At 43.1% G+C, this 142,418-nt stretch overlaps 4 protein-coding genes and 1 long non-coding RNA gene across 17 annotated transcripts; 2 read left to right on the top strand and 3 right to left on the bottom strand.

Moving 5' to 3' along the window:
* Positions 1-17,944: 17,944 nt before the first annotated feature.
* Positions 17,945-24,102, bottom strand: TDP2 (tyrosyl-DNA phosphodiesterase 2). Its single transcript, XM_010393831.4, has 7 exons — positions 23,896-24,102; positions 23,734-23,822; positions 21,654-21,821; positions 20,537-20,628; positions 19,956-20,074; positions 19,397-19,567; positions 17,945-18,588 (listed from the first exon to the last, which is right to left on the bottom strand). Exons 1-7 carry the CDS (start codon positions 24,085-24,087, stop codon positions 18,307-18,309), a joined length of 1,113 nt encoding a protein of 370 aa, XP_010392133.3. The 5' UTR covers positions 24,088-24,102; the 3' UTR covers positions 17,945-18,306.
* A 12,910-nt stretch (positions 24,103-37,012) lies between these two features.
* C2H6orf62 (chromosome 2 C6orf62 homolog) lies at positions 37,013-44,621 on the bottom strand. Its single transcript, XM_010393832.3, has 5 exons — positions 42,423-44,621; positions 40,364-40,540; positions 39,668-39,790; positions 38,805-38,939; positions 37,013-38,305 (listed from the first exon to the last, which is right to left on the bottom strand). Exons 1-5 carry the CDS (start codon positions 42,549-42,551, stop codon positions 38,180-38,182), a joined length of 690 nt encoding a protein of 229 aa, XP_010392134.1. The 5' UTR covers positions 42,552-44,621; the 3' UTR covers positions 37,013-38,179.
* A 365-nt stretch (positions 44,622-44,986) lies between these two features.
* On the top strand, positions 44,987-52,822 carry LOC109143843. 2 transcript variants are annotated; one of them, XR_005604416.1, is made up of 4 exons: positions 44,987-45,419; positions 50,800-51,104; positions 51,570-51,704; positions 52,683-52,822. It is a non-coding gene; the product is annotated as an uncharacterized LOC109143843 (long non-coding RNA). The 2 variants fall into 2 exon arrangements; XR_002044213.3 differs by lacking the exon at positions 44,987-45,419 and having other exon boundaries at positions 48,357-51,104.
* Positions 52,823-52,905: 83 nt separating this feature from the next.
* Positions 52,906-67,204, top strand: GMNN (geminin DNA replication inhibitor). Of its 6 annotated transcripts, XR_005604414.1 has the most exons (8): positions 52,908-52,992; positions 53,519-53,583; positions 55,265-55,363; positions 55,700-55,832; positions 56,515-56,597; positions 56,676-56,786; positions 64,134-64,342; positions 66,608-67,204. XR_005604414.1 is itself a non-coding variant. In XM_039570373.1 (7 exons), the coding sequence occupies exons 2-7, from the start codon at positions 53,539-53,541 to the stop codon at positions 58,533-58,535; spliced, it is 675 nt and encodes a 224-aa protein (XP_039426307.1). In that variant the 5' UTR covers positions 52,906-52,947; positions 53,519-53,538; the 3' UTR covers positions 58,536-61,331. The 6 variants fall into 6 exon arrangements, 5 of the variants coding, with proteins under 5 accessions (XP_039426307.1, XP_039426299.1, XP_039426323.1 ...); XM_039570373.1 differs by lacking the exons at positions 64,134-64,342; positions 66,608-67,204 and adding an exon at positions 58,332-61,331 and having other exon boundaries at positions 52,906-52,947; XM_039570365.1 differs by lacking the exons at positions 64,134-64,342; positions 66,608-67,204 and adding an exon at positions 58,332-61,331 and having other exon boundaries at positions 52,907-52,977.
* Positions 64,451-133,355, bottom strand: RIPOR2 (RHO family interacting cell polarization regulator 2). 7 transcript variants are annotated; one of them, XM_019282562.3, is made up of 24 exons: positions 133,101-133,355; positions 98,632-98,758; positions 97,312-97,467; positions 96,604-96,682; positions 96,364-96,387; positions 95,315-95,368; positions 92,304-92,453; positions 91,300-91,363; positions 87,346-87,389; positions 85,947-86,072; positions 84,411-84,559; positions 83,224-83,353; positions 82,538-82,684; positions 80,511-81,200; positions 77,669-77,853; positions 75,744-75,912; positions 74,170-74,305; positions 73,107-73,268; positions 71,978-72,136; positions 70,744-70,946; positions 70,419-70,484; positions 69,206-69,289; positions 67,232-67,322; positions 64,451-66,085 (listed from the first exon to the last, which is right to left on the bottom strand). In XM_019282562.3, exons 1-24 carry the CDS (start codon positions 133,159-133,161, stop codon positions 65,985-65,987), a joined length of 3,357 nt encoding a protein of 1,118 aa, XP_019138107.1. In that variant the 5' UTR covers positions 133,162-133,355; the 3' UTR covers positions 64,451-65,984. The 7 variants fall into 7 exon arrangements, with proteins under 7 accessions (XP_019138107.1, XP_019138106.1, XP_019138108.1 ...); XM_019282561.3 differs by lacking the exon at positions 133,101-133,355 and adding an exon at positions 116,646-116,839; XM_019282563.3 differs by lacking the exon at positions 133,101-133,355 and adding an exon at positions 116,200-116,466.
* Positions 133,356-142,418: the final 9,063 nt, after the last annotated feature.

Here is a 142,418-nt window from a genome sequence, read left to right as displayed (position 1 = left end):
ACAGCACAAAAAGCTGCATGTTATTTGCAGGGTTTTTTCAAAGTTAAATTTTGGCAGGAGAAATCCAATCTTTCAGGGGCTAATAGCATGAACTACGGAGGTATTCTCCCATTGCAGTTACAATGCTGATTAACTAATTTCCATCCGTCTGACGTGTAATAAACCGTGTTTTCAGAATAATTTTTTTTTATTAAATATTTATGGAAGAGCTGCCAGTGTATTTCAGAGATGCTGCTGTCCTGACCAGTTGTGTAGTTCAATGGGAAGCTTTAAGAGTAAATATAAGAGGATCTTAATGGCCATTGTGCTAGAAATGTGTAAGTGGTCATTAATGTCAGCAGAACACAGGCTGGGAGACACCATGGCTGTAGGTGGGAAGTGTGGCCATAATCACTACTTCTATGCAACATTTAATTTCAAGAGGCTTGATTTGAAAATTAAGCAGTTGAAAGGCTGCTGTTATTTTGGGTGTCGTCTCACCAAACCCTGAGCTTTATAGCAAAGCATACCTACCCCCTCTTCACCATTTTTCAAAAAATCTAATAGCTGGTGAGCTGGCTGACTCAGCTGTGCAAGGACACAGCTCATGTAAGTACGTATCAGATCACTAGATGTCCTCCTCCCACAAAATTTCTTGTCATTCTCAGCTAGCAAACATAATCTCTTAAAAAACACCTACAACCATGTGCAGCACTAAAAATTGCCAGTGCAATTCTGTGTATTCACAAACGACCTGTGTCCAGAAAACAGCCTCAGGGTAGGTCAGAGCCTTCAAGCCCAAACGCAGGGGCACTGCACTGGCTGAGAACGGGTAATGGTGTTCACCACTCCTTCCAGGCACACTCATGCTTTACCACACCTGTGTTGTCATCGTTATTTTCAGTGCATTAAAACAGTTACAGATCTCATTCTAACGACTAAGGCCTAAGACTGGAATCACCTGTATTCTAGCTATGTAAGTGATGAGAATTTTTTCACTGGAAAATGAGGAGCAGATCAAAAACCTCAATGTGGAAAGTGAGGTTACTACAGTTAGGCACCAAAAGCTTAATGAAAGGATCAAGTTGCATCATTATATCAACAAGTAAAGTCTGCATGGTCAAAATGATGTGTAGCAGAGCCTTGGTGCCTTTTCCAACCTGAGAAATTATGCAAGGCATTAAACAGAGTGAAGGGTGTACTTTGACTTTAACTGACTATACATTTCACTTTACTGACTTGCTAGAAGAAAAGCTGTTTTACTTACAGGTCAAAGTTTGCCCTTAATTTTTCTTTCTGTGACTATCTACTTCAATGGATGATTGCATCTATGGCAAATGTTGACTCCCTGCCTTGCCTAAAAGATTTCTTTTAGTGAAATGACGTTAAGTTAAAGAAAAATCTGACCTTGTGATTAGGTTGTGGGGATTTTTCCTGGAAAGCATGCTTTCCTTACTTGCACAAATGAGATATTAATGGATGTTAAGATATGAGAACAAAAATATTTGAATTAAATTTCACTGCAATCTTGCAAAGGCATTTGATTCTTTGAAGAATCAAAAAGTTTTGGCAAGGATATGGATTTTTCAGTGCAGTTTTTTGTTCAAATTTCAGACTTACAAAAATGCAAAATGTCAGATTTCTTTTACCCACTGCTGTCACCATTCCATTCTAAACATAAGCCAAAAACTAACACTTGGGCTTGAGGCCACCGGGAAGATCCTGTTTTGCAGTTTCTGCTGCCACGAGCCACAATATCATTAAATGCCAAAGACTATCTGTAGGTCAAGGTCAGACAAGAGAAATGACTGGGAAGAAGGTAACTCTCATGGAGCAGTCAGAGAAATCAAGCTGAAGAAAGGAACCGAAAAAACCCCATGAACTGTAACAATCATGTTTAATGACACAGTCCCATTCTAATCAAGTAGGCTTTTTATTAATGCTTAATAATTGGTAAACATGCAATCCTGTCTTCTCTCCTTTTACTTGCAGGTATCTTACTCAGCAGGACCTCTTTGATCAAATAGCTCCTTTTGCACCTGAACTTGCACAAGCAGGAGTCATTTCACAAATAGACTGCATAAGGTCTGCCTCACTTTCACTTCAGAATACAGCAATTCAGGATGTAATTGTCACTTCGCATCGTATTCACTCACATAAAAGTACCATTTGAGACGACAGGGGAGGAACTCAATGACACCAAGTCCATGTTTGCCTCGTTAGTGTACTTTCGTGGATATTGGTGTCCTGCTTGTAACCCTGACCTTGTGAGAACAAACATTGTTAGACAATGTTTCCATTTAGTATCTTTCCAAAACTAAAGGAGGTGACCTGTGAGAGATAAACTGCCCTTGATTGGGCTGTCTGCACAAATAGAGTTTGAATGTTGTCATTTTACACCTTTTGCACTGAACAAAGTTAAATGGAAACATTGTCCTTATTGCTTGCTACTTCTGCACTCTTTTTTTTTATTTTCCAACTAGTAGCATCTGCTTCTAATTATGGTCAGTCATGTGCAAATCACAATTCAGCAATATAGTTTCTTAAGCAGCTATTCTGGGGACATTAATGCTTCAGATATAAGCAATCAGCTCATGAAGCGCCTCACAGGTTCATGTTTTTTCTTATCCTAGGCACTAGAGGGCAAAAGACATAGAAGTAACTCAAATGTGCGTTCATTTCTATCACCTTGTGTTTACTTGTATTATGAGCTCTAGGAACAATACAGAGCTGAATTAGTACTCACAGTATCTTTTCCTAGATGGACTTAGATGGTGCTTTATATGTTCTCTTCTCACAAACTAAAAAAGAGGAAAATTATATATTTTGGGCACAGTGAACTACATTTATAGATGATTATGAGGCCAACATTGTGGGTGAAAGTGAAGTTGTATTAAATCAAGAGTAATCTTCTTTAAGGACAGGAACAGGTATTTCAGACTCTTCTTTCACAAACAACTGCCTTGTGAGGGGGCTGTGACACTTACCTCCCCATGCAGCTTCCCTGCTGCCATGAGAAACCTGAAATGTAGCTGCAACAGCAGCAACTGCTTCTGAACAGTTGATAAGAAAACAGTTTTTGAGTTCAGCTGATCCAGTCATAACACATAAAGACTCTGCAGCTCACAAAATACAGCACAGGAGAACACGGCTTGGAAGACTCACAGCAGTTTAGAAGGGTGTTATTTTATTTTCTCATATGCATGCAAACTTCAGGTGACAGCTTGCCTTTCAAGATGACCCAAGTTTGCTCAGAAAAAGAAATGATGCAGAGCAAGTATGAGGCAACAAGGCTAAGGTGAGAATATGAAAGTGCTTTACCAAAAAAGCTCTAATTCTCTTGCCTTTTACACTGGTGTCACACCAGTTTCCCCTGAGCACTCCAGTGCATTTACATTTGGCCTGGACAAGAGCTCCAACTGAGACCATACTGGTGTTCCATAATTTGTATGTATTTACCTTCCAAATTTCCAAAGCTTGGGCTAAGAAACTGGTCAAATTACTGGACCTTCCACAAGAAGTGTTTAATCAAATTTAAGTACAAAACAGGCAGTGGTCATAATTAGATAGTAGAAAACAAAAAGATGAAGTTAAACTTACTTCTACTCACCCTCATTTCTTGTCTGTTTAATCACTGATCTCAAGGTAAGTTTGGGTCAAGATTGTAGTAAGAGGTTGTTTGTTCATTTCTAGATAATGCCATGATAAAAATTCTTAGGTTTTGCTTTCTGGTTGGGGCAGGTCAGATAAAAACTGATATGGGCTGACACTCCTGCTGCACTGTAGGTGAAGCAAAAGACTTTTTTTTTTAATTGGAGTTGCAGCCTCAGCAGTTTCCTGTGATGAGATGTTTCCTGTTCTGTTAAATAGAAGCTTGTGGTGTAAAAATAAACAGTGCTTATTATTGGAAGCTTAAGCCTACTGAAGTTTTACAGATTTAGAAAGTTTGCTAATCATAAATTAATCATAATGATGCACTTTACTGCAGGGCCTGCTGAAAATATTTATTTTTAAAAAGTGGTGCCAAATTTAATCCAGAAGTGGTGCTTATAGTAACAGTCAAGGCTTTTGAACTGCTACAATTACAAGTTTTTTTCTAAATATCTTATAAACTCAGCAAGATTGTGCTACCAGTGTCTTTGCATCTGGTAACTATCAAGCAGGTTCTGAAAGACAAGAACAGAAAAGCGGTAATTACTCTGAGTGTCTGGAGGACTGGAAGTATACAGTGTTCCCATTGGACTTTCTTACATTCAAGATTAGAGAACAGTAAAAAAAGTATTGATTCCACATTACTGTGAGAGAGAGTAACACAGTTCTTACCCAGTATCCTGTTCCTGCAAATGCTTGGATATTAGAAGGATATCCTGGGATAAATTCCTTCTAGGAAGGCAAGGCTTAAATTATGTGTTATCAGATTTATAAATATTCTGGTCCTAACATCCAGAATATTTTCAGGAGGAGAAGCCACATGCTTTAGCTCTGTACCAGCAACAATGGTTTCACACAGAGCCCTAGAGAGGTGTGTGCAAATCCCTCTTTAAACCTGCAATGTCTGGCTTCTTGGGTTCCCAGAAATCATTACTGCAAAAGCTCCTTAAAAGAGTGTTGGAGGCAGGAGGGTCTGTGTGCTCATTACAGCACACCGTGTTAAAGCAGAGACAGTGCCCAAAGACCTGCAAGCTGATCCAGGGAAGTCAGAACTCATTAACTTTTCTTACTAGATTTATGACAGGCATCATGGTACCTGGCTGTTCCAGATGTACACCCGTAGTAAGAATCTGTACATCTCAGTCCTTGGTTGGAGTGCAGCTGTGTCAGACTGGGACCTGCCTCCCTCACTGCCCCAGCCATGGACCATGTGATGGCAGCATGGGGCTGGCACGGGGGAGCAGAGCTGCACCCAAGGCCTTTGCAACCTGATAGCGGAATTTTCTACATTTTTCTCTAAAAAAAACAACAACCAGCTGACAAACGGTCTAGGATGAGTTCCTAGGAAACACAACATGAATAGATGGAACTGTTTTGTTCAGTGCAAAATAATGCAAACAAATGAAAATGTCTGAGATACTGTGAATAAAGCATCAACTTACTATTATGAAAAAATTGATATTTTTATTTCATGAAAAGTATCTTTCCTAGTGATTGTGATAATGAAGCACATGTGGTATTTGTTAATCACTAGATCAATGTTAAACTAACCAGTGTCAAAATATGATCTTTACTCATTAACATTTATTAAGTTATAAGTATGTTGTTCTCACTATTCAAATAAACAGTAAACAGTCATTAGCTGGATGGAATTTCAAGTGGAAGCATTTCAAATCTCTAAGGGCTTCAGCTTTTGTGATATATCCAAGGTGTTCTGAGGAGCAGACAATACTGATGACCTCCAACACATGGCAGTGACTAGAAAATATCTTAATTAAAAAATTCAGGTCTCAATGCTGTTTTCCTGTAAGCAGTACAATAAAAAAAATGTGTTGAATACTTTCAGTTTATATGTTTACACTGTGCTTAGTATAAATATGCTGGTAAGCGACGTAAAAACTCTTCTCTTTCTCTCAAACTGGCTTTTCTTTAGATTCTCTGTGATGAACATCAAGGTTCTATCAAATCAAGCCAAGTCAAATTAAAAACTCTCATTATGCCTTGATCTTAGCAAAATACACAAGAAAGGAAAACCACCTGCTTACTGACTGTGAGCCTGGAGCTAGGAAACTTCTGCCTTTATCAGAATGAGGATTTCTCTGTATCAGTCCCACAACATGTGCCATCACTTGCTTATGGTTTTCATAGAATCAAGAGGCAGATCCTACTGCCTCTACCCTTGCATTAGAAGCATTTCTCTGCTTTTCAGTTTAAAGTTTTGCTTGGAGACATATGTGAAGAAATATCACATTTGCTGTCAAACGTTTTTATATTCTGTGAAGCTCATGGGTAGCTGATTTAAGTACTAAAAATAGCTTTTCTTTTCAGTGAGGCTCAAAGAAAGCATGTTATTCCTCCATATTTTTGAACTGTCTTCCTTGAAATCCATAGACTGCACTGCATTTAATTTTTTGTCATCAACACAATAAACCAAGTGCTAACCTTAGCAATTGTGCCAAAGTAGTAGTGAAGATAAATATTTTGTAACTTTTACCTGAACAGTATAGCATTAAAGCACTTGCATGGGATTTGAAATTCCACACAGAAATGGTACTGTGTTCTGCCCTCCTGTACTGTATGCTGTATTTTATCAAGAGGAACAGAACAAATTAGTACAGGAGAAGATAAGACCACAGCAATTCATTCTAGAGTTACAACAACTTCTACCTCTCTGGGACAGAAATATGGGTTACTGATTCCATGGTGTTTCATATCTGCAATGAGATAATAACTACTGACAGTTGTACCCAACTGGAAGTTTGTTCAAAGCTACTGGATTCTTTCACTTGAAATACTCCAGCCAGGGAGTTGTGCCCTCTGATGGAGCGTATATTAGAGCATCTCTGCATGGCTGGAGGCTCTTTCCCAATGATCCCACCACAGAATTGCTTTCCATTTCCAAGTGGCCAGTCTGAGCTGAAGAGTACCAGACTTGTTAATGTATTGGGTGTGGCAGAGCTGGAGTTCATTTCCCCACAGCAGCCCTGACAGGGCTCTGCTCTGCGGGCTGGGAAGGTGTTGATGACACACCAGTGCTTTGGGTCCTGCTGAGCGGCGCTGGCACAGCAACAGTGCTCTCCAACATTCCCCACTCACCAGTGGGCTGGGGATGGGCAAGACCTCAGGAGGGGACAGAGCCAGGACAGCTGACCCAAACTGACCAAAGGGTATTCCATACCATATTAATATGGTTTGCAAAAAAGAACAAAGGGCGAGGGTGGGGGAGAAGGGAGGGACGTTTGTTATTACAGCATTTGCTTTCCAGAGCAATTGCTATGAGTGCTAAAGCCCTACTCCCTGGGAAGTAGGTGGGCATAACCTGCTGATGGGAAGCAGAGAATAAATCTTTTGTTTTCCTTTGCTTCTGTGTGACCTTTACATCATTAAATTGCCTTTACCTTATCCCACAAGCTTCCTTCCATCTTACTTTCTCCCCCCATCCCTTGTCCTGCTGATGAGGGGACTGACAGAGCAGTATGGTGGGTACCTGGCATCCAGCCAAAGTCACCCATCACAGCTAAAAATTGTATTCCTCAAATTGTGGCTGGTAATGACCTGAAAAGTCTACCCAGCTACTCCGTGGAAATCGTTCTTCAGTGCACTCTGGTGTCTTAATCTTCTCTTACTCTCACAATGCAATTCCAGAGACTTCAGCTTTGAATCAAACTGGCTTGGCACATCATGGATGCACAGTATCACTAATAGTTATCTTTTAACATTATAAACATAAAAGATGTAATTCTGAATATGTTTTTTAATCCAAATATTAAAACACATTATTAATTTTGTTCAAGCAAATAGAATTAATTAAACCCACTGACGCTGTGAATTGATCAAAAATACATTGATTTATAGGTTTTATGACTCTCTTGAAATTCACTAAAAGCATTGTATGATCCCTTGTATAACTGATTTATGTAGTTTTTCATTCAATACAATATATTAGGTACATATTATTGATAGCTTCCAGCATAAAATAGTGCATACTGGCACTTTCATTCAATATTGCAAACTATAAATCCACTAAGTGCAAAAAGGGATGGTTTCTTCCGAGCAAAAAAGTCAGAAACTGATTTATAGAGATAGTATAGGGTAGTAAATATCTATCTTCTAATATTAAAATGCTTATTTGTAAAATCAATTATTCAAGACACTCATTATATAAGAAAAAGACTCATAAAAAAGACACTGGATATGAAATATCATGGGCTTATACAGATAATACATTTTTACTTAGAATGCTTATTTGTAAAATCAATTATAAAAAAGACACTCATTATAAAAAAGACACTGGATCTGAAATACTGAGGGCTCATACAGATAATACATGTAATGGATATAATTATCAAAGTTGGTGCTATATTGTTTCTTTATCTTATTGCAGAAAATACTTTAGCACAAATATTTAGACCAAGACTACTAAATTCTCCAACCACTTGTAAAATATTTATGAAAGCTTTTTACCACATTAACTGTACCTTAAAATGATAGCCACCTGTATCATAGCTGTGCCCTGAATACGTTTGTGGCAGTTCTTGAGTAGTCTCAAATCTCACCCTCCAATTCTTTCTTCTTTTACCATCCACTCTTTCAAACCTGTATTAAAACATCACTCATAGCTATTAAAGAAGGCCATGTCTTTACTTCATAGTCTAATGATGAAGTAGTAACCTAGCTTTAACTATAAGCCATATAGCAAATGATGAAAAATAGCAATACCCTGAAGTATTTATCACCAAATAACATCCCAGAGAGGAATAAGACATCTGATTGCATCTGGCAGAACTCCCATGCCAAATAACTAGCAATTTCTCTGCACCGAATCCACTGTCCCACTTCCTCTTTGCTTTTATTCAGTGGCCCTTTTTTAAGTTCTGACATTTAATCTCCTTAGGACTACTAAAAAACAAAACAAACAACAAAAGAACCCCAACAACCAAAAAAACACCCTATCTGGTAGCTCTGTTTGGAGCTTATACCTAGTATAATAACAATAAACATGAAAACTTCTCTTTCTCTGCGCTAGCTTTCCTGAAGAATGCATTGTGGTTAACTAAACAGGTATTTTTCGTTCACTAAACTGAAATACTAACATATTAAAAGGGCCATTGATACCTGTTGATTCTCAACATTTTTCTTTTCATTTCTGACATAGATTTTGATTGCCATATGTTTTCAATTTGTACTTATTTAAAACCTTGTCTCTCGTTGCAGCAAAATGAAATTTGGCTTCACTGATTGTCTCAATGTTATCGGTGCTGCCCAGATTTTTCTTTCCAAAACCCACACACTGCTGGTACTTTTTTATTTGTCCTGTGCTCAGACAAATAAACAAAATTCAACTAAAAGGATCAGACTAACATTATTCCATGTTTTTTTGAAGTTGAATGGCATACTTATTGAAAGTGACTCATTTGCTGGCAAAGCACAATACTGCTAAAGAGACAGGAACAACTTTACTGAATCATCAGGTTGCTTAGAAGCCTTTACAATATTGTCAAAATTAAGCTTGGAGAAAAGATAAACATTCCTTTCCAAAAAATCTGCGTGTTTGTGGAAAAGTATTCTGATGGCTAGAAAAGGTAGACTGTGTGTCTCCTCTTGCTGGTACATTTCTTATCTGATGTAACAAAACCTGGTGATAGCCTCAGTGAAAAGGGCTGGCTACACAAGATGGCCTCATCTAATATTTTTACAGTCATCTCACACAGGTTCTTAAGGGCAGTATCAGTCCCATTGTTATCATACAGCTGACTGGGGAATTGTTCAGAAGATTTTTTTTTCCCCAGAAAACTGTGCTTGTGTGGGAGAGAACATAATATAAAATACAACCTTTCATTCTTTTCCCTCCCCTGAGAAGAATGAATAAAAAAATTTCCCCAAATGTGACTTTCAAACATTTTGTGATGTATGTGTGGCCTTCAGAAATAAGCACTAAACCAGATATATGTCCATTTTCTGGTTTATTGACAGAAACCAAATATGTTTTCTCACTTCTGTCATTTTTTTATAATATATTCACATTTTTGCTCTGGACTTCACTGCTGAGATTTGGACATCTTTTCTGCCTTCCATTTACTTCTCCAGCTGCCATAAAATGTACCTTTATTTAATCTGAAGACAGTATCATTGTAACTTCAGAAGACATATAATCAGCATAACCAGTTTTGTAGAAGCTCACTGATAGATTTCTGTGTAAGTGTGAAAATATTGTGATTGTTTTTAGGATTGGGCTAGGGGATTTGATAACGTAATTTATGTCATCATTGCATGAAGAAGTGATTTTTTTTCTCCTTCTTTAGGATATACAAGTAGTAACATTTTTAAAATCTGTGCTGTGCTCTGAAAACCTTTTCTTCCAAGAACCATGCACCAACCAAGCCAAAATTGCTGTCTTATATATGCAGATCCTCACTTCACACACTCTAAGGTGAAGCTATTATGAATTAAAGAATATTGAAAAGAATATCTCTACTCTGCAGGTCTAAGGTGGAGAAAAATATAAGATCTTTATGTCTTATATCTGGTTGGCCATACACACAGGCTGTCATCTGGAAAGCTAACAGCTCGTAGAGAGTGTTTGTTTTCACTTTGCAGCCAGCAGTTGTCTTTGGTAAAATAAACTCAGAAACAAATTTTGGAAGTGCACTGTGCCCAGAGCCCACATAGGAGCAGGAATTCAAAGCACCTGTAGCTGACCTACACATACATTTATCACTGGTCTGGTGTAATGAAGATGACCTGATAAAGATCACACTATGACAGTTTTTCTTTTGCACTGGCTGATAGAAACAGATAGAAACTGTTTCCTGTGGCCAGCTGACTATTGATCAAACTCCCTTCTGCCAGTGGTGCAGATAATGGTAATTCCACAAGCAATTCAAAGCTACATTTTGTCTTCATTTTCATCTGAAATATGAGTTGGTCTGTTGTACACTAGGCAGTCGTTTATTACTCATTTTCCTTTATTGATGTTTGGGATTTAAAGCATAAAGTGATCCTCAAATGTAGTTACAGTGAGGCAACAGCTGCCCTTGTGGCCATGACTACAGCAGCACCACAACCACATGAATCAAGGTTTCATTCATCTTTGAGCCAGCATACAGTAGAAAGTATCCCAAAAATAGAACTGTGTTGCAGTTGAAGAGACGCATCGATTTGTCTGCATGGGGACTAATGGAGACAAAAGGTGTCCTCAGCAAGCAGCAGCATAGCAGTAAAGTCTTTCTTACTAATTTGCATTCAAGGGCTTTTCCCCACACCATGCCTTGGAAATAATTTGCAAAATGATCTTTCCTATATGCTTTTTAATATTTTTCTCACTGAATTATTACTAACAAAATGAACATAACAAAGCGCTGCCATACACAGCAGGAGGAAAGCCAAGGCATTCAATTTATCTGTGAAATGGTAAAGAACAATTGATAGTGTGGATAAGTATTTTTTATATGCATTTATTAATTCATAAACTACAGCATATCTCATCTCATCTTTCAACAACAGCTGATGTCTCCATTTTCCTCTGGAAAGCCCTGCAGGTTCCATTATAAGAAACATAAATAATATGTTTTAATGAGATATGGATTGATTATGCTGGGAAAGCTGACATTTTCATCCATCATGCTAAATGATGTTTAATGATGGATTACCATGCCCACAATTCCTCTGATATGAGATTAAATAAAACAGCAGGCTGTTTCAGCAGACTAGTCCAAGGAGATGGCAATAAATCTGCTCAATTATCGTATCAACAATCTGGTTTTCACTAATAAGGTTATTATTATTTCATTTAGACTTGTTCAGGCATCATAGATTATTTTATTTCAGTCAGTCAATGGGAGCAAGTGCAGTATTTTATTCTCAGAGTTGCAAAGAACCAAGCTTTGAGGGAGTACAGTACATGCAGCTCAGCAGGCTTCAAGCAGACAGAAGAAAGCTACCAATCCCCTTTCAAACCAAAAATACATTGTGAAAGGAACATTTTGTTTTCAACCTAGTTAACTAATCTGAAAAGCCTCTGCCAAAGGATACTGTCTGAGAAGCCGATCCGTTGAAAAGAGTTACTGGATCCTCTATGATTTGTGCTTCACCTTGGTTCTGTTGTATATTTATAATTAAGACCATTCAGACTATCTTTTGACCTGAAAAATTAGCCTGCAACAAAAAGAACCCCTCTTTTTTCCTTGCTTCATGCTCAGAAAGCAGAAAGCATGCAAAGTTTATTAACAGAAGCCTAACACAGAGAGTTTTCTTTGCCAGCCAGGCCTAATAAACTCTCCTTCCTTGCAATCTAATCAAAACGGTTACACATCACTCGGGGCCCTTGTTCTCCTCAGAATGTTTTGTAATGGCAGATAATGCTACAGTATGGAGCAGTCCAGTGCCCAGCTAAGCCACAAGGGCATGGGGCAACTTTTTGATAGATGAGTACTTTTCAGTCTTCTATCCCAGACTGCAGACCACTGGAGCAGGTGGCCTGTGGAAAACACATCGCACCTAAAGTGTGAATGATCCCTGCTGCTTTACCAGTTACTGTTCTGTAAAACATGGAAATATGAAAATGGTGGCTTCTCCACTCTCTAAAGACCAGAAAGGTGACAGCCTTGCAGTGGCAAGTTGTAATCTGTTCCTTGCAGAAGGGAATTTTCCCAGCTCTGCTCCAAAACCTGCTTCCCAAGTTTTCATGGACCTGACTCTTTCCTTCTGCTTATGGGCATCCCCAGATGTCAATAAGGTAGGATTTTCCTCAAAAGCAAAAGCAAAAACACAAGATCACTTATACTCTAGGTGTGGAAACTCTGTGCTGAAGTGCAGTAGCTAGATGAAGAGACGCGTGGAGCATGGAATTTACTTCTTCCCTATTATTACCACTAGGAGCCAGTGAAGAAGTGAAAGCTGCTGAGATGAAATGGAAAACTTGCTCCAGTAAAAAAATTTTTCCCTGGCTCTTTCCCGGCTCATGGCCCATCAGATAAGCTTTTGTAGATAGACCAAAACAAGGACATGGTGCAGCCCATGATGGTGTCACCATAGAATGATAACCACAAGCATCTCTCCAGTGCTGGACTAATTTAGCTTTAAGGCAGTGATTCTCATCACTAGTCAAAAAGGCAAAGAGAAATGTCATCTCTTCAATATACAACTGTTTTGCTTTGTCTTTTTACTTCCCTTCTGATTCCCACCTTACCAAATTTTTTTTTAACAGTAGGCTGCATGACTTTTCCTGAAGACACTCAAATCTCCCTTGGTACAAGATCTGTAAAGAGAGAATATTAATCTTTGAACTGTAATACCATACTTCTTGTGGATATATATGAAGGAGAAATTGTCTGATGGCATTTAAAATATTTTTCATGTTATGTTGTTATATCAATTTTGATTCCTCAGTTTCTGTGATTTCCATGTTTAAGCCACAGTTAGGGAAGCTGAAGTCTGCTTATTTGATGTAAAAATAATTGTTCTAATAATAACACCAAAAAGATCAATGAGAATGTTGTATATTTTTTGATGTTGATCAAGACTGATCGGCTTTGAAAAGGAAGTGTGTGTGGAGAGAGGAAGCCTGGCTATCTGCCCTTTGCGAGGCAGCTCCTTTTCTCATGCCTTGCAGCCTTCCTGTCGGCACCCAGGGTTGATTTACAGAGCCAGTGGGGGAAGATGATTGTCCTCCAATGCTTTGCATGCTTGTGAGTTCCTAATTTTACTGATTGGAAAAGCACCAGATATAGCTGCAGATTCTTCTGCAGGAAAAAATATTCACTTGGATACTCAAAGCTAGAGCTTTTTGAACCATCTGTGCAAGTATGCAAAGGGCTCCTTGGTGCAGTGCAGGCTTAGGGAGATAAGCCCTCTTCTCGTCCTGTCAGGAGGTGCCTCCCACCATCTTAGTGATAGTAGGGGCAAGGATGAAAGCAGCAAATGCCCCTCTGTGCTTTCTCTGCACGGCAGTAGCTGGTCCAGTGCCCTTGGCTTTGTCACAAGCAGACTTTCCTTCTCTGTTGAACAAACAAGATGCAGCCAGTCCCATGCAAACACAAAGGCATCAGAGCAAACAGCTCCCACCCGAGAACCTCAGCGACAGCTCCTGTTGCCCACTCACTGTCCGTGCACTCCAGAAATGCTATGAAACTGAGGAGCAGACCAAGAAAGCAGATTACTGCTGAGGGCTGAGGCTAAGATGGTATTTTCCTGCTGAGCCAATTCTTGCCTTTCATAACACTGATGAGATAATAGGTTTAATGCTGATGAAATAATAGGCTGAGTGTGATGTAAGCTCTCTAAAGACCCCAAGAGCTTTGAAACGTAGACTACTAAATCAATGTTGATTCACCTCCAGCTCCTTTCCACAGTAGGTGGGTGCACTCCGTTGGGAAGACAAAAGTCCTGCGAATCTGCCATCGACCAGGACAGCTAACACACTGCAAGACATCCAGGGGTAGTTTGGAGACCTGGCAAGCACCCATCCCATCTGCATCAAAAGGCCCTTCTGCCATCCATTCGGTGCTGGTGGCAGGGAAGCCCTGACTTGAGGTATGGCATTTACTGGGAGGTTTCTACCATTGCAGGGGGCTGGTGCAGCCCTCTGGGCACCATGAACTCTTCTCTCCCCTGCTTATCTGCCTTGTTCACAAGTCAGCCATCTGCTTGGAGGTCTAAAAGATGCACTAGTTTGGTTACCAAACCTTGGTGAGATAGTGTAGTGCTTTTGCAGAAAGACCCTTTTTCCGCACGTTCCATCTTAAATGGAAAAAATTCTGACCTGTTTCAGTTCAAGGAAGTGTCTGCCAACACTGAAAAGGAGGATTGCATTCACCTCTGAGGCATCCGAGACAGATTTTTTTCTGATTTTTCAATAATTGGGAGAATTTTTGAGAGCCACAAGGAACTGAGTTCCCTTTCTTGGATGTATTTGTCCAGCCTTGCCAGTTGTACTTGCATGCAGTATCTTCTCTCGGGTCCAGGTAAAGCTTCTGCCTCAACAAATTATTTCTGAGTAGGTTTTCGTTAGCGCCCCTGTCCCACCAGTAATAGTATCAGGAAATAGAATAGAGCAAAATGTTATAATGGCATGGTGTAATCCTTCCTTTTTGTCTTTCATTTAAGTGCTATCACTGCACAAACAGTATAACTTCCATTTCAATTGCTGTAGTTAAGCAGCGTTTCTGCCTACTGCACCTCCTGTTAAAGCCTCCTACTTTCTCAAATGCCAGTGTTGCACTGAAGACTTCTCAGTCACTGGCAGTCTTTGCTCTGAGCTGATGTTACACAGGCTTTGCCTCCAGGAAATAAAAAGATGAAATCTGTGCATTTCATTAATGAATATTTATTATACTCTTAGTGAACAGAACCTTGGGAAATTTACGTGTTGCTATTCCCCCCCCCTTTTTTTTCTTTTTAAATACATCTATCTATTTATTATTTACCTCCCCATATCTTTAACATTATTCTAGGTATATCTCTTCTCTTTTAGTAACTTCAAGCTCTTTTGATGTAGAAGTGTTTAAGACTGGCTGGATTCTCAGAAGAAATTGCTTCTCTTGATAACTGAAACAAAGAACTAATAAAATAATGCCTCCAACAGTACATGATTTCCACAAGTACAGGTAACTGTTGATTATTAATATGGAGGATTATTGCATTTTTTCACGTTTGTATAAATCCTTTGGGATGTATAGATGCCATAATACTATGTTACTGAATCAGGAAAATAAATCAAACTACAAATTGCAGCCCAAGAAATGTTTTGTTTGGTTTAACTTTGCTGTTTCTACCCCTTTAAGTTTTAGTTGCTGTATTCAGCAGATATTTTAACTTTTACATCATGATTAAGTTAAGAGGCAAATTAATTTAAAGGCTCTGACTGCTCTTGATTGTCAGTAATTTGGGTGCTTATTAAGTGGTTTAAAGTACATTTAATTAAAGATGTGTTGCTTCATATCCAGTAGTCAATAAAACATTTAGTGTTTATGTCTTCTTATATTTATTAAAGTATTACCACCTCTTCTGTAGTTCAAGAATGCTTTTAAAGGATGTATGCATAATTTCCTCATTCTAAAAGAATGACTAACCACTAATTGCACTGAATTGAGCCTTCCTCTTACCTGCTGTTTGTAATTATAAAAATGAATTGGCCCATAAAAATGTTATGTCTTTGCTTGCTATTACGTCCCCACCCACTATCTATTCCAAAGGTTAAGAAAGACTGCTGATCAAAGGAGGGATCATTCAATGCTAGAAATGGATCTGGAGTTGAGGCATTCAGCTGGATCACACACTACTCAAAATGCTTTTTTTCCCGTTCTTTTTTTCCCAATTTAAAAACCTATTCCAGAACACCACGAGTCAGCCTCTTTCACGTCTTCCAAAATAGTCCAGAAGGTGCACCCACAGAAACGACAGCAGCCATAATACAGAAGGCCATATAAACTGGTGTTTCTTGGTGATGAAACATCAGTTTATTGTACTTTCCCCTTCTCTAACACTTTTAGAAAAGTCAAACTGTCTTTGCCTTCCCCCCCAAATCCTTCGGCTGGAACTACCAGGGAAAGGGAGGAGGTGCAAGCCCTGACAACAAACCCCATGACATTTCTTCAAAGGCTCTTGGTAAGGAACAAGACTGTCATGGAGCAAGTCATAATGTGTGATCTGTGCCAGCCCCGTTTTCAGCCCAGAAGGAAAATCCTGGCAGTTGAAAAATCCTGGCAGTTTTACCTATTTTTCACTTTCTTATAGAACTACTTATTTGGGAATAGAAACAAGAGATTATGGGCTCAACATGAGTTTAAAAATGTATCAGTGACTTCTCCTTCCTTGGTTTTGAAGCTGAGTTATTATAAAATAATGGGGTATGTTGAAAGCAATCAAGGATTGGACATCCTTCCCAAAACAGGCTGTTCTCTTTCACCTTTAATAAAAGGAATTTGCTGTTTAAAGAAGTGAAAGCAGAACAGGAGACTTCTGCAGCTGATTTCTGTGGAGATGAATTAACATCCTGAGGTTTATTTGCTTGTTTAGGAAGGTCACCTGGCCTCCTGCTGAATGAACAGAAAACCACACCTACCTCAGGCCTCCCTGTTCCTGCAATGAGGGGAAGCGGAGTTTAAGGTTAGCTTGTTCAGGAGAGGTTTAGACTGGACACCAGGATGGGTATTTTTACTGAAAGCATGGTCAAACACTTACTGGCCCTAAATTAATGTCACAGAATGTGATAATGGGTAAGGCTGGAAGTGAATACTGGCAGTCATCTAGCCCAACCTGCTGGCTCAAGCAGAGTCAGCCCACTGGAGCACATTAGTAAGGATTATGTCCAGAAAGCTGTTGAATATCCCCAGTGAGGGAAACTCCATCCCCTCCCTGGGCAGCCTGATCCAGTGCTCAACCACCCGCACAGTAAAGAAGTTCTTCTTCATGTTCCAGTCGAACTTTCTGTGTTTCAGAAACAAATTAAGTTCTGCCAACCAAGTCTGTTTTGCCCAGGAGGGTAATTGGGAAGTGTCTTTATCTCAACCCATAAGCTTTCTTTTTTTGTCTGATTTTCTCCTCCCACCTCACTGGGGAAGGGGACAGAGACAGTGGCTGGGTGGCAGACTGGCTACTAGGTGGAACCAAGCCACCACAGTAGTGCAGCAAATAACTTACAAAGTTATTTGTAAGCTTTGGACTCAAGACCAAAGACAAATGACAACAATAAAAAGAAGTAAAAGAATTCAGGCTGTCAACTTCTGTTCACTTCACATCACTCACGGGTTATCTCTCCTTTTTCTCCATGCCTGTGCACTGAACTTCACATCAGAAAGTTAGGAGGCTTTCCCTTTTAAATCAGCTTAGTGCATTGCACATCTATAGAACAACAGCTTCTATGAGATTGATTATTACACAGTTCATAGAGTAAGAAGGTCTGGTTGATCTGCGAAGTCAGCAAGGCCTTGAGCTGTTCAGGCTTTGCCCAGCAGTTTATAAGAGCTTCTAGGAACTCACTGAAACACCTCTTAATCTGCACCTCATATCCAGGCTAATAAACACAAAGTAAGGTATACACCATCCCAAGTGAACAACTTCTGCCTATACCCTTTTCTTGCCAAATAGAAGGCATACTGTTCTTAAATCTGTTTAATAGTAGTTCGATTTCTACTTAGGAAACTCTTATTTTGTAAGACTCTAGTCATTCCTTCCTCAGCTCCTTCTCTGTCTTGCCTGAACGGGTGTGTACATTCAACACAAACTTCAGAAGCTAATGCAAAACCACTTACAAAAGACAAGGTTGTAAAGGATAATGGCAACGGTTATAAAATAAACAATGAAGGCACAATAAAAGTAGTCTTAAAATACAAAAAAGCAGCCTTTATTATGAGATCATAATACATGCCAAAATAAGTGTCTTTGAAATCACTGAGTATGTTTATTTACAGGTTTTTCCTGCCATTTTAAAACTACAATGTTTGGTTTCGCAGATATTGTTAAAAATAAATATTTTAAAACGTGATTTAAGAAAGGATGCATACAATGAGAAAAGGGAAACCTGGCTTGAAATGAAGCCATTCCTGCAGACGCCAAGAGCAAAGAACATATTAGAGCTGAGAACTTAAATATGCCCTACCTTAAACTGAGAGCATAAAATTTTGTAAAAACAAGAATAAATCACTTAAAAACTAATACTGCAAGCCTTTTTTTTCTTTTTTATAATATAACATCAAAATTACACAGAATACCCCAGTGATCACTAGGAAACCTGCCACAGTCTAGTTTTTCCAAACCTATTAAGTCCATGCTTCGTGGAATAAAATGCCCCCCTTCCACTGCAGGCCGGAAGTAAACACGGTCAAACCTCATCTTGCATTTGTAGGCTGCATTCAGGTTGGTGTTGGACTGCGTGTCCCAAGTGTAGCGGCAGTGCTGAGGTTTATCCAAAAACTCCCACACATCCTTAATGTTGTCAGGTAAGTTACCAAGTTTAGTAACCTGAAGGCAGAAGGAGGAAAAAAATTCCACAAGATACTGAATTCGCAAATTGTACCTTAAAAAAGGACAACTGAATCGCCACAGCATTGCTTTTTTTTCTGCACAATGTAAGTTGTTAAAAATCAAAGATGTTAGAGATGTTTCTGAACTATGGTATTTCTCCAGATACTCTAAGCATAACCAATTCCTGTAGCACTTTCTAAATCCAAAAAATGTTCCAAAATAAATTTTCAGCTCTGAAATGTTGAGGTATAGGGGTCAACACACTATGTTTCCTAAACCAGTGTTGTTCCAGTTCACTGCAATGGAATTTTATGATAGGGAGAGCTGAAACTCTGACCTTCTAGTAATAATGCACAAATTTCAGTTTTAGTATCAGAAGCCAAAAACTACTTCTAATTTTGAATGTCTTGATTACGGGGGATTAAGATCTATTTCTCCAGAGCACCCTCTTCCTTCATTGATTCTAGAAGCTCAAGGAATTGGAGAGTTGAACAAGTAAAGATCAGGTTCTCAAAATCAGAAGATGTTTTTGAGGTCAAAACTTCCATCAAATCTGCCTGCACCTGCTCAGATATAACTATTGTTAATACAGCATTTTGTTACTGGGAAGGGCTCTCCATATAAATCACCTCAGCCGTAACAATGCTTACGTCTACTTACTTCTACAGTCCCAAATTTTAAGAATAAGTGTTGAATACCTCTGTTCTGCCTAAGCAGGTAATTTCTCATAAAGACAGCAGAAAAGCCTGAGAAGGTTTTGTCAGAATACCTTCTCTAGATAGCAAAGTTGCTTATTTTTATTTACCTCGCTGTCTCTGAGGTTTGTATCCCCTCCAAATATAACAGTGGTGGACTCAGACTCCTTCTGCATTTCATTTAACACTATTTGCAGCTGCTTTATACGCTCCTTAGAGTGATTTTTGGTGCTCTCCAGATGAGAGGTCATAAGGCAAAGTTCAACACCAGATACGCTCACCTATGTGTGAAACAAAGAGGCAGTGTTACTACCTGCATCACGATAAGAAGCTCAACGACAAAAATCTAATCACAAAGCAAATTACTGAATGACAGAGCTCTGGCTATTATTACACATACACGTTTTACATTGAAGAAAAGGGGCTTACAGAAGGATACAGGCTTTTAGTTTTGTTTTCAGAGGTTATGAGACTTGAAAATAAAGTATGGTAAGTAACTTGCATAAAAGATTTGTCAGTATCAAATGCAACTGGGTTTGTATGCTTGGAGAAGAAGTTTTTCTGCTGTTTGAGACTGTCATAGAGAAAAAGCCAGTTCAGCCTTTCTTGGGATTTTTTTTTTTTTGGAAGGCAGAAGTACAGCTGTTTAGTACATCTTGACTCACTCACATGCACAACCAAAAGGTTCCTCTTCATGGCAGTTGTGGGAAAAGGTATTACCTCATGCTTCAGCAGCTTCACTCTTGATTTCTTTAACATTATGACAGTGAAATACTCATCTATGTTACCTAAAGATGACCAAGGAAAGAAAGGTTTGAGGATATCTTCTGCTGTGCCATTAGACAGTTAAGGTTCTGAAAGAGACCTTTTTACCACGATCTGTGAGAATACGTTGATTTTTAAGTTATTAGTGAAAAGTTGTGTAATAATGGTCTGATTTTCTTCAGATGTTTTAAATGCAAATACTTAAAAAACTACTTATCTACAGTACTTTTTGGCTACCCTTGCTACCAGTCTTTCAAAATGCAGAAAAAATTACAAGGAAAATGCTAGAAAAGCAAGCTTTTCACATGCATAATTTGCATCAAGCTATATGCTGATGCCAAAACACAGAAACACTGAGTGCTTCCCTCTTCACTTTACTCCTTATGTTCTTTAAAATGGTTGGAGGTTTTGGCAAGGGAGACAGAATAAACCCAAACTTTATTTTCTGGTTTTTGTCTTTAGCAACTGTGGGTTTTTTCTCTTACCCGGAATAATAGTGTAATTGCCTGCTTTCATCTGGAGAAGAGAGAGGTGTGGTGGGATGACCTCCTGTAAAAACACAACATCCGGACTGTATCTGAAATCAGCAAGGCAAGAAAAATTTCAATTAATGACTGAGAAGTAGTACTGCAACACTCTGAGGCCACAATGGAACAAAGTCAGGGACTTCAGGTGCACCTTGCCCTCATTTTCCTAGGTTTTGTAAGAATCTGTTCTTTAAAAAAGAAAAAACTATCTGAATTGTATTTAGCAGCACGTAGACATCACCATTACTAAAAGGGAGGAAACAATTATTATTAGGAACATGAAACTGACATGGTAATAAAATGCATGACTTCCTTATACCATGACCTTGCAGGTTTCATATACTACATACATAAGGAATTCAACTTAAGCAGCTGCAAAATAGCTTTGGGACATCTTCTCCTGAAGATTCCAACCACTCCAGGTTAACAAAACCAAGTGAAATTTGATTTTATTTAAGGGGTTTCTGCTGTTTTGACAGGAAATTATTACTTGCTTAAGCAACTTAATCTACACAGGGAAGTTACTGTATTAAGATACATCAGTTTATGTCACTGTTAAATTCCTCATCAGTATATTCCAGGCAGGCTCCCATTACTATAAAAATAAAGGGTAATCACAGATTCTATTGCTTTTATATTGCACATTTTTTTTGATAAGGCAACTAACAGTAACCACAAGAGAAAACAACGCACTAAAAAATCTTTGTTGCTGTTTCAGTTTGCTCTAGCATGAAGTTATTCACACTACTGCAAGTTTCTTGCAGTTTTTCCCTTTTCATGTATGGGATACACGTAGGTTTGTAATGTACAATTGCAACTTAAACAATATTGCTCATTATTAGACTTTTAAAAGCCATCTCAAAATATTTAACCTCTGGGACACTACATAGGTTCACACCTCTTACAGTCAGTATAACAACTCTCAGCTATTCAGGATTTATAAGGTGATTGTACAGTTGCATCTAACATTAAGATAATTGGGGCATGAAGATTTGTAAATACTTAAATCAAGAAGCATTTTTTTCCCCCTGTTGAATCCAGGTATATGACAATACAAAGAGGAGGCTACACTTACAATGCCAGGTACGTACAGACCCCTCTAGCTCGATCTTTCAGGTTTCCTAGATCCAGCCCATCAATGTTCCAGGTGATCAGTGAGAAGCTGCTGTCGTCCTCTTTTTGCTGCGAGTCTGCACTACCAACACCAGCATTACTTGTAGCTGCATCTGCTGTGAGGTCAATGCTAAAGAGAGAGTGTACTTGTTTGTCACCACGCATAATACTAACCTACCTGTGCTTACCTCCCGTATCTTCTAAAGCATGTATTGATCTCAACATCATTGAAAAGCGCAGTAACTAAAACATACAGGCTGCAGTCATAGAGCTGTGCTACACAGGTGAAGGAAGTGGTTCTTTCTCCTCCTTATAGACACAAGATAACATTTACCATTCTGGTTTCAGTTAATCAGATGGTGACTAATGTAATCCAAAGCACTTGAGTAGTTCAACCCTTTCCCCATAGTCCCACTCTTTCCCTATGTCCTTCAGGAACAGGCTGCTTCAGAGTGGATTCCCCACAGGGTGACAAGTCCTGCCAGCAAACCTATTCCAACATGGGCTCCTCTGTCCACAGGCTCACAGGTTCTGCCAGGAGCTTGCTCCAGCGTGGGCTTTCCACAGGATCACAGCCTTCTTCACGTATCCACCTGCTGCAGTGTAGGGTCCTCCAGAGCCCAGGGAGTACTGCACTTGGAGCACCTCCCACCCTTCCTTCTTCACCGACCCTTGGTGTCTGCAGGGCTGTTTTCAGTTCTCTCTTCTGCTGCAGTTGCTGTTGTACAGCAACTTTTTAACCTTAAGTACATTATCTCAGAGGCACTACCACCATCGCTGATGGGCGCAGCCTCGTTCCACAGTGGGTCTATCCTGAAGTCAGCTGACAATGGCTTTGTCGGACACAGAGGAAGCTTCTGGCAGCTTCTCAAAGGAGCTACCCTGTAGCGCCTCACTATCAAAACCTTGCCAAGCAAACCTGGTCAGAATAATGTTGATAATACACCGATGTTTTTGCTGCTAACTTACCCCAAGACAAGGACTTTTCAGCTTCCCACGCTCTACCAGGTACATAAGAAGCTGGGAAGAAACACGGTCAGGAGAGCGGCCCTGAACTGGAAAAAGGGATATTCCATACCATAGATCATCACCTTCAGTGAATGAAATTGGAGGGGATTGGCCAGGAAGAGCCAAGTGCTGCTTAGAGATGGGCTGGGCATCACTCGGTCGGTGGTGAACAACTGTACTGTTCATCACTTACCTTTCTTGGCTTCCATTTCTCTCTCTCTTTTTGTTATCTCCCTTGTCATTAGAAATTATTTTCTATTATTATTATTATTATTACTATTTTATTTATAAAACTGTTTTTACCTCAACCCATGGATTTTATCTTTTTTCTTCAAATCTCTTTCCCACCCCACTGAGAGAGTGGTGGTGTGTGAGGGTGTCCAAGTGAGCGGGTGCATGCTACTTAGTTGGTATCTGGGGTTAAACCGTGGCAGGCAGAGGTCTGGAAAAGTTCAATTCCACATGCAGATCAATACATTCAGTACACCGTGTACATTCAGTCCAGGTGTGCTATGAGATTGGGTATGTAAGACACAGATCTTACATCTTAATTTTCACAGGTACATTTAACAAGGTGTGCATGTACCTGCCAAGTTTATTTATAGAAATATAAATATGCATACATCTAGTATAATACAAATATGCATAAATTACACATATACAAATGTGTGTACGGTAAAATCTCTGTATATGTATTACTGCACAAGACGAGGCAATGAGAAGAAAATGTGCCTGTGCCTTCAGCTAGGGGCTCGCAATCCACCAATCCAGAGGATCCACAGAGGGAAAATGCAGCCCAAAAGCCTGACAGCCTCTCAAAGGGAGAGAAGCGCCGGGAAAGGACAAGAACGGGTGCAGAAAAGGAACAGGAATCACCTGTCTCGGTACACGTCAGCTGAGGTGCGATGCCAGGCGGGAGGGCAGCGCTGCACCCCAGGTTACGCCTCGGGGAACCTGCCTGCACCCGGGGACGCTCCGCTGCCCGACCCCCGTCCCGCCTCCTCCTGCCACATCCCCCTGTCCCGATCACCTACCAGCTGCCGGTGTCCGCGCTGCCCGGGGCCGCCCCGCCCGCCGCCGCCTCCGTCCCCCGCGGCGGGTCGAAATAGGCGTTCAGCGCTCTCTGAAACACAGGGGCGGGTGGCAGGGAAGGGCCGCCGCCGGGCACCCCGCGGCCCCGCCGGCCCCGGCCGTACCTCCATGTGCCAGTCGCTGCCGGCCAAGAAGCGGCGCGCCACGGCCGCGTCGCTGCTGGTGATGGCGGCGAACTCGGAGCACAGCACCTTCCTCCGCTTGGCGACATGTAGCGCCGCCTCCTCCTCCTCCTCCTCCTCCCGCTTCTGCCCCGCCGGCGGCGGGCTCGGCGCCGCCTCAGCTCCCTCCTCCATGGCTGCGGCGGAAGGCGCGGGGAGGCACCGCCCGCCGGGGTTGCCGTTCCGGGGCGCGGGCGGTCAGCGGGGCGGCAGCATGGGGTTCACGGTGGAGAGCCTGAAGGAGGCTATGAAGTACATGCTGGAGTCGCAGGGCTTTGACCGGGTGCTCCGCAAGGTACGGGCACTTGGAGGGCAGCTCGTTTATACGACCTTCTGTCCCCTTGCAGAGTAACAGGCTGAACCGGGATCAGGGGGTTAGTCCGCCGGGGCTGCAGAGGGCCGAGCCTCGGCGGGGCTGCGGGCTGCAGGCATGGCAGGCCTCGGAACGGGGGTGTGCGGCCGTGGTGCTAACACGGGGTAGAAAACAGAGTTGCTATAATAAGAATGATAACTCAGTTGTTATTCAGTAACTCGTTAGATACCCAGCTGCCTTCCAGCAGCTCTCTGAAGGTGACTGTACTGCATAACCTTCAGGAGTCATTCAGCAAGTGGCATTCTTTCCTTCGCAGTACATGCGAAGCAGCTAACTTCCAGGACCGTGAAAATGTGAAATAAACTTCTCCCTGTTTAAAATTAAAAAGGTAGCTCGTTATGACATCTCACAGCTCAGCCTGAAGTCAGACTGAAAGCACAATGCACACCCCAGTGCTCTCTGAATTTCTCCACAAGGCCTTACACTATACCTTCACTATACCTTCTGGTGTAAAGCAATGTAGTTGACTGGTACTGCTGCAGTGTCATGCTGATGACATTATGCTCAAAGAAAAGTTGAAGTTACTGTTCATTTACATGATAAATTGTGTAGTATGCGGTAGCATAGCTGCTGTGTAGTAAAGTTCTGTGAAGCAGTTTCAGTGTTCTCATTAAATTTTCCCTTTAATTTTTATTTGTTTGTGTAACTGTGACATGGAGTCATGGAGTAAATATATCTAAGAAAACCAGCCATGTAAAGGTTCATATACTTTGCTTTGTGGAGGAGCAAATGTTATAATGGAAGCAGTGCTTTTGTTGACAGCTCTGTGATCTGATACATTTAATAGAAATCAACTGTTCACAAAGTAATTCTTACAGTCGTGTTTTTCCAAGATGTGTTGGCAAATATAAAGTTTTTAAAAAATATATAAAGCTTTAAGAAGATGGTTTATTCATAGAGTCCATTTAGTTCTTAGTCACCACTTCACCGTCATAACTTTACACTCCTTTTAAATCCTGATAAGCGGTGAGCAAGTATTAGCATTTCAGCTCGTAAAGGTAACTGGCTGGAAGTGAGCCTTGGGAGACAGGCTTCCTATCTTGCTCTGGAATACTTTTAGATTTTTCCTGCAACCTTCTAGAATTAGGATGCTAGGAACCTGATGATAATAACAATAAAAGTACAGTTGAGTTTGAATTAAAAGTAACTGCCGCTTTTCTGGGAGATACCTGAAATCTCTCTTACCATAACTAAATGACTCAAGGTTTTTCATATTCTGGAGATGACACATTTTAGTCTGAAACCTTTCATCTCCAGCCTCAGACTTAGTTTCTGGTTTAACTCCAATGTGGTATCTGCACAGGGTTTAGTGACTGTGTGTTTAAAGCCTGGAAGCTGAAGCAGTGCGCTGTTCCCCGAGGCAGACGCGTGGGAGGACAAGCACAGCAGGGCTGGGAGAAGCACAGACCTGCAGCTCTAGCTGAGTAGGTCCTGGAAGCGTTCAAGTACTGAACTATTTTCATCGAGGAGAGCAGGCATGTAGTGCCAGATCAGAGCAATGACAAATGGGACCAGATGCTTTCCTCGCCTTGCTGGTGGGTTGGAGCACCAGTCCCTGATGGGAGTGGAAGCCATCTGCTCCCAGCGTTGAGCATCAGTAAATTCCTCCTTAAAAATTCTGTCAGAACCCTAGGCCTCCAGTGCAGTGCAGCATGCCTGATTTAGGACTTTGGGTTTTCATTGATATAGGTGCCGTTTCTGTTTTAGGATGTTGCCTCAGTAATTTCCTCTCAGTTTAATCCCAGCTTTTTCCATTAGAAGACTGTACTACATCATCACTGATTTAGTAGCATTTGTCTGCAAAATTTGGATAAACTTTGGCTTATCAGAAAGGGTGAAACAGAGCTCTTACATTGCATTATAAATAAGGAACAGTGAAACTAGAAACATTTCAATCTTAATAACTTTTAAGATCAAAAAAGATTTAAATCAGCTCGTAACAGAATGGAAACATTCAAGTTAAAAAAAGCCCTTGTAAAAAACCTGAAAATTAGTAGGAATAAATATAAAATATGTCCACATTTCACTTTTAATAGCCTAAAGGCACTTCAAAGTCTTAGTTACACAGGTATATATAGATGTGGAACTTACCCCAGTTTTGCATCTCCTTTCAGATTTTGAATATAGTGCTACTAACTGAAGAAATTTAAATACAGATTTTAAAATACTGAATTGCAGTAACTTCTTGGTCTCAAAATTCCAGCTTCTTTTGCTGGTTACAGGGGGAAGCATGGTACTGTAGGTGAACTGTAATTCTGTATTTCCCAATTATGGGCTTGAATAAAACTGTATATGCAGATAATGATGCTGTAACACTGTGATACAGCCTTGGATACTTCTACTCACAGATAGGAGTTTCCCATCAGGGAGGCCAATCTGATTAGTATTTCTAATGCTCATTTCAAAATAACTGATTTTTACTGAGGTTGCTCTAATATAATGATTAATGAACTACTGGTGGTCTCCTTTTCATTTTGTGAGCTAACAAATATGCCTTCACAACTATGGTACACACAGATACTCAGAGCAGTTTTGTGTTCCCTCTAATCTGGCTTTTCACTCACAGATTAAAGCTAAAGGAAAACTGAAGACAGTTTCCTGCTAAGGAATTCCTGACAGCATAGCAAGTATTGAAGTTTTGTTAAGCTGTCAGTTTAAATATTTGTCTGCATTAGAAGTACACATTTTTCTAAGGCAGCAGTCTTCTGCTCAAAATGTATGGAAATATCTAATGGGACAGTTGAATTAACTATATTTTCTGTCTTTTAATTTGTCTCATGAGTCCAGAGTCAGACAAAATTTACTTTCAATTTGATTGAGGGCAATATTAGGTGTTGGTACTGCTTGTCAGTAAGCTTTTTATTCCTTTTTTTTGGTTATACAGATGAAACTTCAATCTGCAACTCCTGGAAAAGTTGTTTGTGAAATGAAAGTAGAAGAGGAACATACAAACAGAGGTGGCACATTACATGGAGGTTTGACAGCCACACTGGTGGATGTGGTGTCAACAGCAGCATTGCTGTACACAGAAAGAGCAGTGCCTGGGGTCAGTGTGGACATGAACATCACGTAGGTATCATCCACCATGTTTACTAAAATATGCTGACTTTTCTTCCCCTATTGACTCCGTTGTACGTCATTTCTGTGCTGTGGCACTCAGTGAAAATGTGTATTTTCTTTGGTTTCAGAAGTCCTGTTTATTTTTTAATTAAGGGGGTTGTGTGTGTATTTTTGGCGACTGCCATTTGAGTTGGACCTTCTTAAGCTTTTACTTGTTACATGTGTTTAAGAGACAGTGCCTATTCCTTCGTAGAATGTAAAGGGATGTTGATATGTGGTCAATTTTAGTCTTAAGAAATCGGTTTGGTTTCAGTTTTCACTTGTGCAGATATGTTAATGTCTCCTCAAAACCCAAGGTCTAGGGTAAGCAGCTTTATATAAACCCTTTTTTAGTATTAGTCCATAAACCAGAGAAAAATATTAAAGGAGGAAAGAGTTTACCTCTGTTGTGTGCTCATATAGAGGGTGAATTACAGATTGAATCAGAATTTCTCAGTGGAAGAAGATTCCTTTGCTCTAGGTTATTTTAAGGTAGTTTTAAACTGAGAATAGTTCTTCCTGTAATGAAAATTCAAAGTGTCTTAAAAAAACCGGTTGTTCTGAAACTTTCTTGGATCATGCTATTGCAGCTTGTCAGCTTTGCTTCATTGCTTTTAATGAAGAGATTAGGACCAATTGGAACTGAAGAAATCCTACTTGGAATAACTAACACAGAGCATTAAAAATCTTTTTTAAAAAAAGCTTTTTAAGTGTGTGAGGAATGATCTGTATCTTTACCAGGTTCCCTCCTTTCTCTCCCAGCACCTTCTGATTTCTCCACTGGGCAGATGGGATTAAGCACCTATTTAAGCTTCATACTACCACTGTGATGACTAGGATCTTACTGGAAATTAAAACCTAAAATTCTCCTATGATTATGGGTTTTCCCTGCAGTAGTATAACAAGAGGCCAACATCTGAATTATTGACACTATCAGTTATGTCCACCCAATTACAGAAGGGCTGAAATCTGAAGAAAGTGCTGTCTTTGGAGGTGATCCAAAATTACCTTTATGCAATGTTACATGAAGCAATATTAACAGCTTTTTTTAACTTGGATTACTGCTTTCATTGAACAAGTGAGATTGGATATCAAATATTGTTATAAGAACTTTTTTCCTTTTTGGGAAGGAGCTTTTTAAAAAGTTGTCATGAGGAAGCTATTTCAGTAATGGAAAGAACAGAGAGAAACAGAAGTATTTTTTTTGGTAACCACAAGAGGATCAGCAGCAGCTTCTGGAAATGAGACAAGGCTGAAATCCTCCCCTTGTCAACCAATGGAGCTGGTGCTACATCAGCGTTAGGCGTGACTGACATTCTTGTGACATGGCATCGTGTATAAAAATGGACTGGTTGATGAAATTTATCTCAACAAGATGAACATCCAGCAATTTTTCATTTCCCTCTGCAGTTCTAACATTTGAATATTGTTCCCTTACCTCAGATCATGGTTGGATCATGTTCCTCCTAATTCTTTCCAGGGGAATTCTTTGTGGGGAAATTTCTTCCTATTCCCTGAAGAGTGTGTTTTAAAAGCACACCCTCCTGCTCATGTAAATAAAAACAAAGAGTTGTCTAATGAATGGAAACAGCATTTGAGGGCTGCCCAGATTTCCATGACTTTCCTCTAACCAGAGTATGGGAAACAGTTAACCTATGCTTATGATTCCATACAGAAATGACCTTCTGGAGCTTTTGTAACAATGACATTTTGCAGAGCTGAAGCAGCCAGACTAGTTTAGAAAGGCTGTAGGGAGCCAGCAGTGGTTGGAACAGGACTTGGAGCTGAACTTTTAACTGAAGTCTTGGATACTTCATTGTTTCTGTTCCAAAACGGACTTTTCCTCAGAACCAAGCCAAAGGGTTTCTTTCTAGCCTCCATTTTCTCAGAGAACTCTTACACTTACTTACCACTGCCAGTAGATAGAGGAGCTCAAATCCATTAAGTAGGGGTTTACAAGTCAGCAGGCAGACAGAGATGTGTCTTTATTACCCACTTCTGCTAATTCCTTCATGGTAATATAAAATGCAGGAATATTCTTGGATTTATCCTCTGTACAGTCTCTTACCTGTTCCTTTTTTTCTTCCTTGAAGATACACTTCTGCTGCTAAGATTGGAGAAGAGATACTGATTACAGCTCAGATTTTGAAGCAAGGAAGAACTCTTGCATTTGCCACCGTGGATTTAACAAATAAGGCAACAGGAAAGTTAATTGCACAAGGCAGACATACAAAGTTCATAGGAAATTAATATGAAAAAGTATTTTAAATAATAATGTTGGACTTCAGAATCCCAAATAGAATTATTTCCTCACTTATGCAATATCATCTGCACAAAGTTGTGATAGTCTCTATCAAGTGAATTTGTCTCACTTCTGTAATAAACGAACAAATTTCTTAATTACCACCGGAATTGCTACAAGCCTGGGTTTGGGATGAACAAGTGTGACAGCATAGGGAGGCACCTGGCTTTTTTTGGTCAGGATAGCAGAAGGGAAGAGCCTTTGGACTAGCCATATGGTTTACCAGCACGACACTGTTTTAAGAGATCTGCTTTCTTTACCTGTGGTGTCATGTGACAAAGCAATCCTGTCTTCAGGCCTGTTACAGTCACACTCAAACTCTACTAAATGTGCTTACAAACTGTATTTGTTCCCTAAGATGATAGTACAGAGTTCCTGTAACATCGTGCTAAACTGGTTTGAAAGTGTAAAGCAGGTTAATGCAAAATGTAATATACTGATGCTGTAACAAATCAGGAAGTATTCAATAAAGCTTTCTGAAACTACCTTTTTAAAGATTATTTCATAGTTTTGTAGCCTCTTTGCACTGAGTAAAAGCTTGCCAGCATAGACTGGTTGAGAGAGGGTGTGGTGAAACCTTTGTACGCAAATTCACCTGAGATGTCATCATCTCCCTCTGATCCCTGCATGTGAAAATGCAGTTATATCTTGTGGGCATTTCACCTCTATCTACCTGAGGTTGTGGTTATACTTGTTTAAAAATCATTAGCTGTGTGTTAAAGATGTAAAAAAATAATTTTGGTGAGCTTTCATTCAGGCTAAGGTTCTAGATCATCTGACCTGGGTTGAATGTGGTAGAGTTAAGCTGCTGTTCATCAGCTGATAACTAGTATCCTCTTGCACTGTTGTGGACAGGCTTAACTGCTTTTTTCAAGCTGTTGACAAATGATTCATGGTAATGCTGTCAAGCTGCAATAAAAACAGCAATGCTTTTTATGAAATGCATGTTTTTCTCCTCTCACAAAAAGCTAATCTACACTAGTCACTAGTAAATGGCATGTCTAAGTCCTTTTTGTTGTGGAAGTTGACTCACTGTCTTCAGTCATTTGACTTTTGTGATGAAATGTGCAGTTAGAGTTTTCTTCTGTGCATTCCGAAACCTAAAGAAGTAATTTTAAATGAATTAGGTGACCTGTTTGTAGAGACTGATTTTGAATACAGAGTTGTACAAGTTTACTAATGTGTCATCAATCTTTCCAAAAGGACTTTTAAACAAGTAATATGAGCGGATAACTAACCCTTCAGTGGAAGTTATCTAAAAAATACCTACAGTGGGCTCAGGCTACCAACATGTATTTTTGCTGCAAGTTTAGGACAGTTTTTCATGGTATATATACAGTCTCAAAAAAGCTTTTTCTCTGGGGCCGTCTCAGAAGCATACATGGCTTACATGCTTGTGGCTAGTTGAACTTTTAATAGTAGCAGCCTCTCTTCAGCAGTGCATTCATAATTGGTTTTCCCTGAGTACTTGCACTCACTCATGCACAGAAATCATCCCTGAATTCCATTTAAAGAAACACAATGCTTTGCTGAAACAATTTTGCAAAGGTGCTTACTACAGCAGTAACCTTTTTTGGTTTAAATCTTTGCTCAACAGAACTAGATGCTTCACTGTATGAAATTTTCACTTTACAGCTCCCTCAGCCTGGAGCACTGTTATGAGTCTTAAGCACCTCCAGTTCCTCTGCAATTACTTGGATGAGCAGAGAGGATCCATCAGAGCAACTGGACACACTTACTGACTTTGGAAATTGCTGATCTGGTTATATTCCTATTAACATGTTCTGGCATCTCCAGTCATCTTTTTTCTCATTCTTAAGGTTACCAGTTTCCTTACGTGTGTTACTCATGTAATAGAGTGCAAGGAAATAGAAGTGGACATTAAAACTGCTCCCCTCCAACTGCTATAAACCCACCCCCTCACTGGAACACAAGAGTGATTTCGACTTGTTACCTGAAATAAAAGGCAGAGGGTGAGAACGAAGGAGGTGCCAAATTCAATATGTGCCAAAATACTGAGAACACTCTCAGCTCTACATGCTGGGGCCACTCTGTCCTTGTGAAACTGTCCCACTGCAACTTAACATGACTTCCCTCAATTAGCGCTGGCTGCCTCAAGAACCTATCAGAGTTAAGTGGTCCCATTCTATCACTTAGCATTCATCATATCTGCATAATTACAACTGAAAAGTGTCCAGGCCAATTGAGAGTGGCAAACCTCAACATGGAAACAACAGTATCCTCCTGTTCCCATTCAAGCCTGGCAAGGACTGTTTCAGGCTTGAGAGGGAAACGGAAATAAACCTTCCTGAAGTAACAAGTGAATTCTCTTCTCCCTTACAACAGACTATTCAGCACAGTACTTTAGTACTGCCTAATTAATAAGAGGGACATCATTAATATGCAGGCCAGTTATTTCAGAAGCAGTTAATTAAACTGATTATTTTAAGACAACCTTGTCTGTTGTCCCTCAGCAGCAGCATTATGTTGACCTCGTAATTTATTTCACAACTTAACTCAGGCACAGAAATGATCTTAGAAGGAATTGCCACCATTGAGCTTGCCTAGCTTTGAGAGCAAGCTGACTTAATACTTGGGAGTGTTCTTTACTGATTTCAGTCTAACTTATGTGTTGAAAAATCTATTTTACCTTAGCTGAACCTCAGAGAAAGTAATAGAAACAAATTGCCGTAGTAAGGACAAGTGGCACATGGCTCCACCTGACATCAGAACAAACAGACCTCCTGTGGGGTTGACCTGGTTCCATCACTGCAGATTTAAGCATAGTTCCCTTACAAGCAAGCAAATAAAGTGATTTCATGAGCTCATCTTGTGAGTCTTAGTAGTATACCAGATTGCATGTCCAGTAACTGACAGACAACTGTAAGTATCATATCTGAAAAAGAGACCAGCCCTCCCATATTGCAGTTTGTTGTGTTTTGGCGTTTTTCTTTTAAACATACCGAACACCCCAATTATACTTAGGTCTAGATGTCTTTTCTTATGGAGACCACATGGTGGTATGAAACATGTTGAGGAACAGTTTGTCTCTCTCAGTGAAAGTAACTTCAGCTTCCCACTTCATGCAGTACCCTGGCCAGCCAAGTGTTCCATGCTGGTTTCACGTCACTGCTATTGCACAAATGCATTCAGACTGACACCCACGGGCTTGCACTATGTACAGCTGTGCTTTACAGATGCCTTGAGAAAATAAGGAATCAGAACAGACTTGTTCCCACTGGCACTTGAAACCAGGGGTCCAGATGCTAATCAGGGCAAATACAGATCACAGATTAAGATGCAGTGAGAAGTGGTTTAGTCATTACAGATTCCAGCTCTTGGGAAGACTCATCTTGACACTGATAAAAAAGGGAGAAGGTAAGGAAGGGCGTCCCTGCTGAAACACGTTGAAATATCAGAACTCCTTGTTAGTCTTTCAGGTCGAGCCACCCATCACAGGGGTCTCATGGCTGAGCTGCTGGTTTACAGTTCTCAAATTCACAGACATCTCCACCTTAGGGGGATGGGGGGGAGGGCATGGATGTGAGGTGAATTAGGCTGTTAAGTAACTGTTCTGAACAGCAGCTCAAATCTGTTCAGCTTCGTTGACTGGCTCTGGGCCACTGCCAGGGCATAAGGAAGAATTTCCAACTGCATTATATCATTCACAATTTCAGAAATTTCCATCTTCAAAAAAACCATTTAGCCAGAACCCCCCAAACCTCTCCCTTACATCATTGTCCGTGGGAATGAAAAAAACCCACTTAGATGCCTATTTTGCTACTTGAGATCAGGAACAAGACGATGACAGTTATCGCCTTTGTGATTCTGTAATGCATTCACTGAACGACTGCTACCACCAGAGCACGATCCCAAGCTGCTGTGGTTGTGAGACACAGCAGCACATACAGTTCTCGCTTAAAAGAGAGTAAATTACTTGCCAGCTTTTATCAAACAAAGCGCATTTACTCTCCTTCAGGAAAAAAACCAGAACGAAATTAACTCCACCAAAACAATAAGACCCTTATTTTTGTTAACTAAGACAGTACCTGGAGCTTGTACCACTGTAGTAAAATTCTGGATCTTTGATTTCTTTTGCTTAAAAGCAGTAGCTGCTTGAATAGATTTCAGAGTCCAGAGGAGCACTTTGTTTAGTGGGTGCTCTAGCATACAGTAATTGTGCTTAAATTAAGGGACCTTTCCATATGTAAATCCTTCCCCAGCAGAAGTAGGCCACAGATATCTTCAGCCCTAAAAAGCATTTCAGTCACCCAAGCAGAAGAGAAATTACTTCAGTACTGTAGCTTCAGTTAACCTTTAGAGCTGATGCAGCCCTCCACAGCATCTGCACTATCCAGTGAGCTGCACGAGCTGGGGTGCACAAAGCAGGAAGCAGCACCTACTGCTGCAGACCTTATGTAAAGGGCTTTAATTGTGTTTTGTCTCATTACTTCACTCCAGAAAGCTGTTCCAGAATCTGTAGGCTTACACAGCTTGTGAATCTACCACTGCAATAAATGCAAAATGAAAAATCTGAGATGATTTTCCAGGCTAATAAAAGTAAATACCAATTAAGAAAACTCACATGGCATGTCTGTTTCCTTAGTGAATGTAAATGTACTCTACTCACTCTTGACTTCAGCTATCATGCTCAATGGCAGAAACCTTAATGTAATCTTAAATGAAGCCTCCAACAGTCCATTAGACTAATCTCACTATTAAGAGGCAAAAAACCCTTCAGTGACTCTTCTCACTGTTCAACTCCCCAGATCCTCATTCAACATAAGCTGGTGTTCAGTAACTGCAAGTAACCTAAATGGCTCAGCAAACAAGTGCAAGAAAAAGCAGTGTTCTCCTGGCAGCAGAACAGGAGTGGGAAGGGAAGGGAAGGATGCCTGCAGAGCTCACAAGCTGCAAGTACGTGCAAGGACCAAGAGTTTATGGCACTTGTATCACATTTTAAGTAATTTCAAAACTAATGCATTGCACCTTAATGTGTCAAGGAAAAGATGTGGTCATTCCCAAGTACCATAGTGCAGGCTCATCCTTGGGTTTGTATTTTCAAAGAAGTACAAGACAGTAGGTCTTTCAGAAATGTCAATTTTTTTAAAGTCTAGGTAATTTTACAAGTTCTGATTTTCATCTTTCCACCTGCTGTTTTTCTCAGACTTAACATTTTGCAATGAAAAAAATGAACTTGCAGAGAGAGATCAGTACCTTTGATCTAAAACTTCCAATGCTCAGAAATTAGTAACCAATTCAGTAACCAATTTTTTTTCTTTTTTAAAGAGACGCACTGTCTAATCCCAGTGTGTTCCTACTACCTGATACATCACTTAACAGATAAATTTTCATGTTTATAAAATAAACACTAAAGCTGCAAAATAGCTTTTGAGAAGGGAATTTATACTTTGAGACAGTCATCACAGTGGGCATCAACTGCAAACTAAATGCAGGCCTGTTATATTTTGGCCGTACTTGTACAGCAGTTCTGTCCATCTTACCATATTTTGGTAACTCTTGCACAGCTTAAGAAGCTTGAGAAGTGAAGCTTCATAGTCATGTACAGACTGTAACATTTAAGAAGCTTCTCATCATTCAGGAAGCACCTGACACAAGCTTCCCTTCACCAGACAATTCACTGACATGTATTTAACATTTAATGGCCTTCTGTCTACTTAATTTATGCCTGCCCCCTTGGCACTTACCCAGGTCTCATGATAAATCCTTAGGCAACAGCCTGGTTAAAGTCCCATATTCAGGTGCAATACTGAGTGTATTTCAATTCTTGGTATTAGTATGTCCAAGGCAGCCACATAAGCAGTTGACAGTAGGTAGTAATTAAAATTCTTATAAGGGAGCCTTTCTGTATTTACAAAAAGCTCCAAAAATGAGGTGCACACCATCACAAACTGTGCTTTGGAAACATTAGTTTTGTGAGATAAAACCTACACTTTGAAAACAGTCTACCAAAAAGCCATTAATGTGATATAAAGAGGGCCTGAAACCAAAAGCTAGGTATTATGAACTTCCATTCACTTCCAAAGGGCATTTTGCTAAAGTAACTCAGAAGAATATTCTGAGATTGAACTAGAAGTTCCATTGAGAAAGAGTGGAACAAAAATTTAATCTCTTCCCTCAAAAGCCAACATGTTTAAGGCGAGAGAAATTCTTCAAAGATGCCGAACGATACAAATGATACATATATTCCCCAAGGTTCTCATACTCTGAAACCCATTGGTGCCCTTTATCCTTTTTTGCCCACTGCTTAGACAATGCAGATGGTTCTCAACTCACTCTGATAGCACAGCAAAACCCTAAGGTTTGCTAGCTGGGTAGTATAGACCACATTTAACAAAATTAGTTTTCCAGTTTTTTGCTTCCTCTAATCCTGTGTTCTCCCAAGAAAGCATGGCATGATTCATCATGAGAAACAAATGAGCAGCCTGTCTTACGCACTCTGTACAAAACTAAAAAAGGAATTAAACTGAACAGGTTGTTTTCCTGTAATACAGAGAATTATTAAAGTTAAAATCCATATGATTACTGACATTTGAAAAGCACTGTACACAGCCGCTCAAGCCAATATCCTGAGGCTTCTTTCTAAGAAGACCAAAATTCCTAATGCAAGAACTAAGTCCTTTGCTTTGCTCATCAAGATAACTATGGCCCTATTCTCAGTGAGGTGAGATGATGTCCAGAATGACAAATTAAGAACAAAGGATGGCACTTAGGAATCAAATTCCAAACTCCTGAAACTTTCATGTTCCAGACCCTATGAAACTTAGTTCAAGCTTCATGTGGACACTTTGTATTATGTCTTACAGATCATTCCAAGAAGAGGCACCTAAAGTTGAGAAATTTTCAGGACTATTAGCAGGCATGGTGGTTACTAAATATTTTAGAGTGTCTTAACATTCTGAAGAGCAGCATTTTCAAGGTATTTCTTTATAACTTAAGGCAACTATGAAAGTGAAGTTGGAGCTTTCAGGTGGGGTTTTTCTAGGGCTTTTCTAGGGTTTTTCATATTAACCTGTAGGAACTTATAACCAAAGAAGTAAAAATATGTATGCACCAATACAGTAAGATACTAGTAATGCCATTATTTCTGACAGGTACTTTTCAAAATGTATGGCCCACATTTGCAAGAACACCTCTGCCACTGGTCTTTGCTGATCTTAACGTTTTACAGTCTGTACATTTTCAGTGTTTGTAGTGGGTGACACTGTTAAGATGCAAATTACTATGAAAACTCAGTTAATAGGATTTACATAAATAAAACCAGCCATCTTTCACCTAATTTATTTATTTTCCATTTTTTTCCAATTCCAAACAAAAGCTAAATACAAGTTTTAAACAGGTAAGCACTAGTTTTATCCAAAGGGAGTAGGCTTATGCAGTTTTACTCCAGTAAAGTACTCAACCCTTAAGCAGAGCCTTCTTTGTCATCAAAACTATACAGTAGTCTTCCTTTTATCATTGCACAACCTTAAAATGTTCTGTCAGAACCAACTTTTGACACTCCAAACACTATTTTACATTGGTTTATAATGTCTATTCCAAAAGAAAAAAAAAAAAAAAACCTCGTCAGGTTTTCCATAAGAAATGTTTTAGAAACCAGTATTTCCTGCACAGTTCACCTGCAAGTTTACAAGTCTCAACTCTCAAGAAAAAATAATCCTCTACCAACATTGTTTCTGCAGCTATTATTTTACCTTTTTTTGAGCTGCTTTAGCAACTTCAGACTCCAGGTCTATCTCATCTGTATAAATGCATTCAACTCAAAAGAATACCTTCATACCGTTATACAGCAACTTGGGGAAAGAGATCCAAAACAAAAGTGCCAGTAAACTTAGACACAGCCCAGCAAAATAAAAGAGGCAAAAAATGCCTATACATTAAATGAGATGCTTTTTTTTAAAAGAAAGATTTCTTTCCCACATTTACTTCCTATTGTAATAGCCACTTCTTCGTTCATTAGAATGAATGATAGTGCTCTTCGATACAATCATTAACAGCAAAGCTGTAAGGCTTTTATACCCGTTACATTCACTTCTCACCCTCAAAATACTGATGGTTAACATTAGAGATGTTAGGGGGCATGACCAGCACAAATGGGAACACCACCACAAATGATCACCTTGTGCTTTCAGAAACATTTGTTTCAATGTACAGTCCCTTCATTTCACATTTTAGTAAGATGCTGATGCAGTGCAGAAGTGTGCAGAGCATCCTCTCTTTCACAAGGTCCATGCAGAAAACATCTAAAAAAAAAAATTGCAAAGTTCTGAGATACAAATGATTAAAGAAATCCAGGATGATCAAGTTTCACAATGTATAGTGTTCTGAACATGAGTCCATTTTCTTCTGAATTCTGAAAGAATAAAGTGGTGAGGAGAAGTGAAAATCCACTGCTGCGTTCTGTGATCTTCCCCATTTTGCTGGCCAGTACCTTACTCTGGCATGTAAGGACGGAGGTGATCCTCTATGGTGCCAACCGTCCAGTGAGTGAGCTGCTCCTGTGGCAGGTACAGGCAGATGCTGCATAACTTGAAGATTGTAGCTTTGTTTTTTGGAGTCTAGAGGCAAAGAAAACCCAAAGAAAAGATATTAATCCTAGAATTTAACTAAGGACTAATAGGCAGATCCCACAGATACTTAAAATTCACTATTTCATACATATAAACAGCCTGACCCTTACAATTAGTCTGCAAACTCTAATGCATAAAATGTTTTCACTATTTTGTTCATTCTTCACTTGAATTATTTTCTGTATTGTCACCCAAAGCAATGTTTTAATTTTTCCTAAACACTGTTAGGCCTATTTTAGAACTTACTTAATTTTTAATACAAGAACATTAATTCTATGTGAACATATATGTGGCCCGTAGTTATTTTTGCATGTATGAATCCTATTTATAGCATAAAGTTCCCTTTGAAACTGCCAAAATGCAAACATGAGTGCATGATCAGTTTTTCTACTTGAGTACCTTGCAGCAAAATTACAAGTGTTCCCGAGAACAAAAAGCTTTTTATGATTAAAACACACTTGTTAAGACGAGGACAGAAGAAGCTTACCTGCAAGTGCTGTCTGTCAATGAAGAGAAACACCGACTGGCTAGGGTTGTTGACAACAATTCCAGTCTTGTCCTTTCGGCTCAGAACATGCAGAAACTGTTTTTCATAGTCGCCATGATGAAATTCAAACTTGGCCTACATGGTGTGAAGAAGGAGAATAAAATATTTATTAAGATAAATCTCACGTGTAACCCATTAATTTCTTTCAATCTGAGGCTTTGCAACCACTTTTGTTCTTTCCTTTTCTGATCTAATCTGAAAAGCAGGAAGTGGGGACCACGGCAGTGACACACAAGAGTCTTGGCACAATTTAAAGAATCTCCTAATTTCATTCTGCCAAGACTGACATTATCCATTGCAATGACATTAACAACCCAAAGGTACAACTTCACCTGCAGCATATATAAAACCCAATCTACCTTCTTGTGGCAGAAGATCCCTGTGCAACCATTTCTAGGCAAAATTATAATGCGAAGGTTCCATCCATCTCACTCTTCCATCTAATCAAATACAGCAATTTGGACTACTGACAGAACCTTAACAACACCATCACATTTAGACAGATATTCAATTGTAAGAGGCACATCTAATCCACTTCTACAAATACAAACACACTATATGCATTTATACATATGTGCCATTTGCAGAGGCCCTTTGGAAACTTACATTTTGGAATACAACAGTGCATAAAGACAGGAAGCAGAATTTGGCATTAAAAACATTGACTGCTTTTTAAATAAAATCAGGACAGCATATTTTTCTAACATCCGCAGAACTCGCATACCGTATCAACTTACTGGTTAAAGAGAACACTCCCTCCAGGGATAAGTTAGTTATTGAAGTCAAAACCCAAACCCAAATACCTGAACAGGCCTAAAGGGTTCATCAGATCCCTTCCACCGAGAGAACAGGAGACAGACTATCTTCTCAATATCATTACGAGGCCATAGAATGAAGTCCATCTCCTGGGTACAGCCGATCACATCCTGTGAGCAGTAAAGTTCTGTACTTACATTCCCTCCAGTAGTCAAAGACACAGATAAGCAACTTATCTATACAGGCATGTACTTTAGAGGTGATACTTATACAACATTTGTTTGATTTTCCATTTGTGTTACTCATACCACAACTGAAGTCCTCCTTGCTTTCCCCTGAATTTTAGTATCAGTACCCACTTAATATAAACTACAACTTAAGGAAAACATTAGCAAAGACTGTCTTTCAGTATTCATAAAGCAAAATCACTTAGTTGTACAGCAGGAGTTGTTGCAAGAATTATTAACACATGCCTTCTAAAGGACAAAGATGGCAAGAAGATACAATTCCCAAGGCATATCTCTGAATGAGACAAATGAAAGGTAAAGCTTAAGAACTACATATTTAAACAGTATCAGAACTGTTACTACATCATTGCTACCGTTCAAACTAGACCCCATAAACACCAGCCCACAGAGCCCTCGCGCAGCAAAAAAAAAGAGGCAGGATTAGCCTTCAGATTCCCATGGAAAGGCACAAGTGCTGAAAAATTGTAATTCAGCAAGCATAAAAAGGAGCCTTACCCTGCGCATAGACTGGTAGCGGGGTGCATGGAGCTGTACTACATCCTTCTGCAGAAGCTCTAAGGAACTTTCCAAAGAATAGCTGGAATCCCGCACACCTTTCAGGATATTTTCTTCATAGTTATTGGTCATGACTGGTATCACTTCAGACACTTCAAAAAGCGCTGACTTTTTCTTCTAAAAAAAGCACAGATTACATTAAGATTACAATCCTTTCTAGGAAACTATAGGTAACAGTTTATTTCAGGATTTGTGATTTTCTGTATAAATGTTTAAAGTACACATCACACAGGCCTGGACTTCGACACAAACCATGCTAAATTTACGCGCAAAAGTTTATAATTAAACAGAATCAGACCAACAACTTTTTATAAAAGTTGAACAGGTTTTTATAGTCTCCAAAAATGCAGCTTTAAGTATCAATCTTGCAAACACTAAAATTCTATCTAAACATTAAGAGAATTGCCCCTTCTTCAAGTAGGGTACATGATTTTGGGATGACCAAGAGCATCACAAGCTTCTCTGCAAATATCAATAATAACACATTTTTTCCCTGCTTTTCAATTTTTTACAGTTGACCCTTTATGAAAAGTGAAATCTTGCAATGCTACATTCGGTTGACAGCAGGTGATTGAGATCCCATCTGAAGTTAGCTATAATCTCCTCAAAGGAGGACTATTTTAATTTGCTAAATAACTTTTATACCCACTACAAATATTTCAGCATCTCTCAAGCAAGGTCAAAACATTATGAGGACATAAAATCACTGACGTTCTATGTCTGTTTCTCACAGCTTTTTTACAGCTCATTAGAAGTCTTGACCTACTTAAGAGACAAAGTATATTTTACCAAACACTGCTCCACTTCCCTTCCTCCCCCATCAAAACAGAGGTAACAGGCAACTATTTGCTGACCAAGCTAGCTTGAGCTAACCTCCTACTTTAAGCAAACTGCTATGGGATGGACATCTTCAGTTCACTGTGATATAAGCAAATATAACAGGATTTAAAACAGGCATTTGCAATGAATTTCTACAAAGCAAACAAAAAGTAGTATCAATGTCCAACTGTAAAAGACTTAAAGCTGTGTCATCTAAGAAAATCTAACTGTTGCCACTGCTTAAACATCTACTTCTGTGTTACTATGACACAGTACCCAGAAATTATACCCCAATATATCCATCTGTGCTTGCACTGGAACTGACAAACAAAAGCAAACTGAACTCAAGAATTTTAAAGAAGCTTTTCAAGGAAAAGTCTTCATTAAAAACACCTACTTATTACAGCAAACACAAAAACTAAACATTTGAGGGGATTAAACGGTTTCAGTGCTCATCTACATGCATTTTGTGCATTATGTACTCTATTGCCCTTTTCTTCTATCTTCACTTCCTCTTCGTTTGTTCAGCACATTCACTTCCCATAAATACCTACTTTTCTTAACGTTCTGTGGATAAACACTCTCCCACAATTGCGGGTCTATAGCTGGCTTTAGAAAGACCCAGCTCCCCCTCCCAGATGTGCAGCATCCCGCAGCAGAGGAAGCAGCCAAGCAAATGAAGAGTTCCTTTTTGCCCTCCCCACTTCCTTTCAAAATGATAGCAGCAGTTCCACATGTGCCTGCGCACTTGGGCCATTTCCACATCACATTTTGTGACATCTCCCTTCAACTGCCAGGTCTTCCCTTCTGCTTTCACCAGATAAGCACACTCGGCAATCGCCTCAGATTCCCTTCACAGCTCAACTGTTCACAGTACTTGTGCAGGTCAGACCCCAATTAGGTTTAACAAGTTACAGTGTTAACTTTGAAAAATATCTACCCAATACAGAAGCTACCAAGTAACCATTTAACGAGGCACTGGAACCCTCTGCGTTACAAAACTACAAAATACAAAGAGCCAAAATGACAAACATGAAGTAAATATTAGAGCAACTAGCAGTTTAAAAAATAAAATGGAAATCTATTAAGGATAAAACATTTGATGCAATCAGGCAGCAAGACTTTGCACAGAACACTTAACGTGTAACAAACGCAGACACACACTTTAAACCCAAGTTACCTTGTCTTTGAACACAAAGGCAATGTACATCTTGAAGTCAAACTGGTCAGCTAAAGATTCTTTTTTCTTTCTAAGCTGAGCACGAAGTCTGTTCAGAGCTTGTTTCTTCCGGGAGTTTGGGTCCCCCATTTTGTAATACAGGTGGTACTAAAGCCTTTGGAAACTGTCGCTAAACTATGGGCACCTTTTCGTAAGACTTAAGTACAACAGAAACAAGTCGTTTGATTCCTGCTAATACGACTGAATAGATCAAACGCTAATGTAACCCAAAACCGCACCTCAGGCAATATTTTACGAGAATGTCGTATTGGAGGGGTCAAGAAACAAAGAAAGTAGTTGTCCAGCCATGGCTGGACAAGAGGTTTTACAATAAATCAAGAAAAAAAACCCAAAGAATTTTGAAGAGAAAAATTTGAACAGTTTAGCGGCAGGAATAAGTGGGTAAGAATGAAGGAAAAAAAAAAAAAAAAAAAAGGAAAACAAACCCCAAACAAATCTTATCACAATTTATGTGTACAATAAAAAGCAACTGGCACAAGCCCAATCCATGGGGGGGGTACTTTTGCTCTGCTTACAAAAAAAAAACCCGAAGCTGAAATTACAAACTGCGTTTTACCCCAGCCAGATTCATGACTCTACTGATTATTATTCTCAGCCTTCCACTATTGCTATGTTGCCCGTCTTTTTCTTTAGAATTATTACACTTGGTGGAGAGCAGAGAAAAGGGTGCAAAGGAGGAGTGCACAACCCGGGAAGTATGACATTTCTCTGCCGCCAACAATAACAAAATCAACTACAGACAACACAGCGCTGGTTTGCAGGGGAGCAAAGAGAAAAGACAGCGGAGTCATTTCTAACTTCATCCTGCTCATCATTGCCCTGAGGCTACTGCTGCCGAAGAGGAGAGGGATCATGATGGCCATTGACAAGGGGCGGACAGGGGTTCAAAGGACAGTATTATCTCACCGAGAGACTAAAACCTGAATCAGTGCCCCAAACCCGGGCTCCCTACCAGTGGGAGAGCCCTACATCGCCCGACACCTCATACACTCCCTGGGCTGCTGATCCCCCGGGGATCCTTCTCTCCCTATCTGCCGCTGCGAGCACGGTCAGCCGAGGCTGTGCATGGCCGGCGCTCTTGACTTTCCCTTCGGCTTCTCTCAGCACGCAGGGCGGCCGCGCCCGGGGCAGCGGGACACCCACAGCAGCACCGCCTCTCTCCCCTCTCACTTCATTGCCACAAGTCGGAAAACATGGACTGTGGTTTGCTCCTGCTTTTCGGTGACAGAATTTTCTGCGAGGTTTTTTTTTTTTTTTAAATTGCAATCTAGGTTGCAATTTTAAACCTCTAAATCACCCTCCCCCGAAAAAAAGCAAATCCCCAATTATCAGGTTATTTTCTTCCTCTCTCCAGACATTTTTTCCCCTCCCCAGGTGTTTGATTAGTCGGGGTTAAAAAGTTTTTAGGTTAGCAAATTCGTCGGACCAGGTTAAGAAGAGGAGGGGGGAAAAGTATTTCTCCCCCTTCTCTCTCTGGAGAGAAAGGAACAAATAACAAAGGAAAACAAAAACAAAAAAAAAAAAAAAAGGGACCCCTCCCAAAGCTTCCCCCCCAGTTAAGCAAGAGACTGAGAGGCTCCGACGAGAGCCCAGGACCGTGGCCCGCTCGCTACCCGCAGCCGGCGGGCGCAGGAGGAGCAGTGGAGGAGGCGGCGGCGGTGCTGGCAGCACGGAGAGGAGCCATGTCAAGATAAAGCCACGAAGCCGCGGAGCCCCCCCATCCCTGCCGCAGGGGACACGGTGACCGGGCCGCCCGCTCTGCCGCTGCTCGGCCCCGACCTGGTCCCCATAGTCTAGCTCAGCGCCCCGGGGCCGGGGAGTGGGGAAATGGTGGCGGACAGAGAAGGAGGAGGAAGAGGCGACGGCAGCGGAAGGAGGAGGAGGAGGACGCTGTCCCTGCGCTAGCGGCTCCTACGGAGGAGGGCGGCGGGCATAGAGAGATCCCGGAGCGGCGTCCAAGGAGGACCGGGACGAATGATGAAAGGGCTGAGGAGAGCCGCTTTTCGCCCAGATGGTCCCGGGACGTCCTCGAGGGCGACGGCAGGAGCGGGCAGTAGAGAGCGGGAGTGCCTGTGCGTCGGCACAGAGCGAGCGCCGAGACGAGCTGCGCAGCCACCACCAACCCCTCAAAATGGCAGCGCCTGAGTCACACAGGCGCCGCCCTGCCCGCATCGCCGGCGCGTACCAAGCCCTCGTGCCTCCGGGGGGTGGCGCTCTGTTGTGGTACGGGCATTAGAGCTCAGCCTCGGTAACCACCGTGGGCACGCCTTGTCCGGAACGGCAGGAAGGACAGTGCAACACCGGCTTGGAGCGTCTCCGAGCCCTCCCCGCGCCAGGAATCCACACTGCCCTGCTCTTTCTTCCCCTCCACCCCCCGGTCACGCCTCGTGTAATCACCTGCCCGCGCCCGCACCGTGCCCGCGGGACGAGGACCCGGATGGGGCTGCTCAACGCGGTTCGGGGAGGGGGGGAGTGGGGTGAGGCAAAGGGGGAAGGAGGGAACATCTTCCCCCCCACCCCCGCCCGAGGCGGTATCCGCCCGGGACACATCTCTTCTCTCCCACCCGACGAACGCCTGATCCCCACATTCCGTCCCATTACGGGAATACTTAAACTTGTTTCAGCCTTAAGCGTGGTGATGTTATCGGTAAACAAGTCTTGTAGTGGGATATTTTGTGTAATTGGTCCGTCGGGGTTTGTATTTAGCCCGTCCCACGTATGCGCAGTAAAACTGTAAATAAGACAACAATTAAAGTCCAACATGTATTCAAAGCTGACATGGCGAGGGGCTTGTCTGCTGCACTGATCTCCCCACAGCAGCCCGGGTGACAGTCCGTGTTCCTCCGTGGCGGTCGCAGCGCTTCCCGCGGAGGCTGGCTAAGCTTTATAAATAAGTAATTGCTGTTCCAGAGACACAGACCTAATCCTTGGAGAGAAGTAAGCGGTTTTATTTCTGTACTACAAGGACAGGTTTATACCCTCCTTCCCTCCCCCGTCTCTGGAAGGAGGGAGGAATGGCATGGAAGCAATGGGAGCGAAGCGAGGAGGCAGCCCGCTGTTGAGCGTTCTCCCAGTGGGAAGGCCCAGGGCGAGCAGGAGGAATTGCCATCTCAGCACCGGGCCCGGGCTTTGCTGGCCCGCCCCTGTGCCTGGCCTCGGGCGTGCCAGGGAAACCTCGCCGTCCAACGTGGCCCGGACCGGGGTGCTCCCGAAGCGCCCAGCAGTGCCGGTTCGCACTGGGGAGCCTCGGGGCGCTGACCTGCTGGTTTGTGCCACAGCAAGGCGCGGCCTGCCAGGGTGGGTGAACGCATCTCTCCCAGCTTTCCTTGGAAGCTGGTGCCTGTGACTCACCGGAACGGCAGCGATATTACAGAGATTACAGGCAGAAGACAAGTGCGAGCACCGTCTCTCTCGCTTGATCGTGATTAAAAGCCCATGTAGCACGGCAATGGCACTCTCCAGTAACTCCACATTTCAGTCTTTGTTCCCTCAGTCTCTTACTTGTCCCTGCTGATCCCCCTTGTTCTCTCCCGACCCTCAGATTAGTTATTTCCCTTTAGCACGCATTTCCTCTACATGCTTTCCCTCGGACACCGCTCTCCTGCCTGCCTTGTTGGTAGGAGCTGTGTCGCAGCTCTTGGACCTCATTATTTTCCCCCAGTGTTAGTCGGACCCTCTGCGAACACTCCTCATGCCTACCCTGACACAGGCATTGCCCAGAACATTCCTTTGTTGTTTGAACAAGAACAGAGCAGAAACAGATAATTTTACCTACTTAGAGATTGCTGTTCAGTCCTAATGGGCAATGCCGATTGAAAATAACCCTTTATTTGGTGGTAAAAAGCAAGGCAGCTAAATAGGAGGATTACTTTACCCTCCACTTCTGTGGCTATTTCAGAATGCCAGAGTTTTTTAACTATAACATCAGTCTGTCCTTCAGGGGAGCCGCGTTTAGATAGCCGCTCTTCCAGCCAGTTTTGTCCAGTTTTGTTTTCCAGGCTGCCCTGTGCGACATTTTGTGCTGCAGTCTTGTGCCCGCTGCTATTTTAAGCCATGACTCACACTTGGCCTGTGACCCTCTTTGTGCCGGCACAGCGGACGCAGCGAAGGCTCGGCATGGCAGCACCGCTTGGCGCGGGGATTGCCCCGGCACAGAGGGGCCGCGGAGGGACCTGGCGCCTTGCCCACCTGCCGAGGAGAAAGGAGGGCGTTTTCTTCCAGCCCAGTGACTCCAGCTGCCCTTTGGAGGGTAGGGATGCAGTCACAAGGGATCGGGCAGCTGCCCAGCCCCAGGTTGAGGAATGCATCCAAAAATTTTGTCAAACGTAGTGCTGGCGTAAGAGCAGTTTTTCTTCTGGAGGGCTTTATAGTAGAGCTATGAGGGGAAGAATATATATACTTAGATGAAATATACATATACGTATATATGTGTGTGTATATGTGTGTAAAGGAAAAGGAAGATCAAGTACAAAGTATTACATGTTAAGCAGTCCCCACCTGTCTTCTGCAAACTCAGGCTGTTCAAATCCTTTCAGAAAGGGATGGGGAGCTGGAATCATTCCAGGTTCCTTCTGTAAAGACTGCTGCTCCTCCTTATAGAGACAACTTCCTTTCTTTACCAAGCTCAGAGAAGAATTTTTTTCCTTTTGGCTCATTGTCTAGTAAATGACAACATTTACACAATGAGTACATTAACCAACCCAAGTATGTTTATTATACATTTACGTGCAGAAATATTTGCACTATTAAATTAATGAGTAATGGCTGAGTCTTGTCCTACTTTTATATAGCTGTGCTTCTTTTCCTCCATCATGCACAATGATGAAGCTCAGAGGGTAGAAAAATACCATCATCTTAGTTAAAACATATGTTAAAAAGTAATTTCTCTTACTGAATGGAGAGTTAAGACTTAGCGAAATAAATATTTATATGCTATTGATCCATAATTCTCTTGACTAGATAATTGCATATTATTGTTATGCTTCATAGTGGTTATGCAATGTTGCATCATTTATAAGAGAAACTTGTGGCCCTGGAAGCTGGGTGTGTATTTTGCAATTATAACACTCAATCCAGTGACAGACTGCCTGTCTTCAAATATAATTTAAAATAATATAAGGCTTATCACTGAGAAGAGAGGAATGTGCATGTTATACAAAACAAAGCTGACAAGTAGGTTGTGGCATTATATGCAGCAAAAGTTCTCTTTTTTTAGGCTTAAATCCCATTAACACAGCAAAAATAGTGTTTCTTGTGCACGTTTAATCCAGGCTGAGCAAAACAGTCAGCAGTGTGGGTCAGCTTCTGCTTGGTTAGCACAGCACAGACTAATCAGCTGGTGTCCTTGAGGTTTTCCCCCAGAGTGAGGAAGATGGTGTTCGACACCATGTAACTGCAGTCCTGTACCCTTGGAGGAGTCAGGTGCACACAGACCCCTCTAGGGACTGGGGTCTCAGCATCAGGGCTGCCTTCCTGCAGAAATACAAAATCCAGCAGCATGGGCAATGGCCCGTGTGAAGGTAGGAAAGACCTGGTCACAAAAATATATTCCTTGGGAGAGAAAGTGAGTCATGGTGTTTTGAGAAGCACTGAAAGTTTAGAATATCTGGTTGCTGGCTTTTCTTCTCTGAAAAACTGGTGTTTTCCAGTCACAGTGATATCATATCCTCATTGTTTTCAGTGAAATCAAGCACTCGTTTGCATAATAACTTGTGCTTTTTCTGTAAATTAAAAATTATTGATAACTTTATAGATACACCTTGTTGTTTCGGGTTTCTTTTTCCTAAAATTTCTGTAATTTCAGGGTCTAATTCTTGTTTTCAGAATTACACGTTTACTCATAAGCATTGTACTCTAATGCCTCTGCCCTTAATTTCCAGCTTAATAATTAGTTACTTTAAAATTAATAATTTCATGTTAATAATTAGTTTTAATAGATTGTTGCAAATTGTTATGTATGTTATAGACATATTTAGGAAGAGATGAGATGGATTCTGTTATCTTTCTTCTGTACGTTCCACACATATTGTACTGTATGTTAGAAGTAGAATCAGCCCTGAAGCTACTTGCTTTAAAAACAGAACTATGATTAATTCAGTGACACATATTTATGCATCAGACAAAAATAAATTAGTATTCTTTGTAAATTCAAACAAGACAAATTAGGTGGTAATTGAAACTCTTTCATATACTTCAGAACATACTGATTCACTGTTTTCTGCCTTTAGAGAAAACATTAGTTTCTAAGGCATAACAGGAGTGCTTGTGTGTAAAAAAAATGTCAGTGTTTAACGTGTACAACATTCCTTATATCGTGTTCTGGACCCAGTTAGAATCACAAAACCTTAGAATGACTTGGGTTGTCTACCACTGCCCACCTCTTGTCGTGATGGACAGCAGTGGACAGAAGAAAATTACCCCTGCCCAAACCAGCACACCACTGCACAGCTGCTGCTACAGTATTAAGCTTCATTTGGCACTTCCTTATGTCCCACCTTCTAGTTTCAGGGGGCTGTGGTCATAAAATGGGACATAGGTTCTTGGGCATGTGATGTGTTGGTCCTAAATAATGTAGGGTTTGTGTTTGATCAGCAGATGCTTGCAAGAATAAGGGTAAAATTCAAATAAACTTGTTTTATTTGTCCGGTCTGTAAATAATATTCTAAATACTTGCAGTCAACAGTAGCTTTAGCTTATTGTTAATTTGTAGCCTTTATAGAGCATGTTTAATTTTTAAATCTTAAAGCATTTGTATAAATGATGTTTTTTTTAAAGTGTCTTAAGGAATGTTTTAGTGACTCGCACAGTACTTAACTAGGGGAAAAAAAATAACCAGGTGAGATGTAGATTTTTCTTTAACTTTTCACCTCTGAGGCACTCAGGATTCACAGGACAATCTTTTGTTCTAATACATGAAAATTTTGTGCACTCTGGAGAGATTTAATTATTAAGTGGCCATCATCGAAACCCAGCTGGCTTTATGAATTATACCTGGATTGTGCCGTTTATATAATCCACGAGTTTCATTAGCATGCAGCCTTCCATGCTGATTAATCCGGAGAGAAGAAGACAAACCACGAATTTCTTGTCGGCACCACACGAAGCAAGACGGACAAACAAGAGGCAGAGGGAGGGGAAGCGTGATACCACGCTGCCACCTACTGTCACCCGGCGGACTGCGGGGAGCCCTTTCATCCCTGAAATAAATACTGGACAGAGGAGCCAAGAGAACATCAGCGAGGGACCCTGAGAGCCACAGGTCCTGTTTAGTAGTTCAGGGATTCCAAAGGCGGCCTCGGGGCTTCTTTCCCCGGACCCTTTGCAGAGACGCGGCCAGGGCAGAACTGAGATGAGACATTCCCGAGTGTCAGAGGCTCAACACCGCACTGCCTCCCCCGGCCCTCTCCCCTGCATTGGTGTTCCTCTGCATCCCAAACACTTCCTGTCGTTGCTTACAGTAAATATTAACAACTAGGAGCTCATTTATGATATTTATGTGATAATACAGTACACAAAATTTTTAAAAATTACAATGTGGTTTACCTGTACTTAATGTGGCAGGTAGGAATGAAGAGTCCTTAAGTACCCCAGAGGTAGATCATTATCTGCAGAGTACAAAAAGGGCCTTGACAGAAGGCACAGTGTGACTGTCAAGTACAAATACCTCTTTGCCAGCACTTGATTCAGACAGCCAAGGCCAGACTCTCCCTGTGCAATGCTTAGGAAGTTTCCACACACTGGCATGTAAGCAGTACAGGACCCCCAAGCTGCTGGAGGGCCACCTATTCCCATGTTCCCAGGCACATGAAGTCCTCCAAGGAGATTTTATTTTTCAGTTGTCATTTGCTGTAAAAACGGATAACATTTATCAACAGCAGTGGAGTACAAAAGCTCTAAAAAGTACACATTCTCTGCTGGCATGAATAATCTAACAAATTGGCTGAGCTCAATGGGAAATCTAGGCGTGTTTGCTTAGGCTGACTTGAAGTGCAAATAGTCATAAGTATTCATGACAGAGGGTTTTATTTTTTATGAAATAAACAAGCTGAAATGCATTATATTGAACTCAATCTGAAGAAAAATGTATTCCGCTAGCATTTTGTTGAAAGATTTTTGCATGTAAAAATGCCCTAATCCCTATTTAAATTAAAACTGTGGTCACAAAAAGGGGAATTTTTACAGTAAAGTAACCTGAACTCTTTTTCTTTTTTTTCTTTTTTTTTTTTTTGGGCGAGATTTTTATATTACACTGATTTCCAACAATTAAGGCTATGAATAAGCTTCTAATAATAAATTCTCACTGTTCTTTCTGAGACAGTGATGGGGTTCTTTACAAACGTTTCAAACTGAAGAAACTGAACTCTGGGACACGGTGGTTCATAAGAGAACATGTTCTTCAGCTGGATAAATTGAAGGAGTGGCAGCTTTGTAATAAACCTCCAGATTGTATGCCTCCAGCAAGGAACAAATTAAAAGGAAAAACAAACAGGACTGTCACATCAGAACCATCTCCCATTACCTCAGACCTTTCCAATTACCAACATCTCCAAAAGCAGTTATTCCGCTTCTGAACTGTAAATCCACCTGAAAACGTTTTTTGCATTAAACCTGAATTTTGAAAAGGTAATGACGGAGAAAGTTTCACTTGAAAACACAGTATTTGCAAGATGTACAATTTATGTATTGCAGCCATAAAATGCACACAGTGCCTCTTATGTATGATTTATGATATAAATCAATGCATGCCTCTAATTTAAATGTTTTACATAGTTTTTACTGGATTTTTAAATTTCTGTATAAGAAAACATAAAATGTAAAAATAGGAGTGTTTTTATATTGTGCTTATATATGCATTACCTGTATTCAGGTTTTTCTGAAAGGACATTTAATGCTGGTAAGATTTGTGTTTGTGTATAACCAGTTAAGCATGTCTGCTGGCGTTTTGAAACCTGGAAATTTCAAATTTTCTTCCAAAATCAACAAGAATTAAACTAACCTAAGAGCATGAACTCTTTTTTTTAGTACTGTAACAGAACAATGTTCTTTTAGGTGACATTTCTGCATGTGTTATTTTCATTTTCTGTATAGAAGACAAAGCTTACTGAGGTGACAGCTTACTCCTGACACTGTATTATTCAAGATAACAGGAAAGGACCTGACTGAAAAACTGCAGAAGGACATCATGGAATTGAGTGATGGGCAAATACAGCAGTGAAATTCAATGTAGGTAAACATCAAATAATATGCATTAAAAAAAAATCCTGATTTCATACATTGAATGGCAAACTTTGAACTGACCATCACTCAAGAAAAAGATCTCAGCGTTATGGCAGATTTTTCCACAGGAATGTCAGTCCAGTGTTCAGCAGTGGCAAATCAAATGCCATACAGTTCACAAAAGAGCAGGAAGATGGAACAGCTTTTGTGTCAGGGATGGCAAAGAAGGCCTGGGAGAGAGAACTGGAGTGCAGTCTGTGTAACAGTGGCCTAGATGAGGGTAGGTTGTTTGTTGTGCCTTCCAGTATAAGAACTGGGCACATCAAATGACAATATCAGAATCAGGTTCAAAGAAAAAGAAAAAAGGATGGTGTTCTTCAGACCAATGGTTATTTGAGCTCTAGAAGTACTTGCCAAAGGATATTGTGGACAATGAAAATTTAAATGGATCAATGGGAGACTGAACAAGTTTATGCAAGATAGATTAGCTTTATTTCCCTATCCTTGTTTAAGGATTTCCTAATGCATCCTTTTTTATGTTCTGCCTTTCTTGCTTTCATCGGACCATGACATTCTACTTAAAACATTCTCATAAGTGCCATAGAGTTTATTTCCAAACAGGAGACTGACAGAATGGCAGGCTAAATAAATACTTCTCGCTGCAATTATCCTAATTTCTAATAGCTCCATCATATTGCCTGGGAAAAATGTTGATAGCTGTTCTATGAGACCTTGATTGCAAGGAACGTGTCCTTAACGCGACAAAATGTTTATTCACAAGCCAGCAGAAGATAGTATTAGTATAAATAAAAGATAAATGTGCAAATATTTGCAAGAACGTAATTGTCAAGTGGCTTCTAGCAAATTTAACAGCACGCCTTAGGCATAATTAGTAAGAGCTGTAGTCTATATCATGTGTAAAATTTCTGTTCTGTAGCAGTTAATGCAGCTTAACATTGTTAATTTTCTTCCCCCGTTTTGCAGGTTGTACCGTGTTTAGATAGGATTGATGAGAATAAGCGGAGACTTGATTAAATCGGATTTGGTACAACTCCTTTATAAGGACAACAAAACCCAAACCCAGGCACAACCCGACCCCAAGTGACAGCACGCACCAGCGCGCGCCCCCTCAGCGCCGGCCTCGGCGCGCGGGGCGGGAGGAGCGCGGCCCGCGATTGGCTCGGAGAGCGGCCCCCGGGTCACGTGACCGCCATCGCGCTCCTTACAGCCGCGCGCCGGGCGCCAGAGGGTGGGCGGCTGTGGGAGCGCGCGCCGCGGGGTCCGTGCGGGAGTGGTGAGCGGGGCCGGCGGGAAGGAGCGGGGCTCGGGAGAGGGGTGGCAAGGACGAGACGGGGCTGCTCTCCGTCTCGGTTGAGTCGGCGGCGGGGTGGGGCCGCAAGCTTCCATGGCCGCGTTTGGGTGTTGGCGGGCTCCTGCCTCGCTATTCCCTATTGGCCGCGGCGGCGCGCGGCGAGGGAGGGGCCCTGCGAGCTCGCCTGGCGGGAGCGGGAAGCGGGGGATGGTGTGGGTGAGTGCCCGGCTCCCCCCAGCCATTTTGGGTGTGCGCCGGGGACACCCCCGCCTTCCTGCGGGGAGGCCGCTCCGCGGGGCGCTGCCTTCCCGGCGCGCCCGCCGCTCGTGTCTCGGGTGCAGCCTCAGGAGGGGCTCGGGAGGAGCCCGCTGATCACGCCGCGCATGGCTGACTGCTTAAGGCTGCCATGAGAGCTGATAATCCGAAACTGTAACGTTCTCTAGCTAGTGTCTCCCGAACTTATGTAGCAGACGGATGCTGTATTAATTGTATTGTTTTTCTGTTGCAGTTCATCTTGTGAATTCCAAAATGAAACAGAGAGTGACCGCAGAAAAGTCCTCAGGACCTTTGCAGGTATAGGCTTTAAAGCCTTGAAGCTAGTACCTCTGTCTGACACAAGCTTCTCTGTCCACTGAAGGAACATAAAGGGATCTGTTGCAATGTGCTTCCACCTGGCTTATGTCCATTTGGCTTGGGTAACCTCCTGGCAGACAGTGTGGCTTGGGAACATGCTGTCCTGTTTTGGCATATGTGCTTATGACTACTTTTTTTCCTATTGCTCCGCAAGTTCTTTTTACTTTGACACTGAGCTTACTGTCTCTCCGTTTAATTTTTCAGGGTTGATTTGGTTTGTTTGTCCTGACTACGTGCCTTTGCTTACTGAATCTGTCTGGCTTATGCTAAGGGGTTGTAGAGTAGGTTTTGTACTCTGTTCTTTGTAGTTGGGACCTTTGAAGAGTTATATCTGTCTTGTGTTGAATGTGTTTTAACTGAAGTGTTCAAGCAGGCAGTTCACTTTCTAAAGTCACCTTCATGAATCATAGTTGCCGTGGAATTGGTGGAAATGCATAAACAATTTAGGTTTATTTTAAGAGTTAACTGATTAGGTACAAACCTTAGCTTTTCTTGGTAAATCTTTTAATGTAGGCTCTATACAGAATGGTACAAAACTGTATATAATAAAGGTTAGTAGTCCTTCTATGATGAGGCATAGTGACTGTAATGAAAACTTCAGGTATTAATGAAAATTGCGGATTTATACGTCTGATTTATGGCAGTCTTGTCCCGTAGTGTCTCTAGGGTATAGATTCCTCGGTGTGGCTTTTTGCACTTTCAGTGGGTTAACTTGAGTATTGGCCAATAATTTTTTGGCAGAGTATACTTCACTCTAATCCTAAGTAGCAGCAAGCAGTGTCTGACTCGTGGTGTGATTCTTGTTCCCACAGCAGTTAATGTTTGTCCTTTAGTGGACCAGTAGGACAATTGGTGGCAGAAACTACCGTGGGAAAGGCGAACTCTTGTCCTATGAAGTACGGTGTGAATTGGTAACTTTCTCACGCTGGTGTGGCATTGTATCCTGGCTGTCCTTGCTTGGTTGTCTGCCATTGTTTGCTATTCCGTGGTGGCAATGTAACCAACCCAATCAGAAAGCTTTGATGCAGGAAAGTATTTATGCATGATAGGAAGGGTGATAAACATACTGGTTAGACAAAACAATAGCCTGTCTGGATCGAAGCAAGGAGGCTTTTGATCCATGTTAATGGGTAATCAAATAACACATCTATTTAAATGAGCACTAGTCGGTGTATTCACAGGTTATGGAAACAGCTACGGCCTCAAGTGGTGTGCCTTTACCACCTAACCTTGCAACTGCAGTCGCTTTTGTCCCTGTCCCCAAAAGTCTGATACTGCTGCCCTCAAACTCAAGTTTGAGAGTTCCAACTATAGTCATTGCATGGTAACTGCCCTTGAGATCTAGTCAGAGTATTTCTGCCATAACACCTGCTCAGGTTCCTTTATGAAGGGTAAATGCCTCATAAGAGGCAGGGATTGATCATAGTTTCATGTGATTATGATCTGTCTCTGCTACAAATAATTAGATCCCCTTCCTTACAAAGGCCTTAATAGGCTACAGTGTCAATCTTTTTGTCTTGAAAAGATGAATTGTATGTTACCTTAATGGAAGCATGATGGATTCCTAATTTTCAGTTTATGTAAAGAGTTGCAGCTGTCTGAACTGTATTTGTCTTTTCAGAAGTATCTCACAGATACCACATGCAGTGCTGCACCGAGACAGACTCTTAAAATGATTCAGCCTTCAGCAGCAGGTAGCCTGGTTGGCAGACGTAATGAGGTATGAACTAAATCTGTAGATTCGTAATTATTTCTACTCATAGTGAAATACTTTTGAGCTTTTTACTGGAAACTAATATATTTGAAAAAATACAATGTGCTGACTAGTGTGACACAACTTAAGCTTACTATTGTTCTAGTAATAAACAATAATAAAACCTAGCAGTTTCTGAGTTCTTGGGAAAATTTGGGACATTTCTTTGTCTAAACTAGAACTATAATGTGAAGAAAGCAGGACTTAATGAGACTTACTTGCAGTCATGAGTGTGCAGGCTGAGAAGTTTGTGTGAAGGCTGAGATGTTGCTCAAAACTTAAACCTGCTGATGTTTTATGCAGAAGAAATCTTCAGTCAGAAGGAAACTCTGGAATAACAAGTTTGCCTCAAAGGCTTGTAAAGCTGAGGTGTCCGTGGACAAGGAGCAAGAAAATGAGAATGATGTCATTCAAGCTGTAGATCTCATGATGAAAGGTATGTGGTAATTCCTGAAATGTTTTCTTGCACTTTAAATGCTATGCTACTGTTGGAGTACAACTTGAAACATATTTCCTTTGTCATTTAGATAAAGGCTTTGTGGTTTTTTTGTAATGCCTAGCAGGAGTTGGTGATTCTTATCCTCTATATTAAATAAAGTATACATGTCTAGTATTTAAGAATGAGTTCATGATAACCAGAAGCTGAGAACCATTGTGTGCAGCAGTGTTAAGGAGTCTTGTAGTTGGTTATTTTGGCTGGGCTATAAGTTTTCCAGTGACTAAGTTGGAATGAAAGCCTGTTCTGGCACGATGTGTTGTGTGCTCAGTTTCTCAGAACCACTATGCCCAGTGTGGACAGTGACTTGGAAGTAACACTTCTGTCTTCCACAAATCACACATGAAGAGCAACATTCGCAGATGTGTCCATCTTGCAGAACCTGCTACCATGCTTGAGGCAGCTTCTTGAAGGCACTCTGTACAGCCACTAATGCAGTGTAGGATCTGTTTCCTGTAGGCTTGTGTCACTAGTTGTAGTGCCACAACTAATCTTTGAAAACACTGTATGGAGTGAGTTCTTAATATTACAACTCATAGAATACTTGTATACAAGTAAGATATCTTAAGGTGCTCTCAAGAAGTCAGTCTTACCACAGACTTACTGTAGCCTCCTACTTCAGGAAGTCCTTCATCTCAGTATTGGAAAGAAGTGGCTGAAGAAAGGAGGAAGGCTCTGTATGAAGTGCTTCAAGAAAATGAAAAGGTAGCTACTCAAAGATACCTAAGTGCTTCATCACTGGCTATTGTCTTCCTCTTCTAACATTTTGTTATTTGAACCCAGTTGCACAAAGAAATCGAACAGAAGGATGGTGAAATTGCACGCCTAAAAGAAGAAAATGAAGAGCTCATGTCCCTTGCTGAGCATGTGCATTATATGACCAGTGTGATTGAGGTACTTAAAGCAATTTTCAGTTAATGTTGTAGAACAAAAAAGTGAGAAACCAGCCAGGGTATCTATAATGAATCACAACTTCTGGTTTTTGTGCTCACATGACTCTTCATTTTAAGTTGCTCTCTGACCTGTTTCCTGCAGGATTGCTCTAATTCTAGAGTCATAAAGCTCCTTCTAGGGGATGAGTTTTTCCCATCTTAGAACCTACAGGAGTAATGAGAGTACAAAAATCGATGTTTTCTGAAGGGGGGATTAAACCTACTCTCTCAACAGAACAGGATTTGCATGTTGTAGATTGTGATAAGGGAAGGAAGGGTTGATTTTTCACTCTTTTGGGATGACATAAATTCATGTGCTTATTAATAGATTGGTACTGGTTGTGTCCTTTGAGAAACTAAACTTGAAACAGACTCACAAAGTAGAGTGGTGAGAGGGAGTGCTATGTTCTTTAAAGTCAAAGTTTTCTTGTCAAGGCAGTACCAGTTTCATGGCCCAAAAAGGGCTATACACCAAGTATCTAGGGTTCATAAGCTTTTAAATTTCCGAACAGCTCCCTCTGAGAATTCCTTGGGGCAAGTAGTTGTGTCACTAGTTCCATGGCTCCTCAGCCTCTGAAGCTGTCATAAATATATAGAGAGCCATGGAACCTGGATGTTCTAGCTTTCAGGTTGTTTTTGCAAGGATATGAAGCTTGGTGGCAAATACTTGGATTCTGTGATGACTAGACTGGAAGGTGGAAACAAAATATTATTGCAAGCAACTTGATGAAGTTTAATTCTTGATTAATCAAGTTAATCTTCAGTTAGTGCAGTAATTTAGATCAGCCTTGAAAGACTACCATTTTGCTACACTTGACTTTTTTTGGTATTAAGGGAACACTGCTTGTTAGTGATAAAGCCATGGGCAGAAATTATATTACTTGAGGACTTGAACTAATGTAGTTGGAAACTTTTCTACAGTTTCTCAACAGTTAAGATCACTTACTAGTTGTAAGCTGCTCAGTTCTGAGGCTTAAATGAGCCTTTAGGGATACATCAAACAACCAGAAGCTTCAAAACCAGCCTCTTTATGGTCCTGTTTATCTTCCTTAAATCAGGTTAGGTGAGGAACTTCTATCTTGATCAAGTGCTAGAAACTGCTGGGTCTTAAAGTTCATCTAGACTTAATAAAGCTTCATTACCTCTAATTAAAAATTATGGAGTAAATTGATTGTACAGTAATTTTTCTAAAATTAAACCTATATGGTACTGTAGTAATACTTAACTTGGGAAGCAGTTTGCCATATTTTAGGTTGCCTGAGATAAAACCTGTCCTACTGAAGAACCTAGGAAAAACTTTACAGTCAACAAAGCATATGTGGTCTGCAAGTTGGAGGTAGTAATCTGAGTTGAACTTGTGTCCTAAGATTTTTGTAACTGAGGAATGTTTTGATTATATCAACCTCCTAAGGAAGGTAATTAGTTTGCTTCATTTAATATCCAGAGTCTTATTTCACTGGTTATTAAGTAGAAAAAATATTAAATTCACTGTCTTGTTTCTTTGTAGAGGCTAACTGGGCAAGCACCTGACAATCTTGAGACACTGGAGAGTCTGGCTCTAGAGGAATCCAGACAGGAAAATGAGGAACATAACTGTGGAGAGGAGGCAGACAGCCCTTCTGAAGAAGGGCCATCACAAGTATTGTCTGGCTTAAGGGAGAATAGATCAGATCCTTCTTCAAAGGAAGCAAACCATTTGCAACTGGAATGACAACCTTTAAATAGGCTTATGTATGTGGCTTTTAATTGCAGACTTCCTCTTGAAAGGATATACTAAACCTCAGGTATAGAAACTCTTGTGGGAACATTACAGATGTTGGCATTTTTAACTGGAATTATGTAGCAGTGGGAGTATCTGAATACTGCATGGAAAATTTACTACAGGCTGCATGTAGTTGCTTGTATGAAACACAAATACTGTGTATTTCAAGTGTTGTGTAAATATCTTTCTTACAAGTTGGTCTGACATGATGCATGAAAATTGATAAATAAATCTTTGCATTACCAAAACAGCCTCTTAATTGACAGGGGAATGGCTAATCCTAGGTTTAAATCAATTGTGACTACTGTAGATGGAAGCTTTTAGTTTTTTGGGGAGGAATGCCTAGGCAGTTTTTAACTCTTTAGATTTGCAGAATTCTGGAGAACAAAGTTACATTTTTGGTGGATAGAAGAGGGGGGGAAAAACTTGTGTGCTGTTGGTGAGGTTTCAGAAAGTCCAGAATGGGTAATAAGAGTCAAAATCTAAAGTTCAGTTAGATTTATGATTTTCAGGTTTTGTAAAATAATTTCCTCAGCCTTTTAAGGAAACCTTTTGCAAGTTGTATAATGAGAGCTTAAGTAGGAAGTATTAGACCATTTCTTTTAGTAATACTTCCACTGGCTTATGAAGAGAAGGTGGTGTGTTCTTGGGCCCAGTAGCAGCTGTGCTGAAAACTAGGTGGAGACAAAGCAGCCTGTACTTCAGAGCTATTCTGAAAGGAGACTGAAAGGGTGTTTTCGAGGTACTGCGCTGGCATTTAACAAGAGATGTGACACCCTTTTACCGAGGTACTTGTGTTCTGAAGGGTTTACAGGGATAGAAAGTGGTTCTTTAAAACCTTGAGCACCTTGTCTGACATCTGCATGGGGTGAGGATGGGACAGGAGAGTAAGTTGGATACAGGTTTTCCAGTACTGAGTGGGGCAGTTGTTCTGTTACAAGGCCTTCTATCTAAGGAGAGGCTTTAGCAATGGTGGCTGTTGCCGTATCTTATAAACTGAAAAACTTGAACTTAAAGTTGAGTGGCTTTGAGGAGGCAGAAATGATCAGAAGGATCCTGGTTCATGGATCTATCTGGCCTTGCCAAAGATGGTTGCTTCAGGGTATGTGTGAATGACTCTGGAGGGATCAGATTGGCACCTTTATATTCCTTCTGTCTTACTCCCTGTGGCTGTTGATAAGTTAACAGATGTTTAACAACTGATTTTAGTTGTCGCATCCAGGAAATGTCAGAACCATTGTAGGAGGTAATACTCCTGGCTGCCATTTTACCTCAAACATGCTTACTAGAAAAAGAGGCATCACATTTTCTTGTGAACTTTGTGAACACAAGATTGTATCTTCCAGTGTGTGCTCCAGAGGGTGCTTAGATGCATTCCTTTCCATCACAGTACTGAAAAAGTGATAAAGGCGTGTCCTTTATCTTGAACTGATGCTGTCTTGAAGGAAAAACAAAACTGGGTGGTGGGCAAATGCTTTGTAGAGCAACCTTGGTTTTCTGTTAGGGAGAAATGGGTAATGCTTGTCAAGTGACTTAGACCTCTCCTATCTCAGATTCTAAGCAGCTTTCTTAACAAAGTAGTTCAACATTAGTAAAAAGGAAACATAAATTTCATTTTGATACAATTGTTTTTTGCAGTTCAATTTCGTTTAGTTATTCATTGTTAACTGTAATTTTTTTTAGAGGTGGCTTTATTTTTAAACATCAGACGTATTGCATTTGCAGAGGCTGTAGGAGGGAAGAAAGGACTGTGGCATAAGTAGCAGGCCAAAATGAGACCACAAGTGCAACTTTTCCACTGTTACCACCTCCTGCTCTGTGAACTGCTGTAGTACAAGTGCTGTTGTTGGAACACAGAACTGCCAGAAAGAGACATGCAGAATTTGCGTGCAGTATCTGCATCTGTTTTTCTTATCTTTAGGTTGATCAAGAAGAATGCTTATTAGGTTTAAATCTTACGCTTTTTTTGGATTGATTTTATTTAAATAAAAGATGTGACAGTCCCTTGATATGCTGGATCCTTCTGTTGAAGTGGACTGTGTACAAGTAAATCATGGAAGTTCTGCAAGTAGGCTGATGGATGTATTGCAGCATTTGGCCCACCTGTAATAGAATAAATTTATTCTATCAAAAAGGCATGTGGGACTCAGTAATACATACTAATGTTTTAAACCAAAACTATGGTTTTATTAACTGCCATTTGTTAGCAGAGGGGATAGTTTGCTGTATAAACTGAAAAAATCTTCACTGCAGGAGAAGGCCAGGTGTGAGAGCTAAACTGTGCCATAGTAATAAAACCTATATACATGCTTTGTCACAGATGTATTGAACCTTGATTGAACACTATGCCTACTGTGTCAGACATCAATGTATGAAAATGTTCTTGGCAGTTTTATGATGCTGCAATAATTGCTGTCTAAAAATGTTTTAAAAGGTTTGAGTTCGTTTATTCTGAAAATTCCTGAGTGCTTTTTTGAGCATGCATGCAGTAGCACTGTGCTACATAGTAAGTCTAGGAACTTTGTATTTATGTGCTAAAGGCTTGTCAAACGTGTAGAAATTATAGAGAGATTTGTTTGTGATTAGTTTTCTTATAACCATCTGACATTTTAAGTATATAGGGAAACTCACTTATCAGTGGAACATGTAGCAGCTGAAAATCAACATCACTACAAGCTTTATATCCAGCTAAAGTAGAGAGGACATTCTGTCTAGCACAATAAAATCATCAGTTCTGGAACCTAACTCTAGAATGTGATTCTTTCCAAGAAATCATAAATGCATTTGTGCTACCAGCACACTGACTCCTTCTCAGTGCAGACACAATCCTGTCTTTCACTGAAGCATATTCAGGCTGTGTAGAAGTGGGATGCATCTACTGTGTCCTAGCACTTCTCCCATCATATGTGCATGTCTGAACAGGGCTGAATTTCAGCCATGCAAGGGTAAAGTGTGGGGAGGGGGGTCATTTGCAGGTGTCAGATGCTGTGAGAATGAGCAGCTGTGCCAGGGGCAAGCAAACCATGGGGCAGGTGGATTGTTTATGTGAGGAAGAACTCACAACTGGTTTAAACTAAATATTGTTACTTTTGCTAAACACCTATTGTACTTATTGTACTCTCCACTATTGTACAATGTGTGGAGAAATTAATTAGACCATAATATGTTGGGGAAGATGAAACAGGAAAGCCTTATAAATATGATTGCCTGACAAAAGATTTTGGGAATATGAAAACTACAGGCGACATCGAAATGAAAGCCATTTTTGAAATACCAAGTCTTAGTTACTGAACAACTAGAAAACAATGGTATGGCCACTGAAGTAATCCCCTCTTGATTGAACAATACCCTCTGCTAGCAGGCAGGTCCAAGGGTCAGAGCAGACCCTACTAGCTCAGCAGAAGGGGTCCAAAGAGTAGTTTTTAGAAGTTAAGATGTAACACTCTATGGTAATATAAGAACTCTTATAGGCTGTATGTAAATGCTATAGGATTTGTATCTTGTATTAGATTGGTTAGTGACAATCAGAATATTCAGTACAGAAGATGATTTATTGTATTGTAACCAGGACTTCAGACACTCTTACTACACTCTCTCACTTCTTCACTCTCATTCCTCTCTCGCACTCTCTCTCTCTTACCCGCTTACTCTCTTGCTCTCCTGGGCCTGCTCCGAGCTGAGTCTGGCAGCTCTAAGCAGTGCCCCTGTACCCACGCCCTTTGCAATAAACTGCATGTTCCAAGATCTGACTTCAGAGATCTCTTGTCTCCGTCTGTCCCCACCGTCCGAACCACCAGAGCTCCCGCAATAATAGCTACTTGGTTGGGCAGCTGAAACTCACTTGGTGCATGACAGTGGATTGGTTATGTGAGGGCCTGCAGCATTGTCCTGTGTTGTAGCTTATGGTGTGGCCTCTGCATAAGGAATGAAGTTAGTTATAGGTGGGGTTGGGGTTTTTTTTTTTTTGTTTGTTTTTTTTTTTTAAGAAAGTGTGATGCATATTCATTTACTTTCCCTGAAGGGCCATCTCAGGTTGTTTTCAGGACTGGATCTGAGAATTTAATAAAGAGATGTGCAAAAATTGCCAAGGCTGTGCTTTTCCAGCACTCCAGTGTTCTGTATTGCATTGTCATCAATGCTTTTTTCAGCAGAAAATGTTTATTGTGTTATTCATTTCTCTTTCCATTCTTGTAATAACACAAAGCAGTTCAGCAACTGATAATGGTGTTCTGAGGAGCATTAATTTGCTGCTGTTTGTCGATCTGCTGGCAACAGCGTGTAATGAAATGTGATTGGGACGTGTTCCAAGTCAAACCCTGGGGTCTGAGGGGATACTGGTATCCTACCCTTAGGAGTACTGCAGCCATTTGAAGCTGGGTGCTGTGGATCCTTTCGTCAGGATAATCCCACTGCCAAGCAGGGAGCCACAGTCTGGCAGTTGTATTGACTCCTAATTAAAGTCCACATTAATTTGTATATCACAGGCTGCAGGATAGGGTGAAGCTATAGAGGATAACTTTCCTGAAGGTTTAATGGATACAAGAGGCCTTGCCAGTAGCAGTGTCAAACTGGGCATCCTAACCTGCTGCTATAGCTACAGTAGTCTAGGGGTGCTACAGGCTTCTATTTATGGGGCCAAATGCTGAGACAGTTACAGCATGGCAGGGGTACTAAAAGCCACCACAGTGTAAGGTCAGAGTACCTTTACCACAAGATAAACCCCTTTCCCAAGTGCACTTCTAGCAAGCTCCTCATCTCTTCCATCTGCACTGCTGCTGAGCTACTTTGGTATGGCAACCTTTTCCTAACATACTTTCCTGGGGTGGCCCTGACCTTTAAATTTAGCCAAGTAAGCCTGCTGCAGCCCTAAGAGCTTTTGTAATTACTGCCTACTGCTTCCTTCTTTACTAGTCGGTAAGCATGAGCCTTGTGATGCTCACCTCTGGTGCATCTGGTTTTTCCTACTCCACAAAGAAGGAGTGTGTTAATATGCCAGGAAGAGGCAGCGTTGTCAGCTCTGCAAGCATAAAAATGTACAAGCTATGAGACAAATAAAAGGTTTGGTCACTTTTAAAGCCTTCAGGTTTTGGAAGCTTTAAGGTCTGTTCACTTGTCACATTCACTTGTCATGAATCCTGTTAGAAGACAGTTATTTGTGTATTTAGTTTTCTAAAACAGAATTAATGCTCCGGGTGAAACTTAGCCTCTATACATCTGTATCCCGGGTTCAAGCTTGTCAGTCTCAGATACCACAACAGGAACTAAGTTTGGTCTAACTGTTCATACTAAAAATTCCGTGCATTTCCTCAGTGACTTTATTCAGCGCACAATTCGCTCCTTCCTATCTGATTCTTTTGAATTGTATGCATTATTTTAATGGTTGTAAGGGTGTAGCAGATCAGCTTTAGGCTAATAAACTTCTCAAAGGGTGTCTTTAAACTACAGTGAGATGAGATGAGATGAGATGAGATGAGATGAGATGAGATGAGATACACGCTCCATTTGGTGCAGTACCTCTATTATGTGAGTTCCCCCTGTTCTCTGCAGCTTTGGCTCCCTGCTCCATAGGCAGTTCTGCATTCCCCAAGATGTGTGCTGTAAGCCTCAATGTTTGAAAAGGGAAAATGAATGGAAGGAATGTCTTCTGTCTGAGGAGAGTCTGTCTTCACAGAAGGAGAGAGTAATCATTGCAAGTGTGGTAACAATCCTGGAGCCTCTTCAGCATATTTTCTGGTAGTCCTGTGGAGCCTTTCTTGGTAAGTATCTTGAATGATACACAAAACTGGCTTGCTCTGAACTGAAACTATAAGCCTGATAGTGAAGAGGCTGTTGATGGAAAGAGTGACTATACATATGGACTGATGTGCTTAGTAATTAAAAAATAATCTTTATTATAACTTAAATGTGATAGGAAATATGGTGAGTACAAATGCCACAAAACTAAAAGAAAAAAAAATTTAAAAAAAAAGTAGATACAAAAGGACACCTTGAAAGAATTCAGCTGATGGGACAGGTGTAGTATAAAAACCATAACATGGCTATTTCACCTTCTGCAAAAAGAGTTTATATCCATCAGTAAACAAGTAAGCATTTTGCACTGTACAAAATGTACTTCTTTAATTAAAGGAAGAATATATATATTTATAAATATACAGATATGTACATTCTTGTAACATTCACAGTAAAAAAAACAAAACAAAATGACCCCTGCCTGCCAAAGTGTTTGGCTCACAAGGTTTCCTTTTGATGTGAACTGTTTGCAATATTTTCTATGTCGTCTATGCAAATTTGGATACTTCAATTGACATCTAAATAGCATTTCATGCATAATGAACACAGTACAGGAACACTCTTCTGTTAAATTCTATTCACCTCCTCTGTTAACTTAAGGCTCGTAATCAAGAGTTTGAAGCACTCCCTGTCTTTAATCCTTGCAGTGCAGGGAGGGGAGGTGCATTCACTTCCCCCTCTGTTTATTACTGCCTCCGAGGTCCACTTAGTTTGTTCTGTTCTTTATATTGAAATCACTCTATAGAAACTATGCTCCACTAATTAGAATGTATGAAATCTAATTCTGCCTGCAACTTGCAGGACAAAATGGTTTTGGGGACCCGTGCAATTAGCTGTATTCACTCCTTCTTCTCAGAATAAATAAATGCACTTTACCTTTTCATTTAGTTTTCAGAAACCTACATGATTGTTTGATCCCCCTCATGAATAGCTGGATTAATGATGGTTTCTTGCTGGAGGGCAAGAGAAGGGAATAAAAGACCAGTGGAGGCATTTAGAATGAGTCACCAAAGTGACGCCTCCCAGGTTTTACATCAGCTGTTTCTCGAGGCAAGCCTTGTAGAACTTTCCCTGTATTTCATTACCAAGACTCAACTGAGAAAGCTGAGCAGCGTTTCCTGCCACTGGAGTGTTGCTGGGGGCACTGCATGGCAGCAGACACTTCACTTGGGGTTCGGGAAAGCTGCTTTGCAGTCCTGCTCAGGTGGCCTCCCGATTGTCCTTGTTAGATATGGTATCGCACATCTCAAGCTTTCATGACAACTTCAAGGAAGTAAATACAATAGGAAAATACGTGGAGATGCCAAATTCTAAAAACCTCACAGAAGTCTGTTGAGGCTGAATAACTGCAATTTCTTTATTTGTTTAGAACCAGTAAAGAAAGTATTGTTCCTCAGCATCCAGCTGTTCCATCATGAGCTGCAATGAGGAGCCAATAGGAACCCTTAAGCTGGTTTTTAGATTTTGCTTTTCTTTAAGAAGTCTGTAAATTGCTACATTTGGGAACATTCTCATAGAATTCTTCAAAGTCTTTCTTCTGCTCCCCACACTGAAGTGCAGCTCCACCCTACTTTAATGACTATTAAATATTAGCAGGTTCTTTTCAATCTAAAAAGTTGTGGCAGCTTCAGTTCCACGGCGGCTTCCAACTTTAACAAATTCCCGGGGAAATTTGTCCAGCTGTTCATATGCCAGTCTCCCATCTTCACCTGAATGCAAAATGATAAAGAATAGTAATGTATTATGTTGTTGCCCTAGAACATTTAAAATACTGGCCTCTCTGCTGTTAAAAAGTACTGATTGGCCAGTAACTTCTACCCCTTCTTAAAATCTATCTTGTTAGAAGGAATTTCAGAAATTACTTGGAAAAGCTAAACATGCTCTGAATGTCCAAATTATTTTTTTTTCCCCTCATGTTACTTGCTTGGTTATCTAAAGCCAAACAGAAGCAGATGTGGCTTGTATGATTAGATGACAGTATCTGTACACTTGTCTTACTCTGAATGACCTATTGACCTAAGCTTGTCAAGGTCTCAGCTGCTGCTGTGATGTACTTGAGGTAAACAATGTTTATCCACTTCAGCCTTGGACAATATAAAGTTTATCCACCTCCCACTTCCTGGAACTTTAAAGAAGTGAGTCTATCCACATCTTTACTTCTATACTTCTGAAAAAGAGCAAGCAGTATGTTTGCTAAATATAATTGTGTCTTTCAACCCCTTTTTCCTTAGCTACTGCCATCTGTATGCACTTTCATGAAGATAACATTGAGCCTAGTGCGTTGAACTAGCCATTAGGAACCAAAAATGGTCTCTATGTTGTCTGGAAGAATGGCAGAGCAATCAGAGTTTTCAAAAGTGTCCCTGGGCTGCTTGTTTTATAACCTGAGCAATAACATGTCCAACAACAGACTGAATTCCTGCTGAAGTGGTGAATGAAAGAGAGCATATTTGAAGAGTCTGCATAACTACAATCACACAAGGACATCCCCACCCCCCATGGAGGAGAAATTCATGCCCAGCCAAAAGGCCAGAAAAACACAATTTTTCTGTGCCACTGAAGTACGGATGCCCTGAAACTGTACAGATTAATTATCAATTATTTCCGTTTCTCAACTTCTCCTTTGCTATCTTTCCTTTTCTACTTTACCCTCCAGACTCACACAATTCAATTTCTCTATTTTTGGCTCATTTTCAAAATGAATGATTTTTAAGAATTTGTATTTTCTGACCTGTTTGAGTCACTATGTAAAGTTTTGTTTCAATTTAGAGTCTCACATTTGCATTACTCAGGTGTCATAGATGCTGCTTTGTTGAAAAATAAAATTAAATAGTGCTCCAAATCAGTCAACTCACCAAGGGAGAGTAGGGTTTCAGACGCCACTTTTCTGATCTCTTCATTGTCAGACTGGCAGAGCGTGACCAGCATTTTAATGCTCTCAGTAGCCTGGGAAGTGCAAAAAGAGCTGCATTAGCACCACACAGTACACTCTGGGGTTTTTCCACAACCTTGCATGGAAATAATAGCCATCCTCTGCATCGCCCTTTCCACTCCAAGTGAAGGACTTTGGTGGAGACAGAAGGAATGGGGTTTCCCTGGGGGGAAGCATTTGGAGGAGGCATATTTTCTGCTGCTTTCTAATTTTCCTACCCTATGCACTACATACATAAATCTGGCAGACCAGCTATGTCTGCCACTTCTGACTGTAGGATGGGTGATGGGCTGTGGACCAAGGCCATAAAAGTGCCAAGGTAAGGGTACAGCAGGGAAATAAACACGAGACAGGGGCCTCGAGAATGGGTTTTCTCTAAAGTATGTCAAGCTTGTGCTCACCAATATTTCCATACTTCTGCCTTGCCTCTGCTACTTTGGGAAGTAATCAAGGAATAATTCTGTTCTCTGATACGAAAATGTCAGGTCTTTGGGGAGAGCAGCTGTCATAGTGTTTCTGGCTGGCTATTTAATACTACAAGAGAGATGAGTGAAAGGAAGGGCAGGTACTGCCCCAGTGTGACAGAGGCACTGAGCCACAGAGTCAGTATCTGTATGAGCCCTGTCGATCCAAGGGGCGCAGGTCTGGTCTACATGCTCAGAATGAGGGCTTTGCTACCAGAGCCATTAAGTCTCACCACCTTGTCTTCAGCTGGTCGTTTGTGTGTGACTCGGGGTAAGTCTGCACTGGGTGCACACTGGTGACTCCAGCTCGAATGCTTGTGAGTGATGGGGCCACAGCAACATGGAGCTTGCTGCAATCTGAAAAAACCCTCAGAGCTTCAGTGGGACCTTGTGCAACCCGTGTGGATTAAACTGCCTTTGGGTTACCCCATCCACAGCCACCTATCCATTGCAGAGTTTCCATCTCTGAAGAAATAACTTCCAGCTTCAGCTTTTTCTTTGAAGATCCCAAATGATGATACCTCCCCTCAGTAGCTTTTTTCCCCAGCCATTGCTAGTCTCACATTCAAGACTCACTGGAGCCACACTGCTCAAGTTAAACTTGTCTAGCTCCAGTTCCCACCACTGGTTCCTAGTCTGAGTTTTTCTGAGCAATCAAAAACCCTCCTGCACTCTGCATGCAGCAGAGGTGTAATGTCCCTCACCATTGCCTCTCAGGGATGCCTGCTAGCTTCTCATTTAAGGGAGAAGTTTTTTCATATTTAAACAATACTGGATTATGTATTGGATGGCATCAGTTGTGACTGGGATAAAGTTACAGTTTAGAGCTGTCCTCCAGGGGACAGATTAGAGGGAGAAATTGTCAGTCCAAAGTGCGTCTGTCTCATGGAACACATTTTTTGCCCCATGTCCTGTACCAGCCAGGCTTGGGTGGCTGCTGTCTCGTATGGCTCTATACGTTCAAAACAAAAGTGCATTTTCCCATCCTGTCATAGGCTAGAGTGCAAAGATGGTACCAGATGCTAGCTGAAGCTGTAGTGCCCAGATGTACCAGTTATTTGTCACAAAACAAGCTGTGATCTCTCTTTTCTGCTACTGCAACTCACATGCATTAGAGCTAATTTTATCCTGGGAAAGCATTTTTTTATCCTTCTCAGCCAGGATTTTGCAGATGGATTTTTTTTTCTCTGTGAAGTAGAACTAAGTCTCCTGAAGTCAATATGAGGGGGAGGAAAAGATGATACACAAAAGATTAAACTTTGCCAAGGTCGCAGAGCCCAAGTGTTTGTGGTTTAGAAGTTTCTAAACCGTTCCCTTTATCTGAAAAACAAAAACGCTGCTGTTACTGCAATTTCTATTTTGTTGTTTGTACCTATCAGATGTCCTTTCTGTAAAGCAAAGCCAAGCACCACTGTGTATTCCTTGTCTCTTACCTTGAGGTATCTTAGAGCCAAGCAAGCTGCTTTCTGCAGCTGAAGGTTGGGCTGGGTTAGTGCTTCACAGTAATAAATCAAGGCCTGAAAACAGATAGAGAAGAACAGCAATGAAAATGTCTGTGCCTCCATGGAGCAGAAGGGTGGAGCACGGAGGTATTGCTACCCTGTTAAAAGGAGAGCAATTGCAGCGTGCCTCCCTGACAGTGAGCATGTGGGATGGTACAGTTAACGGGGCGGGGAGGAATTCCCTACAGCAAATCCAGGCCAGACCACAAGCCGTAGATTAGTAGTCTCAGGCCAGCTTTTGGTGAGGAAAAGTTCATGTTAAAGTGAGATGCAAAATCTGGCACCTTTCAAGGCCTTTCACCATACATCACCAAAGAGCTTTGAATGTGCCTTGGGGTACAAGAGCTGGCCCTTGAGACGGTCTCTTGAATGAAGGGGTAATAATGAACTAGTTGGTATAGACCCCAGGGAGACTTAATAATGATTACAGTGTTCGTAGGAGCTGTTAGTTTACTGCTTGGCCCTAGAAATTAGTAGCTGCTACTGAGGAGCAAATCTCAGCACCACTCAGCTGTGCAGTGAACTCATCTGCAGCATAAGGCTGCATAATACCCTCACAGAAGGCACACTGTGGTCCTTCCTGCAGGCAGTGGATCAGGTTTCAGCTACACATGCCTGTTCCAGAAGAAGGTTGTATTTTCCCTGAGATGCTGCCTCCAGGAAGCTGGGGATGCAGAAGAATGGTATGAAATACCAGGAGGCTGCAAAAATGGAAGATGAAGTGGGAGAGCAAGCAAAGGAGGGGACTGAACTGATAGAACGAGCTCCTTTTTCTCCTCTCTTTGCCTTCCTTCTACTACTCTTCCTCTTCCAGCTGCCTTTTCTTGTGCTCTTTCCCGACAAAGAACAAGAGGGATAGTAGGGAAAGGTCTGCCATGAAAGGGTAGAAGCCAACCCCTAATTTCTTCTTACTCCTCCTTCTCCCCTCTATTTAATTTCTGTGTTTAACCTGTCCCTGCTTGTTGCTTTTGGTATTGGTGATAGACCCAAATCTTAGCTCTCACAGCTGAGCTGTGTTTGCCCAAGGCAGTCCATCTGCTCCAGAAATGGTGGGAAGTCCCATAAATGGCAGATTCCTTTGGAGAAAAAAAAAAAAAATTTGAGACCTACATCTTTTCATGTTGGTGATGCTGGGGACTGTTACCTTGAAGCCTTGGACTGAAGCCAAGTCTGAGACAGGGCAGCAGAAATGCTGAAGTGTGGAAGATAGCTGGAGAGCACAGGACTCAGTAAGTATTTGCAGTTTTGGTTAGTACCTGTTTAGCGTAATGACAAGTAGAAGCAGACTGGCATAAAGACAGAAACAGACCTGCACATGTGCAGAAAAAATAGACAGGGTATCCCTCTGGATCAGTTTAAATCAAGCTTGGAGCAGTTATTTTATATGCACAGATATTTGAGACATACAGGTAGAAAAAAGCCATGATGACACAAGTCTCTCATGTGACAGGTGATTTTCTGCCACTTACCTTCTCCCTGAAGTGCCTGTTTTCTGCAGTTGCTGTCAGAAGCGATGCCACAGTCTCACTGACTTCATTTTTATTTTCATTGAGAAGTAAAGCCAAAGCTCTCAAAACTTCCTGCTGTGGTGGAAGGTTATTGGAGTTTATTTTGGACACATTTTGCTGCAGTTTTCCATCTTTCACCGACTGCAGCACCTGAACCACAGATGCTAGAAGTGCAAGAAAAAGGTCCATGTTACTTCATCCTCTCAGTATTTTGGATTGATCCTTTCCTCATTAGCAATCCTTGATTTATACTACACACACAAAGGATATGAAAAAAATCCCCATCTGAGCAACTGCAGCATGGCAGTCTGCCTGGGGAATTGTCTGGGCTTTAAGCTGGGCCAGTTTCTCAGACATTGTTCAAGGGAGGAGATGAGTAGATGGGCTATGTGGGATAGTGCAGCACTTACTCCTACCCAGAGCTAAAGGCGTACCTGTCTAATCTCTGCTTTCTGCTGGAAGATGTAAATTCTCACTCTAACAATTGAAACCAAAAATCCTTGTCAGTGTATTGGCTTCCAGAGCATCTTTGTGAGAGCTCTTCCTGGATAGATTGATGTCTGCCAACAAGAGCCAGGGCTAGTATGTTTCAGAGGTGAGCTGAAATGCCATTTTGCTTCCAGGTTTTTGAGCAAAAGCTCCCTAGTATGCCCAAATAAAAAGGAAAACTAGGCAAGGTTCCTCAAACTCCCTCTCAAATAGAGAAGAAAACTTGGCTTCCAGGGACTGCAGTCCAGCACACTTTGTGCAGTATCTGCTTCTCTCTTTAGCTCTTGGTGGCAGAGCCTGCAAAACTCTGAGGTGCTGTGATCCCTTGGTTCCTGAGAATTGCTCAGCACTTCAGAAGGTGTATCCATAACAGATGGTGAAAGAGCAAGACATCATCTAAGCTGTGGGTACAGAACACTTCCCAGACCTTGGGCTCAGCCCACCACCATCAGCCATTTCCTAAAAACAATGCTTTCAACACAGTTTTTTTCCTATTTGAATATGGAAATAGAAATGACTGAGGGTCTATCTTCATTGGCTCCTTTCCCTTGACGTGTACAACAGTTCAGGTGCATTCACTTAGTAGCCAGGGCACTTCTTTGTCTCTTTTCTCTCCTTTTGCAAAATCAGCCTCAACTGCTTTGTGTTGAGCACAGAAGAACAGGCATGTACTCCCTAATTAGCCAGCAGAATTTATATACCCTACCTTCTTTTGCAAGCTGTAGCAAATAGCTTCCAAGGTCATTGACACTGTGGCTGGCAAAGTAGTTGTAATACTGAAAGACAGTAATGGTCTCAGAGGACATGCTGGAGTAGAGGACAGGCTCTGTCCGGTCCAGGATCTGAGACACCAGGATCCTAAAGACTGCAGGCAGCCATGGACAAAAGGACAGATTAGTGAGAGCAAAAGCTGCTGGCAAAATCACGCAGTGCACTTCAAAACTAGAAAGAAAGAACTGAATCTGCAAGACCAGGTACTTCCCCATGTTTCTAAACTCAGCTGGGATTAGGTTAGAAGCTGGACAGGCCTTCTCCCTGTCTAGGTCTCATTACCAGAGAATATCTTTGTAAGGACGAACCTCTGCCAGTTTACAGATGGCTAGTGCAGCTTCCTGTGCAATCCATACAGCATCATCTCCACCTAAACAATATCCTGAATTGTAAAACCTCTCCACATGCACTGCCTGTTTCACCCTCACAGTGCCACTGAGGCACGCGAGATGTGCACAGAGGCAGGATTTGGCTTTGCTATTTTTTATGTTCCTGCATGAGTGTGTGGCATGCAGAAAGCTAGTCTGCAGCAGTGTCTGTGAGAGCCATGGCATGGAGCAGAAAGGAGAACACTGCACTGCATAGGCATCTACAGTGCAGGTGCCCACACCTGGGCAAATCAGCCTCCATCCCCATTCTGTCCAAGGGAAAGCTAGTCAGTATAAGCTGGAGTTTGAGGTGTGGTACATCCCACTCAAGATAAGAACCTCTGCCCAGACAAACTCACTTGAATGTGGATTAATTTCATCCCAGTGCACTGTATTGGGGTGGGGACATTATACAGACACACAAAATTAAGTGCAAGGATTCCTGATTGACTGAATCACTTATAAACCCGTATTTGGGAATAGACTTACTTTCTGGTTAGCTTACAAACCTCACCTTTCTCTCCTAGTATGATCTGATTATTTGGGCCAAAACTGTTTCAAGAGTTGTAACATTAGTTTTCAAATGAGATCTTGGAGCTGTGGCCAAACAGATCTCCAAGGCGTTGGAGAACAAAGCTCAGTACACAACTCTTCTCCATTTTGATGGCTAACACAATTTTTTGCAGCAGTTTGTACCTGTTTCTGCAAGTCCTGGACACTCTTCATTCACAGTGGTGGCAAAATTGATATCCAGCTGCTTCATCATCTTGTCTGCAGAGGTGTGATACACTCCTGAAGGGCCAGTACACTTCATCCAGAAAGCCAGCAGTGACAGCTTCTTGTGGAACTCTGGAATTGCTGGAGAAGACAAAATGAATGATAAAACAAAGCCATGCTGGAAGCATTGATTTTGAGAAAAGATGGTAAGAGTGGAGGAAATCTCACCCTATCCCACTGATGGACAGTTACTGTTCCCTGGGTTTCCCTGAGCCATTATCTTCACAGAGCACAACCGTGTGCTACCCCACGTTTGTAACATGTTTTTTCTGTTTCCCATTGTAATTGAGAAAATTTGCTCCTGATCCAGCTCTTGGCACTGATGTCTCTTCCTTTTAGATAGCACAAAATACCAGGGGAACACCACAAATGGTGTGCCCAAGTTTGGTCCCTGTCCTAGCACTGCTCTGTGACTTCAAGTAAGTCACTCAATTTTATCCTCAATTTTCTGATATAGTAAATACACCTTGTAGTATTTACCTATCCTGCCAGAGTGTACATAATGGTAACTATGTGTTTGTCAAACTCTTCCAAGTATTAAAATAGATGCAAAAAGAAAAATAACTAAGCAGTTCTCCACAAAGATGACTAAAAATGAAAATGTTCAAAGAGTTGTATTATGCCTCTGATATTGTAATGCAAATCCTGCCTTTCCTCAGGAAAGAAAGGTGGAAGAAGAATTTAGGTCTTCAGAGGTGGTAGCATCCCCACCCCATCCCACCAATGACATCTGTCCATCTTCTGCACATCAAGCTGGGTAAGAAGTCTTTTCTCACCTGCGTATTTCTGGATACTAGTGGTGAGGACAGATGGAGGTGACACCTGCCTGCCTGTGGTGACTGCTGCACCTCCTGGTGACCCCGAGCCAGCCCTTACTGCAGTGGCATCGCCTGCACCGCTGGCGAGCTCTGCACAGTGATTATTTCAGCAGACACACACGCCAAACAAACCCTTGTCAGAAGGAAACCCCCTAAGCTCTTACCATCAGTAAGAGAGGTGATGTTTCCCAAGTTCTCAGTGCTGATCTCTGCAATATTCTCCACCACAAGGATCTGCCTGGACAGCTTATCCAGGAGGTCTCTTGTCACGAATGGTGTTTTACTGGAGAACACAATTTGCTGGTGAAGAGAAATGGGAAGAGACAAAAAGGAGTCATTGAGCCAAAAAAACCCCCAGCCTCAGAAAAAACCAAAAAACTCCAAAACAACTCAAGTGCAATGACAAATTCATTGCCTGGAACCACAGGATCTCCTCAAACTTAAAAAAGTTTTTAGTCTTTGGGATATTTTTTGGTCCTGGTTGATATGCATCATTCCTTGTACCTTCAATATCTACATACAGATCCAGACACCTGAGTATCCAAGCAGCAATTTGCATAATTTCTGATTTACACACTCTCCAAAGCTAAAGAAACCTGTCACCATAAGACTTAAAGCCAGACAAGAATATTAGTCTGACTTTCACACAACATAGGCTGTAGACTTCCAGGACATCCCTGCATAGAGGAAGACCTCTGTTGCTCTTTCTCCATTCCATTTCAGCTCTGATCAATTACTTAGGTGCCTTTACTAATTTTATTAATTAATTAACCCTTGCTAATACTCTCTACTGCTGCTGTCTGCATCTTCTTCAGCAGTAAATAATGTTCATATCAAATCGGCTCTGTGTGGACGTAGTTCAAGTTCACCCCACTCAGCTGTGTATTTACTGTGTACTCTTGTGTTGAAACCAAAAGCCTCCCTTCTTCTCATAGTTGTGAGTCAGCAGAGTTTCCAGCCCAGCACTAAGGGTGCTGGAATCAGGCTCATGCTCTATGGCTTCAATGAGCCTTTGGGAAAATAAAGCTAATTATATCTTAGATGAAAGAACAAAATAATTGTAAAGAGAAAGTTGCAGCATGTTTTGATTTGTCAAGAAAACCCTGATGCCCTCACTTACTGGATGTTTAAATTCACATTTGCTGTGCATGGGCTCTGAAAAAAAACTACAGAAAAATTCCTCTAGTTGTGAGCATGAACTGACAATTTTGATATCCCGGGGGGCTGTCTCATGCTGCCTTCACTGTGTCTGTTGCAGACAGAATTTCTCTGCCTCGTGCAAAAATTCATTTCTGCTCTTGAACGCTGCAGCCTCATCTGGGGCTCAGTTAAACAATGGGGACAGGGTTCCTGCTTTACCTCTGAAGACATGGGCTGCTTTAACTGGGGACTGACTCCGCTGAGGACCTCCCAGCGAAGCCAGCAGGAGTTTGTAACCCAGAGCAGGGGCTGCCCCTGTCCCCCACTGCCCTGCCCCTCAGCCCTCCTGGGCAGCTTGTGCCAAGTGCCCCACAGTTCACATGCCAGGTCTGCTCCAAAACAGTCCACGATGGAAACAATGGAGGCACATCTGGCTGGGGTGAGGGGGTCACCATCCTACCCCAGCATGGTGTCCATCCCAGCCCTGTGCTCCCATTGCCTTGCAGGAGCAGCGCTGACCTTGCCAGCCTGCTTGTACCCATGCTGCAGGCAGGAATGATTTTAAAATAAATGCCCCCAAACGAGGCAGGCCTGGTACCTGAATGAGCTGGGTGCAATACTGCAAGTGCTTAACTATGGTTATATCGAGGCTGTCGTTGCCTGTGGTCAGGGGCAGAGGGCTGCCAGCCACGCTGGTGCCCACGCCCGTGTCCTCGGTGAGAGCTTCGCTCAGGTGGCCTCTGGCTTCTGGGTGCTCCGTCCTGTAACTGGGGTGGAGGGAGGGAGGAGGAGGTCAGTGCAGAGCCGGCTGCTGCCACAGCAGACACACACCCACACCCCCCACACTCACACACAAGGTGATGAGCAAAGAGCACGGCAGAAGAGCTGAAAGTACCCAGAAACCTGGTGATGAGCACATCACATCACAAAGGAGCAGGGCTGCCCTGGCTGGGTGCAGGAGGGACATACCCATCTAAGGGATAGACCTGTCCCCTGACTGGCTTGCCTTAAGTGATGCGATGCCCTCAACAGCAAGCTTTGTTAACCCGTGGTTACTGTCCCTTGGTGGTGACAGCATTCTCTCATCTGTGATGAATCACCTGCCCAGTTGCTCTGGATTAAGCACCGTGACAATTTGTACCTTCTCAAGCACTGAGCTGCTAATAACAGCTCTGTGCTTTCTGAGTCCTCCTCCTGCCAAATTTAAGGCTCACTGCAGAAGGAAAGGAAAACCACTGCTAAACTAAGAGACATGATGTTTTCATATGCTGTTTTAGACACAATGTGTAGAGCTTATTTTGCCAATTGTTTCTGAAAGTGTAGAGCTAGTCTTACTGTGTTTTAAATCATTATTTCCAATATTGTCTTGCTGTACAAATGATCCTCCCTGTGTTTAAATGCAAAGCCTGAGGTCAGTCCCCAGATGGCAAGTGTGTTTGGCTACAAGTTCAGAAGTTTCAACACTTGCAGTCTTTACACTGAGTCACACACTTACACATCTAAAAATGGAAGCGGGAATCTGCACTGTCTGGGATGAGCCAGAGGGGAAAAAAGAAATTTTAATTTCTATTTTAACTGGTTGAAGCTACATCCTCAAATCAGCACAGACTGGACTGAGGTCAGAGTGCCAGTTTAGCAAGCAACACAATTTCCCAAATTTTTTTTCCCACCAAGTCTTATTCTGGAATGAGGACATGAGATGATGGGAACTGCATGGTGGTTGCTGGTTGCATTCAAATTGCTTTAAGCAAGCTGTGAGTAGTACAGCTCCCTGGTTGGAAAGCACAGGGTGTGAGGGAACTGTGTTCCTTTCTTTTTTTCCAGCTCTAGTGCCGCTTACGTGCCTGCTGGGCATCGTGTCAGCTCAAAGGATGCAAACATGCTTTTAAGATCTAATGATCGAAGCACAGCATCTTAAAGTCACACCACAATGGCAGGCCACGGCACAACACCACAGCTTTTTTGTTTTCTCTTTTTTTGCTTTTTTTTTTTTTCTCAGAAAGACCAAAAGTGATGAAAGAAGGGCAGGTAACACGCAGGGCCATGAACAGAGTACCAGCCATCACTCTTACATTCCAAAGGAAACCTACATCATGCTGCTTAAATCTGGCCCTGTGTTATTGTTACTGACAAGCTTAATCCACTGCAAAGACTCATTCGGCTAGAGAGAAAAGACAAAGGGAGGGGGGGAAAAACCACAGAGGAATTAGTAATTACATCCAAGGAAAGCCAGGTCCAAACCTATGTCAAGGAAGAGGCTCTGCCAGTATTGATGTCAGCTTAATTTAATTAACCCTTCTCCTTTGGAGGACAGACTGCATATATTTGAACAGGGGAAAAAAAAATGGTCCTGGAAACAAAAGATTTTGTATGCAGCAGCCATGGGGAGCCCTCTGACCCTAAAAGTCATCAAAGATTAGTCAGTCTTCCTTGAATAAATTGTGCACCAGGATCCCCTGTTAGCGACAAAGAGCCAGGGTGTCAGTTTGGCGTAAGCGCAGCTGGCAGGTACTACAAACTTACCTATTCTTCTCAATCTCAGTATCTGAAAATACCGAGTCTGCACCTCCTCCACCATTACAAACCTCCACACCACCACCATCCTCATCATCAAAGTCAGAGGTGTTCAGGAAATCAAAGCTTTCTAAAGCACTTTCAACTGTTAGACTTAAACTGGAGGACCTGCTTCGGCTTACTGCTGGCTTGCACTGCAAAGGCAGAACGAACCAATGAAAACCCCAGATATTAGCTACTACAGAAAGATAAGAAAAAACAAAAAAGGATAAAGCTTAAAACTTCAAATTCTTCATTTTATTTTTAAAACTTCATTTTATTGGGTGTTTCATTTCAAGCCTTCATATTCATAGCATATACAATCAAAGCCTGAGAACTGGGAAAACCCTTCCATTCCTCCTCCCCTCCTCATGCTACCCACTCTCTTCCCCAAAGGAAAAACCTCAAAGGCAAAATTCAATGTGTTTTATAGAAATGAGAAGTACTTCTTGAATCCAAGTTTCGCAGCTCTCGGCATTCTCCAAAAGGAATGACGGCAATTAATGCAATGGAAGTTGAAAGGGGAAGGCACATTCCTTAATTGCTGTTCTAGCTACAGAAGCCAATTTATACATATCCAATGGCACTACCTGATTTATTCCAGATGTAAGTCAAACAGACCTTAGCCAGGAATGAATTTGGTCCCATATCTGCACATTTTTTAATGGAATGAGAGGACTTTTGTGGCCTTTGAAGCCAAATGGATTATCAAGGAAAAGCCAATAAGGCATCAGATTCCTAGATGACAGAGAGAGGCAGTATTGTAACTCAGAAACTAACAGTGCTAGAGAGAGGGGGGAAACCATTCCACCTCACTGCAGGGAAGAAATGCAAAGGAAACCTTGCTGTTGCTGTAGGAAGTATGAAAGGCCCTGGCCCCGTGTGGCGATTCATCCAGATATGCCCACAGAGTTGCTTCCAGGGTCACCCAGAAGAATCAGATGTAACTTGAGGGATCATCTCCATTGGTTGGGACAATAACTTCGACATCTTTCACACTATGTGATTATTTGATAAGAAACAGACATGAGCCACTGGTGCCATTATACAAGCTACATCCTCCAGTCCCAAGCAGGAGCCATGACATCGTCTCAGCTCACAGAAAGAAATGCATTGCCCTCTCAAGGAGTTCAGATTCAGCACCAGCTGCTCTAGAGCTGAAGGGAGTTGGAGTTCTATTTGCAATTCGTTTGCACACAATACTAATGGCCACACATTTGCACGTGGGATGTTTGAGTCCTTAAACTGACTGTACAGTCATCAGCTGATCAAACATACTTCCCAACACATCTGTGACAAGGATGGGTGCTGTATCCTGCCTCTTGTGCAACACCAATGGTTTCAGCTTCCATTTCCTTCAGCGCTTGGTAGTGCAGCTTCTTCAAGCAAAAGCAAACAGCAACATGTGGGCCATTTTCTCTGCTCATCTAACATGGCCAAGAGAGGTTTCTTCAGCCACAGATGGATTGCAGCTCAACCTTTCTGCATGAGGAGTCCATGCAGCTCCTTTCGGCATGGTTGCTGGTGATGCTGAGTGTCAGTCTGCGAGCTGATCAATAGGTGACACCCAGACTTCAACATATCTGGTAGAGGCATCCATCTCAAGTGTGCAGGAATCCTGTCTGCACACGTCCATCCTCTCTGCCCCCATCCCATGTCTGTCTGTTTGTAACTTCTGATCAAAGCATTCTAAATAAACAGTCTCCATTGTCCCTCTGCCCTTTGGATAGTTGACCTCTTTGTACCAAGTGAGAAAATAATAGTAATGGTACCTTTTTTGTCTGCTCAAACCTCTCTAGGAATAAATAATGCAAGGAACAGGGGCTGCAGGCTGTCAAAAGAAGCACTTAACTTGGGAAAGTACCATGCAGCTGTAAACACCAATGGAAATAAGGAGGTTAACAAAGTTTCTTTGTACAAAGGTAATGCAGGAGAATAAATGATTCCCTGCTTCCTCCTCAGCCATGTTTTTGAATGATGAGGCTTAAATGACTAGCAGACCAACTTGCATATGAATATGAAGCATTTGAAATGATTATTTCCCATATAATACTGTTTGCAGAGTAATACTGTTTGCAGTGCCGTGAGTTGTTGTTCATGGGGGAGATATGAGTCACAGTGATCCACAGTAAACATATTAAAAACACACATGCAAACCCCTTTTCTTCCGACTTTTAACACTATTCTCTGCATCTTGATGTAATGACAGGATGTCTCTCATTATGAAAATGGATGAGGGAAAAAGGAAAAGGCCATGCCTAGGTGACATGGGGACAGCAACCTTCAGTGAGACTTGTGCTTCTAAATCCCTTTGGCAATTTAGGAAATGCAGCTTGTATGGCTACAAGGCCTCAGCTAGCATAGTTTTGCACACCTCCATGGAGTTCAGGGGTAGTATGCTAAAGTACACCCACTAAGGATGTGACTCATGGATTTCAAAGGCAGAAGTTTGGCTGTATTTGATCTCCAGTATGGCACAAGCAATGGGTTCACAAGTGGTGATTCACAATGGTTCACAAAGTGTTCAGAGAAGGGTATAATTTAATTACCCTTCTGTCATAGCACCTTTTTCTCTTTCCCCCATGTTTTGATAAAAGATCTGTTGCTTGAGGACACAAGGCTATGATAAGCACACTGCTGACAAAAGTTAAAAAATGGAACATTGTGAAAGGATGCTCCAAGCAGGAGCAAATCTGCTACCAGGGAATTCTACTATTCTCCAGAAAGCCTACTTTAACGTCTGCAAGGCAAGGGAGGAGAGTCTACCTGCTCAGATTTTCTTTAGGGTAGTATTTTCTGAAAATGTACTCACTTTTAGGATGTCATCTAGATGCATCACTTCTTGATCCAGGTCCTGAAACTCTTTATACTGCTCTTTATGTGGCTCAAGAGCTAAGAGAAGCCCTTGCAAGGCTTCCTCAATGCTTCCATCGAGATAAGACTTATATCCTTCTGATTCCCCACTAATAGATCCCTCACACAGCAGCCTCTCTGGGGCCAGGGGTGTCTCTGCTGATGTAAGCCTTTTGACCAGCTGCTTTGTGATGTTGCCCTCATAGGTATCCAGCTCCACGGGCTTGAGTTCTGAACCTTCATCCGTGTCCTGCAGGAGAGACACCGGGACACTTGTTTCTACAAAGACACGATCGCTCCCAGCATCAGAGATTTTTTGGCAAACTTCAGGAGCTGCCCTTGGGGTGTTCTTGTTCTCAGCCACTGCTCCCTCTCCGTGGGACGGCAGGTCCTTTGGCTCAGCAACACAGTCTCTGTGGGAGTCGCTGCTGCTGCAGTCTAGGCTTGAGCTCTGGGAGGACTCGAGGGCTCGGTGCTGGGTGGGGGTCGCAGTGATGTCAGGGCTGGAGCTGACACGAGCAGACGAGGACTCTGCTGAGTTGGCAGGGAGCACGGCATCTTCGTAAGGCAGGTCACCAAAAGTGAAGGAGAGAGGCCGCTTCTCAGTGGCCACTGTCCCATTTTCAAAGACATCATCTGGCAAATTCGACTGAAAAGATAATAGGGAGAAAATGTTTTCCATGCAGCATTGGAAAGAGGAAAAAAATACAGCATGTGCCCAGGAAAGAAAAAGGCAAGGAAAAAGATCCAAGAAGCATTCAAGACTTGAGAGATGGAAAAAATATTTCAGATCAAACTTCCGCTTTCATCTGTCATGACTCCTCAATTTCAACATGAAAATTTCTGGAAAATTTGGGCTCAGCATCTCTGCTAAACAGAGATCTCTAGGAAGTGATCTCAAGAAGAGAGACATGAATTCTTCTCACCTTACTATATTCTCTAAGACAGCATTTCCAGTGCACTGCTCTAGTTCCTGTACCATGGCCCTTTTTAATGGGATTGTACATAAGCCACCTTGTCTGCATTTTCCCACTCATTACAGATTTCTGTTCTATCTATTTTCTGACTTCTAAAGTAGCAATCCATAAAATGTAACACAGTTTCCTCCAAGAGTTTCTCTAGTGCCATGGTGGTTTAATGGTGATAGTACCGTGCTATTTCTTTTTATTCAATGTCCTGCATGTGGCATGGGTGTCCGTAACAATTGTTGAACATGAGTTATACAGGAGTCCTGTCCAACATGAGTTTCTGCTGAAATGAGACAGCAAAATTGGTGGTGTATTGAGCAGGACACTGATCATTTAAGAAGCAAACCCAGCCTATACAGACTCCAGAATTATCAGGGCAGAAATATATATATATATATATTAATCTCTGATTGATGTATGGGGAAAAAATCACTATAGGAGTCACAACCTGCCTATCTAACCTACAGATCTGGCTTTGTTACGCGGCCAGCTCACAGAAATGCATGGCACAGATGGAAGGCAACTACTATTTTGCTGACAATTTGCTGGAAAGAACTGGAGGCATTCACATGTTGTTAAGCTTAAGGTTTAAGTGTCCAAAACTTCTGGGTTTTTTTCTAGTATTCCAGCAGCTTTTTATCCCTAAACATAATCATAGACAAAGGTTTACTCCTTCTTTCCCTTGACATGGGTATGCTTTTAGCTTCTGAAAGTCACGTTACAAGGCAAACGTAGAGCGTCAATCAGTGTAGCAGGTGATTTTTAAGAACACTGTTGGCTTGTGTTCCTGCCCTGCTCTCTGCCCACAGAGAGTTGACTTCTGATCATTATCTCTGCAGAAACCAAGAGGAATTTTGATTTAATGAGAGCCGCATGGGCTCACAGTTATGTCCTGCCCTCTAATCAGTCAGCAAAATGAGTGAGTTGCAACAGTGAGCAATACATGAAGCATGCATGGGAATGGAGATACCACACAAGGACTGAAAAAATCCTTCACCAAACGAAAACCAGGACTCACATATAGCTCTAGCCCTGCTTTTGGGCTTAGCCTGAGCGATGGCAGGTCACTAAAAGAGCGACTGCGACGAAGCTTGTCAAAGAAAGTGTCTTGAAGAGCATCTAAGATTGTCAACTTTGGCCTGTCTTGCAGGGGATGCAGCCATTTCTTCAACATTTAAAGCAAAGAGGGTGTGAGGAAGGGCAAGTTAAATGAATGCTTTGTAGCAGAGTACTAAATTACAGGCATGGGATGTGGCACTTGTAAAATTAATCTCTGTACAGGTGGCCTGATTAAGCATTCAGGATTTGATTCATGCAAAAAAGTAGGAACACCCTGTGAATATCTCCAGTACAGGGGCAAATTTTACTACAGGATACTTAAAAATACTTGTGCTATAATGGTTGTTTAACTACTGTTGCAAAATGAAAACACTTTTTTTAAGGATTATTCAAGTATCATAGCAGTCAGGCAAGAAGGATAGGTATGCATTAATTGGCCACATAGTTTCAAAGATGGCAGGATCATAGTCACCTTCTTTTAGGATTAGCAGCTAGGAATGCACTTGCTTTATGAGTATTTGTAAGGGTAACCTCCTAGAACCAGGGGGGAAAAAAGCTTAGACACGCAAAGCAATGAAATGTTTGCAGTGTTTGAACTGCTTTAGGATTTCTCATTACATAAACATGAAGCCAAGCAGAGCTTACAAAGAATGAGTGGTCCTTGAAGGTTGGTGTTTCAGGAGTGCCTTGGCTGTACATGGACATTCTCCTCTGGAGAGCAGATGCCTTGCTCACATTTCCTGTGGATGGGGTCAAGTCTTCAACATCAAAGGGGCTACAGATACACAAACAAGAGGGGAGGAAAAAAAGGTTGTTAGGCTGAGCACGAGGGACTTTCAGGTCCATAGAAAGGATTTTTGAAAAGGTGGTTTATTAGCACATCAAAACACAGAGGTAGCGAGTTTTTAAACTGAAGTGTTTAAAGAAAATGTTGTTAATTAGATAGCAGTCTCAGAAGTGTGGTTTTCGCTTCTGATAAAAGTGTTTGCTCAGAAATCATTTATGTAGTGTAGTCTGATGTTATTCTTCTCACATGAAAAGTATTCTTGGATTTGAGTTGCCAAGTGTCACACATACTAATGAGAAAGGTGTTCAACTATTAATAGAGCTGTTGCATTATAAAGGAAACCAGGAGCTGTTATTGCTGGCTTCATGTTTATTGCATTACAAGAAACAGCACACATGATTGTAAAAGTTAAATGTGTCAATGCTTCTTCAGAAAAGACATTTACTTATTTCATAAAAATACAGTGAGAATTGGGTTTGTATCCTAAGGCTACCAGCTCACCTAGGTTGACCAACGTGAAGAGAGAATGCCAAGAGATTTCCCATCACTCTTGTGGTGTATGAAGCCCTTAAAAGCCAACTTTTAAAGATGGGCCAACTCCTGAACTTGGCTATGCTAGTGTAAATCCATAAATCCAGCACTGATTTTTACACTGATTTTTTTCATATTAAAAAAAAAAAAAAAAAGAATATATGAGCACTCAGTTATGTCCCCTTTATAAGCTTTGAAGAAGTATAAGCTTTAGACGATTCTGAGATCTATCATCACTAAGTGCTTCCCATACCTTGTGATGTCAGTACTTACCAAACCTAATTTAACAGCTGAAACTAGACACAACCCTCTTTACCCCAGGAAAAGCAGGCAAACTGTGGATGACCATGAACTATTTCTCATATACCAAACTTGGGCCACAGTTCCTTGACAGTCTTCCTCAGCAGGGAAAAAAATGGAGAGAACAGCCCACATGGATGAACCATTTTTTTCTTTGGTTGAAGTTTTACAGCTGATTGATTGATTGATTGATTGACCAACCACTTCTACTTACTACCAGGCGATCTCAAGGTTCAGCTTTACTGTGCCAAGGTCATTAATGTCTACTGCAACCACCTGAGGCCGAGCTGCAAACAGGTCTTTTGTCTCACAGGTTACACTTCCCACAAGGATATGAGTAGCAAGTCCTTTAACTTCTGTGACCTGTAAGAGACACAAACCAGGATATTTAGGACCACACAAGGCGTTGCAATCCTTAATCACAAAGTAATAGTTTTGATTGTCTGGCCTGGCCCCCTTGCTAAAAGGCTTCTAAAACATGATTGTTTGTTGCATTACTTAAGGAAAAAATCTGAGGTGTGGTGGTGGTTTTGTTTTGGTTTTTTTAAGAAATGCATAGTTGTGTATGATCACTATTCTATGTTTTGTTAATGTTTTTTATAGCTGTCAGAAAAAAACAACCATGCTGGCTCAGACCAAGGGGCTGTCTGGTCTTGCATTTGATCTTCTGCACTAACAATAAGCAGAGCCCAAGGGAAGAGTAAGAACAGGGAGGGCATAGAGTCTCTCAGCAGTTGACAAATTCCTGACTGGGAATCTCCTGATGTAACCTGCCTAATTAATAATTCCCAAGGGAGCTCTCTTCCAGGTATTTCTCTCCTGTAACTCTGAAGCCGTGTAATTGTTTGCACCAAGGATGGCCTTTGGTGAGGCTTTCCACAGATCTACTGTTGAGGAACCACCTCCATACATGTTGTTACAGTAAGAATAGCACACTATTCATATTTAGAGATATATTTGCCTGGAAATTCAAGAGTGACAGCTCTATATGCAGCTACTACACAAACCAGCCTTTGGCTGTTTGCTTGAAAGCCAGTTCTTGAACCTTTTATGTGAAAGTGTTTGGACAGAGTCCAAAAAGGGAAGAGAATATACACATTAACCTTAATAATACTGGGATTCTTGTGTACTAAAAAAGGGGTTCTCTCCTAACTTTCCACCTTAAACCTGTGAGTTAGATTGAAAAGAGTGACTCACCCTGTGTCACAACTTGCCTTTCATTGAAAACCTACTGTCTCACACCTTTGGGATTATTTTGGTTGTGGGTTTTATAATCACCTGCATTTTTTTTCATAAAGTCTTCGCAGTGTCAAAGTGGGCAATTTCCCCTAAGACTTTTGAGACATTCTTCTGTTTAAGCTGCCTAACCAGGGATATCTAGAATGGTTTTTAGCAGCAATTTCTGGACAGGGGTCAGAGAATGGGTCTCTCTAGGTTGGAGGCTTGTTGGAAAGAAAGCATATGGACCTTCAGCCAGGAAATAATTGTGTTGGGAGGCCAGGAGCAATGAAGAAGTGGAACAGCAATAGAAAAGTTTGGGAAGAAAACCTCTCCCAGCTCTCACAAACTGATTAGTCTTGTATCTAAACTGGACAATACTACAGCACTTTAGTAGGTGTGTCAGAAATACTAATTGTGGCTCACTTCTAAAGAGTTTAATGATCTGCTTCTATGTTTTTGCTGATGGTGCATGAGAAGGCAGGTTCTTGAGTCCTGCCTTGCTGGCAGGCAAAGGAGTCAGCATGCATACCTTAATGGAGATCAGTCCAACAATGAGAGGGAGGAAAACCATCTCCTCTCCGTCCCAGCTTTGCTTGCCATTCACTTCTATTTTGCCTTTCAGTTTCCATCGCTGGCGACCGTAACGCATGAAAATCTGAAAAAGAAAAATCCTCTTATTTTCTTGAGAAATCTGCTCTCATGATGCACAAATATCAGAAGCAGAACTGGGGAAAGGATCTGAGAAAGGCTGGAAGAGTTAGTGGTGGAGGTGCTGCCCTTCTGCTTCTCCTCGAGTCAGAAGGAAAAACCTATTGGAGGATCTCTCTCTCTCTCAGCTCTCCTAATTGCTCCTTTTGGTAGTGTACCCCTCACCCAAGCTTTTACCTTCATGTAACTGGATGACTCATAACAAAGCTTCAAGGCATTTAATTCCATTTACAGGGAAAGTGGTAGGGCAAGGGAGATTTGGGAGGGCAGGATGAAAGCACCCCTGGTCTTTCCTAACATTTGCACCTTGCTGGATCTGCTGCCTGCCCAGGCAGGTGAGCTTTTGGCCATTCCCCATCAGAGACCTCCCCAGCTGCGAGGTTTTGGCTGTCTGATGATGGAAATGAATGACATCCATAGTGCAGTAACCTAGTTTGAAGCATCAAGAGCAGGAAGACCACTTTGGGCTGGCTGGAAGACACCTGCACCAACTAACTTCCCACAGAGGAAGCAGGAATGAGAGCAGCAGGAGTCATTCGTCACAGGGAATGAGAGTGGGAACAAATGAATCTATGATCGAGGCAGCTGGGAAGTACTGGCTGGGGGGATCCACTATCAATCCACTGTAAATTTCTTGCAGGGTTAGTTCTGTTCTGGTAGAGCTGGAGGCTTTTATTTTAATCCATCTCTAATTAGCATGCTCCTGATGTTCTCTTCTGAAATATTGCCATGACCAGAGATCCTGATGCAGCCTCACAGCAGGTAACATCTGGGTCTCGAGCAATGGTTATTCAGTGTCTTTCTGCTGCTTTGCTCTAAGATGAAGTAGAGCCTATGCATTCAGCAAAGGGTGCTTGCAAGGATGTGTCTCATTTGCCCTACGTGCATGGGATGGGGCATATGCTTTTTTCCAGGAGAATTAGAAACTTTTGTCACAAATAAGATTTTTAAAAGCTGAAAAAAAAAAGCTCATCGTTCTTTGAATAGCCATCACCCAGTTCTCTGAATGTAAAATCCAGGTCTTCTGACAGATGCCCTGACAAAAGCAGACATACAGAGAACTGCAAGGTTTTTCAGAGCACCTATGGGAAAAATAACAGCTGTTTATTGAGGTGCTGATGTGAAAAGGTTTTACCCATTGTGATGTAAAAAGCAGCAAAGATCTGCCTTCCTTTTGATTCTTTTGCTATTAAATAAACAAAAAACCCACGCAGACATACCTCGTATTGATCTCCTGGGCAGAGCCGAGCGAAGCCAGCCAGACCTGAGAAGGAAAGACACAGAGGGGCTGTGGGAGGGCCTGGGCTGCCAAATGCAGCTGAGCCCAGGAGTGGGGTGCAGTGGGGTGCCCAGGGCCACTATTGCCACACTTGGACAGAAGAGAGCAACAGCCTCCTGCAGCCCCCCCAGCTGCTGCTTATATCCCCCCTCTTACTGCTGCCTGTGCACCCTCCAAACAAAGACAGCCCCCCATCTTAATTTTCTATTTTCTTCTTTATTTTCTATTTTCTTCTTTATTTTATATAAAATTCATTGGGCTGTGGTTTCTGGCTCATGGAAGATTTATACCTTCCACCTTTTTTCCCTACAAGAGCCTAAAGTTTCCTTTTATACAATAATTATAGAGAAAGGAGAAGCAGCTTCCTGACGTCACCTGGCTTCAGACACTCAGCTGAGAGCCCTTCCCATGGCGGGGTGTAGGCGAGCTGCTGATCGCCGTGTTGTGCTGCTCAACGCCAACCCGACCGAGCTCCACACTTCCACACAGATCCCTTTTTAGTGCATCGCTACAGAGACACAGCAAGCAACGGGGGCTCCTGCTCGGCCTTTTCATAACATTATCATTCCCATGAGAGCTGAGTGTCTTCCAATAGTAAGTGCATCACAAAACATGACTGACATCTGTAATAGCAGATTAATGCCATTTTCCCCGGAGCGGGAAAAGTAGCACAGCAAAGCACTTGTGATACATGTTTGGCTTTGGGGTTTTTTAAGGTAGGACATAATGCTATTTTTATATCAGCACTGTGCATATGAAATGAAAGTTTCCTGAGGCACCATGCTGAAATCCAAGGGGAATTACCACTCCTCTCCTGGCCTGCTGACCTGCTTTTCTTTCGGATTCAGCTGGTTGTTTTTCCCACAGAGGGAGCCTCTCCTTTCTCACAGATCCCTTCAGTATGTAGCCATTGCACTTGTTTTGGTATAAAAACTTACCCAGCTTTGCTTGTGTGAGCCTAAATCTATGCCTCTAGTGTTGCAGTGCCCAAAGAAACCATCTTGAGGCCACACACAAAGCCTGTGGCAGAGAAAGGAATGCCACAACAGAACATACAGGGGGTGTGTTAAAATCAAGGCAAGTACGAGGAACCCTAGTGCTGGCTATATTTGCAGGGATGAATTAGTCCTGCTAGCTGTACTGCAGGAGCAACTCAATCCTGCATGCAGTCATGGACTGTCCTTGTGATCTGCTTATCTGCCTCTTCCATTTCTTTGACCAGAAAAGAGTTTTCTTTGCTCATCTTAGTGTTTGGCAGAACAGAGAGGCCCTTGCACAGAACTCATATTACCAATTCCTTTCTAATTTATTTACTGTTTATAAATAATTTAAGATTACTAGCACTCCACCACTGCTCCTCTCTCCCCAGGCATGCTTTTATAAGTGAATTTGATCTCTGCTGGGACACATCACCAAAAGCATCGGAGGAAAATAAAGGGTCCTTTCTTTGCCCAGTCCATGGGGGGTGGGAGGGTGAGGAAACTCCAGCTTAAAACCCAATATGGATGTTTAGGTCTATGAGCTGTGACTGGCCCAACCAGGCTGGTGAAGTCTTTTCAGCATAATGAAGAGGGGGCTTAGGGCTGACTTGACAACAGGGCGTAACTACTTTCACAGGAAACAAGTTTTTGGTGACTGAATGGCTTTTGGGGACTAAAATAATGGCAGGAACCAATGGCTCTATCATACAGTTTCAAACACCATGCTTTTGTAAAAGCAGACGGGACAGGAGATTGCTCCTGAGGGGTCAGCATGTGGCTGTGGTAAGCAGGCAGGGCCACCTGGGGCTCATGCAGCACGTTTACCTCTGCTGGTGTGCAGGGTGCTGGACTCCTGGACCATGGTTGCTGGTGGTGGGCTCCATGTCACAAAACCTCTGGTGTGTCAGGCCAGCATATTGCTCTCCCTTGAGTGAAACATCTGGCCTTTTCACCTCCTGCTGTCCTGGCACTTCAAACAGCCATAAGGGCACTTTTCTGTACATCATAACAGGACACACAGATTCCATACAGGAATTTCCACACCGGGTTTCCCTGGTAAACTTCAACAACTGATTAATCCTGACCAGTTATCTAAGCCTGCTGGCACATTTATTATCTTGATTTTGAAAAATGATTAGGCTTTTTTTTTCTTTAAACACCAGTCATAAAAGCACTGTGCAACTCCCCTGCTTCCTGACAGCATTGTGTAGGTTGGCTTGCTTTCAGTGTAAGTGACAGAGGGCACAAAATAAAAATAACTTTCAGTGGAATGGCTAGGAACAGATAAGCTTTGGGGAGAGGAATGCTTTGATTTTAAATTAGATCCTAAAGTTAGCTGGATATGCTGCAGTATAACTTAAGGGGGAAACTTGCTGTGTGATCTGCAAGCTTTTGTGCTAGAGCTGTTGCAAGCCTCGGCAATAGCAATAGCTGTATTGTCCTATTGGATTCCTTTTCCTAGGGAAAACTATCTAGATAGAAATCTCAGATGCCCTAATTAGAGAATACTTAATACAGCGTTTCTCTTTGCTGTTTTCTAATTTGGGCTTCTTTATGTGATGCACACTGTGTTCAGAAGCAGCTGCTGTTTGTGCTTTGTGCTCTGCTTCCACACGTGAGTGCAGTACCTTCTCCCTTCTCCAGAGTCCTTGAGCTCTGCTGGAATATTTGGCATACAAAAGAGAAGGGGCCAGACCTCTCCAGCCCAGCCATTTGTGACACTGTGACACCTTCTGCAACATGTCCTGCTGTCAGGAACTGTGCACTGCATTTACAGCAAGTAAAGAAATGCTCCAAGGTAGCTGGCAAATCCCTTTATACACTCTGTGATGCTGTTTCATTCAGCATGTCCACGCTGTGGTTCTGTTGTGGGTTTCTGCACAGAAATATCTGGCTCAGCCTCGTGCGTTCATCTAAAACCTGAGGGATGGAGCTAGGAGAACTCCAACAGCTGCTGCAATTGTTTTCTCCAATATGAGAGCACAGAGTAGCTATTTTAATTTAATCTAAAATTAATCTTAATCTTACGCAATGCAATCATAGGAAACAACTGTGACAAGGCAGGCAAAATCAAAACCCTGTATGAGATTTGTGAGCTCTCTAAACTTCACGAGCAATACCGTGGATGTTTTAAATGGCAAGATTTCAAGTGAAGAATTAAGAGTTCATGAATATTTAGATGCTGATTTTGTTTTACAGAACTATTTTTATGTCAGTGACTGAAGATCCAAAAAATCCCTCCCTCCCAATCCCTTCTTTAAGACATTGAGTCTTAAAGGGATAACAGCATTAGCAATATCAGATGATCCACTGAGGCTTCAGGTAAAACTGGTTCCATTGTATTTAAACCCATAAATTCCCCTGTCATAAAGACAAGGAATAAAATGGAAAGGTGAATGCCATCACGGAGTTATCTAGGAAAACTATCCCCAGCTTTTTGCTGTTTTCACATTTGGTCAAAAATAGTATTAGTCACAATGAGCAAAGTAAAGGACTTAGAAATAGCTGATGTCAAATTGAGAAGGTATTTTGAATTTCAAGTTCAGCTGCATGGAAATTCACATAATTTCCCAGTCTTCTCAAAGAATTACAGAAATAGAGGCAAAAATTACAGCAGCCTTCAAAATTGAATTGCTTTGGCTGTTGGGAGGAGTCCTTGTGGGAGGTAATTAGTCTAGAAAACAAAAAGCAGAATCTCAGAAAGTCTGTAAGCATTGGTGTTCCCATTTCTGTGATCCTTTGCAGCGGGCAGGGGTGTAAGCTGGGGGTTTGAAGGCTCAGCAGTGAGTGTGAGGGGCTGGGAAACCCCACCTCTCATAAATACATGTCCCACAGAACATCTGGATTCCCTCACCAATGTGTGCAGCAACTGCTACTGTTTTGGAGAAAGAAGGGAAAGGTGAAAAGGCAATTACCTTTCATCTTGATGCAAAACTCCCCCAATAGGTTTTCCAGCTCTGCTTCTATGGTACACATGTTCTGTGTTGGAAAAGGAAACAGTGAGGTCAGACAAACCCTCTTTGGGCTTTTTTTTTTTTTTTTTTTTTTTTTTAAGGTCTGTTTGTAAGGATAGATTCTGTTAGGCAAATGAAAGATGATTTGCAATAAAGTCAGTCTCAGAGCCATCCTTCTTGTTTAGCTAGGTCTGACCCTAAAAATGGCAGCTATGCCTGCTTTTGCTGACATTGCAACCCTGTGCTCCTCTGCTGCTGTGTGCTAATCCTCCTGCTGGCAAAAGGGAAGCTGTGGTCCTTGGAGTGTAACCTGGTCACTGTTCTGGTCCTCTCCAGCCAAGATGTGTGCCAGCAGCAGCAGCTCTATGGCAAAGTGGCTCCCACCATGATTTACTCTTTCAAGAAACATGGACTACATTAAGAAAAGAAGACTGTGGGAGATGGGTATCAGACCCTCTCCAGTTCTTCCTTCAGGTTTTGGAAGGTTGGCACAGTTTGTGTGCCAGGATGTTTGCAGCACTGTAGACGGTTATCCATCATCTACTGCCTGTTTAACAAAGTAGATTTTGATCAGAGCAAATACAACAGGTAGGATGCAGCAAATGTCCGTATACACATGGTTTCCAGTCAACCTGCCATCCCTAAATCCACAGGCAGGAAGGAGGTAGTTGGAGTTTAAGTAGGTTTGGGGCAGATTTATGCTTTTGCTCTTGTGCTGCAGTTCCTGGGTATAACCCTGCTCTCAGAGAGTCTAAACTGTTATTTCAAGGAACTCTTTGAAGCCATGTAACCTGTCTTTGTAAATCACCAGGTATTCACCTGAAGAACAACAAATACTAATTCTTCTTTGCTGAGTTTGCTTTTATTTCTTCTGTCTGGATGAAACTCTCCCTGAAAATAGTGGCAAAGTTCCCATGGCTTTCAAACAGCATGAGAGTGAAAAGAATGAGCTGATGAGGATGTACCTCTGTGTACTCCTTGTAGCTCCTGTTGATTTCAGTCAAACTCTCTCGAGCTGCTTTGCTGGCAGGAGACATTGCAAAAGCTTGCTTCATTTTGCTGGCACCATCACAGAGGCGTCTTTGGATACAATAGGCTTCGTAAAGCTCATCCACCTAGAGGGAACAAGGAAAGTGTACTGAAAAAAACCCCAGAAAACCCAGCAAAATAAAACCAACACAATGAAGTAATTTGCATCGAAAGAAAATTCAGCCAAGCCATTATATCCAATGGAGGGGCTGAGGAAATGAAGCTGTGACACTGTTGCAGTCTACGAGAAACACAAAAGTAACTTCCACTGTAAAAATCTCAATAGAGCAACAGTAGATGCCAGCAATTCACCTGCTTGCCTTGCATGCCTCTAAGCATTGCTGCTCCTGTTCTACCCATCATAACAGTGAGGCAGGAATGCGGCCAGCTTCTCAAACATCTCACTTTGGAAGAGCTCTTTAAAAGGCAACTGCAATGCCCACACTGCCAAATGCAACTGGAAGTGGTAAGTGGCACATTTAACAGGGTCAGCGGTGGCTTTGGTTCCCTAATGCCAGCCATGGATCAAGGCTGTTGCAATATTTGACTAATAGGTAGTACTGGAAGCTGGGAGTGACATTTTGAATTCTTATCATCCATCCTCCAGAAACTGGGAGTAATACTTGGAATCAGCACAAGTAAAGGGCTTACAAACAGCTGATGTCAAATTTAAAAAGTATTATGAACTTCAACCCCCCCAGGCATTTAAATAATTCCCTAGTCATCTTCTCACACTCCTTTGACACAACTTAGGCACCCAACATTTTGTAAGTGCTCGCAAAACATAGTCACACACTGTTTGAAGTCTCACCTGGATCTAGCTTCAGAGGACAATGGATTTACACATCTCATGCTTTGGCTTCCCTTTTCCCTCTAATCCCTGCACTGAACATATATATTTACTCCATCTGAGTTGTTCATTAAGAGTCTGCAGTAGTATAGGCTGATATATATATATATATATGTACACGTGTGTGTGTGTAGATAGATATATACACACACCAGCTATATATAGTGGTTTATATTTTTATAAACTAAATGTGCCAGATACAGAAGATGTGGGTTTTCTAACCTGACTATCAGGGTAAGGAGAACGACAGGAATGGAAGAAGCTGTCTCTTCTTTCTGCTTCTAATGTCCCTGCTAAAACAGGATGATATTTGGGTTTTACCTAGAATAACTTTTTCCATTGTTATCGCTGAAATCAAGAGATCACCCTGTGTCCCATGGTGCTCCTGCTCAGTAATGGATTTTCATGGCAGAATTTCTTTCTATGAAAGCATCCAGCACCTTGGCTTCATCAGTCTATGACTTTGTGTTGCTGAGTTAGAGATGAGCCTGATGCGACAATCCAGGCATGTTTCAAATCCCATTTTCCAAGCCTGCTTAACCTCTAACGAAAAGTGCTATTGCTAATTTGTTAGGAATGGGACTTGTCTTCCTGATGGCTTCAAAGCCTTAGATCCATTTTTACAAGGCTATCTTGGATACCGGGTGGCTGAAGCCTCTGACTTGAGGGCACCCTACCCAAAACAGGGAATGTTTGCAAAGTGAAAGAGTTCAGCAAAAGGTAGTGAAGACACGGTAACATTTTGCCATTTTGAAGTTACAAAAAAGCTTTCTGCACTCATACTCACTTTTGTTTCTCTTGCAAGCCAGCAAGCTAAAAACAGCTACTATAAATAGCTGTCACTTGGTATTTACTTCTGACATCAGAGTGGAACCTTGGTCTGGGATTGATATCCTGCTCTTGCCCATGTGAATGTGACTAGGACATGCTCATCTGCTCCCCAAGTATGTGGGATCTGCTGTCGTGCACCTCGTTTTCCTTGCTTTGCTTCCTTTACAGAGCAGAGGCAGGCAGCAGGCATCTCTGTGGGCCTAATTAAGCACTGCTGAAAAAGAGCTTCTCTATCCTTGGTAACACAGATATTTCTCCACCTGCCCAAGCCTGTAGGCTCTAACGCCACACAATCAGCTCCTTTTGTCTCTGTTGCCGTGGGTTACGGAGAGTGAACTCATGTACTCTGCAATCCTGAGTAACACTGACCAGCATTACCACTTGCGTTTGGTGCTTTTCACTCTTATTATAAACCCAGAAACCATCAGCTCTGAGCAGGCTGAAGTGGGAAGGATTTGAATGGAAACGTTCTTCAAGTACTAATTTTTGCCATTCATGTTGCCAGCAAGAGAGTAGGTGGCTTGGGGAACAAAATCTCAGTCTATCACCTTATGATTTATATTTTTATTTTTGGCTCCAAGAGTAAGAGAAGACTGAAATTAAAAGGTTTGGATAGGTTGTCATAATTAGAGGACTTGAAGCTGCGCAAATGCTTTTCAAATTACTCTCAAAAGACGTTTCATCTGTCAAAAAAAAATTCATTCCTTTGTCAGGCTCAAAAAAGCAACTAATCACTAGCAGATATGTTTATAAGTAAGAGAATACATGCCATGGATTTTGTCCAGCTCTAAAATGTATTAGTATAAATCACAAGTACCTCCAGTGAATATTCTCACCAATGTATTCAAGTGGATGTGGGCCCCAAACCATGCAGCAAAAGCATTAACAGTGAAATCCAGGAATAAATCCAAACTAGCTGCTGTGTGTGCTAGAGATAACTGCTGAATTAAATTGCTTTCAGATGCAACTCTCTTTCTACCTAAAGTCTGACAATATGCATGCTGTGAGATAGATATTCCCCAGCAAGTTTCCAACCCTGTGTTCCCTCTGTACCTAAAAGCATGTGGGAGTGTCTTGGGGCACGGCTGGACCTTGGGGTCTTTGTGGAAACCCTTTCTCTGGCTCCAACCACCAGCCTATCACGGAAAAAAGTAGCAAATCTGGGAGTGGCCTCCCCAGCACAAAGGGGTAGCACAAAGCCAGGGGTTTGTTTCCTCAATAATATAGGACCAGATGCAGAAGAAAGACGATAGGAGAGCACATTACCTTGCTAATGTGGAACTCCAGCCTTCTCATGTATCTCTCAACCGCTTTGATTTGCTGAAAGCAAGCAAAAGGCAGAGGGTGAGGCACCTTTAAATAAATCGGTAGGACACTGCCACACTAGCTCTGCTAGTCCCCATGGATCAGAAATACTCCTCCTTAAAACACACAGGATTTCCTTGACCATGAATCTGGAATCAGTTGTCCCACCCTACTACTGTTAAGCTACTGCTCACAATGGAGCTCCTTCACTTCTACACCTAATATATATTTTTAAATAAAAATGAGTTTTTATTTGATAGGTTTTTCCAATTATTATTAAAATTAAAGAAAGCAGAACTTTTTTTAGGTGAAAAAACCCAGTATTTTCAGTACTTTGAAATCCTGTATTAATATTGATCAGGTTTTGCATTTCAAGATCCATTCTCTTCCTTAGCAAGCTGGTTTTGAGGATAAACCCAAGCTTGGCATTTTGACTGAAAAAAAAATGTCAGACTTGTTCAGGAAGTGTTTTGGAAAACTTTTCTTTCACCCAAGTTTTCCTTCAGGGAAAATATATTTTCAATTTTTCCTTCTTCAGAACTGGCAGGAGCAGGAATGAGCTGGGGCTTGAGCTGGATCCCAGCCCAGCCCCCCGTGTTCCCCTGTCAGCCTCCATCTGACTGGAGCTGGCTGAGAGAAGTTGTACAAGGGAATGGATTTAATGGCTGTCAGCTGACAGAAAAAGGAAGTCTCTCCTCCATTTTCTTCCTTCCTTCCCTGGCAGGGGTCTGTCTCTCTGCCTGTGCCCATCCCAGAGCCAGTTTGACCTAGCAGACCTCAGAACAAGGGTTGATGGGGTACATCTGATACCAGATTAGTGATCACACTGTGTTTGACTCTGCATTAGTGGGCAATACCAGAGCCCCTGGGAAGAGGAGGGGAGTGGGACTTCTTCCTTTGAAAATGCAGGTGTTGGCATGGCTAGGAGATCCCTCTGAGCAAGGTTTCCATGTACACTGTACAGATATTAATACCTCCTTGCAAAATGAGTGTTAAAGAGCGCAACGTACCTTATCTAAATCGTACAGGACTCCCTGCAACAGAAAACAGGAAACTGATTAATTTTGCAACACAACAGCACCATAAGAAAGAAGTGTTTGACAATCAACAGAACTCACAAACAAGACCATGGCTAGAAGGGAAGAAGAGCATGAGAGCAAATTCCCTGTATCCCACTCCCATCCCCTGGCTGCTCCAGCACCTCAAGAAGGCCACGGTGCATCAACATGATGAAAAAGCGTGGCACGTACCAGTCGTGAGTTCCTTTTCATGTCTTTTAACTGAGTAGTCAGCTTATCCAGCTCTGTCTGGTGAACTTCCAGATACTCACTGCAAACACAAACCAGAGAACGATGCATGAGCCCTGCAGCACATACTGAGCTGGCTGATGACCATCCTAAAAGAGAATCTGCCTGACAAATGGCTGTCCTCACTGGATGTGTTTACAGACAAAAACTCATTTACATTGATCTGTCCTAAAAGCAGCTCCCTGCTGCCTTTTTGGGAATAAATAGGAGCCCACTTATTTAACTGTGTATAAGAGCTCGGTGTTCTCTTTACACTGAACAACCAGTTCCAAGTAAGCTAATCTGCTGCTTAGTTTATGGGCTGGTGCCTTCCAGTCGCTGCCCCTGTAGCTGGCTGATAAAAGCCCTGTTATCATCTGGGATGTTATCTGAAAGGCAATACAAGCCTTTGATAGGACTCTAGGATCAGAGGGAAAAAAATCTGATGTTGAGATCCCAGGCTTTTGGAGCTTTTCTCAAATGTGAATGGAAATGGGATTCTGCCTCTTGTATTCCTGTGTTCCATACAAATATTTTAGATCCTAAGTGTCACAATCCAGACTTCAAGAGGTGTATGTTTGTTTCTTATGAGGAAGGATCCCTGTTCTTGTTTCCCTAGGCTCTAAAATGTCACAGAAAGCTTCAATCAACAAGCAGGATAAAAGCTCTTACTCCAGGCCACTCTTCAGGGCTCGGTAGACCTCTTCCATTCTTTTAGGCTGAGGTTCTTTGGGCGTGGTGCTGTTCTTATGGCCCAAATTATGCATTTTCTTCACCTTTGCTTGGGGCTTCTTGAGCGCAGAGGAATTTTCAATAAAGGAGTTACACCTGCAAAATGAACATCAAAGAGGAAGAAATCCCTATAAATCATAGAAATCTCAAAGGAGTGTAGCTTGAAGAAATCTTCTGATATTATCTCTGCTAGCCAAAATGAATCTGCTTCTGTGCCTGGCAGTTAAAGGACTGCATTTCTTTACAGGTTAAGAATCTGAACAGCCTGGGATAAGTGCTTCCCAAGACACAAATGCTTGTCTGGTAATGCAAGGCCGAGTCTGAGGCTCATCACACATTTCTCTGTCTTATACCATGCCTGTCCTAACTCACATTAGAGAGCCCATGAGAGGGCTGAGCTATATCCAGGTGCTAAAAAGAAAGGGGAGCCCAGATAATTTCAGATGTAAAGCCTGCAGCTCCTAAGGAAGATTGGGATTTGGTTAAGAGTGCTTCTGGAGGACAGTATCGCACCACTGGTCTTGAGTATGGAGTGTATCTTGAGTGTGGAGTGTATGGCAAAGTGAGGGCTGTTGTCCTGCATACAGGTGCCTCTCTGGTGACTTTCTGGGGGGTAGGTCAGCATCTAACCACCATCACTGACTTGGGCTGACAACGGGAGGCAACCCTTTGCCTGCTGTTCCTCCTCAGTTGCTAACTGGTGGTCTGGCACTGGGAGACTACACAAGTTAAAATCAATTGTAAAGTAGCCTCTGGGAGCATCAGGGACTGGATGACTTGGGCATGCCTGACTCAAAGCCCTGAGTCCTGTCCAGCTAAAGGGAAGTGCATGGAAGGCCTCTGTAGCCACACTCAGGGAAACAACTTTGTTTTGAACTCATAGCAGTGCAGCAATGACACAACTGTCTTTTAGGTAGCAGTGGTCTTGAACTGGGGGTGAGGTGAAGTGTATCATGTTCCTGCACATTTCACATGTTGAAAAGATCACTGCATAAGTTAAAATGATTCTCTGAAATTCTCTCACAGCTCTGAGGCATGTGAGGAAGCCCTGCATTAATGTGGCAGAGGCAAACAGGCAGAGGGTAACAGCTTAGTTATACAAACAATATATAGAGGCATTTTAGCCTAGGACACTGTATTTGGCAGACAGTCAGAGAGAAAGAAGTCCTCTCTCACCTCCTTTCCCCCTTCATCCTCTAAAGCCCAGGACTACCTTACAGCCTGATTTTGAATCTCCCCTTATAGAGCAAGGGCACTTACCTGGACCTTCTTTCCTGAAGCCCGCTGAAGCCAGCGAAGGACTGGCTTCTAATAATCCCATTAGGACCTCCTGGGGAGAATGAATGTGATCCTATTGACATGATTTCAGGAAGCCTCGGAGATATTCCTGAAAAACAACAGAAAGCATGTCAGTGACGATGAAGTTATGGTAAGAGGCAGGCGGTGAGGCCGGACAGCCTGGTGTCCACCAGTGACATTAAGGGCTACCTGAACCCCACAAGGGGCTGCAAGCCAGGGCACAAATCTGTTTGCATTGCCAAATCATCCCCACTCAAAACCAAAACGGTCCTATTTTAAACTTCTGACTTACAGCCCAAGGTCTACTGAAAATGTACCAGAGACACAAAGAGGGTCTGGATGTGGGACTAGAAACCAGATACTTCAGTGTGATAATCCCAATGCCATCCCCAGTTTCTGCCATGCCTGGCATGCTTCACCCCCAGCCCCAGGGTCCCCATCTGTCCTGGAAATTATTCTGGGAGCATGCAGAGCTCTTAGGAGGTGCTCACCATCACTACGAAGTGTGATTATATGTAATAATAATTTTTAAAAGGATTGATACATCATGAACGCCCTGCAGCTCCCCTTTGATCCCTGCTCCCATGGCTGTTCAGCCCAGGGGCTGCTGAGAAGGAAGACGCGGTGGGTGTATGTGCAGCCATGACATGCTGTGATGAGAGAGGGATGCTCTCCACTGTGAAGAGAGGGGAGTAAACAAGCTCCAGGCACTGTATGCTCTGCATTTCATGTCCAGGGGGGCCTCAGCAGGGAGGAAGCCCTTGCCCTCTGTGTGCTCATTTCCAGTGCCCAGCTTGGCATCTGCGCCAAACTAGGATGATTTCAATCCACCCACAAATAAATAGCAAAGAAGTGCTATGGTTCACAGCAGCTCTATCTGCTGCCACAAGGGAAAAGGGGGATGCCTTTATCTTCCTTTCCTCCTTAATCCACCATTTTTCTTGTCTCTGCCCTTGGCAGAGAATTAAGTTGATTTTTCTGCTGCCTTGGTTTTGTGCTGCTCTAGCAAAAGGAATGGCCTCACCAATCTGTGAGGAGCACCATGGCCAACACAGGCCAGGCAGCGGGGCAGGGAGCAGGAGGGAAACGGATGCTAGAGAAGAAGGTGCTGGTCAGCAGGTGCTGCCAGACACGGGCTCCCCCATCCTGCAGGACCCATCCTCTCCGCACCTTCCATCCGTCCTGGGACGTCAGCTCAGCTGATGGCACCACTGTGCTGTGAAATGGACTGAGAAACTAGGCCAGCTTAAAAATAACCTGACAGAAAATGAAAAAGAGGGGTTTTAACAGTTTTTTTCCGTCTATTTTAAAAGCCAGACCCAGCCTGCCCCATGCCCCCAGTTCATTTCACTCCAATAGCTGGGCTAAGAGATGAGCTTGGTAATGAAGCAGGATGGTATGGCAGGGGCTGGAGCTGCCTGCAGGCAGTGGAGCTGATGTTCTGTGAAACTCTGACCTACAGGGCTGAGGGGGTGACAGCAAGTCTAAACAGCCCCACAGATGAGGAATGATTGCGAGTGCCCAAAAACACAGCCATTTGTGAAAGCCAGAGATCTACACGGTGAGCCTTCACAACTGAACATATTTATCAACGATAAGCACCAGAGCTACGTGGTGCTTGCATGGCAAACATTCACTGCAGAAAGCAAATACGTGGGGAAACATTGTGCACTGTTCAGTTGTATTTAATTTGTAGCGTTAAGCTGGGCAAATACTCTTTGAGGTGGCAGTAGGTGCCATGGCAAGCTACTGCGTCTCTGTCGAGGGGACTGCATTGCCCAAGGAGCTGCTTTGTCAAGAATATTTCTGCAAGACCTCTGCCAGAAACACTTCTTCCAGTCCCAGCACTGGCAGCACTACTGCTAATGAGACAGTTCCTCTATTGCACAACCCAACCAGAGCACATCTTTCTGTCTCGGAAGTGAGGGCTACCCCCGAGACTGAACAGCCTCAGAAATACCACATGGGGTGCAGTCAAGGACAGTTTTCACCTCTGCTGTGGTCAGGAGGTAATGGTACCTCACCACTTGTGTCCCTAGCTTAGTCTAGATGCAGCCCACCCAGCTCAGGGCTCAGAGAGTTTAACCACAGCAAGGATAAACCCCTGGGACAGAGGAGTTGCTCTCAGGCAGACCAGGACCATGAGCACCTGTACTGGGCAGAAACCTATGGTCAGGGGAGAGGGTGAGAGGAGCAGAGAGGCTCAGGAACAGGGATAAACATACTCCAGCAGCTGGAGGTACCTGAGTCTTTGGTCAACGAGAGCCCAAATTTGGCTCTGTACTCACCCCTAGCTGCATAAGGCTCTCTGCACACCTCTGCAGGGCTGAGCTCTGCTTAGACTTGCTAATATCTGGCACAGAACTTGCCAGAAGGCATTTTCCAGCTTCCAGGGTCAAACTTCACATCCCTGTAGATGGTACAGTTTCCCTGTGCCAGCTCACGCTTAACAGTTAAAACTCCACAGAGAGCCACCTCCTGAGAGACAGAGCGGAAACCACCCGACCACAGCACTCTGGGGGTCTGTGCAGCAAGTTCCCTTTGGGTTTGAAAATAATCTTGAGGAAATTAGGCTCCAGTCTGCATGCTCCCATACAAGGATTTGCATTAAAAGTCGGGTCCAGAGTGCCAAGGAGCAGAAAATCCCTTGCAAGTGTTCAGCACTTGCATCGCTTGACAGGATGATTAACACACACACAGAGACAACATCTGGAGACCAAGGAGGAGCTAAACAACACTGAGAGTCAGAGGAGATATAGCTGCATAAACCTCAACCATTCCTTAAAAAAATGAGATAAAACAAAACTTGAAGTGGGTGCTAATCACGACCACATCAGATATGAAAAGATCAGGACTTTAGATTCAAAACTGTTGTGAAAACGCTAGCATCTTCTGCGTGATGAGTCTCTTCTCTATTAATATGAACAGAGTCTTAGTGTCCAAATGTGACTGTGCAGAAACACTGGAACTGTTTTGGTTTTCTCTTCCTTTGGGCAAACTTAAAAAATAAATAATCTTGGAAAAGGAATGTACTTATTTATTTTCTTTATTTTGCTCAAGCACTCAGATGGCTTTGAAAAGCTTTAGTAGCTAAGACTTTCCTCAAGATACCAGAAAAAATGTGCGAGAAGTGCAATTGAAATGCAAATTGAAGACTTGCCTGAAGCTACTTTTGCTTTGCTTTTGCATAAAATGGCCAGAACTCATAGCCCAGATAGGCTTGCGGCCTCTTCCTATATATTATATATAATCTTGGTGAATAATGTATGTTTAATTTCTGTACAGAAGAAAACTGAGATAAAAGGAGGTAACAGAGTCAGAACTGGTGAAATCTCCCAGTTCTGTTATTTTCCATTGGTCAGGTTAGAGGTTGGCTCTATTGTACAAGCACAATCTGTTCTTAAGATTTAAACTAATATTGCTGACATCTCAGATACTTCCAACCAACCTCAGAAAATTGCAGACTCTGCATCAGCCCTTAGCCCAGATTCAGGGACAATGGCTGCATATGGGCACTGCATCAATGGATTATTTATGGTACCTACATCTCATAAATACACTTTGAGTGATGAGTATCTGTCACATTGTTGCGATATCCTTTGTTGAGAGGGGTTTATTTTCCTGCCTCTTAAAGCATTCACAGGTCTCTGTGCTATCAACTACATAAACCTACCTCTGAATTTAATAATACAGTTGTATCCTGATGATTTGCATGGATGTAGTTGCTAGTATAATTTCAGTAAGGCTCAGCCCATGAGGACTCACCCAGATCTCTTACTGGCCTGACGGGTATCCCCACAGCTCAACACTGCAAAGGGGATTCTGCTGCTACGCCAAGGTAGTGATCAAGTTTCCAAGTCTACATTTAGCAGTTATGTGAGATAATGCTACTGTCTTCTACATGCAGTGGAAATTTTGCTCTCAATATAATGCAAGTTGCACATCTAAAATGATATTAAATGCTTTTGTGATTTGAGAGATCCACTTCAATCATGGATATAATGGCTACACTTACACTTTTAAATCTATATAGTTAATGAACCAGGGATGTTTCATTTTAAAAAGACACCAGTCTCCCTACTGCTAATATAAGCATGGCCTGCGTAGAAGTATAATTAATATAATTAGTACTGCCCATGCTAAGTGCACAGCAGTTGAATGATGAGCCCATCAGTGAGTCAAGGGATAAGGTGAAATCCTATCAGCACTCCTCTGCCCTATTCGCTGACAGCTTGCAGCAGAGAACAGCAGATAATTGATGTCTCTGTCCCCAGGGAAATGAAAGTCCCCCCTCTCAGCTCTCCTTTCAGTCTGGAAACAGGGAAACAGCTGAGCCTGAACTAATGAGTGGGGAAGGGACCATCACTTCCAGAGGGCTGCCCTCTCTTTATCACCCTCAGCACAGACCTCTACCTCCCACTATGCCTAAATATTTGATAAACAGTGCGGACTTTTACCCAAGTCAAGAGGGGAAATTCAGGCAGAAACGTATTTGCTAAATCTAGTCTGACTTTTGCACAGTCCTTTTTTTTTTTGCTTCTTCCCCATGACCAATTTGGAGATGGTATTTTTTGCTTGCCACGTGATGAGGGGAAGTTGGTTTTGCTAGACATGTGCTAGCAACCATGTAAAGCTGCAATACGGAGTGGTGATGGTGCTCTGGATTCCTCCTGTTCTCTCCTTGTAGCAGCTACAGTTACAGCTCCAGGTCTAGAATTGCTGTAAGGTGTGAGGGAGCTGTCTGCAGCTAAGGCTTCGAGGACACTTCAGGATTATGTATAATCGCTGATTAAATGGGAATGTGGGCAGGACTGAGTGACTGAAAGCATCCTTGACAATCCTTTTTTCCTATATTATTTTCTTGTGTGACACACAGTTCAAGGTCCGTTCTGGATCTAAGGAGAGGCAGTCCCTACAGTGAGACAGTTTGTATGTTGATTCTTTTGTTGATCTGCAGTGGTCTGCAGGCTGCCTGTTAAAATTTAAGTGATAATTATTTAGGTTAAGGTGAGCTGAGGGGGCCCACTTACTAATGAGAGTGGAAAAGTCAAATTATTCTGTTTGGCATGCTAGGAACATTTATTACCTGCAAACCTGGGGAGTGTCTAACAAATGAGCTGCTATCTTTGTGACTAATGAAAGAAAAAAAACATTCCTCCCTCATCTGCACCAAATCTATGTTCTGCCTATTGGGCTGGCTGGCCTACAAAGGTAAAAAATTTAAATGCAATAAGATAACATTCAGGACTATGCATCTCTCCAAAAGAAAACCGCAATAAGGGAAGGAACTGCTTATGCCCTAGAAGTCATGTCCTCCTCCCAAACAGCAAATTCTTTCTGCTTTGCTCTCATAAGCCCAAAGAGCACAAGGCAATTCTAAACTTCCACAGGCTCAGTTCAGTGCCAAGCTCATTCAGTGAACCTTCAGCTCATGTTGCTTGCTTTTGTAGCCTAAAGTCTAGTAATTTTTAATATTTATTTTCCAACTTCTTCCTTCTGATTTAGTTGAATCACCTTGGCAATACAAGGTCAGCATGGCCAGTAGCCCAAATAAGCACCTGGAATTTATGATTTCCTTGTTCCCTAGGCTCCTAGAAGGTACAGAGGTATGTGTCTTGGATGAGAACATAGGCATCCTTTTGCAGTTTTTAATATAAAAAATTGACAGTGATATGTGGCTAAGAGTGCTCAGGAGCATTATAAAAACTTTCACAAGAAATTTAATTCTTGCACAAGAGTTTTTACACTTTCAGGACAAGCACTCTTAGGCATGAGTGAGCAGGCTTATAATTTCTGTATGTGTCAGGAACATTTCCATGGGGTGGGGGTTTCCTGGAAGCACCTGTAGAAACGTGTCTTCTGCTGGTCTTCCAGTTACACCAATTACAACCTTCATGGCACATTTTATGCTCCCAGTGATCGGGCTGCTCCTTCCTTGTGCAGGGCAGCATTTGCTAGAGTTGTACAGAAATGTGAGCTCCATCTGAAGAACTATTCTTGGTTGCCAGAATAAAATCATGTGCATTTGTTCCACCAAAGTCCAAGGCTTAGAGATATTCCTAAATAGTAGCATATGGCTACACTGACAAGCACACTTCCCAAGCCTACATCAGCCGGTGAAAGGCCAGCAGATCCGTGAGCTTCAGACGTTAATTTTAGCGTACAGCGAGAGCCACGTGGGCTTACCCACACGGCTGCAGAGAGCAGGGCTGCACAGAGAAGGAGCTGTAGCTGAGATGGAGCCCTCTCCTTCAAATGGGAGATGTGGGAGCACATGGGACACGCTTGGGTGGGCATCAAAGCCATTGGTAGCCACGTACTCCTGCCCCAACACAAGGAGGGAAACTTTCTGCCCCACTCTTGCAGCAACAAGAATTTTAGTTTAGCCCACTGCAGCTCATCCTGCTCTTGCTGAGGTGGGTCTCTTCCCCCTTCACGGACAACCAAACCTCGGCACTGATTATCTAGGAGGATCTCTCTGAAGGCTTCTGCACACTTCTCACTGATGATTTTATGTCCATCAGGGACACCTACAGTGATTCTTTTATGAGCTGTATTTCAACACCTTCAGTTTGGGTGGATTCAGTTTTTACAATGCACAAAGAAATGTTTATGCAATGGAGGCATCTTTTATAGGTCTTAAGCCCACAGCTGGGAGCTTTACTTTTTCATGCAGAAGTCCTTGCAAGTGAGCACAAGGTACCATTACCTGTTTCTAATAAATGAAAATGAAGTATTTCAGTACCAAATTTCAGCTTTTGCTTCAAATAGTAGCAAGCCTTAGGAAAAAGATTAATAGCAAGGCTTGTACTTTATGGTCTCATTTCCGTAAGAACATTTTACATGTTGCATGTAAGGGCATTTTCAATTCAAATGCTACAGTATTTGCTAGCTCATCACTAGACACCCTGATCAGAAATACAAATTGTCTGCCATCTGGAACAGCCCATGTTGTTTGTTCTGCTCCTCCTACCCAAACCAGATGATGTACATAAACCAAAAAGCAATAATAACAGTAAGAAAAAAGCTAACAACCCAGGTAAAGAGAAAAATGGTAAACTATATATAGCTGTAAGCGCATAGGACCTGATAGCTGATGCTCCCACTGCAATATAGCTCCATAAATTCTGTAAGTCATCTCTCCCACCACTGTAGGTACCAAAATCAGTGTGAGGACTTTTCATTTCATCTTTTATTTTTATTGTAAAACATGCCTTTGGCTCTAATTCTCATCACCTCACTAGTACACAGAAACGAGGGTTGGCAGTGGCTAAGGTGAAAGCAGCACCCTTTTTGTCTCATACCACAGTTAGCTTTCCTCTTCCCCTTTCTGCAGCTACTCCTTCACCAGAGCTCTCAGTCCATGCCCCATTTCCCTATTTTTGTTGCCAGAGAGCCTCTGCTTAACCTCCCCTCAGAGAAAGACCTACACTGCTCCTTCCCCTTGGGATAGCTGAAAACCTAAGGAGAGGGAAATGCAAATGAGTTATTTCACTGTAATAAACCCAAGGAAAATAAATTTGATCCTAAATGGCTCTGCACACGACAGATGGGTTCATAGCAGCTGACCTCCTTTTTTTTTCAGTTCCAACATTTATTTCACACTGGTGGCTGGAGGGAGCATGCGCAGGAGCCCACGAGGAGCCCTCCCTAATCTTGCTCCCTACAGCATTAGAGACACGGAGCAATCATATTCAGCTGGCATTAGCATAAATAAGCAAAATTTGGCTTATAACTGTACATATGAGTGTGGCTGAGGGATCAGAATCTGACCATCTAATTACATTTGACATTCATTCATTTCAAACCCACTCCAGTATGCAGAATTATCTTTGATTAGAAGTCAACTCCAATTGTACTCATCACTGATAATTCTTTATGTCAATATAAGATTTAATTAAAAATGAAGTCCCACTGCCATTCAAGTGCTGGCAAATAATCTAAAGAAAAAGCACTTCTGAAACCCAGCTGAGAACAATCCTCTCGTGCTTTAAATCCACCTTGCACAAAATCCCTAACAAGCGGTTCAGCGCGAGTGACCTGAGCACACAATTAAGGACACCGTCATTTTGGCAGCGCTGCACAATAATAAAGGTGCAAGACTCTGGGCTGCTCTGTTATCTATCCCTGCATTAGCAGATAAACTACTAGGAGCAATCTTGTGAGCAGTAGTAAGGCCAGCAGGATGCAAAACAGGTTGTGGGAACTCCTCCATCTAGGAGCAGCCTGGCTACTTCTCTACCACTTTTGGCATATGCCTGGTTGACCACAGATGTTGGGCGGAATTTTAATTTCTCAGCTCAGACCACAAAAAGCAACCAACCTATTGCCCACTATGGGAAGCATTAGCATTAGGGGAGGCCTAGGAACTCGTAAGTGCTGTGGGTGGTCTCCCTTGACCCTTACTGACCAACAGTAACACCTAAGCATAAGTGGGGTAAGACAGCCCTGATGTCAATAGATGCAACTCTGGTGGGAGTCCTTTGGCAAAATCCATGATGAATCTGAGCAGTGACCTAAATTTGCACATCAAGTGTAAGCAGCAAAGTGGATTCACTTTCTCAGACTGTGCAAGGAATTAATTTAAAAATCTTCTCCGTGACAGGAGAAAAAAACAATGACCAGCAAAATTGTCCTTGAGAGTACTGATTTCTTTAATTACTTTGCACCAATATTTTTGCTGCTTACAACCCTCATTAAATGTAGATGGTAGCAGCACGGGCAAGGACAGCAAGCTGAGGATACCATTTCTTTGCATCTGCAGGAAAGTAAATGCATCGAGTAAACACATTCAGGATGGTTTGGGTAACCAGTGGGCTGCTCTAGAGGTTATTTGTTTTGCCCCAGCCAAGACAGACAAACTAGCTGTTCTCAGTATCCACTCCAGGTACGCTGTAATATAAGCGTGAGTGAGCTAAATTAAACAAGTAAGACAGGCTTTTCATCCCTGAAAGGAAAGTAAAACATCATTGTTGTCAAATCCTTTCAGCCACTAATGAGATACAAACGCTTTGCTGCTCCTCTTTAAATACATGGGATTAGGGTGACTTAAAACTCCGTGGATGTTTATATGATCGTTCTATTTCCAGGAGTGTCGTAATGGCATGCTGCTCACTAAAACACTGTTGAAGATACACCGTTACATGTCCTAGGATAGAAGATCTTTAAGGCTGGATGTTCTCCCAGACATGAGCATTGCAGAAACGGATTTATTTAATCTTTTTGACACCTTACGAGTGTGGCCACTTCAAGAGCATTGCCATAAAAGTCCTGTGTTACTTCACTTACATTTGGCTATAGCATCTGTCTGAAGCTCTCTTCCAGTACATCAAGTAGTTGAACACTGTCCATGCCTAACCAAGAGAGGCTGTGTGCTCTGATGCAACTCGCTTGGCTTCAGTTAATTTTCAAATTCAAAACTTCCTTCTTCTTACATATATGACTCTTAGGAATTTTACTTAAAGTTATGGCAGACTTTATTATTCTCTTGGCTACAGTATTTTAAGCTTTAAAAACCTCTTGAAGGATATAAGAGTACATATCTAATACCACCAAACAACCTAAATTTCTCCCAAAACACCACCATTTTCTCTGGTCAGGATCACTGAAGGATCTGAAAGAAAATAAAGGGGTAAGGGTCTGTTCTAGGATCCCTCTTGGAAAAAGCTTGTGTTAGTGACACTGGTGCTGGAAAAAGAGGTCTGATAGCTGAGCAAAATAAAAAAGGTGACTGCTATGTGCAGACTGACAGAAGACACAGCTATTGCAGCCCTGTCCCACACTGTTATCTTATACCAGGCATTCACAAAAAAAGCAGGACAGCTTTATAGACACACAGGTATTTACAGGAACCTTGAAAAAACTTGAAAAAAATTTCTAGAATTTTATGGAGACCTGCTCTCCTTTCCACCACTTTCTGATACCACATTTCACTACAACACCCATCAAGATGACTCAACAATGCACACTTGGAGCCCCAGAAAGTCAACAGTATTCTGGGCTGCATCAAAAAAAAACCACGGGCAGCAGAGTGAGGGACACAGTGCTGCCCTCTACTCTGTGCTGGAGAGACCCCACATCAAGTACTGCATCCATGTCTGGGGCCCTCAGCACAGGAAAGACATGGACATGTTAGAGTGAGTCCTGAGGAGGGCCACAGAGATGATCAGAGGGATGGAGCACCTCTCCTACAAAGGCTGAGAGAGTTGGGGTTGTTCAGCTGGAGAAGGCTCCAGAGAGGCTTGATTGTAGCTTTTCAGTACTTGAAGGGGGCTTGTAAGGAAGATGGGATCAAACTTCTTAGCAGGCCCTGTAGTGACAGGACAAGGGGCAATCCTTTTTAACTAGAAGAGGGTAGGTTTAGACTAGATACAGGAAACAAATTCTTTACAACGAGGGTGTTGAAACACTGGAACATCTACAACAGAGCAGCTGCAGATGCTCCATCCCTGGAAACATTTGAGGTTGACTTGGACTGTACTTTGAGCAAACTTGGTCTAGTGGAAGGTGCCCGTGATAGAAACAGGGTTGGAACTAGATGGCCCTTAGAGGTCACTTCCAACCCAAACCATTGTACAACTCTGAGTTTCTCAGTACAGAAAAGCTGTTCTCTCTTGACTCTGCAAGGGTTTTCTGCTCCTTGGGGCAAAGGAGGCTATGCTGAACAGTCACTGGCACAGTTCTGGTTGGGGCCAGGTAGGGCTTTCTCACACAGCTACTCTGCATATTTTGGGAAGCAAGGACCAAGGACCCTTCCCAAAGCAGTCTTGATGTACCTTCCTCCTTCGAAGGGCAGGGGAGTTTAATGCCACAGATACAGGCTGGCTGGTCTGAGCCTGTTGCAGCTCCTGCCCAAAAAAACATTCCCAAATGCCTGTAGCTTACTGTCACAGACACAGCTGATGCAAACCTGATGAAACCCTTAAATTTACAGCAGGTAGATCTAGTCAGGGTTAACTGGCAAATTTAATTTGTAGTGGACATTAAAAAACCCCAAATCCTGAGTTTAAAATGCCATATGCTCCAGCTATGCTGTAGGATTATTTACCATTTGAGTTTTCTAGACACAGAGACATTACGGATAAACTGAGCATGACTCGAAAAGATCTGACAGCACTTATTGTCACTGAACTACAAGGCAATTATCTTGTGTAACTTTTCATTGCACAAATTAAGGCAGTGAATCTTGGCACATCCCTGCTATTCCACAGTCTGCCATTTAAAAGAAAGACCTACTGGGGCCATCACAGGCTAATGACAAGCTTTTAGGAATGACCCCATAGCTTGTCCTCTGCTGCCCTTCCTTTCTCCTTCCCTTCTCTGTTGAGATTTCTGCATTTTCCAATTCGCGTCATATTAACGGACCATCATGCAGGATATAGGAAAAGGAGGATATCATGGTTTTTCATGAGGATGGAAAACTATTTCACCCTTTTGCCAATGGAGGCAACTGTCTTCCTCATCTGGTGGCAGCACGACATGCCCACAAGAAATACAGTGTCTGGAGGAACCCTGCGTACAGAGTTCAGTTTAAGAGAGGAGCTGCTACACTTCTCCACCAGGAAGGAAGATTATTTTCTTTTTAAGGGTAGAGCTAGGAAAGAATGAGGAAAAAGCAACCTTTTGCTGGATAACTGCAGATGAAAAGCCATCTAATCTTCAGGGAACTTCTGTTTTCAGCACAGGGCATGGAAATCAAATGTATTGAAAGCACTTCCAGTCCAGCCCCTGCATGAAGGAACAAGGCTTTGTGGTCCAGCTGCCATCAGGGGAGATGATGACAACGTTCCCCTCTGATTTCAAAGAAAGCAAAACCTTAGTTTACACAGGCAGAATTTTAAGCTGATTATTCTCTGGCCTCAGCTGAGTCTTAGCATTTTTGATATAGCTTTGGTTTGGTTTTGCGTAGCACAGATGACTTAGTGAGCAATTCCAGCTCTTGGCTTTATTAATCTGAACATCTAATAAACTAAACCTTCTTCTCTGTTTACTTTAGCAGACATCTATTCTCAGATAGAAGATTTTGTGTATATCTAAGTAGATGTGGCCTGCAAGTGTCACACTGAATTCAGGGAAAAGCCTCATGGATCTAAGAGCACCTCACAGCCAACTGCTTCCTATGCCACCAGCACCTCTTTGTGAAAACCCAAGTCCTTCTTTGAACTCACAGAACACTATTTTGTGGATGTACTGAATGAGACAAGGAAAGGGCAGTCAGTCATGCAGGGCAACTCATTACACACTTAATTGAGTATTGGCAACCGCATTGTCACCCACTGATGTTCCTGTATGGTTGGGAAAATGCACAGGGATCGCTGTTGCTGCCATGATCGAGCAATGCTTGCAGGCATGACCAGAGGAAAAGGTGTGTCCATACCCAAGGAGACTCACTGGCCACAGACTACTTGCAGGGATATTATTGCACAAAGCTGTAACATATGCCACTACTTCTGTACCACAATTAAAAAGCTTTAAAACCAAACCTTTTAAAATTAAATACTTACAGAGGATGTCAAGTTGTTTAATTATGGAAAAGGCCTTTTCCTTCCCATTATACAACAAGAAAATGCCTATCAGACTTTGAATACAGAGCTACACTGTCTGCCCCACCTGCCTGCAGCAGTACCACAGACCAGTGTCACCATCTCAACCCCAAGCACAAGCCCCAGTCCTTAAGGCTTCTAAGGCATCTTCAGGGGGTAGGTTCATTACAAGCAAAAATTTCTCTCCTTTGTTCAGATTCAGTCTTCTAGCAGATGCAAGATAAATTTGAATATGTCCCTCACTGAGGGACAAATCAAGGAGTTTTGGCTTGTCAGACAGCCAGATGTTAATCTGGGGAAAGAGAAAGGAAGCTGTGGTATTCAACCTTGCATGGTCTACTGAAACATGAACCTCCTGCCACTATTTACAGGTGCTTATTTGCCTGTCTCCTACAGATTTCACTGAAAAGGAGTTCCTTCCTTTGGTCATCTCAAACAGAAAGGTCTAAATAGTAAAAGATAGGGTTGCTCTAGACTGGTGTTTTGTAGAGGTAAAGGCACAAGCCAAAAGCAGAACCTCAGTGATGACCAGATAGATTTTCTCTGCTGCAGCTGCTCTCTGGATTTAATGGATGACTTGAAGTTTTCCTGTTGATGAGGCTTTTCAGGACAAAATCATCTATGACAAATCTCTGGGTGTTGCAGCTAGATGAGGTTTTTAAATTAAAAAAAAAAAAAGGTTGATTTCAGAAGGGATTATTTGAAACAGTTCTGGTGTTCCTGAAGGGTTACCAGCAGGCTGCACAACCTGGAAAGCAATTGCTGCTGCTGCAGCTAATCAGGTTGTTTGAGGGCCAGGAGAGAGGGCAGGCTGTGAGCAGTGGGACAGCAGTAATGAGGTGGTTGGCTCTGCCAGCCAAGGTCAGCTTACTGGAGGCATCAGAAACCAGAGAGCTTCTGATGCTTTAAAGGGGCTGGAAGATAAAATGTATTATTGTGACTATTTCATGTGTTTCACTGGTTCCAGGGAACTGTCAGCTTCAATTTGTTCCTCCCATTGAAAAGAAGAAAGATGCTCCCATACTTCTGTGCTAATCCGTCATTTCTTTTGTGCTGGTTGGGAAGTAAAAATTACAGGATACCCTTGCAACATAAAAAGACATAAGGAAAAGATAACTTTAGGAAAAAAAGGCCAGTTACTTCTTGTGTCATGCTTAGAGGACTTGCTTCTTGAGGCCACTGGGTGCAGAGCCTAGCTGCAAAGAATATGGCAAAGTCTGTACCTGTGGGTGCCAAAAAGCCATTCAAGTACACCAGGAACCTGCCCTTCTCCACACCTACCAAATCCCATGGGGCAGCACGTACTGGGACTGTCTTTTTTGATCATGGCTGCATTCCTGGAGCCTCACTGCAGCTCCCTAATTAACCTGGATGGGACTGGGGAGAGGGAATTCTCTTTCTTCCCAACAGCACCAGACCCAGCAGCAAAAACACTTCAAAGCTAGAGCTCAAGAGCAAAAACTCAAGGGATTGAATCCAAATCCCCTGGATGCAGACCTGTAGTGATAAGGGGTAATGGTTTCAAACTACAAGAGGGCAGATTTAAGCTAGACATAAGAATTTTTTTTTTTTTTTTTTAATGAGGGTGGTGAAACACTGGCACAGGTTGCCCAGAGAGGAGGTAGATGCCCCATCCCTGGAAACATTCAAGGTCAGGCTGGACATGTCTGTGAGGAACCTGATCTAGTTGAAGATGTCCCAGCTCATTGCAGGGGGCTTGGAATAGATGGCCTTTAAAGGTCCCTTCCAACCTAAGCCATTCTATGATTCTGTGAAGGTTGAGATAAAACTGGCGCCCACTTGCTGCAAAATAAGAGCTGAAGGTGTCTGTCCCTAGGCTGCCAAATGGGGGTAATGCCAGTTCTCAGAGAAGATTACCTGGTATCCACTGCTTCCTTTCCCCTTGAAACACCTGCCTGGAGGTATTTCAGGTGCCAGAGCACCAGCTTCATGGGAAGGGATAGGACAGGATTAAGCCAGCCCCTGGCCAGCCACACAGCCCACATGGGTGCAGATAAGTGAGGGCGTGAGCAGCATTTGCACTGAGGAGCAGAAATAAAGCTGTGGAACAGCTGTGGATGAGAAAATGCACAGTTTCTGCTTTGATTTGGGGTATGTAGAGAAGGATAGTCTTGGAGTTCAAACCGAGCTGACTGCCCAGCCTCAGCTAAGCCATTCCTGACATTAGGCAGACATATAATATGATCCAGTCTATTGCATCCAGGGTTGGCTTCCGCTGCCGATCTCCTTCCAGCTCTCTCATGGGGAGCTGGCAAAGCCCATCCTGCCATTCATCCTCCAGCTGCCTTGCTCCTCTGCTCACAGACTGCCCTTCTGCCTTTGCTCCGGTGTAACTGAACTCTCTGAAGGACCGCATGGGAAACAAAGACATTGGCAACTTAAATTCTCATTGACTCCGTTATGTGTCCAAAAGCGCAGCCACCATGGTTTGTAAAGTCTCCCAGAGCAAAATTGCTTCTGCTCTCAAAAGACTTTATATTTGACTTTAAATTCAAAGTGGGCCCAGTTCATTCTCTCTGCTTTCTAAAAGGGCAAGCACATCTTGGAGTCAGTGCCACAACCTGGTCAAAACTAGTCGGGGAAAAAAAATTCAGGGCATGTTCTTCCTGATTAATTTTGAAAATCTCTTGCTAAGAAACTTCTTTAGCAACCTCCCTTTCAGAAAATCAGCAGGCACTGTAAGCTGAGGGAACAAAACAATGACCTCCAAGCTCCTGCTAAGTAAGAAAATAACCATTTTTTTCCCTCCCATTTTGTTAATAGAGTCATCCAGGAACCACACAGCTTGAAAGTGATGTGACAGGCCCCTATCCGATACTAATTCACATTCCAGTCCTCTCTAACAAGCCCGTGCCAGGGTGCCAGGAGCGTGTGTTCAGGCATTGCTCTCCTCACTTCCTTCCCAGTCTGCTCTCAGCTGATGCTCTGTGCTGGCTGAATGGCCACAGACACAAGCTCTCTATCTCCCTGCTGCTCGCAGCCTAGCTTGCCTGATGAAAACTACCCCCGTTAAAGTGGGTTGTCTGGGAGCAGCTTGTCACTGCCACATGTGTAACATCAGGAAAAAAAAGAAAAGTCAAACCAGCCATCCCTTTTTTGGAAAAAGCCAATGCTGCCTTTAGTTCTCACTCCCACTTCTTCCCAGCAGGAAAGCAAGGCGGCGTCCCCAGACCTTTTCCAGCAGTGCGCTTTGTGTGGAAGTTACCTTTCTGCCTGCTCAGGCTTCAAAATATCAAAGAGCAAAAGGTAACCCTGCATGGCATGTAAACATGCTGCTGTGAGCTTTGAGGCCGTGCTTTGTACCACTCTTAGCCCAAGTGTTTGTTCTGTGATACAGGTGAATAAAATGGTCATGTGCCTTGAAAGCACAAGGGAAGCAAAGTACCTTTTTCACTTACAGATGCTCCCTCACAAACCACACACTTCTCCACTTACACATTCCCAAGCATTTAAGAAATATTAATTCTGCTGCAGAAAAACCTCCTAAGGTATAACTGTACCGTCATTTTAGAGAGCAGTAGCAACATGAAAAGGCTACGTGCTCTGTTTCTTATGCAGGATCCTGGAAAGAATTCAACATGTTGGTTCTTAAAAAAAAACAAAGAAAACCTCCAAAGTGCACACTTTGTCAAGGAAATGCTGCTTGGATGCCAAAAGTTAAACCAGCATCAGGTTATGGATGCTGGGATTGAAAAAGTTCACATTGCATAAGTGTTTATGTGCACTTGCAAGAAGCGCAGACACCATCTTAAGTGACTGTCCTAGGCTTCAGTTACTAGGTTAGAAAACGCTGGATTTATGGGAAAAAAAAAGATAAACTTTGCTTCCTTTAGACTCCCACTGTGCAACATATATACCCACCCACACTTATTTAAACGTGGAACAATCTGTCGTATTTGCCCATTATGGTTATAAAGCAGGGCTCCAAACCCATCCCAGTGGATGGATACCTTTCTGAGTCTGGCCACAAAAACCGCATCACATTGTATCTCCTCCCGGTGTGTGAAGATCTGGAAGACAGCTGGGCAACAAGCACAGGAATCTTTCAGGAAATACACCTTCCTCCTGTCTCGTTCCTTAAGCTCTCTGTTTGGGTTTGCTCCTGGTTTTGTTTATGCAGGAGAGAGATACTTGTGAAACCTAATTAACCACTGGAGAAGATGATGTTTCTGTTTGGGAGCGTGTTCCCTGCCCCGGGCTCCAGCTGCGTGACAGCAGCGCAAACACGGTAATTAAGATGAGCGTGGCTGAATGCACGGCCAGATTAATGAATGCTGAAATTACACTGGGAATACACTCAGGTCTTCCCAGAGAGATGGATGAAAGGGTGCAAAGGCAGCATGGCCACAAGCACACAGTTTCCAGAAAGCTTTTTGAAACTTTGAATGAGAGACAGCAAAATGCTCGGCTAACACAGCAATAGAAAGACCAGTCACAGGATTAGAGTGACCTTTTGTAACCAGGGCATTCAAAGGTAAACTGAAGAGCAATGCCAGTGTGTAATGTATTTGCATCAGTCCTTGGGAACGAGCCAGAGGACTGAAAAGGGAACTTAAGAGGGTCTGAGCTCTCCTCCAGCCAGTAATACCATAAAAGCCCACTGGAAATAGAAAGACAAGACCTAAGGAAACGCCGAGAGTTTTTTATGGAAAAAAGGCTAAGCACTTCCACGCTCTGTAAGAAAACATTAAGCCAGTTTCATGTCCCTCAGCGAACACCCACGTCCAAGATTTTCCTCACAATCGCAGCCTAAAACCATGCCCAGGACGCCCCAAAAGAGCACCTTTGCCCTTCTCCAAACCTTGCCGCCGCCGGCAGATGAGCGGGGTCGGGACCCGCTCCTGTGAGCGCGGTTCCTCAGCCCCGCAGCCCTGGAGCTGGGCTCGGCCACGTCCCCGCTCGGCAGCTCCCCTTCCTTCCCCCGCGGGCTGCGGGCCCGCACCCCTCCGGGAGCCCGGCCGGGTACCTGTTGCTGCCGGCGGTGCTGCCGCGGCTCACAGCCCGCTCCGGGACGCCGCTCGCCCGCCGCCGCCCAGCGCTCCTCGGGCACCGCGGTGCCCCATCCCGGGCGGCAGCGCCCGCAGCTGGGAAACTAGTAACAGCGAATAATAATAACAATAAAAAAAAATAAAATTAAAGTTTTAAAATTAAATTTAAAATTTAAATTTAGGAGAAGCGAGGGCAGCTCCTCTCCTGCCGCCGCGCACCGCCGCTCTGGCAGAGAACGCGGCCGCTGCCGGCTTTTCCTTGCGGAGCTGCGGGAGGGAGCAGGAGGCGGAGGCGGGGGCGGGGGCGGTGCTGCTGCGCGGCCGCGGCCCGCCCCCACCCCGCGGACGGTGCGGGGGTGCGGAGCCCCCGGGGTCGGCCCCGCGGGACGCGGCGGAGCCGGCGCGGCCGGTGCCTCCTCCGTACCTTTCTGGGAGCGGCGGCAGTGCTGCGGCTGTTCCGTTTTTTCATTCGATGCGTCTGGCCCCTCAGGCCGTCTGTCCCAAAGACGGAACATCCGCAAAATCCCTCTGACCCTTGCCGCGTGGAATGGGGCAGGGAACGGGCTGCCGCCGCTTGCCTTCCCCGTGGCCGGTGGGCCACTCGCTGCAGCCACTCCGTTGCCTTCAGCAGTGTGTGTGAAAGCTCTAAATTTGGGTATGGGGCGGGCTGAAGACAGCAGTTAAAGGCGGATATAAATGAAAGAACATTGCAATGAATGGACCTTGCATTCCTTCCTTTAAGCATCTTTCCTGTCACCCCAAGAAAAAAAGGCAGAAACACCGTATTTTCCCAGAGACTGTGAGGACTGTGAGGTATTTTCTTCAAATTTAGTCTTCCTTCCAAAACGTATAGTGCTATTTACTATTAACATGTCTCTCTAGAGAGATACGGATTTTGCATATATTTATTGCTACCCTTAGGACTTCTTCGTTTCTCTTCTGTGACTTTTTTTTAATTGCTGGACTTTACATCAACCAACAGAAGTACCAAACATGTACGTTGTATTTTCTATACGATTTGCTGTTCCTCTGCCAGCATTTAAAGATGTAGGGTCCTTCAACAAGCTCTCCCTTGTGCCTCTTAAACAGCTGCAAATGCTTCTTTTTTTGGGGGAGGGGGGAGAGGGAGTGACGGGCAGAGGGAATCCCTGGCAAATCTATGAGGTTGGTAAATAGACACAATTTGGAAGGAGGCTTGTGAAGTCAATGGTGATACCTTCCCCATATTCCTGTATCTTTCCCCATTAGGGTCAGGATAGGTAGACTCACCATTTTGAATGCAAATGTTTTTCATTGAGTACACTGACCTGTCACACAGAGGATGATACTGTATGAAGAAGTTAAGCAAATGACAAGGAAGACAGAGTTAGGTTTTTACAGAGCAATGTGCATGTAAAACAACCCCCAAAACTGTCCCTGAATAAAAAATCCAAGCTGCCAATTCCAGATGACCTATCATCTTAAGTAATTTTCAGCAGGAATAATGAACATGAGCTATTTATATTGTATGCTGAAAATAAACCCTGTAGCCTTAGAAAGCAGAAATGAGAGAAAATTACTCCAGATTCAGTAAAAGCAGAAAAGGATGCTCTTCACACTGGTGCGCAGACTTCTGGGGCCTACAGGCCATTTCCAGGGTTTCTGAGTTCAGATGGGCTCTACAGCACTCACGGCTGTGGCATTTCCAGAGGCACCCATTTCTTCCCTAGGAAAAGTGTAGGGGCTGTTGCCAGCACAGTGTCACTGCTGTAGCTCCAAGGCAAAATTTTAAGGGTGACCTTTCTACATCTCTGACTGAATCAACTATTCCCCCATTTCATGTGTGTCACATAGGATGTGAACTCAGAGGAAAAGGCAGAGAAGTCGCTTTCTGGAAAAAGCAGCTGTGCGCTTTGGGCTATGGAATGCCAGGGAAAGAGGAGAGGAAATATTTGTGGCAATGCTGAAAGCTATAAATGTCTCATCATGCATACTTAATATGTGTTTGAGTCCATTTCAGCCTTTTAGGGGGTGGCAGCTCTCACTTCGGAAGCCTGGTTAATTTGTTAAAGGTTTTCAGTGCCACAGACTAATTGCAGCATCTCACTTCAACCTGGAGCCTCCTACAGTTCTGGTCAATCGTTACAAATTCCCTCTGGTCTTTTTGATCTTATCTTGCATAAGATTTTTTGAACTTAAGGTTGCAGATGCAAATTACCTCATTCATATTGCAGCCTCCTCTTTCAAGGAAATCTCCTCTATCCTATGCAAATATATGTGATAGGGATGTATGAGCTGTTTCTCTTGGTTTCTCAATATAGTTTAGAATAGCAAATGCAGACAGCTACTCTCCTCCATCACCTCAAGCCCTACACACAGTCCCATTTCTCTGCCCCCAGTGCTTGTTGAAACAGCTGGGAGACTGAGAAGGTTTATGGATGCTCTAGATAAAATCTTTGCCCCACTTAGTCCTTCTGGACATGTATTCATCCTGACACACATGCTTTTGAAAGGCTCGGGACAGTCATTCCACGTGTGTCTTGTTTTGCTAATTCAGTGGAAATTGCCAGAGAGGTCTGTCTCCCTCCATCATCAGGCAGAACTGAAGCTGCCATTGTATTGTGGCTGTGATCATGCTACTATGCCTATAAATTATTCACGGTATTGCAGCGTAATCTTCTGTTACGTTAAAAATAGGTCATCGTGAGTGTCCCCAGTGAAATTTCTAAGTGACAACAGCTGATTTTAGCTTTGTCTCCAGAAAACAGTGACTTTTTCAAAGCAGTAATTGACAATTATGGTGTACTTCCATCTCCCTGACAGCTCCAGTGCACCTTCACAAACACTAATTCTCAGCAATGGTATCCCCACATTATACTTGAGACAACTAAACCACAGCTAGTAAATTACCTGCTGAGCTTTGCCGAAGCACTTTGCTTTCTATTAGCCTTTGCTTCCAGGCCAAAGAGTAAATCAGGATTATCAGAGAAGAGATTATAGTCTGAGAATGCCTAAGTGCTCTGCTCCTCCCAGGCACTCAGAAAGCTGCTGGAAAGGGCTGAGCAGGATTTTCTGGCTGATAGGCATCAGTTACGTATTGCTCTGAGGGGAGTGGATATATGAAGAAGTACTTCACTCTTCCCATTGCCACACAGTCTCCGGCCCACTGAATCCCCTGAATCAAGAGAGCAGGAGGCTTTCAGGTCCATTGCAGGCCTACAGAAACCTGGAAAGGGGGAGCACGACCCAGTAGTCTGGAAAGAGGTCTGGGGGAAAGCCTCTTTCTTTCCCCCATAAGATACTGTGTGGGAGGGCTCTGTGTGGACCCCCCTGAAAATGTGGGATATTGTTGAAATTTCCCTGCTTGCTGTGGAGATGTATGTGTGTTATGCAGATACAGAGACTTAGCTCAGGCCTGGGTGATTTCATTCACCTGGAAGCAAGGACTGGCAGTGGGTGGCAATACTCAGCAGACCATGCAGACAGCAATTTGTATGGAGGTCTCTTGTTAGCATGTTCAGAGCAGCAAGAGGCCAAAGGAGGTGGGGGGATGGTTGAGCAGACCACAACTTTGAGCTTTGGGTGTCTGAGGTAGATCAGGCTTGCCTTAGCCTTTAAGGAAGACAATTTATACATGTTTTTTCGATGTAACTTGTCTTTTTTGTGTTTCTGTGTAACTCCTATGCTCAGAAGAGATGCGCAAGACATCTTCATATTGCTGATGGACATCCCACAGGACGTCTCCAGCAGGTATCTCACCCAGGCAAGTCTTCTGTGGGAACACAGGGTGCAAACCTGACTGCTCTTACCTGGGGATCTTGGTCCAAAAATATAGGTTAATGATCATATTTAAGAGCGGGGAAGACAGCAGGTGCTGGAACCATCACTTGGGAAAGGTTTTAGGGGAGAGGTAAAAGACAAGAGCCTGACCCCTGCCATGAGAAATCTGGGCAAGGACTTTAACTTTCTGACCATATACAAGTTTGCCATTACTCTTTCTAACTAAACATATTAGAGTGTTGCCACAATTCTCCTACTGCACCCTGCCCATGCTGCTCTTTGGATTGACTCCATTCCTATACTTCTACCTTCTCTGGCCAGCTTGTTGGACATTCATTGTCATCCTGTAACATTTCTTGCTCTCTTTCTAGAAGAGTTTGATACCCGCTTGTTTTTCTCTGCTGACATCCTCTAACCACTGTGCAATCATTTCCCCCCTTCCCATCACTGTGTCTCTGCTCCACCCTCAAGTTCCTCATTTCTCATGATGGTGCTTTTGCAAGTTTTTCCATCTGCTGCTCTGGGGTACTTTGTGGGGAAAAGTTACTAGTGCTGATCTTCTGCAGTGATTCAGGAACAAATTCAATGTCCTGGGACTTGCCAGATGCTCAGCACAGCTGGATCTTTGGGAATGACCAAAGCATAATGCAGTGGTTGTGTCCTGTGGCATGGTGGCCATGACACATTTGGTATGCCAAGGAACAGCTATGGATACAGAGGGAGAGGGCTGGGGACAGAAAGGGGAATCACCTTTAGCTTTTGTTGTACCACAGAGATTACACTTTCCCTAGGTAATCCTTCTTTTATCTGTTCTTTCTCCCACTTTGCTGCATTTGTGGTGGTCTGAGACAGCTGCTTTCAGATCAAGAACACTTCCCACAATGGCCCGTGCCTCTGGCAGCATTTGGTGTTTGGGAGGTGTATGCACAAGCATACACCCTACCTGTCCTCCTGTATATAACTTGAGAGAGCAGGATGAAGGAGCCACCAATTGCATTTTTTTCCCCCAGAACCCATTTCAAAATCAGCACTGATGCCTCTTCTGGGCAGGTTTTGGGTGGCAATGTTCATGCAGGGTTGAAGGGAGCAGCACATTCCAGTTTCTCAGACTGCTTAGCAACCATGGCTGGCTGAGCCGCTCTTAAGTGCTCGCCAAGTGTGTGGATGGCATGTCTAGTGCTGCAGCTCTAGCCTTATTTTTTCCCTGTCTCTCGTTTTTGAAAATCATTCCTTGTTTTCTAGTTAAGGCACCCGAAAAACTTTGGAAACTAATTTTTGCTTTCCTGGACAGCTGGCAGACAGCTACACTGTAAGCTGATCAAAGATACTATAAGAGGGATCAGAGACTTGGAGAGACAGGCACTAAGAGCCTGCTTTTTGGGACCATCCAGGACAATGTTGTCCACGCTGCTGGTAATGGGCTGGCTTGAAGTCCTGCTGCTGGACAGCCATGAAATCAGCTTGCCCAGAGGAGTGCAGGGAGTGGAACACATTGCTTTCCATGGGTCTGCAGCATGTGAGATGCCTGCTTAGGGCTGCCTGTCCTAGTACAACCAACATGCTTAAGATCAAGAAGGCCCTGTTACACCATCTCCAGGAATGGATTCAGCTTTGTAGACAGAAAGTCAATATGTTCCTAGCTTCCCCATTGGGATCCTCTTGAATCATTAGGTAATATTTTGCCTCTTACTTGTTTCTTGGCTCTCAGGTGCCCAGACATGTCTCCCTGCCACAACCTTCACTGTCCATCATGACAGCAGGCTGAGATCCTGAGTCTGTTTGGGGTTCTCTTAGGGACTGAAGCCATCTCTTCCCATGTTATCAAGCAGCAATGCCTGCTGCTGAAACTTGCTGGTTACATGAGGACTACAGTTAAAATGTGGCCCCAGCCCATGTTCACCTCCATACTCTCCTTGCACCCTCACCTGCACTTAAGAGGCAAATTTTAGGCAAGCTCTAAAACACAGCGGAGGAGAAAACCTTTCTTTATACATGCCCAAGTACATTCTGGTCCTCCTCCATCCCATGCTGTGAAGCAGACAACTGGCCTGGAAAGACCAAAGATCATGAAAGATTGTATTCTATGGGGCAAGACACTATAGGACATGTTAGCAAACATCAAAGGTATCCTAAGTCCATGACTGAAAGAGCAAGTCAGGAGCACCCAGGACTTTGGCCTTCCTTGCTGTCACCTCCAGCAGCAGCATAGAGACAGGCCCTGCCTTCCTCCTGCTTTGTGAGCCCCACAAGTCATGGCAAGAAGGGGAGGAGCTGTGGGGGTGATGAGCATGGTCTGGGGTAAACAATGGTCAGGTAGAAGGTTGCAAAGCCTGGGGTGGAGGAAAAGGAGCAAACAATGCCAGACAAGTTTAAAAATCTTGTTCCATGTATGAATCCTGCAGTGCTGCACACCTGTCTTCCTGCATGTCCCTAACATGGCAGTTTCATAATAGAAGCCCAGGAGGAGTCCTCAGGTGCAAAGGCTTCAAGCAATTTCCATCCTTAGTTACGTCAGCGTAACACCAGAGTTACCTTGTATTCATTCCCAGATAAACTGCAGTATGGGTGACCTGGCGAGGTCCTCAGTGCAGAAACTGGGCTTCTCTTTCCTTCTTGTGGGCCAGAGTTCTGCACAGAGGCTTGCAGCTTTGGGAAATGATTTTCATTCCCTCTCTGCCTCCAAGATACCACCACTTCCCTCTTTTCCTCACCAGCGCATATTTCTGTGGCTTAAATATAGCAAATACAAAACAAGTGCAGCACACACAAAATGCCATTCGGGGGAGCGCAATGAACATGCTGCCTCTGTAATGTAATGAGCCCCAAGTGCATCTGCCAAATATTTGGACTGAGATTCCAAGGGAGAGGGGGTGGTCTGCAGCCCAGAGAAGCTCCGAGCAAACCCTCAGACCAGTGGCCCCAGGCATGTCTTGGGGGGGATACAGGTTCCTTGTTGGTCCAGCCTGCCTTCACCTGGAGGTGACTGACCATTCATAGCAGTTATTTCCTCTAGGAAAGGTGAAGAGCAGCTTTGTGTGAGTGGATTTAAAAGTCACAAATAATACGTAAAGCAAATAAGAAGTGTTTCTTTAGGGGTGTGGTCTGGCTTTGTGGCTGAGGTTAAATGACACCAGTGAAACCATGCCAGTTTTTGAACATCTGACCCTGTGTACTATTTTCAGTGCAGTGATTTTTGAAGTGATTGATGACAACAACTTGGCACTACTCAGAGGCTGGTGTTGCTGATTAAGCTAACTCTTCCTTGGCTCACAACAGGCATCAGGAATAGAGTGGGCAGGAAGCTCCCCAGAGCAACAGAAGAGGCAGAGCACATCAGGACCTCCTGAGCTGCCTGTGTTTCAATGGGGAAATTAGAAAAAAAAAAAAAAAAAGCTACTGACATCGAGCTCCAGAGCTGAGCTCAGCAGCGGTAGAGTGCTCTGTTCCTCCTGTGGCTTTCTTTTTCTTTGAGAATATTTTTGTATGGATTCTTTTCAACATTCCCACCCCCTCAATGAAAAAAAAAGAGCCTCCCTTGTTAAGTGTGTGCTGGGACTGCTAGTGTGGCACTCCTTGCATGTGTTTGTAGGAGGATCTCAGAGACGCTATCTGGTTTCATATCTATCTGCATCTATAAAGTATCTCTTTTCTCCAGACCCTCAAGAAAAGGAAATATGTTAGTTCAGTGTGAAGGCAGTGAGCAGGACTCCAAAACTTATAGGAACTCTCAGCTGGCAAACTGCACTTCTACATAGTCACAACCAACTGCTGAAAAGAGCACGGTGCCTTGTAGCCAACATCCACGTTCACAACAGAGCTCTTCCACTGCTCTGAGCTACCATGAAGTGAGAAGGACATGAACAAAGCTCCATTTATGCCATGGAGCCTGAATGCTGGCCAGCCTTGTTAGCCACTGGCATCTTAATCACAAATTTGAGAAAGCCATGGGACTCATGTGTGAGATTTTATAAGCTCATCTCCCTGAGGTCCTGCAGGAATCCTTGAAAATTTAATGTCTATGTTAATGACATATTTAATATATTCACAGAGCTTTTAACCATCCTGCCAAGCCCTTCAGAGAGGCTGTCCCTCTCTCTTCTGCCACAGGTGGCTGTGACACCCCTCCAGGGAACCTCCTGGACACCTCTCAGCTGCTGCCATACCTGAACCATAGGTGCACTCCTCTGGGAGTGAGGAGAGCTGGGGGCTCTTCACTCTGGTGTTACACAGCATGAAGAGAGGATCACTTGCACAAAAGCTCATCATTGCAGGTCACTTCCCCTAGGGCTGGGCACAGGGAGGGCAGGAAGGCAGGGTTGGCCTGGGGAGCAGCCTGGTGTGATGAAAGGGGAGCTGTTGCAAGCCCTTGTGTGCACTGCTATAGGCACCTCAGAGAGCTCTGTCTGAGTTTTTGGGGCAATTTTGAGGTTTGCTTCCCAGGGTGGTCATTTCGCCTGAGATTTTGGACTTAAGCATTTATTTCACTGGACTGTTTTGAGTGTCTTTTCTTCTCTGTGGAGTGGGTTGTAGTTAATTGTAGGCAGGCTCATGCGATGCCATGACACGGGCAGTAAATCCAGGGCAAGGGTCTGGTTAGTGAGGCTACAGGAGCAGCCTGGGTGCTGAGCTCCCCCACCACGGTGCAACAGAGCAGCACCAAGTGCAGGCAGTTTTCCCAGTGGGGCATAACTAAAAGCATCACTGGGCACTGGGGGAACCTAACCCAAGCCCATGTGGGCATTACCTGACCTACTGGGTCCGGGTTAGAGGCAAAGCTCAAGTAAATGTCACTTTAATGGTAAGCAGCTGCTGCAGGGCTTCCTCCTTGAACCTGCTATCACAAAGATGAGTCTACCTGGCTCCTGCAATGGATCTGCCTCCTATTGCTCTGTGGGTGGGAAGTCTGGGCTGTGGACCCCTACAGGCACCAGCCACACTTGTGCCCACTGCTGCCAGGCTAGCACCAGGGGACTGCCATGGTCAGTGAAAGAGCCCGGGTCTTCCAGCAGTGAAGGATCCCTATTTCCATGCTCCGAATTGGCACCTGGAGGGGCTTCTTGTTTCAACTCTTGCCCTCCCTCCTTCTCACACACACTCACTATTGACTAAGAGGAGCATAAGGTAACCAGTTTGAGGAGCTAGAACACTAAATCTCAGAGAGGGCTAGAGTGGAAGTCATTCAAACTTCCCAACTTGGGTGCAGCCATTTGTGTTTATCCACTGCCATCTGTTCAGACAAGGGCAGAGTCACAGTGGCCTTCTCCCCAAAATACCAGTTTATTTTCTCACTCTCTATGGCTTCTTTTCTTTCTACTTTAATTTCTGTCTTCCAATCTTTTTATCAACTATTAGAACTCAAGGTATCATTTCCAAGCTCTTCATCTCAGAACTTTCCAATTCCCAGACTACCTGCAGTTAAACCAGAGTAAGCCAATGCCAGCCCCCATAAGTTAGATTGAAGACTTCAGGATATCCATAGTGGTTTTGCTTCACCTGTTTTCCAGTTGCCAAAGACACAGGAATATCAGGGACTCTTTCACTGCATGAACCCCTGCTTCAAATCATTTCCCTGCTCCTGGATGCCAGATCAGCAACACACTGCTTAAAATTCTGTGTGGCCTGACAACACCCCTCACCCCCACAAGCAATGCTGAGATGTAGGAGAAATCCTACTATTGGGCAGTCTTCCCACTATCCACTTTTTAGTGCCTCTGTGACATTGTCAAGTGCTTGACTACCCTCTCTCTCTCTTTCCCCCTCCCTCATGCATACACACAGACTGTTTTCACTCCTTGCCTTTCAACTCTGCACTTCCTGACCCGGTTGTTTTGTGCCTGTCACACCCATGGTACAGCAACCACAAGGCTTTGGTTTAGCATCCAGGCAGGCGGAAGCTCATTTCACAGGCGGCTGAGCTGTGCCTCGAATTATTAAAGGGGTGAAGTTGTTTACACCACCCACTCACGTTAGCCAAGACACATTTATTTTTGAATTTAATGACGGGACTGAGCAACAAAAAGCTTGTGTTTCTCGGAGCTTTGTAAAAATGCTATGTAAAATCAGGAGGGGAAAAACATGTGAAAAGAAAGGCAATTTTGCTTCAGCCTTTGGTGTGACACTTGTTTTGCAAGCTTAGAAGGCACCCCAAGCACACCTGATCAGTGGTTTCTCTCTGCTTGTACATACCTTCCTCTTTTCTCTGAGGAGAAATGCCACCTGTTTATTTGACCTGGATTTTCCCCTCGCTGTTATTATTAGTGATCTAGAAATATTGTCAACAGATATGAACCAAAAAAGTTGCCTTCCAGAAATGGAGAAGGAAACACCAAAAAGATCAAAGATCTTTAATTAAAAAATAGGGAGAGAACAAAGCAAGAAGTGTCTCTCATTTCCATCTTTTTTTTTTTTTCGTTTTGGGCTTCATGGGCTCAAACTTTTCTGCTTCATATATGGAGTGTGATGCTCTGTTAAAAATATCCCTCCAGCTGCCCACGACAGCTGGAAGTGCCGGAGCACTGTGGGTGGGTCAGTGTGGGGGCGCCTGGGGTGGGGATGGGCGTCTCACACCGATTCCTCCGACCACAAAAAGCTCTCTCCCCCGTCTGCATAACTCTGTGTCCGCCCATGGAGCACAACCAACACGAAGCAGCTGCGAGAAGCAGGTGAGCGGAGCATTTAGTGTAAACAGGAATAACAAAAATGCTCCATAAGACAGCACCCTTTTTTTCCTGGCCATCCTTGTCCTGCATGTTAAATAGGTCTGATGTTAAGTAGGTCTGATCATGCTCTTGCAGAAAGGTGCTTCAATCTGAGTTTATAGGCCAAATATCTCACTACAATCCATCTATCTGGATGAAGCAGATACCATTGCCTTGGTGATGGGACTTCTCATCCTCTGGGCTGCAGGGAGTACAGCACACACTTTCTCCATCTCCGGGAATGTGAGATAAGCCAAAAGGACAAGTAGGGCTGGTGGGACCTGTAAACGTTTTCATGACAGTAATCAGCAGTCTCCCAGCAGTCAGGAAGGAGAAGCTTCCAGGCTTGATACATTGCAAGGCTGCTCATCCTTACAACAGCCTCCTGAGGTACTGGGAACTTGTATGCTGGATAAAAAGTAGCCATGTCAAACTCTTTGGGGTGAAAACATGGGAAAAACAGCATTTCTGTATATCTCTGAGGTAGGCATCTGCTGGAATACCATACTGATATGCACACATAAGTTACACCACTTTGATGTACTCTGTGGGGAGGGGTCACACCTGAGGTCTCACCAAAGCAGGGCTGGATGCAGCACGGAAAGGAACCTGGTCCCATGGGTCACAGACAAGCTGTGACATGGATGTCCCCCCTCTGACATTTTGACAAGCCACTGCAGTTATATGTCCAAGAAAAGCAAAGTGTCTGGTATTGCTTTAGGAGAAAAGTTGCTTAACCTGAATTGTTGCTGAATAAAGAGTCTCAACTATAAGTTAACATTCAAGCCTTTATCCTCAGTTTCCTCTAACAATTCTGACCTCATTATGTGCAGGCAGTGCACATAACCATGCACAGCAGCTACCTTTCATTTCAGCTAAGTCTCAAAGCTGGTCCCAAACCCCAGAACTAAAGCTCTTTTCTCGCTTATAAAAGACAGGCAGGCTTTACAAGGATGTAAAGGCATCTGGTGCAATTTTGAAGCACATCTTAAACATTTGATGCAGTTACTGTTCTGCTGGGAGCCTTGATGGGCAGCAGTGCTGGAATGTATCTGTATACCTTAAGCAGCCCGTCAGTCCTGGGCAAGGAAAGGGCCCTGGGACTCTGACACTGTGCAGTGCACCATCTAAAATGGGGCTCTGGTCTAGTGAACTGGAGCACACACTTAATGAATGTAATGAAAAAGCGTTGGTTTCCCCCCATTCTTTGAAAACACTGATGGGATTTTGTGTCAGCTTTGACCTGAGAGGGAGGTCATGGCTACCCCATGTACAACCAGAGGGCATATACAGGAGATGGGAAGTGGAGGTATGAGGAGGGGTCAGCGTAGAGCAGCTGCATGAAAAGATCTGCAATAAATCACAGCCTAATTTCTGTTTTTCCTGTGCATTCTCAGTCTGGATACGGTGATAAGTGCTAACAAATATCTGGACCCAATTCTCAAAGGAATACTAAGTAAGTTTGCCAAAAACACTAAATTGGGAGGAGCTGTTGACTCTCTCAAGGGCAGAGAGTGGCTGCAGAGAGACCCCAACAAATCAGTGGCCTGGGCAATCACCAACTGTAAGAAGTTTAAAAAGGGCAAGCACTGGATTCTGGACATTGGATGGGGCAACCCTGGTTGTGTGCATAGGCTAGAGAACGAGAAGCTGGAGAGAAGCACTGTGGAAAGGGAGCTGGGGGTCCTGGCTGATGGCAAGTTGAACATGAGTCAGCAGTGCCCTGGCAGCCAGGAGGGCCAAGCCTGTCCTGGGGGGCATCAGGCACAGCATCACCAGCCTGGCAAGGGAGGGGATTGTCCTGCTCTGCTCTGCCCTGGGGCAGCCTCACCTTGGAATATTGTGTGCAGTTTTGGGTGCCACAATGTAAGAAGGATATGAAACTACTGGAGAGCATCCAAAGGAGGGCAGTGAAGATGGTGAAGGGCCTTGAGAGGAAACTGCATGAGGAGAGGCTGAGGTCATTTGGTCAGTTCAGCCTGGAGGAGACTGAGGGGAAACCTCATTGCAGTTACAACTTCCTTGTGAGGGGAAGAGGAGGGGCAGGCACTGATCTCTTCTCTGTGGTGACCAGTGACGGGACTCAAGGAAAGTGCATGAAGTTAGTTCAGGGGAGGCTTAGGTTGGATATCAGGAAAAGGTTTTTCACCGAGAGGGTATTTGGGCACTGGAACAGGCTCCCCAGGGATGTGGTCACAGCACCAGCCTGACAGAGTTCAAGAAGCATTTGAACAATGCTCTTGGGCACCTGGCATGGCTCTTGGGGATGGTTCTGTACAGGGCCAGGAGTTGGACTCGATGATCCTGATGGGTCCCTTCCAACTCGGCATATCCTATGATTCTGTGATATGCTTGCTGAGTGCTTGCCAATTCTGTTCATGGATGTGTCTGCTTGATCTAGGAGCTCCTGCTGTGCCAAGCCTCTGGTCCCAGTCAGAGGCTATGCTGGTACGGTGGCATCACGCCTCCGTGTGAGCCCTCAGCTCTCCTCCCAGAGAAACCAGGGTCTGCCAAGAGAGCTGACTTGTGCCCAAATCTCCCTCCCTCTCTGGACTTGGGTCCCTGTCTTAGAGTCAGGGAAAATCCACACCTGTTTGGCTGCAGTGATGAGGGGAAGCCTTGTGCTAGTGGAAGGGATTTCTTTTTAATGAAATATAACTTCAGAATCTCAGGCACTTAGAGTCACTAAAAATTAAACAGCATTTTCCCCAAAGTGGGTGTTTTGACCTAACAAAATTGAAAGAGTAACTGAAAGGGCTTAAAAGAAATGAAACCTATCACTGCCTGTACTTTCAAGAGGCTAAAATAATTTCTTTTTGAAACTTTTGCTTACTACAGCTGTGCCCTGTTCGACACCAGCCACATTGCAGAGGAGAGGGAGTTGTGCTTCAATGAACCTAAGCACAGTCACTTGCAAAATCTCTGCAGAACCTCTGAAGGAGAAAGCACCATGTCAGTGCAAGGCACTGTCATTACAAAACAAGGGAAAGAGCTAACAAAGTTTCTTTGAGGATGAACATTTCAAAGCTTTGAAAACCTACTGCATTTTTGTGAAGATAGTTCTAGCATATTTTGTCACACCCAGCTCTGTGACCTGCCATTTCAATGTAAAATAAGGAAAACCAATGCCTATTGGAGCGTAACTAAATGAAAATGGTGGAATTGTGAATTATGCTAAGGAAAATACAGTTTTCAACAAATGTTTTGGTTTGCATGTGGGAAAACATCAGTGCCATCTTACAGTCTATATCAATCAGAAAATATTTCCCCCTTGATCTTTCCCAAAAGAGAATTTAAAACTGTAATTTTGAGAAGAGCTATCCTATGAACTCCTTGTTGATATTTCAGAAAGCTTGAAACACCAGAGGAATTCCAGAAAGCTATAAGTTAATGTTGTGTCACTAACGATGCTGTAGCCTGGCAGTGGTCTTGCCCTTGTCAAGGAATAGCTGATGTAGAAGTCACACAAGCAAAATTAAAGGAGCTGGAATACAACCAGTGGCACTCATTAGGATTTTAGAGAAAATAATTGTATTGATAGTGTACTTGGACTTTAGTAAGAAATAAAACTTGGTACCACATGAGATCTTGACATATGTAACCCAGCTGAGAAACCATCATGGATGCCAGTTTCTAGAGAGGACATATGCAGATTGGTTCTTCCCCATGGGATTGAACTATTTTTATGTCAGTGACCTGAAAGGGAACTTTAAACAGTGATTGACTGAAAATGCAGATGGCACAATGTCTGGGCAAGTGGAGGACAGGCTACTTGAGGAAGTGAGATGATTCATCTGGCTTTAGTATGGGCATAGCCGGGAGCAAAGGAGATAAGCCATACTGATGGGACAGCACTGACTTTGTCCTGAGAAATTTGACTCTGAAAGACTTGAGGATTAAAGAGAAAAATCTGAGAAGAGCAGACCCTCATGTGATGCTACAACCTGAAAGGACTTTAGCAGATCATTGAACTGATCCTGACATATATATATTTTAAAAGTATGAGTAAACATATAATGTAACTTCTGGATTTGTCCCTGGTCTAATAGTTTTGGAGCACTGGGTTCCATGCTGGTGTCCACATTTCCAAGGGATTGGTCTCAAGAACCATGAAAATGATTAAAAGATTAAAAATTTATAAGGAAACAGTAATTGACAACAGTCTGCTTGGCAAAGGATAAGAGTGGTCTGAATATAGTCTGTAGATAGTTATATGAGATTTTTATATGCACAAGCAGTAGTGAGATCTTAATTCTCCTGGACAGGAGGGAAACTAACTCCAAAAAACTAGACAAATCAGTGCTAGAAGAAATAAAATGTAGCTGTCTTTAACTGTGATGGTAGCTAAGCCTTGGGATGAGTTAAAAAGGTGGACAGAGATTTGCCATCACCACTTACCACATCAAGCTGGATGTGGAAAATAATAAAAAATAGCCCAAGCCCTGAGAGCTGAGGTCTGCACTCAGCTGGGAGTTCAGTGCCTGACAAATGCCTCCATCTGGCCTGAAAATGTGCAACTAAGCTTTGGCTGCAACTAAGTTTTGGCTGGCGCCTAAGTCTGGGCAGCAGGAGCGGGGCGGGGGCTGCCCTGTGACCGGACCGGGCCCTGCTCCTCCCTGCTCGGATCCCACCCAGCCCGAGGGAGTGCACTGCATTGTCCAGGGTCAACAGCGCTCCAGAAATAGCAGCCAAAAAGCTAATGTTTCCTTGCTAACCCGTTCAAGAGAGAGGAGAGGGGCTGAAGGGGAAGTCTAGCACTATGCCTGTGTTGTTGGGCTCTCCAGCTGGCAGGTTTGGGAGCCAGCAATCCCTCTGCCTGAGAGAGCAGCTGGGATACAATTGTTCCCAGTTACACCTAGGTGAGTTGAAGAGGATGTGACCAGCTCATAGACTCATAGGATACCTCACGTGGGGTGGGACCTCACAAGGTCATCTATTCCAACCTCCTGCTCCAAGCAGGGTCATGGAGAGGTTTTTAAAATGTTCCTGCCTTTGGACAGCAGAGCCTCCTCTAGCTGTTTCTGGATCAGCCCTGCCAGAAACAACTTAGCTGAGAGGCTGGAACAGATTTTTTAAGTGATGTATCATTCCCTTCAGATAACACAATATATACGTTGACTAACCTGCCCACATTTCTCTCCTTCCCTTCTACATTTCTGATTAAGAACATGGGCTAAAGGTTTCCGAAACAGCAAAGCAGCTTAAAAACCCACTGGCTCTTCAGAGCACTTGAAAATGTCCAAATCAAGTCAGAGCATGTGGATGATTATCCTGGGAAGCAGCATCCACCTGTGTTGAATGCAGGATGCAGCAAATGCAACGGGGTACTTTCAATGCCAGTTGATTTGCCCAGTGGCATGAGGTGTTTCCTGGACTATCAGGATTTCTTCCACAATGCAAATGCACTGACCTCTCCTTTCTGCAAATTCATTGCCCTTCTGAGCCCCGAGTGGGATACAGGGTGAGAAATGGGGGCATAGAGACGTGAGAAATGTATTTGAGCACAGAGAGAACATCATTGAAACTGCTTTCTTTTCTGAGCTGATGCTTTTCACTGGGGCTCAGATAACTTGATTTGGCACTGTTCACTGCTAAGTTTTCCATACCAACCGCAGCTGAGCTTTGTTTAAATGAGGCTTGCTGAAGCTGTGCTGAAAGTGAGTTTAAAGGTTCACAGTCTTTGGAGTGGATCCAGGCAGTTCTTTGTGCCTTCAACTCCCTTAGAAACTGTGGAGGGCTGGGGGCCGGGAGAAGATTTGCATGAGCAAGTTCTCCCCTTGGCTTGAATGCAAAGGGGAGCAGCGAGCAGCGGCAGAAATTGAACACCATGGGCCAGATTCTTCCTCCTCCTCTGGGCTCTCTTATCTGCGTCTCTGCTATTTTGACTTGATAGCACTCAATACACATGTAAATGGTGGTACAGGATGCAAGCAACGAGGAATCAAGCACCAGCAGAAGCAGTTTTAGGGATAAGAAATTGTGACACTGGCTTTGTATCCCAGGTTGTGGCAGTTGGAGAGGAGGACGCTAATTTTGCTCAAATAATTTAAGTAGCAAGTCACCTTTAGCCCCTGTAAACAGCCCCTACCGCTTTAATGACAGCCGCACCTGTGGTGTTGAATGCCCAATGTGCCACTTTGCACAGAGCAGCCACTGTAGAAAATACACTCGGTGTCCCCCCAGCTTTCTTCTGCAGTAACTTCCTTGCTGAGGAAACAAGCTGCTGAACCAGTGTGAAAGTATTTTTATTGTATCTGTGGTCCCTTTGTTCTCCATTCTCTAAGGAGAAAAAGAGTCTGGTCACCCTGTGACCCTGAAGCCCACAGACAACTTCAGAATTTACACAAGAAATACCACCCAGGCTAGAAACCGGTCTCTAGTCTGAGTAGGAGAAGGATTAGTTCAATAAAAGATGACTTTACCTTCCCCAAAGGAATCATCTTCTTCTCCGGGTGCAGTCAAATCTTCTTGGGAGTGCTGCATCGTGGCAAGGACGCAGCTCAGGGGGCAGCCAGAGCCGAGTGCTTGAACCTGTTCCTACACTACAGCTCGACTGTTTCCTTTCACCAGTTTCCTAAACATTTTGTGGTAACAGCTTCCGCATCTGCACTTACGAAAACAATCTCATTCATACAAATGACGCCTCTTGTTTTTACAGTCAGCCTTTGAGATGAGCTTTGAGGTGGGGTGTCCTTACTGCTGAGAGAGAAGTTGGTTTTGAGAGCAGAGGAGGCAGGACAGGCTCAAAATGCACCCTGCCCTGTTGCTGAATGCCATAGCTGCGCAGCAGCAGCCCTGTCAGCCCGGGGTGTAAGAGTTTTGCATATGAATGGCAATGTTTTCTGGTGGTAGAGGTAGAGCTGGGGAACAACTCACCCTGTTCGGACTGCAGAGCAACTCCTCCCTTTCACCCCAGGGACATTGTGTCAAGAGGAAACCCCCAGGCTCTCTCAGTGTTGTGTATTCATGGCACTAATTTTTCTTTTGGCACGGCGGCAGTGACATCACTTTCTCACCCACACTGGGGTGGCCCATAGCAATGGACATGTGGACAAGCTGGAAAGCCAGAGGTGATGGCAGGTGTCCCATGGGCAGATGCTTTGGCAGGGACACGATTCTCACAGTTACACTTATCCGAGTCCCAGTCTGTGGTGCACTACCAAACCTAAGGACCTTCCTGGTCAGGTGTACAACAGAACAACACCGAAGTAAAACTTGCTGTCTGCCAACAATTGGCATATTATTTGAGTCACTACTAATTCCGCATCAGACTGGTCCATTCTGTCACTGTGTTTCCTGAACTTTATAAAGCAAGTTGACTCCTTTGTGTCAGGTCCCTCAGTTTATGAGAGGACTTTACCTATAAACTAACTTACTCTAAACTTGTATGAAAATAGTTTTGGCCTTTAGCTAGTGTGTGAGCCTTGCATAGCCCTGCTGTCTTAATTGGTGCATTCAGGGATATTTCATATGTGTGTCTGTCCACTGTGGGGCCTAGTGCTGGCAGTCCCCCACAGCTGTGCTATCAGAAGTTAGAATGTAATGATGGTAAACCTGCACCGAGCAGTGATTACTCAGTCTAGTAATTGCATGTGTCACCACACCCTTGGAAGCGAGACTCCAGCACAGCAGCCGTGTTTGCTGCAGCTTCCGGCAGATGAGTCACAAGCAGATATAATGAGCTCTTCTCTGGTTATTATGTTGGGATTTTTTAAAGCTCTCGCAGTATGTGTCTGCAAGGCACTGCACAACTTGAACTAAAGATGGGACAAGTCCATTTGAAGCACCTGATCTCACTCCAGCCCAGGCCATGTTCATTAGCAAATCCTATGGCAGCACTTTGGTCATCACAGGAAGCTGAAAGACCCTTTCCAGCTCATGCACAGCCTTCCTCTGGGTGCAGGGTCCCTGGAACGTGGTGCTGCATCCTACCTGCTCATGCCTCCCCCTTGCTGTCCTATCAGGTGCCTTGATTGTGCAATCTGGGAGTTGCTGCCTTTCCAGGATTGGGAAGCTGTATTTTCCGAGGTGGATGTGGTTGAAGCCAAGAGCATCCCAGCGCTGGTTTTAAGTGGGGCATTGTGGTTTGCCTGCTGAGTTGTTCCTCTGCCATGGCAGCAAGACTCCTTAGAGAACTCCATTCCCAAAAGGCCCCCCTCGTACTTGGCTTTACTTTAAAATTGCACTTGTCAAAATCCCCACAGAGATGACAGCTTGGCCCAACAGGCAAGAGAGAGAACTTGTTTCTGGCCCTGCTGGACAGCCTTGGGGAAGTCACTCCTCCTTTCTAGACATCCTCCCTCACCCTTTTTCTTGCTCTGCTTATTTGAAATGATTTTTTCAGGCAAGGGCCGTCCCTGTTCAGATGGTAGCTGCTCCCTATTGTGCTCAATAGCATCCCTCTGCCTCAGTATGGCCCTCCAGCCATGGTGCTGAATAGATGGAGAAAGTCATAAAAAGAAAGAAACAGCATTATTGGGTGATGAGGGAAAGCAGAGAAGAAGAGGGGACCAGCAGGAGAGAGAGGTATGAAAAGAAGAATAGTAAGAGACATGAAAGCTGCAGAGGAAAAGCATCAATCTGGAGGGAAGGGGTGCTGGCATAGGAGGCTGGGACCTCTCCAGGCACTGCCTCCCAGGGTCAGGTCTGGGAACCCCTGAGCTTGCAGAGGCTGGCACAGCCAGCATGTGAAATGATTGCTGGGGGTGAGGGAAAGGAGAAGTGCTGAAGGAAAGACAGCCACAGGGTGTATCTTGCCTTAAAGCTTCCTGGCAAGACCCACTCCCAGCAATGGGCAGCTGCTGCCCATGGTTTCCTTGAAACAGCAGGAAGTGGTTGGCAGAAATCTTGAGCCCCTGTAAAGTCAGGGGCTAAACTGCCCCAGGGTGCTGTGTAGCATGTCAGTCTCTGAGGACTGGGGTGGGCCAGAAGAGGCTTCTGCTCTATTGAGAAAGGTTTTTGGGCTTGATTAGAATAAGCTGCAAGATGAATGATGCTACAAATACAGATGTGGATACTCAAACCAGACAGACAGCCTAGCAAGAAGAATCACAGAGAAAATACACTGCAACAGCAGTGCTAAATTTCCTGTGTTGTCCTGCAATTGGAGCTCATTTGAACTTGGGCATGGGAAGTTTTAGCCATTTACCGCTTCCTTCAGAAACGTGAAGGAACAAGCCACACTGTCCTGGTTATTGTGGCAGCTCCCTTTTATGCTGCATTTCCCTGGGACTTAAAGCTCTTTCCTTACCCACTGTTTTCAGTCAGCCTCTCCGGATGCCTGTTACCTTGACAGCCCTTTTTTCTTTTATTTTCAGGAATTAAAAGGCATCAAAAGCTGTCCTCTCTCCCGAAAACAACTGTCACCAGAATTAACACAGCAGTCGGGCTGGTGATGAATGGTAATGACTCAGCCTCCATTGCAGATGCACAAAGAGGAGCTGCTTTGATTCGTTCCCGTTTGCCACATCGTCCCTTGACGGCAGCCTCACCTACATTGCTCGCAGTATGGGATGTTCCTGCAGAGACCTGTCCCCCAGGGGAGCCCAGTGCTCTTGCCCTCGAGGCAGGATAAATTAACACGGACAAAACCAGTCCACCTCGCATGGATGCCCAGGTTCCCCCTCTCCCTGCTCCATCTTTGCCTTTGGGGCAGCAGGATTTTGCCCTGGCAGTTTGTGTGGCTGTGTCTTTGCTGCTTACTGATCTCAGCCACCAACCTAACAAAGTGTCTTCCTCCCTGCTTTGTTTTGTAGCATATCTGGGGTCTTTCTCCTCTGTACCCACAAGAAGCATATTTTTCTCATTCTTGTTGAGCTGTTCTGAAACACAGTAACTTCTTAGCACCGGTTGGCTTAAAAAGCCCCACTCCACACCAAAAAAAAACCCAAAACAAAAAAACCCCAAAAACAACCCAATCAATTTTGCACCCACTGCAAAACTCTCATGTGCATACTTTTCATGTAACCACATCTGATGCTGCTCTCAGAAGAAGTCACCACCCATATTCTAAGAACCTGTCAACAAAAAGTAGGGGAGCCTAGGGAAATGTCAAAAACAAGGGAGGATCAAGCCAAAGGAGACAACTTTTACAGCAGCTTCTTTATACTACTCCAACCTGACTCTTCTTCCCCTGCAAGTTAGTTTATTAGAATTTCTGATCCAGGAAAAAGTCAAGTGTTCTGATGTTTTATCTTCAGATACAGGACTAAAAGCCATTCCTAATGAAAAAAGAAGTGTAAAAAAAATTGCCATTTAGAAGTTTTGGGGTTGTTTTAATTCAACCCTACCTTAAATTACCAATACATCCACAAGCAGCAGGAGAGATGAGTTGGCCATTTTCTGTGTCTGAAACAGCTCTGCCCTATTCACATCTCCTCCTGTTCCAGCACTAGAAAGATTCTCAAGATACAGAAAGTTGTGTGTCACAGGGGTAGTTAGTGCCCTGCTCTTTTCTGAGGCTATTTTGGGAGTGAAGATTGCATATGGTGGGATAATCTACATGGAAAACAAGGCGGGGGGGGGGGGGGAAGTGATAAAGGAAGGGCAGATAACCCCGACGTGGAGATAGTATGAAAGAGTAACTAGAAAAAGGTGGCTGACACTGGTCAGTTTGGGAAAGTGAGTGTTCACCTGCATTTGGAGCACTTGTAAAAGTTTTGCTCTGGATGTTGCTGCAGTGTCAGTTCTCCAGCAAAACATGCTCCTCAGAAAGCTGATAAAAGAGTTACAATAACTTGTCTAGTTGTTAAGTCATTTGCAAGTTACAGTGACTCCAGAGACTTAGATTATGTTTAGACAGTCTGTGTCAGTGTCTGACTGACCTTAGTATAATTTTTTCTTTCCAACTCTGGAAACTTTTCACACTTTTTTTTGGCCAAAAATCTATGCGCTTTTTTTTTTTTTTTTTTTTTTTTTTTTTTTAAGTAGGGATATTCAGTTCCAGAGAAAACCTGGGAGAATTCCTCCCTTTTACTGTCCAGAAGGAGAGTCAGCAGCCAGGCCAGTAGAAGACATGACTCACTGCACACAACTTTACAGACATTAGGAGCCCTGTGCACAAATCTTCACAAGGCTATGAAATACACACCATGCATTTCGGAGAGCTGAAAAAAGGGCAGGCTCCGGGAACCATTCACCCAGCAGAGAGGACAGTGGCTCCTGAGGACCTCTGTACTACCTTATCTTTTTGCTCAATTCCCCAGCAGACACACACTGCAGTGAGCAGGAGCCACGGCACACGTGCTATTGGTGCCCTGCTGGTGTTCATTCATGTTCCCCACCCCGACGCGAGCAGGGAACTCATCGCATGCCCCAGGGGTGAGTGGCATTTGTGTCCATTCGGGTGTGACACTGCAATCTACAACACTAGCACATCCCACCAGCACATCAAAGGTGACTTTGGCTTCTTCCAAGATAGCCTTTTTTAATTCCAGTATCACTTGGCCTACTATCTTCTCATAGCAAAATATTATTTCAATTCAAAGGGAGGAAGCAAACCATGCTGGATGAAACCCCTACAGAATTAATATAGTCTTGAAAATTGTACTCAGTTAAGTAGTTCCCAAGTGGCTCATTATCAAAAGATAAGAAAACGGTCAAGCATGGTTTTGCAGGGTTCAGCCTTGGATCGGGTATTATTCAATATATACTTTAATATCCTAGATGATCTTTAATATCCCAGAATAGATATGATCACACTCATTACAATTGCAGATGCCAGCTTTCCCAGCATATGTACACTGGAGGACAGAATCAAAATTCAAGCTAATAGTGACAAACTGGAGAAGCGCTCTGGAAACAATTAAATGCAAGAGAATGATCTGTGAAGTACTGTGCTCCAGCAGGAACAATCCTTATAAATGCAGGCTGAGGGGTGGCCACTTTGTGTTTTCAGAAAAAAGGCTGCAGGCAGCAAAAGGGGATTCAGCAACAGCACCCAAAACCAGCAGACAGATTGTCATCAGGTGTGATCAAAGGCAGAGACACAAAGTAATTCAGGCAGTGTTTGAGGTTAATAAGGCCTCTGCCAAGGCAGGGCAAGGCTTTCAGACATCTCAGTTCAAGGAGGATAGAGACTGTTTAGGGATGTTCCTGAGGGGAACGACCAGACCTCTCTGAGGGCTAGGAAATGGGACATTAAGGAAAAGATTGGAGAAACTGTAGCTTATTCATTTTGAGGGAGAGAGAACGAATATAGGAGATAAGAGCAGTACTCAAGCCCTCTTCTTCACCTTTGTTGTGAACAAGGTGTCATGAAGTGAGACTGCAGAATGGAGGAAGCAAATCAGGAGGCAGATTAGGTAGCAAACTAGCAGAAAATAGGAAGAAGCAAGTTAGGAAAAACTACTTTCCAACAGCCAAGACAGTGAAGCAGCAAAAGAGAGTGCTTGGGTGAGTCGGTGCTGAGTGAATCAGAGTGCTGCTTTAACCTACAAAGCATATATAAGGCTTTTGAAGAACAGAGCAGAGAAGTAGCTATTGGGAGTAACATGAGAATAGTTGATTCTGCCTTAGGGGAGGGCAGTGGGAATAGGGGATCTCTTGAGGTTAGACTCAGTGCTGTTTTGCTAGAGCAGCTATTGAGTAATACTGAATTTCTACTTGTTAGATTTATTTCTCAGTGACACTTAGCCGAGTGCTAAATTTTCCTGCTGCTTGAGGGTCCCAGCACATTCCAGTGGCTCTTGACTGGGATGGGAATATTTTTGCTATTTCAAGCAATTTAAGTATCCCTACTATCTTTCTACTTCTGTAAGAAATCTTCATGTCTGCTTGTTTTTGCCTTCATTCTTTCTTCCTAGTCCTTTTGTCACCTATTCCTCTGTAATCCAGTGAGGTCATAGTCATCAACAAAGAATAGAGGATGAATTTTTCATCCTTTGATGATTAAATCCCATGGGTTTCTCTCAGAAGCACCTCAGATTGTTTCCATAAATTGTTAAAGAGAAGCAGTCTGCGAACCAACAATTATGCTCAGTCCTGCTAAGCATCAAAACCTTGTGTCTTACTAAAGGTTAGATATCAACTGTTTAATACTTTTATCAATGTGAACAAATTCTAAAATTGACCCAAGAGGTCTAGACAATATTCTAATGCCTATGCCAAAGCCACAAGACCATCTCAATTTTCTCTACCATAATTCTTGTTAATAATACTTTTTTTTCTCCAATACTAACTACCTTGGGTGTTGGAGGAAATACAGGCAAGAAAGTCATCTCATTGCTCAGCTGCATGTCTTCCATCCCAGGCAAAGGATATTGCAAGGTGCTTCATAACATTATTTTAGTAGTATTTCCAAAAAGATACGAGTTCCCTTTCTTTCCCTTTAGGTAGGCTATTGGGAATGGAGTGAAAGCCCCAGGTAATCTATTTTAAACTCCCAGGTCACACTGACAAACAAATGATGTCTGTGGATGGATGCCTTTCCTTCACATTTATAATTCTGCTTATGGACTATTCAATTTGGGGGCCTTTACTGATCTTCATTGTGTACACTGTGTTTCCAGTTTCTCCAGCTGCTGGAAGGAGTTCAGGAGCTGGCCTTCTCCCCTAGACTTTGCTTCTTCCAGCTCCAACCAGCAGTGTTCTTTGTGCTGCTGGGAGACGGTTCTTGACAGAACTGATCCCAGGTATTTTGCAAGACAGTGTGGGTTGTTTTCCTTTGCCAAAGGGTTGGTTTTTTTTTTTACATTCTCCCATATTCCTGCAAACTGTGGGTGAGATGAGCAGCTTCAGTTGTGTGATGGCTCAGACCCTGCCTGGGGCTGATCCCAAAGGAGCAAGCGTGTATTTCTCTCAGGCAGTCTGACACAGCTGCTTCCATCTCCAGGACACTGCCAAGTCTCAGCATTTCCCCCTTGCCTACAACCCATTCTTCTCATCAGTCCCTAAACTACTATAAATTACTGTTTAACATCTCTGGCAGAGCACCACTTAGCAGGGACTAGTGGACATAAGGAATTGCTGCTGCGCATAATGCTGCAGGCAGGAGTATGAAATTCAGGCAGTGTGAAGAGTGGGTGCATAGACTGCAGGGGTGTCAAAGCCTGGGAATTCCTTTGTTTGGGATCCCCCTGGCCCGCCAGCTTGAGCTGTTATGTTGCAGCACCACAATTGAATTACTTAAAGAAGCCAGATGTCTGGCACTTTGCTATGGGAAACTTAGGATTGAGGGGATAAGGGAAACTTGTCTGTGTGAGCGTGGTGTGTGTATGGAGTCAAATGGGTGACCCATTGGTTCAGTGGAACTTCCTTCTGTGAAGGGGCTTCAGTCTCAGCAGTTAAAGTCTCAGACGGTGGGGGTGTGACCATCTGAATGGTCAGATTCATTAACATGGTAAGTTTCATTAACACAAATTTTATATCTCCAAGAGCTGGATCAGCCTTGAACCTTGAACTTTCTCTATTTTGTAGGAAGGCATCACTTCCTTGTAGCTCACACAGGTAACAGCAAAGACATAATGGTGTAACATCAGCTTCACCAGTGAGGTCGTTTGGTTTCAAGCCCAGTCCATTTTCTGTGAAACCTTTGCTGATACTGGCCCTAACTTAAGTGCTATTCCCCAGGCCACGTGTCCCTGACTCCTGGTACCAAGGTCCCAGGGAATCTGAGCATTTAATCCTAAATAGTGGCAATTTGAGCACTCAGGCTTTTGATCCTTCCCCAGTTCCAACCCATACACTGCAGGTGGCCATGGCACAGTCAGTAGTGGGGTTGTATTAAAACTGGAGCATCTTGGCTTTTGGAAAACAAAGAGTGGTTGCCAAAGGACGGAAAAGGTCTCATACTGCAAACTGTGCATGTGCCAACAGAGGAGAACACTTTTGTTAAGGAAAAAAAGGTTAAATTGAGAGGGGCCTATTCCGTTCTGTATTTCAGGTTGCTTTTTGAGAAATTGTTCTGAAAAATGTCCCTGTTTTGTGTTTGCAGCCTCTTGGTACACTGGCAACACTCTGGGATCAAGTTCTCCGAATAATTGCAACAGCAGGATTTACTTCTCTTTTTTTCTGAAGCCCTAGAATAAAAGCATAGCTGAGAACGGAACCTGTGGTAAAGGAAATCTCACCGCAAGGCATCCCCACCCTGTTTGCCTTCCTCCTTGAGCAAGTGGTACAGGGCATGTGCAGGGGCTGGATGTGCACAGGGCTGGTAATAGCTCTCCTGGAGGGATTGCTTCATTTTTGCTCCTACTAAGTAGGGCAGAAAAGAGGAAATTTTTTTAAATTTTTTTTTTTAGCACAGTGTCTCCCTTTTTGCAATTTGTTGAAGTGATTAGCACCTCAGAAATACTGTGATGACCACAACAGACCTACTTGGCTTTTTTGGGTTTGGTTGCTTTTAACTGAAGAGTAACTGTTCTCCCTTCCCTGCAAAGCACAGGGGGGTCAATTCAAGGAATGTGGATTTGGGGTCCCTCAAAAGAAAGTAGTGAAGAGCCACATCCATATCTTTCAGGAAGAAATTCTGGCAGCTGGGTGGACAAACAATGATAGCATTTGTAGAGTATCTTAGAATGAGGAAATCTCTGCAAACATTTGCATGCATCTGCAGTTCTCTTCCCTGAAAAGATAAAGTAGTTTAAGACAGGAAGCAAAGAGCAGCTTTTCCACCTTTAAATAGTGGCAGTTGTTGGCCATGGTATCCCAAACAAAATTCACCCATAGAAGGTACCTGAAACCTTCCACTGTCTGTACATGGCCAGGATTTTGGGTCCCTCCTGCTGCACTGCTGCACTAAT

This window comes from Corvus cornix, chromosome 2 (genome assembly GCF_000738735.6).
Source record: "Corvus cornix cornix isolate S_Up_H32 chromosome 2, ASM73873v5, whole genome shotgun sequence".
NCBI lineage: Eukaryota > Metazoa > Chordata > Aves > Passeriformes > Corvidae > Corvus > Corvus cornix.
The sequence above is the reverse complement of the archived record's forward strand: the minus strand, read 5'-3'. Positions and strand labels throughout refer to the sequence as shown.

Bases quoted from the DNA above. Each gene is read 5' to 3' on its own strand.
- TDP2 (XM_010393831.4), bottom strand. From the start codon at position 24,087: ATGGAGGAGGGAGCTGAGGCGGCGCCGAGCCCGCCGCCGGCGGGGCAG. The intron at 23,823-23,895 runs GTACGGCCGGGG...CCTGTGTTTCAG, and splicing joins GCAGCGACTGGCACATGGAG to AGAGCGCTGAACGCCTATTT. The intron at 18,589-19,396 runs GTAAATAAAAAT...TTCTGCCTTCAG, and splicing joins CAAACCTCAGAGACAGCGAG to GTTACTAAACTTGGTAACTT.
- C2H6orf62 (XM_010393832.3), bottom strand. From the start codon at position 42,551: ATGGGGGACCCAAACTCCCGGAAGAAACAAGCTCTGAACAGACTTCGT. The intron at 40,541-42,422 runs GTAACTTGGGTT...TGCTTTTTTTAG, and splicing joins CCTTTGTGTTCAAAGACAAG to AAGAAAAAGTCAGCGCTTTT. The intron at 38,940-39,667 runs GTATTTGGGTTT...CACACCATGTAG, and splicing joins AACCCTTTAGGCCTGTTCAG to GCCAAGTTTGAATTTCATCA.
- GMNN (XM_039570373.1), top strand. From the start codon at position 53,539: ATGAAACAGAGAGTGACCGCAGAAAAGTCCTCAGGACCTTTGCAG. The intron at 55,364-55,699 runs GTATGAACTAAA...TGTTTTATGCAG, and splicing joins TGGTTGGCAGACGTAATGAG to AAGAAATCTTCAGTCAGAAG. The intron at 56,598-56,675 runs GTAGCTACTCAA...ATTTGAACCCAG, and splicing joins TGCTTCAAGAAAATGAAAAG to TTGCACAAAGAAATCGAACA.
- RIPOR2 (XM_019282561.3), bottom strand. From the start codon at position 116,736: ATGTTCCGTCTTTGGGACAGACGGCCTGAGGGGCCAGACGCATCGAAT. The intron at 98,759-116,645 runs GTACGGAGGAGG...GTTGTTTTTCAG, and splicing joins CTGCCGCCGCTCCCAGAAAG to GAATATCTCCGAGGCTTCCT. The intron at 74,306-75,743 runs GTACCAGGCCTG...TCTCTTCACCAG, and splicing joins ATTGCACCCAGCTCATTCAG to CAAATTGTGTTCTCCAGTAA.